General features: G+C 46.4%; 29 non-coding genes across 29 annotated transcripts; all 29 read right to left on the reverse strand.

Annotated features, from left to right (window-relative positions):
• Window positions 1-5,986: 5,986 nt before the first annotated feature.
• Window positions 5,987-6,057, reverse strand: LOC129061315 (small nucleolar RNA SNORD109A). The gene has a single exon (XR_008528146.1). It is a non-coding gene; the product is annotated as a small nucleolar RNA SNORD109A (small nucleolar RNA).
• Window positions 6,058-8,979: 2,922 nt separating this feature from the next.
• Window positions 8,980-9,058, reverse strand: LOC129061343 (small nucleolar RNA SNORD115). The gene has a single exon (XR_008528172.1). It is a non-coding gene; the product is annotated as a small nucleolar RNA SNORD115 (small nucleolar RNA).
• Window positions 9,059-9,564: 506 nt separating this feature from the next.
• On the reverse strand, window positions 9,565-9,632 carry LOC129061346 (small nucleolar RNA SNORD115). Its single transcript, XR_008528175.1, has one exon. It is a non-coding gene; the product is annotated as a small nucleolar RNA SNORD115 (small nucleolar RNA).
• A 1,706-nt stretch (window positions 9,633-11,338) lies between these two features.
• On the reverse strand, window positions 11,339-11,417 carry LOC129061345 (small nucleolar RNA SNORD115). Its single transcript, XR_008528174.1, has one exon. It is a non-coding gene; the product is annotated as a small nucleolar RNA SNORD115 (small nucleolar RNA).
• A 645-nt stretch (window positions 11,418-12,062) lies between these two features.
• On the reverse strand, window positions 12,063-12,143 carry LOC129061342 (small nucleolar RNA SNORD115). Its single transcript, XR_008528171.1, has one exon. It is a non-coding gene; the product is annotated as a small nucleolar RNA SNORD115 (small nucleolar RNA).
• Window positions 12,144-13,874: 1,731 nt separating this feature from the next.
• LOC129061341 (small nucleolar RNA SNORD115) lies at window positions 13,875-13,955 on the reverse strand. The gene has a single exon (XR_008528170.1). It is a non-coding gene; the product is annotated as a small nucleolar RNA SNORD115 (small nucleolar RNA).
• A 37,442-nt stretch (window positions 13,956-51,397) lies between these two features.
• Window positions 51,398-51,494, reverse strand: LOC129061358 (small nucleolar RNA SNORD116). The gene has a single exon (XR_008528187.1). It is a non-coding gene; the product is annotated as a small nucleolar RNA SNORD116 (small nucleolar RNA).
• A 2,488-nt stretch (window positions 51,495-53,982) lies between these two features.
• On the reverse strand, window positions 53,983-54,075 carry LOC129061303 (small nucleolar RNA SNORD116). The gene has a single exon (XR_008528135.1). It is a non-coding gene; the product is annotated as a small nucleolar RNA SNORD116 (small nucleolar RNA).
• A 2,369-nt stretch (window positions 54,076-56,444) lies between these two features.
• LOC129061297 (small nucleolar RNA SNORD116) lies at window positions 56,445-56,541 on the reverse strand. Its single transcript, XR_008528129.1, has one exon. It is a non-coding gene; the product is annotated as a small nucleolar RNA SNORD116 (small nucleolar RNA).
• A 555-nt stretch (window positions 56,542-57,096) lies between these two features.
• Window positions 57,097-57,193, reverse strand: LOC129061354 (small nucleolar RNA SNORD116). Its single transcript, XR_008528183.1, has one exon. It is a non-coding gene; the product is annotated as a small nucleolar RNA SNORD116 (small nucleolar RNA).
• A 2,492-nt stretch (window positions 57,194-59,685) lies between these two features.
• On the reverse strand, window positions 59,686-59,779 carry LOC129061300 (small nucleolar RNA SNORD116). Its single transcript, XR_008528132.1, has one exon. It is a non-coding gene; the product is annotated as a small nucleolar RNA SNORD116 (small nucleolar RNA).
• Window positions 59,780-61,966: 2,187 nt separating this feature from the next.
• LOC129061304 (small nucleolar RNA SNORD116) lies at window positions 61,967-62,061 on the reverse strand. The gene has a single exon (XR_008528136.1). It is a non-coding gene; the product is annotated as a small nucleolar RNA SNORD116 (small nucleolar RNA).
• Window positions 62,062-64,535: 2,474 nt separating this feature from the next.
• On the reverse strand, window positions 64,536-64,631 carry LOC129061359 (small nucleolar RNA SNORD116). Its single transcript, XR_008528188.1, has one exon. It is a non-coding gene; the product is annotated as a small nucleolar RNA SNORD116 (small nucleolar RNA).
• Window positions 64,632-66,898: 2,267 nt separating this feature from the next.
• On the reverse strand, window positions 66,899-66,992 carry LOC129061298 (small nucleolar RNA SNORD116). The gene has a single exon (XR_008528130.1). It is a non-coding gene; the product is annotated as a small nucleolar RNA SNORD116 (small nucleolar RNA).
• A 561-nt stretch (window positions 66,993-67,553) lies between these two features.
• LOC129061306 (small nucleolar RNA SNORD116) lies at window positions 67,554-67,650 on the reverse strand. Its single transcript, XR_008528137.1, has one exon. It is a non-coding gene; the product is annotated as a small nucleolar RNA SNORD116 (small nucleolar RNA).
• Window positions 67,651-70,122: 2,472 nt separating this feature from the next.
• On the reverse strand, window positions 70,123-70,216 carry LOC129061349 (small nucleolar RNA SNORD116). The gene has a single exon (XR_008528178.1). It is a non-coding gene; the product is annotated as a small nucleolar RNA SNORD116 (small nucleolar RNA).
• Window positions 70,217-72,551: 2,335 nt separating this feature from the next.
• Window positions 72,552-72,647, reverse strand: LOC129061352 (small nucleolar RNA SNORD116). Its single transcript, XR_008528181.1, has one exon. It is a non-coding gene; the product is annotated as a small nucleolar RNA SNORD116 (small nucleolar RNA).
• Window positions 72,648-73,184: 537 nt separating this feature from the next.
• LOC129061296 (small nucleolar RNA SNORD116) lies at window positions 73,185-73,281 on the reverse strand. The gene has a single exon (XR_008528128.1). It is a non-coding gene; the product is annotated as a small nucleolar RNA SNORD116 (small nucleolar RNA).
• Window positions 73,282-75,736: 2,455 nt separating this feature from the next.
• LOC129061360 (small nucleolar RNA SNORD116) lies at window positions 75,737-75,833 on the reverse strand. Its single transcript, XR_008528189.1, has one exon. It is a non-coding gene; the product is annotated as a small nucleolar RNA SNORD116 (small nucleolar RNA).
• Window positions 75,834-78,302: 2,469 nt separating this feature from the next.
• LOC129061299 (small nucleolar RNA SNORD116) lies at window positions 78,303-78,396 on the reverse strand. The gene has a single exon (XR_008528131.1). It is a non-coding gene; the product is annotated as a small nucleolar RNA SNORD116 (small nucleolar RNA).
• Window positions 78,397-80,659: 2,263 nt separating this feature from the next.
• On the reverse strand, window positions 80,660-80,756 carry LOC129061353 (small nucleolar RNA SNORD116). The gene has a single exon (XR_008528182.1). It is a non-coding gene; the product is annotated as a small nucleolar RNA SNORD116 (small nucleolar RNA).
• Window positions 80,757-82,998: 2,242 nt separating this feature from the next.
• LOC129061348 (small nucleolar RNA SNORD116) lies at window positions 82,999-83,091 on the reverse strand. The gene has a single exon (XR_008528177.1). It is a non-coding gene; the product is annotated as a small nucleolar RNA SNORD116 (small nucleolar RNA).
• Window positions 83,092-85,568: 2,477 nt separating this feature from the next.
• Window positions 85,569-85,665, reverse strand: LOC129061302 (small nucleolar RNA SNORD116). The gene has a single exon (XR_008528134.1). It is a non-coding gene; the product is annotated as a small nucleolar RNA SNORD116 (small nucleolar RNA).
• Window positions 85,666-86,221: 556 nt separating this feature from the next.
• Window positions 86,222-86,318, reverse strand: LOC129061356 (small nucleolar RNA SNORD116). The gene has a single exon (XR_008528185.1). It is a non-coding gene; the product is annotated as a small nucleolar RNA SNORD116 (small nucleolar RNA).
• A 2,158-nt stretch (window positions 86,319-88,476) lies between these two features.
• LOC129061347 (small nucleolar RNA SNORD116) lies at window positions 88,477-88,572 on the reverse strand. The gene has a single exon (XR_008528176.1). It is a non-coding gene; the product is annotated as a small nucleolar RNA SNORD116 (small nucleolar RNA).
• A 2,654-nt stretch (window positions 88,573-91,226) lies between these two features.
• Window positions 91,227-91,322, reverse strand: LOC129061350 (small nucleolar RNA SNORD116). The gene has a single exon (XR_008528179.1). It is a non-coding gene; the product is annotated as a small nucleolar RNA SNORD116 (small nucleolar RNA).
• Window positions 91,323-93,763: 2,441 nt separating this feature from the next.
• Window positions 93,764-93,860, reverse strand: LOC129061351 (small nucleolar RNA SNORD116). Its single transcript, XR_008528180.1, has one exon. It is a non-coding gene; the product is annotated as a small nucleolar RNA SNORD116 (small nucleolar RNA).
• Window positions 93,861-94,419: 559 nt separating this feature from the next.
• LOC129061357 (small nucleolar RNA SNORD116) lies at window positions 94,420-94,516 on the reverse strand. The gene has a single exon (XR_008528186.1). It is a non-coding gene; the product is annotated as a small nucleolar RNA SNORD116 (small nucleolar RNA).
• Window positions 94,517-101,083: 6,567 nt separating this feature from the next.
• Window positions 101,084-101,154, reverse strand: LOC129061314 (small nucleolar RNA SNORD109A). The gene has a single exon (XR_008528145.1). It is a non-coding gene; the product is annotated as a small nucleolar RNA SNORD109A (small nucleolar RNA).
• Between the last annotated feature and the right edge of the window lie 17,146 nt (window positions 101,155-118,300).

The following is a 118,300-nucleotide window of genomic DNA, read 5'->3' on the forward strand; positions in this document are numbered from 1 at the left end:
TAGCAATTCTAATGAAACAGCACAGTCTGGTTCAGCTGCCCCTGTGGAACATCCAAGCGTTCTGGGTTTCTTTGTAATTTCCCAGTATTGCTAACGAAGAGTCCTGACCAGCCACTTCGCAGTCACGTGACCCTTTCTGTCCCTGCGTGGCCTGCCCCCCGGACGGTGAGGGGCGTTCAGGGCACGGCCCCCGCCTTCAGCTCACTGGGGCCGGCGGCCGGACGAGCTCTGCGTTTCCGCAGGCCCGCAGCAGGGCGCAGAGGCGGCGCCGTGCAGGGCGCGGCAGGGCTGGCGCGCGCACGTCAGGACAGGAGCGATGCCGCCACAGGTTTTCAAGATTCGCCACTTACATTACTGGAGCACACCGCAATCAACACCAAAAACGAAAAACCAAAACTACCCCACCCAGTAGACACCCTCCCCCAGAGGCTCCGCCTGTCTTACGCAGGCACGGGCTGTACCGCCAAGTGCCCACCCACCGACTGCGCCCCTCGTCTGTCTTCATGTGGCTCCATCTGCTCTTACGCTTCGCTTCTTTAGTTTTCTGTCTCCATTAATACTAAAAAACATTTGTTTTTTCTATGTACGGACAACGACCTGTTTCTATTTCACAAAAAATAGCTAAACTCTCAGTAAAGGGGTCCTATCCATGCTTTCCTGCCATGTGTTTTTTTCCTTCAGTTTTCTTAGATCTGCTGAGACAAACCAAGAGCACCATTAATTTGCACTTCGATCTCTACTTCCTTTGCTCACCTTGACTCCCTCTGATGATCCATTTTGTACATAAGTGATGAGCTCACCACAGACTCAGGCCAGGGGAAACGGCCTTGGGTTTCCCTGCTCACAGAGAATATATTCAGAACATCCCGACACGAGATGATGACACCACCGTGAGCACAAAGACTCGTCTGCTGGGAATGCCTGACCTGTCGGCTCACGCCAGAGCTGGGTCAGGCACGCTGGACGTGCCCATCCGAGTCAGCATGACCGCAACCAGACCTACATGAAGCACACCGGTGACCAGACGCTCTGGGTTCTCTGAGTTGTCTGTCTGTCTGTCTGTCTGTCTCTCTCTCTCTCTCTCTCACACACACACACACACACACACACACACACACACAGTCTCTCTCATCTGAATAAGCTGTAAGATGTTTATAGGGTGGTTGACACAAAACAGGGGTGTGCATATCCGGAGCTCTCAGTCCCTGTAAGAGGACAATACGCTATAATCCATCGTGCACCACCTTCTTGTAGCCATTGGGCTACATTAAAATGTCTTGCACCCTGTGTTTGTAACTAACTACAACCTGGGACCATCATGTATAGCTTTGTATCTATTGCTTGCTGTCAAGCACGGACTGCCAACACCAAGGACCAAGAAATAAAAAGAAAACCCACACGCCAAATAGAAATCTGCTCACATCGCCCGGAAAGATGCCTGCGCAGCACCAGGATTTTAAAGGCTCCTACTATGGAAGATGGTCTGGTTAATATTTTATGTCAACACTCTTTTTATCAGTCTAATCAATCCCCCTCCCATTGCCACCACTGTATTAGCGATCAGAATATAAATTAATATTATAAATACAACGTGAAACCTGCATGATTTATCCAGACAATGGCTTTCTCACAACCTCAGAGACCTCTCCGCACACACATTTCGCTTTGCAATGGACAGAATTTCAGGGCCTGGAAAGAAGGCATTTCCCTGTGGGGAGCGGGGGGGGCGGCCAGCGCACCGCCGTGACCTCTGATGACAAAAATGTCTGTATTTAAGAGCGCGCTGCTGAGCTACCTACAGATGGCAGCCATTAGGCCCCCAAAGCTACGCATTAGCCACTATTCCTAGAAAAGCGCTAGCTAATATTTGCACTGGTTTCAAGGGGTATTTTAAACTTTCTATTACAATGTAACACATGCAGAAAATTGCATGCGCTGCAATTCAGGGCCCAGGACACGTGCACCAGCCAAACACAGCGACCGATTAACACACAGATCAAGGCGCAAATATTCCAAGCTTCTCAAGACCACCCACGTGCCTTATTTCCATGAGCATCGCTCACGTGACTTTCCATGACGTGCATTTTCAGGCCACAGATTAGGGATTTGAGAACGGTTACACAGATTAGGGATTTGAGAACGGTTACGGACGAGGCAACGTCAGACTGGAACTGGCATGTACAGAACATTTTGTGCACCACGATATAATTCATCCTAATGTAATTATACGTGCAAATGAAAGACTTGCTAAATGTTACCAGACCCGGGGCCACTACAGAGACACAAAATTATTCCGAAGTGGTAAGATCACTGAAAATATGCTTTCTCGTAGTATGGAATTATTAGAAATCAGTAATAAAAACCAACAGAAAAAGCCCAACTGTTTGGAAATTGAGCAGTGCCTTTTTAAATCACCCATAATTCAAAAAAAAATCAACACAGAAAGTAGGAAATATATTTGTATGAGTAATAGAAACGACGTAAAAAGCCAATCTTGTGCTAATGAAACTGAGAAGTCCTTACAGGGAAATTTAGAGTAAAAAAACAATGTAACAGAATTGCAAAAGGCCCCACATCCATATATTGTATATATTTACAATAATCTAGATAATGAAAAGCAAGTCAAATTCCGCAAGAGTGCAAGAAAAAAAATTAACGAGCTTAAGGGCAGCATTTAGCAAAACAGATGCGCATACAAGCTTTAAAAAAACCAGTAAAAGTTAGTAATTTTAAATAATTCATATGACTGAACCCCCCACATCAGATTAATCAAGAATGAGGTAACATGAAATATCAACACGCAAACAAAATATGATAACAAGAGTGCATCACTAACCAACTTACCACAGTAAATTTGATGTTTCAAATGAAATTTTCATCTGAATAGTAAACTCTTGAGCAAATGGTGCAGTCATAAAGAACAAAATTATGCAATTCCATATTTATAAACTTTAAAAAATCAGGTAAAAAGGGAAATACCGTATTTTACCATGTATAATGTGCACCCACGTTTTTGGCCCAACTTTTCAGATAAAAATCTTCCATTTTAATTTTTTAGTTCAATTTCTAATTTATTTATATTTAGAAACGAAACTGACGATCATATTCCAGGGTGTTATTTTCCATGTGGATATCATTATTGCTTTCGAGAATTACATTTTTTAACACATGAGCATAACTAAAACATTTATGTAGATAATGAATAACACTACACATGTATAGTGTGCATCCTTATTTTCCCTTCAAAAATTTCAGCAAGAAAGTGCGCGTTACACATGGTAAAATACGGCACCTTTCAGACCGAGCAGCATTTGCAAAGAGGCTGAAGTGAACCAGAGAGAGGGGTTCCATTTGCTAGTCCTTCTGCTTCTAGGTTTGCGCCCTACACTTGGCAACAGTGTAGCCACTTACTGAACATATGTTATGCCTCCACATGCTGTTAAACTCTTTGGTCTGAGACAGTAACCCAACTGCATGAGTCTGTGAGTCTACGAATGATAAATACACAAACAGGGGTTTGCGAAAATATTCTTTTTAAGTAAAAAACATCCTGTTGTTCCCACATCAGCCTGCCCAAAGGTTTGTTAATGACTCAGGTTCCAGAGTTTATTTTCTCTTTGATCTGTGACTTCGTAGAAGTTGTTACTCAGTTCTTTAGAACTGTCTCCTATGGTTTTAGAGAATAAATGGAAATAAGTAAACACTGTAATACATTAATACAAAAATAAGTACTTAATATTTGATAGACTCTGTGACGACAGAACGTCGCCAAGAAAACGCTTACCCCCCCTCAGGGCACTGGTCGCTGGTGCGCGGCACCCGATCTCCATCGGCACCTGCCAGGCAATGCACGCCCCCTTTCCCTGAGGCGCCTGTTTCAAGTTTTAGTAAGAAATAATGACGTGGCATTTCCCTCTCTCTCCAGCTGATCCCTCCAACGTATCTGTTTTACAGCCCCAAATTGGAACTATTTTGCGTTTCAAAAGAAGTACTGCAACTTTTCCCCAAAGCAGTCGCCCCATTTTATATTCTTCCGTCATTCTACGTGAGTTCCGATGGCACCAAATCTCTGTCAACGCGCGAGCGTGTCAAGGCTTATTCTACTTTGTAAGTTTACTGCAGGGGACGCTGGTTAGTAACGCTGTGTCCGGTGTAGACGCCTGTGACACGTCCTCTCTGAATCACCGCACTGTGCGCCCAGCACCCAGCCAAGTCACCTTCTGTCGCCGTGCATCGGGCCCCCTTGGCCCTTTACGGGCCCCTCCCCCTGGCCACCGCCGTCCTGTTGTCTGTGGCTATGCGGGTTTCCCAGCAAAAGAAACTGCCAACAAAACAAAAAGGCCACCAGCCCCTGGGAGAAGATATTTGCAAACAAAAGCTCTGATAAGGGGTTAACATCCAAAATACACAAGGAACTCAATCAACTCAACACCAAGCGCCGCCCGCCCCCCAAAACCAAGCAATCCCATTAAAAATGGGCAGAGAACCCGAAAACACACTTCTCCCAAGGAGACATACAAACAGCCAACAGATGTATGAAAAGATACTCAATTCCAAACCACGCCACAATGAGACGCCAACTCCGACCCGCTGGGATGGCTGTATCCAATAGGACGAGTACTGACCGGTGCGAACGGGTGCTGGGGACACTGCGGAGGGTCTCTGCCGGTGGGAACGAAGGCTGGTACGGCCTCTATGGAAAACAGCCTGGCAGCTCCTCAAAAGCTGAAGAATGGCGTTACCAGGTGGCCCAGCAACCCCTCTCCTGGGGATCGACCTGAAACATTGGAACCCATTTATTTACGAAGACACATGCATCCCTATGTTCATGACGGTATCATTCACGGCGGCCAAGACATGGACACCGCCCTAGTGTCCTTCGATCGACGACCAGACATAAAGAAGACGGGATGCACATTTACAATGGAACGCTGCTCAGCTGCAAAAGAAGATGAAATACCGCCGTTCGCCACAACACGGATGGACCTTGAGAATATCACGCTAAGCTAAGTCAGTCAGACAGAAAAAGTTAAGAACTGTATTTCACTCATGTGAGTATAAACTGAAAGTAACAAACAAACAGATAAAGAAAACATACACCCTTTATCATACAAAAATTCCATTGTCTTACAGAGACCAAAAAAATTTCACACACGACTTACCACGCTGCAAAAGCGAGAAGCAATTAATCCACATCCATCTTCAACGATTAGAGGCAACACAGAGAGATAAGGCAGCCGTGGAATCTCTGCTCAGAGATCTCAATAATTCAACAGAGGCAGAATAATCTGATAATATTTCAGCACACTTGGTTTTCACCTGAATAATTTCTCATCAGAATAACAACACGAAGTTGCTAAAAATGATCTCAATTAATACATTTTTCCATCAAAGCAAAAAAAGGTAAAATGGAAGAAATGCTAAGGATTCGACAACGCAGGTAAGCGTGGGGAGGGTCTTCCTAAGGGACAGGGCGCATCACATAAATAGTTTCAAACAAGGCTCTAAAAAGATGCGGACCAGGCCTCAGGACCTGCCGCAGAACACGTGGCATCAATTTCAAAAGATCTCGGTTGGGTACTCACCCTTGCTCTCCGAAGTGGAAGATCTGATTTCAGCAAAACATGACTAAAAAAGCAAAGACAGAGTCTTAGAACATGGGCAATGTCCTAAAAAGGAGGGAACTAAAACTGGCTCCACTGTCATTACGTGGAATAGGCAGGCGGTGCTGCCTTGCCTTCCAGTCCATCACGGTCGCCCGTCCCCTTCCTCATTCCGGGTTTTTCATCACGACTCCAGGACGTACTTCCTGTATGCGAGGATCTCTCTACAACTCCCTGTGCAAAGGGAGCCACACGGGGCCAGTCCTGGATCACCACCGAGCGGCTCACGCTGCCTCACTAGCTGGGACGCCATGGATGACGCTGTCACCGAGGCGTCTCCAGGCTCTGGGAGTCTTCCTGGTCCTGTTTGAGGACCGCTCTCTGGCCCTCAGACTGACATCTGGAACGGGGCCCTCAGCGCCCTCAGCCAACTGTGCTCGCTCATCAGTGATCCAGCAGGACCCCGCCCACAAACACGCACGTCCGCAGCAGCCCGGCCCCCGTGGAGCAGGCTGGCTGCCTGCTGCTGCCTCCCGGAGAAACGGCAGTAAACATGCAATGGACACCGGTATACACTATGTGGCATTAAAACAGGGACCTTGAATTATTCAAACAAAATAAGGTAAAAATCTATTGGGAATATATAATCCTTTAATCAACTAAACTCTTTGAAAAATTTTTAAAGATTTCATTTATTCTTAGAGAGATGGGAAGGGAACGAGAAAGAGAGGGAGAGAAATACTGATCAGCTGCCTGTCATATGCTCCTCACCTGGGCACTGAACCTGCAACCCCAGCATGTGTCCTGACTGGGAACCGAACCTGTGACCCTTTGCTTTGCAGGACAACGCCCAACCCAGAGTGGCACCAGTCAGGGCTCAACTAAAATCTTAAAGAGTAAATAGGTAACAAAATAGTATTCAGCATGATTACAGTACAAATATAAGCTGAAGCATTTATGCTCTGAATGGTACAAAAAAAAAAAAGTCAGTATTTTGCACACTGGGATTTCATGGCAAGATTATTTTCACACAATACAAAATGGTGAAAAACATGGGGATGATCTGCCCAAATTATTCAAGTTACTCATGAAGGATTTTAAGAAGGGAAGAAACAGCCCTCAGCTGGCAGGAGCATCGTCCTGTATACCAAAAGGCTGTGGGTTCGATTCCCGGTCAGGGCACACTCCTAGGTTGTGGGTTTGATCCTAGGTCTCCGGTTGGGGTGCATACAGGAGGCAACTGATTGATGTTTCTCTCCCTTCTGCTCTATGAAAACCATGTACTTAAGTGAGGATAACAATAAAAAAAAAAGGAAGAAACAACAGTGAGGCTTCCCTGAACCACATGGGGACAATTCACAATGAGAAATATCTATATAAAAGTATTTTTTCTTCAGCCTCTGAAAAAGTGAACTCACAGGCTTTGAAGAAGTGGCATCACTGGTTTTAAAACAAACAAAAATTCAAAAGACAGATACCATATCATCTCACCTATAAGTGGAACCTAATCAACAAAACAAACAAGTGAACAAAATATAACCAGAGACAGTAAAATAAAGAACAAACTGACAGTAACTAGAGGGGAGGGGGAAGAGGGATAAAGGGGGAAAGTAGGGCGAGGGCCGTTAAGGAACATGTACGAAGGACCCACGGACAAAGCAAAAGGGAGTAGGATCGAGGGTGGGGGGCGGGGATGGGGATGGGGAAAATGGAGACAACTGTACCCGAACAACAATAAAAAAAAAATTCAAAAGCACCAGGTTCGCTGCTCACCTCTGTTCCCTGGAAAGTGTTCACTGGCAGAACAGTTACTCGTCTAAGCCCTGGACCTGCAGCAACGCACCACAAAGACAGCAGATCAGATCAGGAAGCGCACTGAATTAGTTCCATAAAGCCCAGCACTGGCTCCGTTTTAATTCATCAGACAGGTGTCCCTGGCCACACACATCTGCTTGATTGTCACTAGTTTTCTCTCTGAATTCTTTCCTTTCCAAAGAGCCAACAATCCTCTCTACCGAGCTATACACGGCATCCCACAGTAGTTGGCTCTTGGATGGAAATTCCAGAGCTGTCTTCCACCCAATAAAGACGATGAAAACACGTTGTGTTGTGAAAAATACCCTGCAATGTTTAAAAAAAAAAAAAAAAAGCGCAAGGTGCACAGTAGTAATATGGTGGGGCTACTGAGGGATCATCAACGGAGCTGGTTCTCAAAGTGCTGTTTTCTGACCAGACGGCCACCCAGCTGGCCCGCAGCAGCAGCAGCCGCCGCCACGGAGGCTTCCCCTCACTCCACACAGGGCGCTGGCAGGCACGCTAATGCCCCTAACGCCTCACTGCGCGCACCAGGCTTACGTGGCAGCTGCACGCTGGACATCTTCCTCCCTCCCATCCTCCCTCCCTCCCGCCCTTTACAGGGAGAGGACAAGGAAGGGAGGGGGGGAGAAAGAGAGGGAGAGAAACACTGACGTGAGAGAGAAACATCCATCAGTTGCCTCTTGCATGCGTCCTGACTGGGTGTCGAACCTCAAAGTTCCCTTTCCTATCTGACCACATCCCCTAAGGAGCAGTGCAAGTGTCTGCTCACCAAATACGCAACTGGACACATCACTGTGGTGCACACTGAAGTAAAAGTGAAGATACAATAGTGATTTTCATATATGACCAACGTTGTGCCTCTCATCGTTTGCACGAAGGGGAACCTGTACTCTGCATCATTGATGGGACCCGAACGGGAGAGGAAACAGCATCCCTGGCGCACCACTGGCCCGTGCCAGCTGAAGCACAAGAGTCAAAGAACCAATCGGACACAACCATAATTTAGTAAAGGCCACGAATCTGTCCACGGACATGGTGAGTCTTACGATTTCATTAACGCTCCCATGAAATTAGCTCGAACCTCAACAGTACTGGGCAACAAAGTCCCACAGGAAAGATCAACGATGCACTTCAATCTCTGGGTGCCGCCGGCATGGTCATTTTTCACAAAGGTTTTGTGAAATTCCAACAATGACCATGACATTTATCATCTATTAAGGACATGAGAATCATGGGTAATGAGCTATGTACCAACAGATGTGACATTTGCTCAGGATCCCATGAAAAAAAATTAGCCATTTTATTCCCTAATTTATTAACGATAGAAAGGAAATCTTTGGGTTTTAGAGGACTCGTTCCCTAACACTGACAATCAAAGGCAGAAACAAAGAGCTGGAAAGACTGGCTTCCAACATGGCCCTTTGTGACCAACAAGCGGGCGCCATCACGGCCTGTGGCCATCAGCACGGGTCTGTGTTGACATGGGAGTGACAGCGTGGAGGCAAAAAAAATACCCTCTTCCCCGTGATCCTGGTGCCACCATACTGTCACCTACACTGGGCTTCAGCGTGAACATAATTAACATGATTTTTAAGTCATCCTCTCTTCAAAACAGTATGAGTTCTCGCCATTGACCCAACACAGGCAAGTTGCAGGCATCTGCAAGCCTGCACCTGCGCACGTTCACCAGAGATGTGTCCCGGAAGTGAGGATGCCCAGATGTCCCATTCCTAAAACTGACAGGCATACAAAATGTAGCTTGCTTCAATACTGAGGTTAAAGCAGCACACACAAGTCTTTTTTTTTTTTTTTTACCTCAAAACAAGCTTCACGGGACTATCAAGTTATTTGTAGTCTCCAGCCAAGACAAAGACTCCACTCACCTACAACATAAAGGCCTCAGCCACCGACTTTACCATGGTCTCCCTACAAGACACAGAGAAACAACGAGTTGGAAATACTGGCCTTGTGCACGGCCTTCTGTGAGAAACAGGGGGCACCGTCAAAGCCTGTGACCCCGGCAGGCCGTGTACACATGGCTGTGAGGGGGCGGTGAGGCATGGGGACTCTTCTCAGAATATTGTCCGCCTCTGGAGGGAGGTAACACTCCCTGTCACAGTGCCACAGGACTGTCATCCACACTGGGCCTCAGCATGAACATATTAAGTCATCATCTCTCTTCAAGGCAACATGAGTCCTCATCAGTGACCCAACAGAGGCACTCTGCAGGCATCTGCACACCTGCACATGGGCACGCTCACCAGAGATGGTTCCTGCACTGAGAATGCCAGCGTGGGCTTGGGATCGGCATTTTCCAGTTCGGGAAGAACTCTGCCAGGCCAAATGAAAATCATTTTTTGGGAACATGACCTGGAGAAAGAGGAGAAAGACAGCCATCTGAACTATTTACTGCAACAATATTGGGGCTGAATCTAATACATGTTGCTGCTTTCTGTGGTACTGCTCATTCCAAAACTGAATAAATGAATGAGTGAGTTAATGAACAAATAAATAATAGCATAAACAAATGACCCAATGACAGGCTCAGCAATGTTGACTGACGAACACACACACAAGTCTTTTGTATTTCACTATAAAAACATAACGTTGGTTTTGTAAGGTGAAGACAATGCATACTGCCAGTTCCTGGCCATAAAACAATAATAGGTCATACTCAAAACACTGGGGGAGCCTATTGTTCAGGGTAAACACACAGTGACACCATGAAGTCACACACAATTTTCTCCATGGAACACAGGTGTCTGGACACCTCCCAATGTGTTCACCCTTTCACCATGTTGTATTCAAGCTAAGCCCTTCCCACCATGGAAACTTTCAAGCTGGAGCCTAAGCACCAGCTATGAACTTGCACTTCAAAGTTCCCTTTCATATCTGAGCACATCCCCCAAGAAGGCACGCAAGTGTTTCTTCACCGGATACTGACTGGATGCCTAACTTGGTCAATGTTACAGTAAAGTGAAAATACAACACTGATTTTCAACTATTCTCACATCAGGCCTCGCACCCTTTGCACAAATACAGACTGCCATCCGGAAGCATTTAGGGCAACCCTACGGGAGAGGAAACACTACCCCGGCACCCCAGCGACCTCCCTGCAGCGAAGCACAGGAGGTCGAAGGACCAATCATGCACTACCATGTTTATAAAAGCTCATGAATCCATCAATGGACATCGTGAAGCCTTATCACTTTGCCAAAGACACATTATCGAGCCCAAAATTCAAAATTGCTGTGCAGAGAAGACCCACGGGCAAATACCATTGCGGCACTTCCATCTCTAGACCCCGTGGCATGGCTATTGTTACACAAAATTCTGCTGGAATTCCAAATTAATGAGGATTTGATCATCCATTAAGGATATGAGAATTACGGGTATCAAACTGGGATACAACTGATATGACACTTGTTCAGGATCCCAGGTAAAGGAAATGGGCCCCTTTAGAGTCCCATTACAAAGAGGAAGGACACCTTGGGAGATTTAAGGGTCCAATTCCTAAAACTGAAAGTTGCAAAAAATTTAGCCTGCTTCAATACTGAGAGAGCAGCAGCGCACAAACGTCTTTCTTGCCTGACAACAAGCTTCCCATTCCTTTCAAGGTATCTGTGGTCTCCATGCAAGACAAAGACATCCACTCACCTTCAACATAAAGGCTGCAGCCACTACCTTTACCATGGTCTCCCTGCAAGACACAATGAGAGAAGCAAAGAGTTGGAAAGACTGGCCCTGTCGTACGACCTTCCAGGACAAACAAGGGGACACTACGAAAGCCTACGAGCACAAGCAGGCCATTGTCACATGGACATCATGAGGTAGAGGCACGAGGGATTCCCTCCTGAGATTGCTGCCCCCAGAAATAACACTCCCCATCACGGTGCCGGAAGTCCGTCATGTACACTGGGCCTCAGCACGAACATAATAAGCATCATTTTTAAGTCATCATCTCTCTTCAAGACCGTAAGTTCTCATCACTGACACAATGGAGCAACTTTGCAGACACGTGGACAACTGCGCATGTGCAGACTCACCAGCGATGCGTCCTGGAACTGCGGATGCCAAGGAGGGCTGGGATCTGCACGTTTCCAATGGTGGAAGGAGGCCGACAGAGCTTGGGCAAGTCTAGGCCAAACGAAAGTCTTTACTTAAAAAGTGACCTGGAGAAACAGGAGAAAGACAGCCATCTAGACTCTTTACTCTGTCACTTTGAGATTGACCAAAGCATGTTTCTCCTTAAGTCATAAGAAATTTAGCCTGCTTCAATGCTGAGGGTAAAGCAGTACCAAAAATATCTTTATTGTCTGAAAACAAGTTTCCTGTTACCTTCAAGTTGCCTCTGGTCTCCATCCAAGACAAAGATGACACTCGCCTTCAACCTAACGGTCACAGCCATCACTTTGCCCATGGTCTCCCTGCAAGACACAATGAGAGAAACAAAGAGCTGGAAAGACTGGCCTCATGTACGGCCTTTTGTGACGAACCAGCGGGCACCATCAAAGCCTATGACCACAGCAGGCCGTGTTCACCTGGAATTGACTGGGTGGGAGAAAGAGAGATTCCCTCTTGAAATTGCTTCCTTCAGAATAATGCTCCCCATGATGGTGCTGTAAGACTGTCACGTACACCGGGCCTCAGCGTGAACATAATGAGCCTGATTTTTAGGTTATCATCTCTCTTGAGGACAGTATGAGTTCTCATCACTGACCCAACGGAGGCACTTTGCAGGCATCCGTATCCTTGCACATGCGCACGCTCACCAGAGATGGTTCCTGAACTGAGGGTGCCAGCGTGGGCCTGGGATCTGCACGTTTCCAGTTCTGGAAGAACTCCTAATACGCAGAGCCAGAGAAGCTCTAGGCCAACTGAAAATCTTTTTTGGAAAAATGACCGGGAGAAAGAGGAGAAAAAGACAGCCATCTGAACGATTTATTGCAACATTATTGGGACCAAATCTAATACATGTTGCCGCTTTGTGTGGTAGTGATCATTCCAAAAATGAATAAAGGAATGGGTGAATGAATGAAAAAAATAAATGATAGCATAAACAAATGGCCCAATGAAAGGCTCAGCAATGTTGATTCAACAACACATACAACACCAACACCAGTCTTTTGTCTTTCACTACAAAGACACATGGCCTTGGTCATGAGAGGTGAAGACAATGCATACTGCTTACTGATGGCCTTAAGAACGGGTCCCAGACAGAACACCAGGGGAGTCCTATTAATCAAGGTAAAACAAAGAACGACATCATGAAGTCACACACCATGTTCTCCATGGAACACGGATATCTGGACACTTCCCATTTTGTTCACTCTTTATATTCAGGACTAAACCCACCCACCATGGAAATTTTCAAGCCAGAGACTAAGCACCTTGCACTTCAAAGTTCCCTTTTGTGTGTGACCAAATGCCCACAAAAGCAATACAAGTGTTTCCTCACCCGTATCGACAGGACACCTATTTGGTCAAACTTAGGCCAAAGTGAAGACACAACAGCGATTTTCAAATATTCTCCACACTGTGCCTCTCACCCTTTGTACAAATGCAGAGCACTATCTGCCATCATTCAGGACAAGCCTAACCGGAGAGGAAACACTGTCACTGGCGCACCAGCGACTGGATCTTGGTGAAGCGTAAGAGGGCAAAGACCGAACACAACCACGTTTGCAGAAGCTGACTATTCCGGTAATAGACTAGGTGTAGCCTTATCATTTCGTCAAAGCTCACATTCAGTTACCCCAACGCTCAGCAGCGCTGGGCAACGAGGGCCCGTGGGAAACTCAGTGCTGCACTTCCACCTCTGGGTGCCACCGGCATGATCAGTGTTTACACAAGGTTTTGTGAGATTTCATCACGGACCATGATATGTATCATCCATTAGGCACATGAGAATTATGGGTGACAAGCTGTGCACACACTCACACGGCATTTGCTCAGGTTCTAACAGAAAAAGAGCTCCTTGTAGTGCAATTCGTTAAAGAGAGGACAGAAATCTGTCAAGTTGTAAGGTCCCGTCGCTAAAGGCTGACGGTCATAAAATTTAGCCTGCGTCAGCGCTGGGGTTGCAGACACAGCGAGTGTCTACGTCGGAACGGCCGCCCCCTGCTTACTTTCACGCCGTCTCTGGTCTCTAGCCAACACAAAGACATCCCCTCACCTTAAACATTAGGACCATGGCCGCCAGTCTGCACCATGGTCTCACTGCAAGACACAACGAGAGGAAAAAAAGGCTTGGTAAGACTGGCTTCACTTCATGTACGGCCTTTCGTAAGGAACAAAGGGGCACCATCCAAGTCCATGAACCCGAGAAGGCCACGGTGACACGGAAGAGATGCAGACACGTATGTGGGACTCCCTCATATAATTGCTTGCTGCAAGAAGCCAAACCCCACTGCCCTGGAGGGAAATAACGCTCCCATGACCGGCACCTGCACTGGGCCTCAGCGTAACCCTACTGAGCACGGTTTTTACGTCATCATCTCTCTTCAGGACAGTAGGAGTTCCCATCATTGACCCACCGACGCATGGTGCAGGCATCGGCACACCTGCACATGCGCACGCTCACCAGAGACGGCTCCCGGACTGAGGGTGCCGGGGGGGCTTGGGGTCGGCATGATTCCATCCCGGAAGGAGCCCGACGGAGAGCGCCAGGTTGGGCTCCAGGCCAAACGAGTATCTTTTTTGGAAAACCGACCTGGAGAAAGAGGAGTAGTCATCTAAGCCACTTACTCCTTCGTTCTTGGGACTGAAAATAATATAGTTTTTCCTATATGTGGTAATGATCATTCCAAAAGAAAACATAATAAATAGTAAAATAAACACACCAATGAAAGCCTCCATAGCATCATTTCAAGTCACAAAAATACCAGTTCTACGGTTTTCAGTAGAAAGACACACAGCACTTGTCATGAAAGGTGAAGACAATGCACACTGCCCATCCCTGGCATTCATACCATGGGTGAAAGTCAAATTACAGGGTGAGGTCTATTGTTCCGGGTAAAAACAGAATCACGCCATGCTGTTTAGCAGGAGACCCACTTAGCAGGAGACCTAGAATTTACAGGCTTCATTGCCTTTTTTTCTTTTTAAATCCTCACCTGAGGACATATTTTTTTTATTGATTATAGAGAGAGAGAGGGGAAAGGAGAGAGGGAGAGAAACATCTCTGTGAGAGAGAAATTATCTCAAATTAACAATCTATCTTTTCACCCAAAGGAACTAGAAAAAAACAACAAAGCCCAAAGTGAGTACAAGAAAGAAAATAATTAGGAGCTGAGGAGAAATGAGTAACATAGAATCTAAAAAAGCAATACAAAAGATCAATTAAAGTGAGAGCTGGGTCCTTGAAAACAAACGAAACTGATAAATCTTTAACCAGACTCATTGAGAAAGAGAAAGGACCAAGGACTGAAATAAAAAAAAATCAGAAATGAAAGAGAAACAGTAACAACTGACACTACAGAAGTACAAAAGATTGTAAGAAAATACTACAGGTAATTATATGCCAGCAAACTGGATGATCTACAGGAAATGGATAAACTCCTAGATATATACAATGTCCCAAGACTGAATCAAGAGGAATCAGGAAATCTAAACAGACCAATTACACCCAATGAAATCAAAGCAGTAATCAAAAATTCCCAAAAAACACAAAAGTCTTGGACCAGGTAACTTCATAGGTAAATTCTACCATATATTCAAAGAAGATCTAACACCTATTCTTCTCAGTCCAAAAAATAAAAGAGGAGAGAACACTCTCAAATTCATTTTATGAGGCCAGCATCATCCTGAGTACGAAACCAGATAAAGACACTACAAAGAAAGACAGGCCAATATCCTGATGAACATGGATGCAAAAGTCTTCAATAAAATGTTAGCAAAATGAATTCGACAGTATATTAAAAAACATCATACACCATTACCAAGTGGGATTTATTCCGAGGATGCAAAGATAGTTCACTTAATGTGATATACCACATAAACAAAATGAAGATGAAAATCATATACTCTTTTCTATAGATTCAGAAAAATCATTTGACAAAATGCAGTGCTCTATATAACTAAAATCTCTTAGCAAAGTGGGAATAGAGAAAACATACCTCAATGTAATGTTTCATAATTTTCTGTGACATAATTAGGAATGTCCTAACCATTCTTCATCTAAAAGATACCCATAAATGGAATATTTTATCTGTGATTTTGAAGAACATGTCTAATGTAATCATCATTATTAAACAACCTCAATATACCGTGCTCATGGATAGAGAGAAATTAACATCATTAAAATGTCCATACAACCCAGAGCTATCTAAATATTAAATGCAATTCCTATTGAAATACTCACGGCGTTTTTCACATAACTAGAACAAATACTCCAAAAATTTCTATGAAAATGTGAAAGACCCCAAACAGCAAAAGCAATCTTGAGAAAAAAGAACAAATTGTGAGGTATCACACTACCTGATAACAGACTCTACTTCAAGGCTATAGTAATTTAAACAGCATGATATTGGCATAAAAACAGACACATAGATCATGAAATTAAATAGCCCAGAAATAAATCCACACCTATAGGGTCAATTAATATTTGACAAAGGAGGCAAAAACGTACAATGGGGTTAAAAACAGTCTATTCTATAAATGACTGGGAAAACTGGACAGATACACGCAAAAGAATGAAACTAGTCCACCACTTTACACCATAGGCAAGAATAAACTCACAGCAAGGAAAACCATCAACAACAACAACAAAAAGAAAATCTGTTGAATGAGGAAAGATACTCACCAATGATAAGGTGATAATATCCAAAATTTATAAAGAACACAGACAACACCAGACAAACAAGCAACCCAATTAAAAAAAGGGTAGAAGCTCTGCAGACACTTCTCCAAGGAGAGCATACAAATGGTCAATAGACATGAAAAGTTGCTCAACATCACTAATTAAAATGGAACTGCCTTATGATCCAGCAATTCCCCATCTTGTTTGATATACAAAGAAGCCCAAATGACTTATTCAAAAGAACATAACCACACCCACCTCCACTGAAACATTGTCTACAATAACCAAGACACAGAAGCAACCCAAGTGTTTTTTTATCAACAAATGAGTGGATAAAAATACGTGCCGTACTTATATACAACGGAATATTATTTGGCCATAAAAAAGGATAAAATTTTACCTACTGAGACAGTATGGAGGGACACAGAAGGTGTTATGCTAACAGAAATAAGTTAAATAAACAGAGACAAACACCATGTGATTTCACTATTTATGGGCTCCAAAGAGCGAAATAAACAAACAAAATAGAAACAGACTTACAGGTGCAGAGAACTGAGGGATGGTTACCAGAGGGGAGGGCCATTCAGGGACTGGCTGGAAGAGTTGAAGGGATTAAGAAGTACAAACTAGTAGTTACAGAATAGTCACAGGGGTGTAAATTACAGGACAGGAAAGGTAGTCAATAATATCATATTACCTGTGTATGGTGCCAGGTGGGCACTTGAAATATGGGGTGGAGGGACCACTTTGTAAAGTCCGTGACTGTCTGACTACTATGCTGTAAACCTGAAGCTAAGGCAGGATAATACTGAGCATAAGCTGTAATTGAACAAAAATAAAAATGTAAAGAAAGAAAGGATGGCTGAAAATCTTTTTATATGTGAGATGGGGGAGAGAAATAAATTCATGAAGCCCAAAAGTCTCTAAACAGATTGAAGCAAAAGGGGTCTATACCAAGATGCATTACAATTAAACTATAAAAGTCAAAGAGACAGCGGACTTCAAAAGGAGGAAGAAATAAGCCACTTATCATATATAAGGAAACTACTACAAGACAACAAATCAATTTCTCAGCAGAAATCTTGCAGGCTAGAAAAAAATAGTAAAACAAAAAACCTTGCCAACCAAGAATATTAAACCTGGACAAACTGTCCTTTAAAAATGAAGGAGACACAAAGTCTTTCTGACAGTATGTCACCAGTAAATCTCTTTACAAAAAGTGTTTAGGAGGGTTCTTCAAGCTGAAATAAACACTAAAGAAACACAAAGCATATGAAAGTACGTATTTCACTGGGGAAGGTAATACAGTTGACCCTTGAACAACACAGATTTTAAAAATCCACAGATAAGTGTATCTAGTGTAAAAGATAAAAAGTGTTAAGAATAACCACAAAACCTTTTTAATGCAGTCACAATTTTTTTTAAAATAAAGAAACGGACACCAATAATACAAAGTGTGGGAAGGGGCAAAGAAAAGTGTAGAGCTTTTGTATGCAACTGAGGGTAAGTTTTTACAAGCTAAAATTAGACTGTTCCAACAATAAGTGGCTCAATGTAAGCGTCCTGGTAACCTCAAAAAAACAAACAAACAGAAAAACCCCACAGCAGATGCACAAAAGCTGAAGAGAAAAACCAACCAGTGGGGGGCGGGGCGGGGCAGGGGAGAGAAAAGGCGGGGTAGGAAATTGGTACAACTGCAATAGAACAATAAAAAAAAAATCATCAAACCACAAAGACAGAAAGAGAAAAACAAGAGAAGTACATGTAATGAGATAAAGAAATGGTCTTTTTGGCCACCTCAGTACAACAATAAAGGGATAACCTGGAAGAAATGGAAATTTACTGGAAATATACAATGTACCAAGAATTACTCATTAAAAAATTTAAAAATCTGAACAGCCAACAATAAATAAGATTGACGCTGCGTGCTCATATGACAGCTGTCGCAATAAATCTAACAAAACTGTCTTGAATGAAGTTAAAGACAATGAAGCATTACAAGAGCCATCGTATGGGAAAAAAAAAATGTAGTGGACCTCTCAGGCCAACCCAATACTGGAAAACGAAATTCAACAGCAAATTGAAAGTACCATACACCATGATCAAATAATATTTATCTGTGGGATGCCAGAATATTTCAATATAAGCAAATCGAATGGGATACATCACATTAACAGAAGAAAGGGTAAAAGTTATATGATCATTTCAGATGCGGAAAAAGAATTTGACAATATTCCACATCCTTTCATGACAAATGCACTCAACATAATAAAGGCCGTATTTGACAAAAACCATCATACTCCGAGGTGACACACTTAAGGTTTTTTTTTTTTTTCCTAACATCAGGAACAAGGCAGGGATCTCAGCTCACACCACTTCTATTCAACACAGTACTGGAAAGCCTGTTCACAGTGATTGGCTAAGAAGAAATAAAAGGGTTCCAAATTACAAAGGAAGAATTTAAAAAGCCTCTGTTTGCAGATAACATGATCTACATGTAAAAATAAATAAAGAAAAGAAAAAAAGGAAAAAATCCTAAGTGGTCCATCAGAAAAATAGCTGTTAAGAACTAGTAAAGGAATTCAGTAACGCTGAAGAATATAACTTCAACATGCAAAAATCAGCTCTTTCCCTACACAATGAGCTCCCTATAAAAGAAATTAATAAAACAATTGCATTTACAACAGCACCCAAAATAATAAAATACACAGGGATAAACCAAACCAAGGAAGTAAAATGTCTGTACACTGAAAACTGTAAAGTGTTGACAACAGAAATTGAAGACAACACAATTACATGAAAATGTGTCTTCGCCCTGGCTGGTGTGACTCAGTGGATTGAGTCAGATTCGATTCCCAGTCAGGGCATGTGCCTGGGTTGCCGGCCAGGTCCCCAGTGAGGGGTACATGAGAGGCAACCACACATTGGTATTTTTCTTGCTCTCTCTTTCCCTCCCTTCCCTTCTCTCTAAAAAATAAATAAATAAAATCTTAAAAAAAAAAGAAAATGTGTTTTATGTTAATGAACTGAATCAATATTTCTAAAAATGTCCATATGACCCAAACAGATCTTCAGATTCAATGCAATCTCTATCAAAATTCCAATGACATTTTTCATAGAATCAGGAAAAAAAATCCTAAAAATCACAGGGAACTCCCAAACACCCCAAAAGTCCAAGAAATGTTGGGGAAGAATAGTAAAGCTGGAGGCCTCAAACTATATCACAAAGTTACAGTGATCAAAACACCGGTATGAAAGCAAACGTACAGACCAATGAAATAGCCTGAAAACAAACTCACAAATACACGGTCAACTAATCTCCGACAAGGGCACCATGAGTACAAAACGGGAAAAGTCTCTTCCAGAACTAGTGCTGAGAAACTGGATATCCATACGTGTGCAAAAAAAAAAAAAAAAAATTGGATGCATATGTTACAACATACACAAAAATATCAACTCAAAATAAAAACTTAACGATAAGACCTGAAACTGTAAATGTAGGAGAAAAGCACTTCGACGCTGGTCTGGGCGATGAATTTTTTTTTTTTTTATATTACAGCAAAAGCAAAGGCAGGAAAAGCAAAAATAAACAAGTGGGGCCACATCAAACTAAAAAGCTCCTACACAGCAAAAGAGGCAACGAATAAGAAGGCAACCTGGGGAATGGTAAAAAACATGTATGTCGGTGGTGGGGGGAGGGGCGTCAAGATGGTGGCGCACGTGGACTCTGAGCTCGCCCCCTCACAATACGTCTACCGTACACCTGGATTTAAGAGCACATCCTCCCGAGAGACACCGTGAGCCCACCGAACAGCCTCTGCCCAACAGGCAACTGACAGAGAGACCGCCTCGAGGAGGCTGGGAACCCACGACGGGGCGCACAGGCGAGCGCCCTTCTTTGCATTTCCCCTGAACCTGGCCGGCAGGCAGGAGCTCCAGCCAGGTTCCCCGACCTACCTGCACGGTGCTCGGCCTCGTCCCCTGCCACCCCGACGGGAGCTGCCCCCCGCAGAAACCGCAGAGCCAGCGCGGCCGCGCGCACACTAGAAGCCCGTTCACCTGGCGACCGCGCCCACAGGTGCAGCAGGTAGCTACTCAGCGCTCCCACCTGGCTGTGCGCACGAGGGCCTCGCGGCCTGAAAAAGCGCCGAGCCAACAGAACACGGCTGCACCCACCTACCGCGGGGCTGCCCTGTCCAGCGAAGGTGCGGGGATGGAGGGACTTGGCCGTGTCACACGCCTGGCGGCCCCAGGTGGAAAAACTGGGGAGCTTCTGCGCCCCAACTCTGCAAAAACGCCTCCTTGGACTTCGAGCGAACGGAGAAATAACCAGGTGCTGCTGGGCGCGCGCAGGCGCACAAGGCCGCCCGCACCGGAAAGGGCGGAGCTAGTAGCACCCAGAGACTAGGTGCGCTCTAGGCCTTGTCTCCCGGCCACTGAAACTTCTGCGCAGGTTTTAACCCAGGGCTGCCAGGGCGCAGAGGCGTGGCCAAGCCTGATCGGAACTGCCCCTAAGGGAGCGGAACTAGCCAAGCGCCCAGGAAACCCAAACGCCAAAAGCAGAAGCTCTATGCGCCCCTCTGTTCGTTGCAGCGTCATTTACAGGGGCCAGGACGTGGGAGGAGGCAAGTGCCCATCTAAACAATGAAACATTACTCAGCCTTAAAAAAGAAGGAAAGCTCACCGTTCGCAACGGCACGGATGGACCTAGAGCGTATAATGCTAAGTGACATCAGCCAGCCAGAGAAAGAGAAACACCGTATGATTTCACTTACATGTGGAATCTAAAGAACAACACGAACGAACCAACGAAACAGAGACAGACTCATGGATACAGAGACCAGACTGATGGATGTCAGAGGGAATGGGGTTGGGGGGCGGGGTGAAAAAGGTGAAGGCATTAAGAAGTACACATCGGTAGTCTCGAAAGAGTCGCGGGCATGGAATATAGTCAACAGTATTGTAATTACTATGTATGGTGCAGGGGGTACTAAACTTATATAAATGTCTACCCACCATATTGGACACCTGAACCTACTACACGAAAACACCAAATTTAAAAAATAAAAATAAAAGTGGTTTAAAAAATACCGCACGGCACCTAAAGAAATCTTTGTGGGTCACTCCAGAGCACTTGAAAATAACTCTTAGGCTACCTCGCGCCTTCTCTGGGGAAAAGGGTATACGGACTCATTTGCTGTCCTCACAGAAGGCCTGGGTGCATTCTAACAGGTCTTTGAGTCCAGGAATTACAAAACAATAGGACTGACATTGTTCAAAATGCAATGAAAAGTAAGTTGGTTTCTGTGACATTGTAGTTTCAGTTCCTTTAGTAGCATGACCGGTTTTTATCCCTTTCCCAAGTTCCAAGGGCAACTACTGTCCCGTCTGTTGTTTTTACGCAATCTCCTATCCAAATCTGCGATGGTGACTTTTTCTTCGCTCTCATTCATACCTGCTTCCATAGCTATTTTGCATAACCAGTGACACTCCTACATCCCCTCCCAAGGGCAGCACACAGGCTGGGTGTCCGGATAACTTTTATGTGACTAGATTTCCGCAGGACCCAAGTCACGCCAGTCCCTGAACACATCTACGTTATCCGGAAACGTCTAACTAGGGTTGCCCTCCTGACACCCTTGTTCCCAGTGGCCTGGGGTTTGGGGAGATCCAGTGAAGTTAGGGTGGCGGGCATGTGGCCCTGCGGGGGGGGCCATGCGCCCCCCTCCTCAGGAGGCTTTACAGAAGAGAACAGGAATAGGCGGTAGTCAAGACAGGAGAATTGCACCTCATGGGTGCCCTTCCTAAAAATTAGTAAGATAGCAGGAAGCTCCTAATTTTATTGAGTTTTCCATCCACAGGCAAAGAAATATCTGATCTCAATCCTTGGGTGGCAATTCCCAGGATCCTTGCATATTCCTAATCCAAAATGATTCACACATACAACTCACTGAAAACCTGAAATCATGTAACAGGGTCAAAGGCACCTGCTTGGGCATTTAGACCCCATCGAATATGACACCATATAAATGACACCATTGACCCTTGGCTGATGTGGCTCGGTGGATTGAGTACCATCCTGTGAACCGAAGGGTCGCCAGTTCGACTCCCCCCCAGTCAGGGCACATGTCTGGGTTGTGGGCCGGGTCCCCAATAGGGGGCACACAACAGGCAACCACACATGGATGTTTCTCTCCCTGTTTCTACCTCCCTCTCTCTCTCTTTAAAAATAAATAAATAAGATCTTTTGAAAAACGACACCATTGAATCACAAAACTTGGCCAACTTTCAACTAAGCAAGCTTACGTGAAAAGTAAAATCCTTCTACCAAGAATCGCTTCATGTACATCACTCATAGAAAAGAGCCCATTGTGACAGTCACGTCTGAAAGAATGAACCTCCACCCCCTAGAAGCAAGTTTGACCAGTTCAAAGGTCTATTTGGGATTTCTCAGTTAGGAAAGGCAGCCTTAATCTAGGTAACGCTGCATATCCTGGACGCTGTAATTCTGCAACATACAAGGTAGAAAAAAAAAAAAAAGAAGTGATGTATAATTTCTAAAAGTTAAGACAAGGAAGCATCCAAATGGGGTTCATACAAAGGCGTCGTTCCCTTAGAAGGAGACCGATGTAGATGAAACGAGTTTCCCACAGGACATTATCTGAAGCCCAGGCATAGAATTTCTACTCTAATGAAGCTCCGAAACCCCCATCTGCCTCCACCACCTGAGATCGTCATGCATGCCGGGCCCCCGTGGACTCCTCCTGAGCATGACTTTTGCGTCATTCCATCTCGTCAAGACAGTCTCGTCATTCACTCCAACCACAGCAGTGCCATACCTGTAACTTCCTTGTCCTGGAATCTCTAACAACGGAAGGCATCCCGCATTCTGGGCCCAAGTGCAGATCTGAGGGTCTGCGGGGTTTTACTGCAGACCAATTACAGACTCCGTCAGTGCCCCATGGGCAGTGGGATACAGGGTCGCCTTTCCCATTGGCTTTTGTCACTGAGGACAGGATTAGGACAGTAATCAACGATGAATACTACATGCCCTGACCAGTGTAGCTCAGGGGATTGGGCGTCGTCCTGCAAAGCAAAAGGTCGCTGGTTCAATCCCTAGTCAGGGCACATTGCCTGGGTTATGGGTTCGGTCCCCAGTCAGGGTGCATATGAGAAACAACTGATCAATGTTTCTCTCGTATGTTGATGTTCAGCTTCCTCTCTTTCTCCCTCCCTTCCCCTCGCTCTAAAAATAAATCTTTTTTTTTTTTAAAAAGAGGAATACTATATCTCTTGTGACTTCCTTGCTCAAGCGTTCCTCTGTGTCCCACATAGGGATGTTGGTTGTCCTTACTCACAAAAGGCCTCATTCCTCGTATATTATAGACCAGTGATTCACCGAAGAGGCAAGTCAAAGTAACAAAGATACCTTGGCCTCAAATACATATCAGGAGCTTTTATAGAGAAACAAACCCTTACTATTAACTAGCCCTTGGCTGCATGTTCCAGAAAGCCAGAGCACAAAAAAAAAAAATAGCATCACATAGAGCAGAGATTTTCCCCTTTAACTAATAAAAGATATCAGGCTGCATGTAATTTTAATTCAGTCTTACATATGGGCAAAGCATATACCTGAATCTCAAACTGTAGCTCTACTTGCCAAGGCCCGTCCATTATAAATAGTTCAGTTACGATATCCAACGACCACACCACCTTAGCAAACTCAAAATAATGTACAAGAAGTGAACGTGACTGTGTATGAATTTAGATCTAACCAACCATGCACCATAGAAATAATACCAACGAATCACAAGATTTCTCAATTGAAGCCAAACTCGGGTAAAAAAAATTCTATTCAACTGAGGCTCCTATCTTGAGTCACTGACGAGAAAAATTAGCCATTATAATAGTCACAGTTCCTTAAAGAATAAGCCTAAATATCTTAGAGGCTAGTTTTTATTAGCCCAAAGGTCAATTTGGAATGACAGTTGACCCCTGAACAACGTGACCTGAACTGCGGGTCCAATACTACGTGGATTTTTTTCCAATTGGCCCATGCAGTTCATAACTAAGTTTTTCAAGGGCCAACTTCAAGGTCGGGAATCCGCTTATGCAAATATTTCACCGCAAGGGCAGCTGAAGCCCTAACCTCTGCTTTGCTTAAGAGTCAGGTATGTATTTTTCTGTAATGAAGGGGGGAGGAATCCAGATTAATTTTTAGTCATTCTCATTGTACCTGTGTTTACTGAAGGTTCCTTTTTTAACTCAACTCTGAGAACTGATGGTTCATTTCCTGCGCTAAAAAGTTTTTTAGCTTCGCTCTTTCTAGCGCCACACTATTTAGGTCATTATCCAGCCCTGAACCCTGACCCCCGCCCCCAGAATCCCATAGAGCAGCACTGTGCTTTGTGGTCCAGCTCCGACAAACGCGGTCGTTCTGCATGTGGTTGTTCGTCTTTTTCAAAGAAGTGCCCTGCAAGGGTGAAGTTTTGAAGCTCACCCCTGTGCCATACTAAGATCATTCAACGCTCCCAGGGAAAGGTAAGGTGCCGCAGAGGCTGTCCCCACGTGCTGTCCCCACGCCCCGCCGCCGGGGGGGCCCCTCCCACCCTCCGGCTGCCTCTCCGTTTTCATTTCTCCGGAATCCGTTATTTCAGTGTGAGCTTATGCCAAGGCGGATCTATCCCTTCAACTTTTGTTGTAGGCTTTGTTTTCAGGTTTTCTGCTATTAGAAATGGTGCCACTCTAAGCTTTGGGGTATATACATTTTGGAGTAAATGTGTGAATTTTGGCGAACTGTGTGCCTGAGAGCATGTTAGTGGGCTCTAAGAGTATTCTCCACACGCAGATAGTGAGGCTTGAAAATCTTTATATATTCTAACAAGTGTTTATGGCTTTTCCGCCTCATGGTTAATAACCATTTCACTGGCTTATTATCCAATGTGATGTATCGGGTTGGCCAAAAAATCCATTCAGTTTTTTCTGTAGACTCAAATACACATTTTTCATCTTCACCAGTAACTTGATTGGCTTGGATATTTTGAGTATGTTGGCCATCTCCAACGTGGTACAACATTATAACTAATGGAGTTATAACTCCATTAATGTCTCAATTAGGTCGCTATCAACGTCAACTGGTCTAGCCAACCATGGAGCATCGTCCAGCGAGAAATCTCCAGTGCAAAATTTTGCAAACCACTTTTGACACGTTCAATCAGTCACATGCACCTTCTCCATATACTGCACAAATTTTTTTATGTTTCAGTTGCATTTTTATCTCTCTTGCAATAATAAAACATAATATGCCAAAAACGTTGCGTATTTTCCTTCCATCTTCAATATTAAAATGGCTACACAAAAATCCACCAATTTTGATAAGCTCCTTTTAAATACACACTGCTATGACAGCTATCACTATACAATCTAGCGAAATTGTTTTGAATCAAGTGAAAAACAACTAAGTGCTACTAGAGTCATCTTATGGGAAAAAAACCAAATGAACTTTTTGGCCAACTCAATGTGTGTTTAAATGTCTTCTGAGTCTTTGAAATGTAAACGTTTACTATGTTTTTTGAACAACAGTGTTTCACTGACTATACCTTTTGACAAACAAAAGCTTTAATTCTGATCCAATAATTCATCAACGTTTTCCTTCAGGGTGTTATTGGTATTTAATTTGAATGTTTTCCTTTCCCCCAAACCATGAAAACATTCTCCTCTGTTTGCTCAAGAAAAATGCTGTTTTGCCCATTTCATATATGTCTACATCACGCCTAGAAATGATTGCTCTGTGTTTCTTAAAGACTCACTTTGTTCATGGTGATGCCTGACATTTCTAGCACCAATGATTAAACAGATGTCACTTCCTCACCATGAACTAGCGGCTCCTTTATGATACATTCACTCGCCACGTGTCTGTTGATCTGTTTTGGGGGGTCTCTGTTTTACCCGTGGGGCTAGTCTTCCATCCTTTGTCAGTACAGGCTTAACTGCATTAACCTCATCAACAGCTCTGAAATGTCGCAGTGAATTCATGAAACTTTGTTTTCATCAACATGCTCCTGGCTCCCCTCTGCATGCTTTATGTTTCCTGAAATCAGACTAACGATTTCCAAAAAAACCCCAATGGGATCAACCCCACGTGTGGAATGCTATCGCATTAAATCTTCATAGTGGATTTGGGGCAGAATTAATACCTATTCCCTCGTTGGTAAGGTATTACTTCCTTTCAACCGTGTTTATAGTATTGTGTGATCTTTTCTTGTGGAATTGCTATTTCTGATGGTCCTGAAAATGCCCTAATGCTAAATTCTCATCTGTTCTTTTGCATACAAGTACCTTCCATTATAGTTATTTGCTCATTAACATGGTTGCTTAATTAACTTCCTTATTTTAACTGTTTATGTTCAGATTATTTTGGGGTATACAGGTAGATAGCAAAAGGTAAAAAATATACTAACACATATATAGAGATACTATTTTGTTGTTTGTAAATAATAAAATGTATACTTTTTAATTTCTAATTCTTATGCACTGTTTATTCATTTTCTATGAATTATTGTACAGTATTAGGACATCCAGTATAATGCTGATTAGAAATATTGACAGAAAATTTGTTTCATTCCCAGTCTTAGAAGGGAATCTTTCAGTATCTCTAACATCAGTGACTTTGCAATTGATTTCTTTTGTAAACACCATTTATATATATATTTTTAAAAAGTGTTCAATTACTAGTTCCCATGAGATTTAGGAGAAATGGATTTTGTATTTTATTGACGCTTTTCTTTTTGAGATCCCCTGATGTTTCCTCTCTTTTATGTTATTGTAATGAATTACACTGAATGATTTTAAATTCCTTTGAAAAGTACTTATTTTAGAATAGTTTTAGAGTTATAAAAAAATGTGAACATGGCCTAGAAGCTTCCCAAATACCGCACACCATTATTTCACCTATTATCAACATCTTGGATCAGAGTGATATACTTGTCACACAATTAACCAACACTGATACATTAGTATTAATTAAAGCCTACACTTTTTTTTTTTTAAGATTTCCACTGTTTTGACTTAACCTCCTACTTCCATTTGGGCGTCTCACAGAGTCTGCCCATTACATTCAACTGTCATGTCTACTTAGAATATTCTAGACTGACATGTTCTCTGCTTTTTCTTGTTTTGATGCTCTCCCCAGTTTTGAGAATTGGTCCTGTATTTTGCAGCTTGTCTACCCAGTGGGATGCGTCTAATGATTTTCTTACTATTATAACTCGGGTTATGGATTTGGGGAAGAAAAACTGTGGAGGCCAAGTACCACCCTCTTCATATGATCTCCAGGGCACATACTGTCGACTTCGATAACCTGTCTCAAGTAGCACTTGCCAAGTTCCTTCACCTGCCATTGTGAAATGACCCCTGGTCTGTTTCACTTAAGAATGGAACTGGAAGCCCAGATCTAACTTCCAGCTGTGCCCGATCATTTATTGGTGACAAAATGCTGTCACAAAAGGTAGGAGTCCCTTCTTTCTTTCTGCTGTGTTTCTCAGCTGCAGAGTAAGGATATACCAATGTGTCCAATAACTGTGTATATACACACATACCTGTAAATGTTTATGTGTAAATATACACGTATGTCAAGCATGAGTTCATGCTGCTGTTTTCAGCTCTAATCTGCGATCACACAAATCATTCTAACCTATTATAATTCTCCTTAATCTATAACCTTCCACTCCAAGAATGAGACACCTTACACCATCTGTCAACCGTCCACTTAGTTGTGCGACCCCAGCACACACACAGCGCTATGCACACACACTCGTAAGAAACTCTGTCAAGCAGAGGTAACACCATGTCTGAGTCCACGAACCCCCGTGGTTACTTAAGTCGGCACCGTCTGGGAGGTTGTTTCATACATTGGTAACACAGTGGATCCTTCTGTCACGTTCCTTTTTCCTCCACCATAATCTCCCTACCCTCTCCTGTCCGCTCGCTCTCATTCTGTTCCATGTTTCCACACCAGCGGTTCTAGTTTGTTCATTAGTTTATTTTGTGCACTAGATTCCTCTTTTAGGTAAGCTTATACAGTATTTCTCTTTCTCTGACTGACTGACTTCACGTAGCGCTAACAGTCTCCGGTTCCATCCATGCGGTCACAAAAGGAACGAGCTCCTTTCTTTCTGCTGCGTAGTATTCCATGGTGTAAACGTACCACAGTTTTTTACTCCACTCATTTAACTGATGGGCACTGGGGCTGTTTCCAGCACTTGGCTACTGTAAATAGTGCTTGTCCACCCACGGGTCCCCCAACCTCCCAAATGAGTTTTTAAAAATCTGTACATACGAAAGCTCACTTTGTGTGCCAAGTGCAATGGATTCTGACAAACTCTGTCACACCAAATAGTCACTGTGCCTTATCCATTCAATCCTCACTCTCTCACTGCCAACCGCGGGTATGTTTACTGCGTCTTTGGCCCGGCATTTTCCGTACCATCATATAAACGGGAACGCACTGTATGAATGCCTTCCAGGTCGGCGTCTTTCACTGAGCAAAAAGATTGGAGATTCACCTGTGTCTTTCCGTCGACGTGGATGCACCAGTGAGTTTTTTATTGAATTCACTTATACAAGGATATCTGAGTGCCTGCCCGTTTTTGGCGATTACGAATGAGGCTGTTGTAAAGGCTCACGTGCTAGATGTTGTGTGGACGTAGGTTTTTAACTCAGTGGGGTGAATGCCAAAGACGACAGTGGCTGGGTGACGGGTAGCACTTGTGAACTTGTCAGAGGCTGTCACATGGTCGCCTCGTGAGGTGTGACCATGTTGCCTTCTCACCATGGATGACAGTTTCTGTGGCCTGAATCTTCACCGGCTGGGGGCGTTGTCTGGTCTTTGGCTTTCAGCCATTCTCCTGGGAGTGAAGTGGCATCTTTCTGTTTAATTTACATAGCTCTAGTGACAGGGAATATAGAGCATCTTTATATATGGTTGTTTGTCACCTGTATGTTTCTGTGGGGAGATGGATGTTCAGATCTTTTGCCCATTTTAAATGTGCTGTTTTCCTATTGCTGAGTTTTAAGATTTCTTTCCATATTTGGATAGAACGTCACCAGATACGTCTCAAACATCTTTTCTTCAAGTCTGTGCATTTTCTTTTCGTCCGCTCAACAGAGTCTTTTACCAAAACAGAGCTTTTCATTGTAATAAAGTCTAACATCGTTTTTGTTTTTCTTGCCTTTGGGGTTATAATCTAAAATCTCATCGCAAAACCTAAGGTCACAGATTTTTCTCCTATGTTTTATTCTGGAAGTTTTATAGTTTTCTATTTCACATTAAATTCTACAATCTAATTTTTATAATTAATGCCCAATGGTAATTTTATAATTAACTGCCAGTCCACCGTGAACACATTTAAGGCCTGCATCTAGGTCCCCCTTCTTGAGTATGGACGTCCTATTCTTCCAGCATTATTTACTGAAAAAGCTTTTTGTGCACTTAATTTACTCCATACTCCTGTCAAAAATCAGTTAATTCTATTTGTGTGTATCTACTTGTCAGTTCTCTGTTCCCAACAACTGATCTGTCTATTCATTTATCAATACCATGCCATCTTGATTACTGTAGACTTATTTACAGTAAAAGTTTCCATCTAAGGTAGTGATTCCTCCAAACTTGTTCTTCAGTATTGTGTTGGTTCTTTTGTCTTTCACATAAACTTTGAGAATCAGTTTGTTGATTTCTATAAAATAACTTGCTGGGATTTTTAATAAGATTGCATTGAATCTATTAAGTTGGGAAGAGCTGATTTCTTAACAATATTGAGTCTTCCAATCCATCATGAACACAGAATTACTTAACTCTGCCCCTTATGTAATTAAATCTTCTTTGATTTCTTTCATCTGTTTTGTATTTTCTGCATTTAGATCACACATGTATATATATGGTGTGTATGTATATATATATGTATGTGTAGCTTTTTTGGTGTACGTAGTTTTTAAACATTTATTTCAAATTCAAATTATCCACAACTGGTACATAGAAAAACAACTAGCACTTTTTCTATTAACCTTGCACCCTATCACCTTGTCATACACATTTAGCTCCAGGAGGTGTTTGTTTTGTTTTGCTTTGTAAATTTTTTGGGATTTTCTACATAGACAACAATGTCACCTCTGGATCAAGACAACTTTATTTTCCCATCTTCAATCTGTATGCCTCGAAATTCTTTTTATTGTCTTATTGCACTGGCTACGATTCCCAGGTTCACGTTGCTTAGGAGGGGTTGATGCGACAGGGGCTCCTTGCCTTTTTCATGAAATCAGCACCGTCTCTCTCATCAGTACATATATTAGCCATCAGATTTGTTGTAGGTGTTCCTTATCAAATTCAGACATTTCCCCTGTATTCCTAGTTTACTGAGAGTTTTTATCACAAATGGGCATTGAATTTGTCAAATACACTTATGGCATTTACTGACATGACCATATGATATTTCTTCTGTAGCATTCTGATGTGATGGATTGATTTTTGAATGTCGGAAAAGGCTTGCACACCTGGAATCAATTCCACCTGGTGGTGATGTGTACTTGTTTTCTATACATTATTGGATTCAATTTGCTAATATTTTCTTGTTGATCGTTTTTATGTCAATGCACATGAATGATATTGGTCTCTAGCTTTCTTGTAATGTCTTGTAATCTGGTTATGGTGTTAGCAGAATCATGTTTTAATGGAAGGACTTAACAAATGTCCCCTCTCTATTTTCTGGAAGTAATGGTGGAGAATTGGTATTATTTCTTCTTTAAATGTTTCATAAAATTCACCAGTAAAACTACCTGAGCTTGGTGCTTTCGTTTTGGAAGGTTATTATTAATTAAATTTCTTTAACAGATTTAGGACTGTTCAGGATACCTATTCTTCTTGGGTGAGTTTTGGCAGTTTGTCTTTTGAGGAATTGGTCCACTTCATTTAAGTTACCCAATTTGGGGGCATAGAGTTGTTCTTAGCATCTGTTATCTTTTTAATATCCATGGAGTCATAGCCAATGACTCATTTAATTTCTGATATTGCATTTGTCTCCCCTTTTTCCCTAGTCTGACTAGCATTTTGACCATTTTATTGATCTTTTAAAAGAAACAGCTTTTTAAAATTCTCTCCTGTATTTTTGTTTTTAACTTCACTGACTTCTAATTATTTTTATTTTCTACTATTTGCTTTAGATTTAAAGTGTTATTTTTCGAAGGTAGAAGTTTGCTTATGGATTTAGATACTTCTTTTCTGATATTAGAATTGAATATTAAATAAAAAATTTGTGAGCAATGCTTTAGCTACATCCCACAAATTATGATAATTATCATTTTTATTTGGACTTAGTTCAAAGTAAGTTTTAATCTAATGACTTTTTAATATATGTTACCTAGAAATGTATTGTTTAATTCAAATATTTGGGGTTTTCACAGATGTATCTTTCATTATTGATTTCCAGTTTTATTCCATTGTTGTCTACAAACTTACTTTGTATGCTTTCTTTTAAATTTGTTAAGGTCTGTTTTACGGCATATGAGAAGGTCTATGCGGGTGAAAGTCTCATGTGAGCTTTAGAAGAACGTCTATTCTCTTGTTGATGCCTATAGAAGTCGGTTCCAGACAAACTACTGGTCAGTGCAGTTCAGCCTACCTACACCTTACTGTTTTACTGCCTGCTTAATCAATTCCTGCCCAAGGGGTGTTGAAGACTCCGACTATCATAGTGGATTGATTTCTCTCATCTTTTACTTCTTTAAACTTTTATCTCACCTATCTTGACACTCTGTTGTTAGGGGCATATACACTGCTTATTGTTACATCTTCCTGAAGAATTGGCCCTTATGACTCTTCATGCCTGATTCTCTTCCTTGATCTAAAGTCTGCTTCATCTGAAATTAACAGAGCTTCTCCAACTACCTTCCAGATAATGTTTGCATGCGATGTCTTTATGAATTATTTCACATTTATCCTATCAAAATCTTTCATTTTCAAGTTGGTATCCTGAAGGCAGCATTTAGCTCGGTCTTGCTTCCTTGATCCATTCCGATGGCCTTTGTCATTTAATACAAATCATTCACATTTAAAATGATTACTTTGTTGGATAACTATCGTCTGTATTTGTACTCTTTTAATCATCACTTCTGTTCTCGGGTGATCCCTTCTTTCCCCCTAAGGGTCCTCAACGTATTCTCAGACACTTTAAATTCCCTATTTGACAATTCCAACACCTGTGTCCTGAGTCTGGTTCCACTAACTGCACTGCAATTCTTTTTTCAGTTATATCTGATAGTAGAAATTGAGATTTATGCTGAGGTGACTAAGAGTTGTGCCCTGTTCAACGTTTGCTGTTGCTCGAGGTCTCAGAAGCGTCCCATCCCATTCCCTTGTTTTTGCCTCCCTTCTCGACTCTGGGCTCCCGTGAGCACGCTTACTCTGAGAAACCCCGGGTTTTGCTCTTTCCAGCTCAAGCCACTGTTACTACAACAAAGCCTGCCAGGTGGATATTCCGAGAGCCACAGCGTTTTGAGTAAGTCTATGTTCATCTGCCTGTGACCTTCATGAGTCTCTCTCCAGGAGTATCCCTGGCTTTTTCCTTGCCCTCTCTCCTTCTCCCTGGCTCTGCTGTTCCGGGTCTGCATCCTTAGCACATGGATCTCTATTGGGGCAAGGGTGGGGGCGTGTGTGTGTGTGTGTGTGTGTGTGTGTGAGAGAGAGAGAGAGAGAGAGAGAGAGAGAGAGAGAGAGAGAGATTTCCGATTAGCAACATACAGAGGCAGGAGGAAGCTTTGCCCAAGCCTCTCCCCTAGAGATCAGGCCTTCTTTCTGGAAATTCTCTGGGTGCACATCCCCACGATGTGTCCTCACCTCTCACTTCTAGAGCCAGGAAAGGGCTCTCTCTCAAATCTTTTCACCATGAGAAACTTGTGAGGTTCTTACAGGGAGAGCCCACAAAACTGGGAGCTCCCACAAGCTTCTTCCTCTCCCTCTAGCCCGCATTAAGTCCAGTTATTCAATTAAACTGGCATGTCAGTGTTTCTACCACCGTGGGGCTTCTGTTTCAGGCAAGAAAATCTCACCTGCACTTCAATGGATGAGCCTGTGTCCCCTGGTCTGGGGGTGGTGGCTTTCACTGCAGCCAACAAGAAAGTCATCCACTGTCCACTTTGCCCAACTTCATCTTGTAAGGACAGAAACGCTGACTTCTAAACTCTTTACATGTCAGCACTGAATCCAGAAGTCTTGAATGGCTTTTTAAATGTAAAAGATAACCTTTCATTGTTGCCGTAAACCCTAAATGGGTCTAATGTATTTTAAAATATTTTATGTAACTAGATTTACTATTATTGTATTGAGGATGTTTGTGTTTGTATTCCTCACAACCATATTCTGTGAATTCGTATTTTTATACTGTCATATCAGGTTTAGTTACCAGAATGAAGCTGTTCGGAGAAAATGAGGATTGATGACCTATTTTTCCTTAAGTATTTGTGAAAGTCCATGAGTGAGAATATTTATGCCTCAAATATTCTTGTTTGGAAAGATTTCATCATGGATTCAATGCCTTCAATGAACGTAAGAAAATTTATGGGTTTTTTTTTTGTGATTATTTTCACTACTTGTGTTTTTGAGGAATTTTCCCATTTCATGAACAGTTTTAAATGACTGGCAGAAACATTAATCTTCAAATGTTTATACAGTAGTAACTCAGTGCTCGTTAACTCATTCTGTAACTTGTGATGAGCGCCAAACCAACGAGTACCGAGCGACGCAGCATTTTCTCTTGCAGGGCGCCAGCGTGACTCCTAAGTTCTAGCAAGTGCGCCAAGTCCTGAGACATTTTCTTCTCGTCAAAAGGCAACCAGTACAGGGTTTGACGAACTCTGAGGCTGACTAGTACCGAGGTATGACTGTATTTTTAAATTCTTAATTTAGGTAAACTGCAAATGCAAATAGTATAGATGGCTGTGAACACGTCTCTGTTCCCTGTGCCCTTCCAGGTTTTGACGGAGAGATGAAAAATGCCACCTTTGCGTGAGAGACATCACCCATGTGTGCTGTCCCCTAAAAGGCAGGGTTACCCAGCGCCCGGGAAGCCGCAAATGTGGTCAACATTGAGTTTGGCGCTAAATCCCCACAATCAGCAAATGCTACTTGAACTAATACAACCAACCACCTCCATTACACTTTGATCAAATCAACACCATTCAATTTGCTCCATGTTTGCTCTAATCTAACCAAATTACTGCTTATTATCAATTTAACCTAAATTCTACCCTTCCTCAAAATTCGGTATTATTTTGCTCCTTTCTCCAGGAAGCAAGTACTGGGTTGGCCAAAAAATCTGTATGGTTTTTTTTCTCTGTAAAATAAAAGACACATTTTTCATTTTCACCAGTAACTTTATTGATTAGAATATTTTGGGTATGTCGGTTATCTCCTGCTATTGGCTCCTAGTGGGCAGAGGCCAGGGCTGCTGCTAAGCATCTTCCAATGCATAAGACAGCCCCACAGCAAAGAATTATTTGGCCAAAACGTCAATAGTACCAAGAAACTTCGCAAACCACTTTTGTTACGTTTGATCAGTCATGGCACTTTTTCCATACACTGCGCAAATCTTTTTTTTTGTGTTTCAGCTGCATTTTCACCTTTCTTGAAATAATTTTAGAAAAAGTGTATCTTCTTCCATCTTCAATATTACAATGGCTACACAAAAATTCACCAATTTTGATATGTTGTTTTTTAAATGCACGCTGATACAACACCTGTCACAACACAATGTAACAAAATTGTTTTGAATGACGCTAAAGAAAACTAAGCACCACTAGAGCCATTGTATGGGAAAAAAAAGATTTTTTTGCCAACCCAATAGTTGCAGTTCCTCTTGTAGTTGCTCCTTTACCAGAACGAGAATTTGGGCAATTTTAGCACTTGGTTTTTCAAGCTTCGGTTAATTTTTCTTTCTTTCACAGTCAAGTAATTGGTACTAATGTAGACACAGGCCAAAATCTCTCTGTTCAGCATGTTTACATTCTAATGCAAGGAGATACGCATTAAAAACATTAAATGCTAAACCTCATATTAAATGGTCAGTGCAAAATATCATGGAAAGGGATATAAATAAACTTAAGCCAGAAATGGAGACAATACGCAAGAAAAAACTAGAATTGGAAGTAGCTGCTTCATCAGAATTCCAGCACCTCACTAAACATTTTTAGAGTTTTATAATCAAAGCAAAATGCAACTAGAGACAGAAATTTTACCTTCCCACTTCAGACACCTTTAAACATTGAGTACACCAGGAAAACAACCATCCTGCATGAGCTGAGAATCAAGGGAAAAATAAAATCAGTCATCACTCAAGTTCCTCAGGCGGGTATCAAGCCCCCATTTTACCCTTAAACTAAAAGAAAAGCTTTCTTTAAATATCAAAGAATAAACGTGCACTTGCAAAATTGGACACAGGGACTACAATATCAATTTGAAACCCTGCCGCTATTACAGAACGTCCTCCTCAGAAATGACGAAGTGTCCAGGGCTTGGGTTCCCCCTCTGACCCTCTGGGCTGCCCCATGCCCCAGCCTGTCTGTCACAAGTCACTCTCCACCTTGAGCTACATCGGCCTTTCTGCCCCCGTAGCCCCGTATCCGCTCACCGCACAGGTAGGGCTTTGCTGTACAAACGGAACTGCCAATTAAACACTCTCTGGATGTCCCGGAACGCAAGTCTCGCCTTTTCAAAAAAAGTCCACAGATAATTTGGGAATCGATTTGCTACACCCTCTGCGTCTACATCAGGCCCGAACTGAAGATCTCAAGGAAGTGCTAGGCATTTTTTGTGCACAAAGTTTTCTACTAATATAGAGAGGATCACTCGGGAGAAACGTACTGAGGTTTATATTTATTTATCTGAACTGCCACCCAGAACTGGACAGTGTCTTCTAAAACCAGAAAGTGAAAGGGACTGAAAACAAAAGCCAAAACCACGTATCAATCCTTATAGTAATTTCACCCTCCAATTCCAAAAATCCCAGGTGGCCGAAACAGGGATTTGGTTGGGAACTTGGAGTTAGAAAAAGAGTATAATCATCCCCTGCACCCCAAATAGCTTTTTATTTTCAATGATGCCTTGAGGTATTTTTTATTGGCAGTTTTGTGTTTTATATTTTTGTTAATGTCCGTTTGGATCAAAATCATCTACACAATGTACTTGGTCTATGTCCCAGAGAAAAATCAACCCAGATGGCAGAACTCATTGCCATTCACAGTTAAGAGAGAGAAGGAAGAACGATTATATGCCGACATGAAGTATATAGTGAGTGTAGTCTATGGTTTTGCAATGTTTTGTGAGTAAACAGTTTTTTTTAATTGATTCTAGAAAGAGGGGAAGGGGTAAGAGAGAGAAACATCGATTGCTTGCCGGTTGCACGCACCCTGACTGGGGATTGGACCTGCAGCCCAGGCCTGTGCCCTAACCGGGAATCAAACCTGAAACCTTTCGGTGTGCAGGATGATGCCCAGCCAACTGAGCCACACCAGTCAGGGCAATAAACAGGGTTCTTGATCTCAGCAGGAGCCTCAATTAGGAAAGGTCTGCAAATTAAATAACTTTTGACTGCTCTGAAGTTTCCTTTAAAAGTGGCTATTATATCCCCCTGGCTGGGTAGCTCAGTTCGTTAGGGCATCATCCCAATATGCCAAGGTTGTGAGTTCGATCCCCAGTCAGGGCACATACAAGAAGCAACCAATGACTCTACATAAAATGGAACAACAAATCAATGGTTCTCTCTCTCAAAATCAATAAATAAAAAGATGGCTATTATAAAAGGCAACTCTCAGGCAGAAGGGGAGTCCGTGGCAGGTAAGGGAAATGCCCCAGCAGGCAGCCCTTGCTCAGATCTGTCCCTCTGAATGGAATCTTTTTCAAGTTTCTCACAGGCTGTTCTAGAACACAGACCCCAGAGGCAGCACAGGGTAATGGGGAGAAATCTGCATGCGAACATGAGAGTAGCCCCAATGCCCTTGGGATGGGTACTTTGTAGGGCCAAAGGACCTCGACTGGAAAATTGCAGGCATTTCATATGAGCCCAGCCTCGTGGGTTAGTTGGAGTGTTGTCTCGGGCACCAAAATGTCACCTGTCTTGCTCACAGCTGCTTCGCCACTGCCTGGACCACTTCCTGTCTTGTGCTCCATGCCCCACAAATATTTCTAGAATGCATGGATGAGTTTAAAACATACTCCCTGCTGGTACACAGAGTGGGGTCCGAGAACGTAACCTTTGAATCCGGGAGTTCAAAATCAGATCAGTATATATGCGTCTTAGTAATCACTGACCTTGGTTTCCTCATCTTTGTAATGGAGGAAATGTCTAGATTTGCTTTCAAGATTATATGGTAGAATTATGCGAAGCAGCCAAATAGACTGGGCACTAAAACTGTGTGTACAGTGACAATGATTGTTCTTACATTGTTTTGCCCTCAGCATTTTCCTTTTCTGCATAGAGTTTCACTGATTTTTGAAATGAACTAATTTCCTTATTTTCTTACACTTCGGCTTGTCCCTGATTATTTAGTAATATAAAAGAAGGTGTTCTATACTTTAGTTTTGTGTTTTGAAATTTTGGAGGTTTCTGTCCGTCTGGAGAGCATACTCAGAAGTGGATCTTAACCGTTGAAAGGCTAACACATTCCATTCAGAAGTAGGGATTAAAAGCAGGGAGGAGCCCTGGCTGGTGTGGCTCAGTGGGTTGGAGCATCGTCCTGTAACCCAAAAGTTGAGGGTTTGATTCCCGGCTGGGGCCCATGCCTGGGTTGCGGGTTCAGTTCCCAGATGGGGAGCATATGGGAGGCAACCAATCAATGTTTCTCTCCCTCTCTCTCTTCCTCCCTTCCCCTCTCTTTAAAGTCAGTAAGTATGTCCTTGGGTGAGGACATTTTTTTAAAAGGCAGGAGGAAACATAGGTAGAGTGCCTAAAGGAGGAAGCCTGTAATAATTTTGTAATGGGGACTCTGCTCAAACGCCGGAGAGGTAGGCTGCTCGGTGACTAGGCCAGTGTGTGACCCAAGGGGCCTTTCCTGGGTCTCCGACCATTGCAGTTTTTCCCCAGTTAAGCAGGTCTAAACCCCAGGTTGATGGATATAAGAAAGATGACATATTGGTAGCTATGCAGAAAAGCCTACGGCTTATATGGCAAGACCTCAACAAACAGGGACAACAGCATCATTACATTCACTTCTGCATCTATGGGCTCACTCAATACAAAATACAAATCAAACAATCCCTCCAAAGGAACTGTGGCAGTTTGAGCACATACTGTATTTTGTTTGTAACCTTCACGGATGATTGGTTAAAAAATGATCCTTCAGGACCCCCAAAAGTAAATCTTGGCCTGCTTTAGCTGTGAGCTCACTCCCGATACAGCATCCCATTCTTGGCGGTGGTAACTACGGGAACCTTCCCAGAGCAGGTACAAACAAATCGTCCCGCCCATTCACTCAATCATGCACAGTTTGGGGGATCCACCATTCGCTCAGTTATTCACAGTTTTGGAAAGATGCCAATCACCAGGAGAATGGATGAAAAGTTCTAACAGTCCCATTCAATAGAATCTTCCTTGAAAACCAAAGGGAAAAAATGTAAAACCTACTGATACAGGGAATAATAGGGATGTGTCTAACAATCACCATGCTGAGTGGAAGAAGCCAAACACATACTGTGTGATTCTATTTGTATTCATTTGCAGAGCAGGCAAAACTAATCTCTGCTCATAGGGATTGGAAGATTGTTTCCTGTGAGAGTTAGTCTTGGCTGAAAGGAGCCAGTAGGGCAGGTTATCAATAAAAAGATTCTACCTCCTGAATAAGGTAGTAGTTACACAGGTATATACTTTTAAGGAAACTCAGTGAATTCTAAGGAGTAAAAATTCTACAGTGCATAAACAAAGGGTAAAAAAGCTACAGAACATTACAAAAGTGTGTGTGCATATGTGTGTCTGGAAAGAAAAATAAGAAACTGTAACTCTAGTTGACCTCAGAAAGGGGAAATTAGGTGATTAAAGGTCAGAATTGAGAAGGTGAATTACCATTCCCTGAATACCCTTTTGTAATTTTGAATTTTGTAACACATATTATGAAATTTTAAATATCCTCACCAGAGGGCATGCTTATTAATTTTAGAGAGAGGAGGAGGGAGGGAGAGATCGATGTGAGAGAGAAACATCAATCTGCTGTCTCTCACACATGCCTCAACCAGGAATTGCTCCTGCAACCTGGGCATGTGCCCTGCCTGGGAATCGAACCCACAATCCTTCGGTCTACAGGACAATGCTCCAAACAACTGAGCCACATTGGCCAGGGAATATATTACGAATTTTAAAAAATAAAAATTTTAAATGCTTCTGGAAGAAAGAAGCACTTTCTTTCTATGATTTCACTAACTTACTTGAAATATTTTAATAACAACATTAAGTGAACATGGGAAAACGCCAGTAATGGTAGAGACTGGGTAGCTCAAGGTCACTGGTCTTTGTGTGCTATCCTCTGTTTACAATGCATTTATGATGAAAAGTTTCATAAAACTCAAAACAGAGAAGATCTTTCATCACGAAGAATAGAAGACAATAAATGGATTACACACATTTAAGAATATATTAGATAAAAACACAAAGGAATACAGAAAAAAATATATATAAATAAATTAGAACGGGAGGAAAAACACACTAATAAATTATACCACAGAGCTGACTGGGGGAGTGAGGACGAGTGATACTAAAAAAACCCACAAGTCTAACTTATTTTGTTAAAAGAAAGGCACAGAAGAAATAACCAAAACTGGAAAAGGATATGAACATTAACTGAAAAAGAGAAAAATTAATAGAGTGATAAAAACCACTTTGTGTAAGTTCATGCTACCATGTTTGAAAAATCTGCTTGGACTATGATTTCTGAGGTGAAAAGAAGTTAAATGTAAGTTATAAAACAAAAAAAGATAATAACCATAGGAAAAAAGTGAGAGAATCTTCTAGACAGTCTCGGTTCTAAGCCAGACCACCCCAAACAAAGGAGATTGAGGATGACATGATATGTTTGTTTACTGGTGATGTTAATACCAGAACTTTTCAGTCCAATCTAGAACACAGAGTGAGAAGAAAATCCTCAAAATTATTTTAACATAATCAAAGAGTCTGACATCAAATCATGACAAAAATAGAAGAAAATTAGAGATCAATTTCATTTACTAGTATACGTTCAAAAATTCTAAATAAAATTGATACTCCTGAATCAGTAGTAAATTTACAGAGTAGAACTTTTTTAAAAGCAAATTCAGGAAATAAAAGGAAATCAATAATAGAAAAAAATGACTGTACGATGATAAAAGTTTCAAGAATATAGATGTTTGTGCAAAAAGTATTTGATTGGATGTACCATCTGATTTCAATTAAAATGCTATAGAAACATATAAAAAATTTTAGAAGTATATCTAACACAATACACAAAAGTCTCAAATTCAAGGCTAGCATCTTACATCTATGATTTCGACTGCCTACAAATAACTTACCTACAGACTCTGAGGCCTGATATCACCCAGCCAAATCCTATAAACAAGACAGAACTGGGAGCCACTAAATTCACCCTCTGCTCACCTAAGAAAATGCCCCTGAGAACATCTTGCTCCCATAAGCAAACAGCTCATTTGTCGCAGGGGATTTTGAAGACCTTGCCTCCTACCGGAGTCCTCAGCGTACTCTGGGTTCACCGACCTTGAACTATAGCATGACGGATTGTGACTGTCTGTAACCAGCTCCCCGCTTAGAAAGCCTGCCTTAAATCACATCAGCCAGACCCCAAAGCTGTCATTTCCTGCTTTTGAATCACCGCTAACACATGTCCAAGCGGCACCTTCCCCTTAAGGCAGCTTTCATAAGCTGTGCTTGGCTTAGGGTTCTTTTGGGGAGTCTTTCTGAATAATAAACCGGCACCAATGTGCTGGTCAAAACCAAGAAGCGTTCCATGAGCATCTGATCAAATTAAGGGTGGATAACATGTCCAGATTTGAAGTTCAAGTGCTCTGAAAGTCCCGGTCAGTGAACTTTCCCAACGTAACTAAAATCCACGTCATTTGGAAGGCTCAACACTACCAGTATTTGCAAAGGGATTTAGTATGTGCTTGAAAAAATTGTGAAAAGTCACAAGAAAAAAGACTTACCCCTCAAAATAAAACTTTCAGATACAAAAAAATATATATACCATGTAAGGAAATAAACGGAAAGAAAATAAAAATACCCCAATCACCAAGTGAAAATATTAACCATAATTGAAATTATTGAATAAAGAGAAAGACATACCTTGTCCTTGGATAGGAAGACTTATATTATTAGAAACCAATTCTCCCATAAATTAATTTATTAAAGTCGATGAAATTGCAGTCTAAACTGTAATTTCTCCCAACGAGAAGACACATGAGACAGGAGGCAGAAGAAGACACACAGACCCACAGGAAAATGGAGCCAGTCGCAGATGAGAATACAGCACAGTGCAAGATGGCATTACAGATAAATGGGCAATTATTGGCAAATAATCGCAAGTAATGGCAAATAACTTGGCAACGTCAAGATTTCAAATCAAAAGAATCTCTCATGATTTAAGAATCTGAATTTTTAAAAAAACACAAAATAATTCGAAGTTAACATAGGTGAAGGGTGTCATGGAATCAGTATAAATATCTTTCCAGAATGACATGAAACTCAGAAGCTGTAGAAGCGAACATGGTTGTACTTGGACATATAACAATCATACACATTCTTATAACAAAAATGAGGTTTAAAAGTGTGTAAAAAAAATATCTGTAATGCTTCACAATCCAAAGCTTATTTTCGCAGTAATAAATGAGCTCTTTGAAGTAAGGAACAGACCAGACCGAAGACGCCCCCCACCAACCAAATTAGACATAAAGAGGAAATTAAAAAAATACAGATGGCTAATAAACATGAAAAAATGGTCAAACTCAAAAACGAAAGAAATACAATTGAAGACAATAGTTTGGGCTATCACATTGGCAAAGAGTTTCAGTATTTATGAAATCTGTTCTCTGTGAGCTTGCGAGAGAGCGGGCAACCTTAATTTGTTGTTAGTGGAAGATCAAGTTGTTACCACATTTTGCAGGAAATCTTGTGATAACTTCCAAAATTTAAAATGTGCGTATTCTTAATCCCGGCATTTCAACTGCTCACTAATTTACTATGACGTAATAGACAAATGAAAAAACATTGATATAGAGGGAGGTTCACTGCACAGAAATTTGATGCTAACGTAAGTATCTAAAATAAGAAAAACTTAATCTAACTACATTCCATCTACAAAAGGGTCATGTAGTCATTCAATAAATGACATAGATGTGTGTTATTGAAACAGAAAAAGAGCACTGAGCGCCGATGGCTGGGGCTCAGTGGATTGAGCATTGTCTTGCAACCCAAAAGGTTGCTGGTTCGATTCCCGGTCAGGGCACATGCCTGGGTTGCAGGCTGGGTCCCCAGTTAGGGACGTGTGAGAGGCAACGATCAATGTTCTTTCTCACATGGATGTTCCTGTCCCTCTTTCTCCCTCCCTTCTGCTCTCTCTCTCAAGATACATAAAATATTTTAGAAACAGAAAGCGGGCATTGAAAAAACTGCTAAATGAAGGGCAGTGTTGTGGGAGAATGTGTATAATACGGCCCCACTTCCAGAACCCTCCCAAAATAGCGTGTGTGGGGGGGCACATCTATCCGCTTCAAGAATGCTCACAGCTACCTTAATAGGGACAGAATCAGGAGAGAGAAGGGCACTTAATTTATACATTAGATATTGAAGTATATTTTGAATGGGAGAAAACACATGTAGAGTTTCTTTGCACTAGATCCTATTTTTAAAATTTACTGCCCGGCAAATGGAAGTGACGGACTTAGATCGATGGGAGCCGGAGGCCTTCCATCATTTTGCGTCTCTTGGGCAATAATGTGTCCTCTACTGGGGCTCCTGGGACTGACCGAGTCAAGTGGCAGAAGGGAAACAGTCACGCGCCCAAAGTAAAGTCTCAGCGATGACATCCCAACATGACCATTTCTCAGTTAAGCATTTCTTATCTGCGGGAGGCGTCCGCTGCGACACAGGACAGAGGGGTCTCCGAGCGGAAGGAGGGTGGTCTCGTCGTGTGGGCGAGGCTGATGGCAGAAGCCACGGCACCCGGAGTGACAATTCCACCTGCGAGGGCACAGCGGGGGGAAATGGGCGAAGGTGAGGCACGCATTTCCCAGCGTCAGGGGTCTGGGAAAGCCTCACACACGCTGCCTCTACGCGGGCTGGAGCAAACCCACCCACAGCACACAGACAGAGCCCCAGTTTTGGGAGCTGGGTCCCTGCTTGCACCCAGAAAAATGAGTCTCAAACCTCCTAAAATCAAAGAGGTCAAAAATGGGAGCTATGTTTTCTCCTCTGCTGAGCTACAAAAGGATAGGCATCTCCAACTATGTCAGGTTGGTGGCTGTCTCTTCTCCTCTGTATATGGCTTCTTAAAGTTCCAGGTCATGCTATGCTAGTGGCTCATTTCATTGGAACATCGTCCCGAACGCCGAAAGATTTCGGGATCGATCCCCAGTCAGGGCGCATATGGGAGGCATCTGATCAGTATTTCTCTCTCTCTCAAATCAATAAACATACCCTCAGGTGAGGATTTAAAAAATAAGTTAATACTTTAAAAAAAACAGTTCTACCTGGGCGTACTTTAAAGAACTGTTCTAGGCCACTCATTCATAAGATCAACTGTTTCAGCCCTCTGACAGGTACAGAGAATCTGCTGGGTCTCGTATGTACAGCAATTCTCTGCTGACACAATGGATCCAGCCGAGGAGGAGCTCCAGTTGCTGGTTAAAAAAAGCCCTTCCCGGTGGCAGGAAATGGATTAACTGAGATGCAGCCGGTCTACAAAGGTATCCAAGAAAAGCTGCATCTCTCATTTCATTATGTGATTGGCCCTTGGAGTCGGTTAGAACGCAGCCTTCAGGAAGTGAGCAACTACTTTCCTAAGCAGACACAGCTGCTTCTAGAAAGAGCAAGGCTCACCTGCAGAGGACGGCCCTTAGACAGCGAGCCAGTGAGCGCTCTTGGTCTGCAGACACCTGTCTCGGCGATTTAGTGGGTCTGTCACTCCCGAAAGACTTCCCGAGCCGGCATCCTCTGGGAATAAAATGAGAAACCCCACTTCCAGTTAAAAAGGCACTTCAGCTTCGTACTCTTTCATGTTGATTTCCCCTGGAAGCCGCTTCTTGCTGTCACTTGGCTCTGAAGCCACAGCCACCTCCTCTGTCACTCCCTGTGTGCCAACATCAGCACCTGGCACAAAGCCCTTGTCTGTCTTCATTTCCAAGACCCACTGAAAATCACATCTCTTTTCACGATGTATCGATTTCTGCTTAGTTGGCCAGGTTATTTATAAATGCACTCAAAATAACGTACTCATACACCTATCCTCAAAGTCTATGGAGGATGTGGTCCCTGCCTGGTATTTGCATCACAAACATGAACTGAAATACGTCAGGCCATGAGAAATTCAGAGTCCACGTGATGAGTCAACCACACACACAAAGAGCTGAGAAAGAACTCCATGTATGGTCTTATGGAGGTCGATTCTGTTTCAGGAGGGGATTGTGGAGAAAGACCCCCATTTAGGATGACCCGATCCACAACTGTTACCCCCAATTACTGTGTCCCCTCTCATTGGGCTAAATCTGAGCTGCGTTTTTCATGGTACTAAGCTAGAACCAAGTGCCATCAAGCTTTGGAAGAACAAGGGCCTCGCTATGCCTGTTTCCGATCAACATGCCCTTCCCTGCCCACGTGTGGTCATACCTGCAAGGGTGTCCACGAGACCATGAGTGGGAACGGAGGGCCGCCGACAGAGAAGGCGTCTGCAACTGACTCTGGAGAGTTTAGGCAAAGGTACACGCTGTTTCCCTTCCTTTAGAGCCTCTATCATCACCTGAAAGGGGAAAAAAGGAAAAACAACAATTTAACAAAGTATATATGTGGATATAAATGTACCTTTATGGACATATGGACTCTACACAAATGCACATGCATGCAGTCTAACTTAACACAAAACACTCTTGATGCTTTGTGGTGTGCATGGGCTGGGAAGATCTGCGTGTATGTCTCAGGTGCACAAACTCAAACATGACCGGTTGTCTCCCCAAGAGCCAACCGACACTCAGAGGCTGGCTAATAATTATGTTCATAAGATAAAGTAATTCCATACTATTAAGAGTAAGCATTATAAAATTCTTTTTTCTATTATACACAGATCAATGAAAAAATGGTTTCTCCATTACTACCTGGCCGAATTCCAAGGGAGGCACCTAACAATTTCATTGGCACAAAAAAAAAAAAAAAAAAAGCTTCTAGTTTATCGCCTTAGCTGGTGTGGCTCAGTGGCTTGAGTGCAGGCCTGCAAACCAAAGATCACTGGTTCGATTCCCAGGCAGGACAGATGCTTGGGTTGTGGGCCAGGTCCCTAATAGGGGGCGCGCAAGAGGCAACCACACACTGATGTTTCTCTACCTCTCTTTCTCTCTCCCCCTCTCTAAAAATAAATAAAATCTTTTTAAAAAAGTTTCTGGCTTATAAGTTTTTATAAGATCACTTTTCAAGAAAAATATGCATCTCAATAATATCTGGGTATCTAGAAAGATTGATTGAAACTTATTGTTTTTTTGAACAGCAGTCTAAAATTTGCCCCAAGGCCATTACCTAGCGACAAGGGGCCTTTCTGTGACGTAACCGTTAGCCCCCAACCGTTCTTCATCTACAGGAAATCAGAAACGCAGTATTTTTATCACTAGTCTTGAAGAAAGCGTGTAACATAAACCATCTGATTAAACAGCCTCAATATAACTAGGAAGTCTGATGGGACCAAACAGAGGATCCACGTGATTATTACATTCAAAGTATTCCCCCGAACGCCCAGCACCATGGCTTCTGTATAATTCCTGACGTCAGCACTGTTGATCAGCCAGTGAACAAGGGTTGTGTGCATCTCTAAGTAGCATCCTAATACTGTCTTTCTGACGTCATCTGCAGAATACCGCATTGTAAATAGCATCAAATTTACAGGTTTTCTTCTATTATCATGTCAATGATTAAAGTACTTGAAATACTACAGGCAAAGTTTTTCCTTTTTATTTTATTATGTATATTGTTATTATTTGCTTTTAAAGAAAAGTTAGTAAGCAAAAAACATATCATTGGTAAAACAGGCATTTGTCTTCTGAATATAAATTGCTGATACGAGACCATTGTCTTCTGTATTTCATTGTCTTGCTTCCTGTAAAGTTAATAAACAAATCTAGAAATGTTTAACATGATGTGGAAGCTCACAATTCCATTTTCAAACTTTCCCCCAAATAACTTTACCTATGATTTCAACAATAGGTGTTTTAAAGATGTGATGTTTATAATCGTTACAACTTTTCTTGTAGTGTGTAATAGCTCTAGAGAATTTGTGTCCAATAGAACTTTGGCTCCTGCTAAAGAAAGATCTGGAAGTCTTAGGCCTAGAGCAATGGGGCATTGCTGTGCATACACAATTCTCTTAAGAGACAGTAAACGTGCTTCTCAAAACTCCTGCTGGCAAATACAGGGAGGCAGATCTTGACTGGCTCAGTTTTTGGAAAACCCCAGTAGAAAGTGAGCATCTTTTTCCTTAAAGGGAGATAAAGACACCTTTCTTTGGAGGCTCTTTAAATCTAAGTTAAGACCATGAATTTGAAGCCCTGGCTGGGTGGCTCGGCTGATTGGAGCACCATCCCTTGCACCAAAAGGTGGCGGGTTCGGTCGCCAGTCAGGGCACTTAACAGGGAAACAGGTACCTGATGTATCTCTTCTTTTCTGATAGAGCCATTTAAAAGCTACGAATTTCCTTCTAAGCAGGGAGCCTAAAAGGAACCTGTGGCTGGCTCGGGGTAGGCGTAACCCTTGACCCCTGGTTTTGTATCTACGTGCCCGTCCTCTGAGCTCTGGCGGCTCTGAGCGTACGGATGCTGCGGCCAGAAACCGGGGCGCCACGTCATCCCTCCGCTGCGCAACTCACACCTTCCGTGAATGCCGTCACGAGCCATGACTACGGTCCCTGCGGTGCCACCAGCTGACAAAACTAACGCCCCTCACAGTTTTGCCTAGTGTGCTCCCTTGCGCTCAACACCTCAGCTCACAGAAGGGACTCGGTCCCTCATTTTGTTCGGATCCCAACGAGCTCCATTTGTGAAGTCACTGTTGATCCAGGAGCATCTGGAAAAGGGACCTTGACCTGGAGACAGGTGGCAGGCACTCAGGCATCTGTCACCTTGGGACACACAGCGCCACCCCGTTTGATTATGAAGACCCGTCAACGGAAGCCGTGACCCAGGGCCATGGCTCAAACCTTACTGTCGCAGGAGAGTGACGTATGCTAAGTGGGGCGTCAGGACCTTGAGGGCAAAATGCTCACGGGTGGTAGAATTCCTACTGACGCCTCTGTGTGCGCGCAATGCCATACGCCTGAAGCTTCTGTCCTTGTCACATCCCAGGAGGAACCAACGACTTTTTTATGTCTTGATGTACATCGACCTGCGAAAATAAACATATAGAAATATAAGAAGTATACTCATCCATTTCTCACCTTGGAAAAACCTGGATAGTTAATTCATGAACCTCCCCATAAAATACACTCATTTATTACTCTATGGCTATTCCAATATTATTCAAAAAAGAGGAAGTGCAAAATTCCTTGACATAAATGAGACAAAAGCCTCAGAAGACTCAACAGATTATCAACAGCTCACTTTGCTTGGATTAGAGAGGTTTTTTTTTCCAATTGCATTCTTGATTAATTAAAAAAGTTAAAATGATCCACAAAAAAATAAGTGTATTGATCATTATAGGGAGTCAGTGTTCTGATCATTTCCAGAGAAGGAAATTTGTACGAGCAATACGATCAACACTTCCAACGTGTGGTGGAACGGATTTCACACAATTCCAATGTCACTTCCGACCCTCAAAGCATGGGGACAGTTGGGGAAATTGAAGAAGAAAACCTTCCTATTGAATGCGTACTATTAACAGATCACAAGGACTTAACTATACATATGCACGAGACAACCTATGGACAAGGGAATTATACTCAGCACAGAAAGTCATTTTTATAAGACTCTAGCGTCAAAATTTCCCCAATGGTCTCTTCTGGGATGACACACTACAACTGTAGTCTCCCTTTAAATATACGGGCCACTGGCTAAAGAAATAGACGCCAATGAAAGCAACCCTGATCACTAAGAATTGTACATCTCATTCTTTCACGATTGAAAATGAGAGAAAGGATTCCTAACTCCTTTGGTTCAGATTTTCAAGAAATGCACATACAGGAGCCACCCTCAATTCCAAAAGCACATATTCAGACACGGGCTGTGCAAAGCTGCAGGCTCCGCCCTGACACAGGCAATGAGCCCGGAACTGCCAGTCACCTAGCGCGTCCAGGGCCAGCCCACTGGGCAGGAGGAAGAGCCCACGCCCTCCGCTAACTGTGCAGGAGAAAGGGAGGGAAACTTGGGCCTCCCGCGTAGAACAAGGCCCTACAAGATATCTGGCTGCCTTTGGCGAAAAAGTGCTGCTTACCTTCCCCAGGGATCCACCAACATCCCAAAGACCCTGCACCCCTGGACTCCGAGGGCCCCTCCCAGCAGCGAGCGTCCCGGAGTTGGCAGAACAGTCCTCTCTGGCGTATGTTCACCCGCAGCTTCACCTGGGAAGCAGAGAGAAATCACATGCAGAGTTAAGAACTGTGCCCAGGTTCTAAGGTAATGAGATGCAGCCCAAACATTCCCCAGGGAAGCCTTGCATCTGCCTGTCGTGCTTCTCTGTCCCTCAGGGGTGACTGCAGGCGTGTGTGGCTCCGGGAGGGCAGGTAGGCATGGAGGTACGTGCGCAGGCATGCTTGTGTCCAGAGGCCTCAGCAAATGAACACGCATGCCGTCTGCACAAATCTCTACTTCAATCACGGCCACCCAATGGGGGCAGACCTTCAAAAGACAATATATGAACTTTGAGCCCTAGGTGCTGCTGAAACAGTCCATGAACTCCATCTCTTACACTCACTCCTGAACCTGGCCCACCACTAACTCTTGGTGCACCTTCTTCTTGGCCATAAATGTGATGTCAGCTTGTACACCGGGGCCCTGCGAGCTTTCGGAGGTCAACTGCACTTGATGGAAAACTTGCAACCAACCCAACAAGGTAACCACCAACAGAAAGGTTGGCAACATGGGGACACACACCGGCGACAGGGCAGTGGCAGCCCATCTTAAATGCCAAGTTGCCATGAGTCCAGGCCAGGCGACTGCTCCTGCTAACTAATCCTGAAGGGGCTGGGTGGGCCAGCAAGACGCCAGAGGAGAAATGGCGCATTCATCGATCGCGACAAAGAGTCATACCAGCCGCAGTTGGGGCACATTCCCATCCAAGCAGCGTGCGTCTAAACCAATGCAATTCAAGGCGCTGAGCTCTGATAAAAAGTTTAAACACTGGGCTGCCATGTCCGAAGTGGCATCCTCACGTTCCGCACGGACTGTCGGCCAACAGGCAGCCTCCCAAGCTACATCCACGTGCGCTGTGGTGACCGACTGGGAGGCTGGCCACCAACGGTTTCCATGTGGCATGAACAGAACTCAAGCACTTTACCCGTAAAGACCAAAGGAAGAATGGAAACAGGATACGCCTCCCACACGAGGAAATGGGGGTGTTTTCCAAGGCGGACCTCTACCCGCGGCACTGAACCAGGGGTCACACCGCTCCCAGTCCCCCCCTCATCCAGGCCCTTCCCATAATCCGTCTCAACATCTCTGAACAAAACGGGAGCCGCCAGGACCAGGAGAACCGAACACTCCTGAGTTACCACCTTGATCTTAAAAATTCTGAGCTCAGAGGCCATGAATCAAAGACAGTGGGGGTGGTCTCGGGACTGTAAACCTCTTCAAGACAATAGGAAAGGCACTGGGGGGCGACACTGCCCAGGAGGGGCAACTCTGAGCAGCCACGGGCAGCTGGCACCGAGCCGTTCACACAGCCGGGAAGCCTTCTGGGACAGGCACAGATCGGCAACAGAAGCCAGGAGCAAAGGCTTCGCTGTAGGCCAATGAGCTCTGTGGAAACAACGCGAGACAGCGCATCCGAGGGGAGCTCACGGGACCAGCCTGCCGCCTGCCCCACTTCCTGTCTTGTCCCGGGGCTCGGCCAGCGGAGCACTTTCACTTCAGCGTGAAGGCCAGAGCAGAGTCAATGGTGGCCACCATGCATGTGGACTGACTGAGGAACGGAGCCCCGTGACCTGCCAGCTACTCCCCATGTCCCCACCGCCAGCTCAACTGCAGTCAATCTGCCTCGGCAAGATAAGAGGTGACAACAGGTTCTCAACGTGCTGGGCCTGAGGCTCTAGTCAGAAACCAAGAGGAATTCTGATTTTCGACTCTGAGAAAAAGGACCTCCAATGCCTACTTTGAAACCACGAAATGTGGTTGAGATGTATCCACACCATGTGTCCACTGGGCGCCCACCATCCTGAACGCTTAGATTATAAATTTAGAAAATATGCTCGTCAAAATGAAAAAGCCATGCATTCAACCAACGCAATGGAAGTAATGAAATTAAGACAGGAGGTTCCCTAACGCTGAGGCCCTGCGTGGAGCAAATTCTGGAATGCCACAGGGATGTATGGACAAGCCACCACTCTAGAGGGGCTATTAAATAGTAAATAGAAGAACAAAACTTGGGGCAGAGGAAATCTCACCTTCCTGAGGGATCCACCTGCACGGTGCTCACCCATGGACACACTCCCTCCAGGACTCCCGAGCGCCTCTGGTCATCAGAGCAAAGGCAGGTCGTCTCTTCATGGCTGACGGCAAGCTTCCACGGCCACCCCACCTGGGAAGTGTAGAGAAGTCACAACATGCACATCTGAGCAACACACTCAGAAACTAACACAATGAAAATACAACAGAGTGACTGCAGGTTCTGAAACGCTCATGTCCTGCGTGGAGCGTGCATGCGTGTGACCACGGGGCCGCTGTCCCTCGCCCCTGTCTGCCCTGGGCCCCCCACGTGCTGGACCTCAGATCCGATGAGAACGACGACGGTTGGAGTTCTCACTCATTTTGTTCAGCTTTTCCAAGGAATGCACTGTGAGGGGGTCATCATCGATCCGAGCACGCTCTGGGGCGCTGTGGAACTGACCAGGGCAGGCTGGGCCATCACTGGGTGAGCCCAAGATCTGAGGCCCCCACCGCAGTGGAGAATGAAGGTCCAGGCCCCTGAGCAAGAGGGACAGCCCATCCACTCCTGGAGGGAAACCACGGGGCACACATGCACAGGATATCTCTAGCAGGGCTATTACATCTAAAGTGATGGCCACAAACTACAACAGAGGGAACCTTACCTTCCTGAGGGATCCACACGCCTGGTGCACCCAGGGTCCCACTCCCTCCAGGATGCCTAAGCACCTCCCGTCACCAAAGGGCAGGTTGTCTCTTCAGAGCTGACAGCGAGCCTGGCACAGCCCCTCCACCTGGGAAGTGTAGAGAGATACATGCACATTTGAGATCCTCACCCAGATTCTCAGGTAACAGGATCCCTGCCAATGTTTCCCCCAGGTATGCCTTGCCCCTCTGTCACGCACCTCTGTCCCTGAGGAGTGGCTGCAGGCCTGTGTGACACCATGTGGTAGGCAGGTAAGCAGGGGTGTGTGCGTGTGGTCCTGACAGAGGACTTGGCTTCTGAACAAGCAGCGCCTGGGCCCGGGTCCCTAACTTCACGCCCTGCACCCTAAAAAGGTGGACATGGCCTCAAAATAAAAGCTGCAAATTCTGACCTTGTGCACCTTCTAAAACATTGAGAGACGCCTTCTCTCACAGCCTCTCCTGCTGAAAACAACTGCACCAGCTCCACATACACCTCTTCCTCACTGTGGCTGTGATGTCACCTTCCACTCTGTGTCCCAACAAGCTGTCATAGGTAAGCTGCACTTGACAAGACACCAGCAACCACTGAAGTCACAAAAGGCCCCAAAAGGTAGCACCAGTGGCACCCTGGCTATAGGCAGAAGTGTCCCACTTTAATCTGAGGCAGAACTAAACGACTCCAGCCTCACGAGTCTTTGAGCTGAGTAAGATTAACCGTCCTCACGGGCCACTGGGGAGACTCACGAACGGTTCCTACTCACACACCATGACCCGGGGTAACAGTGAACTGAAACCAGGGCCTCGTGCCCCTCCCAGCGACTGGGAGCATCCCCATCCATGGAGAGTCAAGGTCCTGACCTCCAGGGAAATATCCCAAAACTCAGCTGCCTTGACTGAGGAAGCATCCTCATGCCTAAAAGAAATTCCCCCAGAAAAGTAACTGCAGTCACTACCCCTACTAGGGTGCGCCGCGCCCCGGGGAGCCCAGCCATAGAAGATTTCTATTTTGCCTGAGTCGACAACCCGGGATTCAACGAATGACCGCACCCTGGGCAGGAAATACCACAGAGAACCTCACAGAGCTCCAAGACTCTGTTCACCAAGACAAGGACACCAGTTTAAAGAGGAGGCGCCCTCCACCAGGCGTCCTCAGTCCTGGGCAGGGCACTGGCCACGCCAACCCTCACGGTTCCAACCATGTCCACTGGCTTCCGGGAAACCATGACCCATGGGACAAAGGTACGAGACACCTGCGCCAGGAAAGCCGGACCAGCTGGGAGAACAATTTTGACCTTAGAACTATGGAGTGAAGGGTCAAAGACAGTGTCCACCTAAGCAATCTGACCCCGGGTGGGCCGGACAGATGGCATGGGACACAGGACGCCCCGAAGGCACTAAGAGGCAAACAGGTGACACCCCCACTGTCTGAAATGGAGATGCCAAGTGGACAACGAGCAAACACCAGAGGACCACACACTAGAGCCCTGGAACTACCCACAGGTACCCATCGGCTGCCCCACCTGGTCCTGGAGAAGTGGAGAGGAAGCACAGGACTGCCACTGGGAAACCCAGACACGGTGCGTCCCACAGGGGCCTACGGGGTCACTCTGAGACTCACCCTCCCCGCAGCCTTCCCTTCCCGCCCAGGCCATCGGCCCCCACGAGGTCTGCACCTCAGCCTGGAACACGGCGCCGTCCGAGGCTGCTCACCACACATGTGGGCTGGGGGACAGTGTTCCCGGTCGGATCTTCCGATGGACGCACCAGGGCCCACTAACAGCAATTTGCCCCCAACACCGTGGGGAACTCAAAATCCTTCAACAGGGCAAAAGGCAAGAACAGGTATCGCTCCCTGGCGGGCCTGGGGCTCTAATTAGAAGCCATGAGGGCTTTGGTCTCCACTGGGCCACCAAATCACAGGCTACTATGGGCTACGTGTGAAGAGGGAACATGGTCAACACAGATCCATGTCATGAGCTCTCCTGGCCTAGAACACCACCACACCTCCAACCCATAGGGACTGGTTTGCGGGAGGACCAACAGCCAACAAAAACTGGGCGTTCGAATCAGAACTTCCAATTCCTGGACACCCAACGACAGAGGGGAAGCCACTGACCCTCAGACAGAGCACACTGAATCGCTGAGGCCCTGAGGGGATCGTGCATGAGTATGACCGAAGGGAAGCTGTCCCTCTGTCTGGCCTGCTTGCTCAAGAAACCCTAAGCAAATGTGCTGAACCTCAGATCCGATGAGAATGACGATTGGAGTTCTCACTCATTTTGTTCAGCTTCCAAGGATTGCATTTTTGAGGGGGTCATCTTCAATCCGAGCTTGCTCTTGGACTCAAGACGTTTGGGTACAGCAGCCTGGGTGGGTCACCCAGTGAGCTAATGACCACACTGTCTTCCAGCAGCCTGGAGCATCCAGATCCCAGCCACTGAGCAAGAGGAACAGTCCATGCACTCTTGCTGAAAAACCCGAATTTCACTGAGGCCACGTGCAGACGCATTACGTTCCTCAGCGATCCACGGGCACAGAGCACACCCAGGGCCACACTCCCTCGAGGACACCCGCACAGCTCCGGCCATCAAAGGAAAGGCAGGTCATCTCTCCATGGCTGACAGTAACCCTCCACCTGAGAAGTGTAGAGAGATACATGCGCATTTGAGACACTCACCCAGGTTCTCAGGTAACAAGATCCCTGCCAACCTTCCCCCCAGGTACGCCTTAGCTCTGTCTGTCATGCAGCTCTGTCCCTTAGGAGTGGCTGCGGGCGTGTGTGACACCATGAGGTGGGCACGTATGCAGGGGTGTGTGCGTGCGTCCTGACAGAGGACACAGCTCCTGAACAAGCACGGCCTGGGCCCAGATACTGAAAACCACGCCCTGCTTCCCAAAATGGAAGATGGGGTCTTCAAAAAACAAGAGAAAACTCTTGACCTCTAGAGGTTTCTAAACTAGCCCGCAGACTCCACCTTTCCCATGGGCCTCTTCTGTACATGTCACACTCTCTGGTGCGCACCCTCTATCGCTCTGGATGCGACGTCACTATGGACACCTTTTCCAGGAAGCTGCCCTGAAAGAAACAAGCGGCCTCGGAAACTACAAAACCACCCACATGCTGGTCATAGCAATGCTATCCTGGTGCACAAAGACTGTTAATTCTACGTGGCCAAAGGAGTTCAGGTTAGGACAAGCTTTGAGCTTATTAAGTCTCACTATCCACACGAAGCAGTAGGGTATCAGACAAAAATGGTTCCTTCTCACCATGACCCAGGGTAACACCCAACCAAAACTAGGACACGGGCCCCTCCAGGGACCAGGCATTTCCTCATCCAGGGAGTTCAAGGCCCCGGCCTCCACGGAAACACCAAAACACTCATCTTCCTTGACCACAAACGCCGCCTCACGTCTGCAGTACAAGGGCCAGGGAATGGAGCCCCGGGCACTACCCTCACTAGGGAACCATGAGTGGGGGGAAGGCAGCCAAGAAGACTTGGAGTTTTCGCGAGTCGACAGCCTGGATTCCACAGGCGACCCACCCCTGGCAGCTTATTCCAGAAAACCTCAAGAAACTCCAATGTTCCGTTCTCTCTCACACACATACACAAAATAACTGAAATAAAACACAGTCAGCATTAAAAGACACAGACCGTTCACACAGGACTGCTCAGTCCCTGGGGATGCAGCCTATATAACAAGACTCAACACGCCCACTTTCCCTGAGAATTGTCAGGATGGCAGCTGCGAGCCACCTGGGCTGGCCACACTGGGCCACCTGGGGACTGCTCTGACCTAAGCGCCGCTGGGCCTCATTGTGGAAAAAGGTCCACAGGAATGTTCCCTAAGCAAGAGGAAGCACACTGGCCAGCGGCTGGCATGGGCCACCAGGTCTCCCTCAAGGCTCCAAAACCAGAACCGCTGGCCGTCACTCCTAGAAATGGAGACACAAAGTGACCAACATGTACCTTCCACAGAGACACATACAAGGGCCCTCAATCCTTCCCTGGACATGCCAACTGGCAGCCCAGTCAGGGCCCCAGACGTCCCTGGGAAGCAGGTGATCGCTCTTGAAACAAACAGAGACAGTAAGTCCAATGGAAGCCCATGGAATCACGCTCTGTCCTCCCCCGGCGACGCTCCACAAGGAGTCCGCCCCTCCGCGCCTGGACCGCAGCACCAGCCACAGATGTGACCATGCATGTGGACTAAATGACAGCGCTACAGAGACGGTTCTACACCTGCAGCACCAGGGCCTAGTATCTGCAAAGTGCCCCAACAACCAGCGGATCTCAAAATTGCTCACCAACTCAGAAGGTACCAACAGGTATTGCTATGTGATGGGCCTACAGCTCTAATCAGAAGCCATGGGAGCTTCTGCTCTTGGTCACTGAACAACAGGCCTTCAGTGGCTGCCTCTGAACACCTGGTCAACACAGATTCACGCCATGCGCTCACAGGGCCTAGACCAAAACCACACTCGCTGACTCCTAGGACTAAATGGCTAGAGGTCCACCATGCCAACAAAGACTGGGTGTTCAAACCAGAACTTTAACTCGTGCACACCCAGCGATGGAGGTGAAGCTACTGACTCTCAGACAGAACATGCTGAAATGCTGCCATGCTGGGGGGAGCGTGCGTGAGTGTGACCGAGGGGCCGCTGTCCCTCACCCCTGCCCTGGGCCCTCCACGTGCTGGACCTCAGATCCGATGAGAACGTCGACGGTTGGAGTTCTCACTCATTTTGTTCAGCTTTTCCAAGGAATGCACTGTGAGGGGGTCATCATCGATCCAAGCACATTCGGGGACACAGGAAAATTCGGGAAGGCAGAATGGACAGGCCACTGGGTAAACCAATGACCTCCGCAATCCAGGAGCATGAAGCATGAAATCCGAGTCACTGACCAAGAGGGACAGTCACTCCATTTTCGGAATAAATCCTGACATGCCATTGGGACACGTGGACGAGCCACCATTCTAGGAAGTCTATTAAATAGTAAGTAGACAGGCAAACACGGGGCAGAGGAAATCTCACCTTCCTCAGGGATCCACGTGTGTGGTGCTCACCCAGGGATACACTCCCTCCAGGACTCCCAAGCGCCTCTGGGCATCAGAGCAAAGGCAGGTCGTCTCTTCATGGCTGACGGCGAGCTTCCACGGCCACCCCACCTGGGAGGTGCAGAGAAATCACATGCACATCTGAGCAACATACTCAGAACCTAACACAATGAAAATACAACAGAGAGACTGCAGGTTCTGAAACGCTCATGTCCTGTGTGGAGCGTGCATGCGTGTGACCACGGGGCCGCTGTCCCTCGCCCCTGTCTGCCCTGGGCCCCCCACGTGCTGGACCTCAGATCCGATGAGAACGACGACGGTTGGAGTTCTCACTCATTTTGTTCAGCTTTTCCAAGGAATGCAGTGTGAGGGGGTCATCATCGATCCGAGCACGCTCGGGGACACAGGGCGTGTTAGCAAGGCTCGCTGCATGGCTCACCTAGTCTTGTAGTGAGTCTTGGAGTGACTTGAAGCATCTGGATCCAAGCCACTGAGCAAAGGGGACAGGCCCTCATCAATCCCCTCTTGGACAACATCCCCACATGCCACTGGATACGCAGGGACAGGCTGCCAACAGCAGGTTGATGAAATGTTAATGCCAATGGCTTAACTTGGGGCAAAGAAATGCTTACCTTCTGAGTGACTCGCAGGCATAATGTAGAGCAAGGCCAATGCTGCTTCTGGGACTCCTGCGTGCACCCACCCATCCATTACAAAGGCAGGTGGTCTCTTCTAGGCAGACAGCAAGCCTTTCATGACACCTCCACCTGGGAAGTGTAGAAGAATCACATGCACATTTGAGTAGTGTACCCAAGTTCTCAGGTAACAAGGTCCATGCCAACCATTCCCCCAGGTAAGACTTGCACCTGCCAGTCATGTGCTTCTGTGCCTCAGGCGTGACAGCAGGCACACGTGACACCCTGCAGTAGGTGGGTATGCAGGGCTGTGTGCATGTGGTCCTGACAGAGGACCCAGCTCCTGAACAAGCACGGCCTGGGCCCCGACCCTGAGAAAAATGCCCTGCTTCCCAACAATGGAAGTCGGGGTCTTCAAAGAACGGGTGCAAACAGGGATGCCACAAGCCTTCTAACATATTCAAGAGATTCGTCTTTCCCATCTGCTCTTCCCGAACAAACCACACTGATCCTACATACACCGTCTCCTGACCTTGGATGTGATGTCAGCCTACACACTCTGTCCCCACAGGCGGTCACACATCAGTGCACTAGAACTAAACCAACGACGTCCAAAACACAGAACCACCTACATCTAGGTGGCCGCAATGGCACCAGAGCCAAAGGAGCCTGTCTTAGCCTTAAGTGGCCAAGTGAGATGAGACCAGGTGAAGCTTCCAGCTCACTAAGCCTAACTTCCCATGCAGGCCAGCAGGTAACCAGACAGGAACGGCCTCTCTTCCCCCATGGCCGGGGGTAACACATGACTGAAACACGGGCACTTGCCCCCCGGAGACCAGGCATTTCCTCCTCCAGGGACATTCAAGGCACCAACCTCATAAAAAGGAACTCACATTAGGCTGCCTTTGCCCAAAGGAGCATCCCCATGACTACAAGGGAAGGCTCTGGAAAAGTAGCTCCATCCTACAGCCAGCAACGGTGTGGTGAGGGTCAGGGAGCAACAGGCATAGAACACATTGATTTTGCATGAGTCGACACCCTGGGATTCAACAAGAAACCTCAACTTTGGGCCCAACAACCTCCGAAAGTTCAGAAACTCTATTCACAAAGCCTAGAACAAGAATAAACATAAACACATATTCCAGGCGAAAACAGACAGGCCTTTTCCACCAAGTGGTGCCCGACATGCCAGAAAACAAGGTTTCTCCCACGTCCACAAGCTTTCCAGGAAAAAAAAAAACCAACCCACTTAAAGAAGGTGAGAAACACAAAGTGCCAGGAGAACCCAATCGCCCTGAAGATCTATCTTGACTTCAGCACCTCCAGGCTTGGACAGAGCTAAGTGTCAAAAATCACGTTCACCCAGCACAAAGAGAGGCGGTGCGGGCAGGAGAGCTGGCTGGCACGGGCGACTCGACCTCTTCAAGGTGCTGACACCAGAATCCCTGGGTGCCACCCCTCTGATAGGGAGACGCTAGGTGAACCGCCTGCACCCGCCACTGCGCCCTGTGCAGGGGACCCGATGCCTCGCTGGCCGGCACCACTGGGCAGCCCTTCAGGGCCAAGAGAAGCTCCTGGGTAGCCGAGGGTGGCTCTTGGGACAGAGGGAGCCAGCAGTTTCCCTGGAAACCCAGGGAATCGCAATCCAACGTGTCCTGTAGGGGACCCTCCTCCCTGTCCAGGCCTTCAGCTCCCACAGCGACTTCACCTCCCAACATGCAACAGCGTGCAGCTCTTGGCTGCATTCCATGCATGTGGATTTGCTACAAATAAAAGTTTCCAACGGTAGCACTGATCTGCCATTGGCCACCAACACCTCGGGGAACTCAAAATTCCTCACCAAGTCAAAAGGCAAGGACAGCTATCGCTACCTGCAGGGTGACGGACGCTGAAGGGAAGCCAGGGAAGCTTGGCTCAGTGGCACCAAAGCCAGACCATCATGGGCGTAATTCTGAAGCAAAAACCTGGCCAACACAAATCCACGTCATGAGCTCACGGCGACCGGGCCACCCCCACACTCTGGCTCCCAGGACTGAAATCCTACACGGCCAGCATACCAACAACGACCGGGCACTCAAACTTCAACTTTTTGTTCACTGACACCCAATGACACAGACGAAGCCACTGATACGATCTCTCAGAGGGAAGGTGCTCAAATGCTGACGTCCTGGGCGGTGTGTGCGGGAATGTGACCAAGGGCCAGCTGTCCCTCACTCTAACTGTCCTTGGGGCCCTGCACGCGCTGGACCTCAGATCTGATGAGAACGACGGTATGGAGTTCTCGCTCATTTTGTTCAGCTTCCAAAGAATGCATTTTTGAAGGGGTCATCACTGATCCGAGCACATTTCAGCACCTGGGTTATTGAGCAGGTTCGCTGGGTGGCTCACTGGGTGGGGCAGTAACGTCAGAGACTACCAGTGGCCTGGAGCACCCAGATCCCAGCCACTGAGCAAAGGGACAGTCCATCCACTCTTAGAGGAACACCCCACGTGCCATTCAGGACAACCGAACTAACCACCCCTAGTAGCTCCAAAACTGTGAAAGCCAATGTCTGAACTTGGAGCAGAGGAACGCTTACCTTCCTGAGAGATGCCCAGGGGTGGCGGTCACTCAGGGCCACGCCTCCTCTGGGACTCCTGGGGACCTCAGTCATCCAGGGAGAGGGGTCTTTGTTTCTGGGCTGAGAACAGCCTTGCACTGCAGCTCCGCCTGAGAAGTAGACAGAAATCATATGCATGTTTGAGACACGTACACAGAACCTCAGGGAATTAATTCATGTCACTCTCTTCCCCCACTCAGGCCTTGCATCTGTCACCTATTTCTGTCCCTGAGATCTAGCATACGGCAATGATTCCATGCGTGTAGATCGGTCTGCAAATATGCTGCATGTGTCCATGGGCAGAGGCCTCCTCGGCTGACCACGCGAGCCCCGTGCACTGATTCTTGACCAGACGCACGTATCCCAATGAATAATAAAGACGTATTTCATAAATATAAAATGAAATAAAAAATAGGAAACTTTCACTGCCTGCCGGTGCTACAACAGACCCAGATGTTCCATTCCCTTAGCCACTCTTTTGGCCAAAAAAAAAAAAAAAACAAAACAAAAAAACCCCAAAAAAACCCCACATTGACTCTATGTCGCTGCTCCTCCCGACTGTGCATATGCAGTCACGTTAGTCATTTGGGACCTACTGTCGCAAGTGCACTGCTCGGATGGAAACAGGTGATCCTGAAACAATGAAGCCACCGCCACAAACCCTGACGCCATTAATCAGCATGCGGCCTAGAGGGCAAAAGGAGCCTGTCCTAATTCTGGGTGGCCAAGCAAGTTCGGGCCAGTCACCTCTCTGTGCTCAGACAAATGCCCTCAGTGAGACAAAGGAAACCACGATGGCGTTGTGATGGTCACCAGCATGACCCGCTACAAAACCCAATGACACTAGGCCACATGTGATCCACAGACATTGTGAATCTTGACTCTGTGGGACTCACTGAGACCCTACCCCTCTCTCAGCACAAAAATGCCACCAAAACCCTTGGAGAGTCCTTGAGCATCAAACACAAAGACAGAATTAACAATGAAGCTTCCTCCAAACAAGGGTATGTGAACATCTCCCCCGGCAGGGATCTGTTCATGGATGGGGGTCTGCTATGACCACCGGCGTCCACGGCAAATGTCAACCCTACTGAACAAACTGGGATACGTCAGTGCCAAGAAGGTAGCACTCCAAAGTGGCACTTTGACCTGGGAAGTCCTCTGCTGAGGGGGCAAAGGGACAAAGGGAATATTGGCCAGGCAAGTCCAATCAGAAAGGACTGGATGGCTCTTGTGGGCCAGTCGACTTCTTAGAAAGCACTAGTAATAAAACCACTGACCACTCCTCTGGAATGGAAACTGTAACTGAACGAAGGTGAGAAACCACGGCATCATGCGCAAGAACACGGGACACTATGGGGTAGTCACTCTGAGAACTTGCCCTCAAGACCCCGACAGGTCCACAAGCCACAGGACAAGGACTTTGGTTGCAACAAATGAGGCAGTAAATCCCCCCCAAACCCACAGAACCACACCACGCCGTGCCCCCTGCATGGCCCTCGGCTCTTGTCTACAACATCAGGCACCACCAGCGTCCTGATTTCAGACCTAAGTCCACGAAATCAGGACTTAGACGGTTGGCCACCTTGCGTGTAAAATGGGGCTACTTAAAACAGAGAAGGGCCAACTGCAGCAGCAGGACCTAATCATCCCGCAGCTCTGCTCCGGCCCCGGGGTGGCTTAAGTGTCCTCATGCAGTCGAAAAGCAAGAAGGAGCTCACAACTTGGAAGACCAGCGGCTCCAATTAGAAGCCATGGGAGCTACGGCTGCTCAGGTCCATGTGCAGACCCCAAACGGCTACATGTGAAGCAGCTACCTGGTCAGAAGGAGGCTCTCTGATGCTGACACTGTGGGTGGCGTGTGTATGAGCGTGACCGAGGGGCCGCTGTCCCTCACTCCTGCCTGCCCTGGGCCTCCACGTGCTGGACCTCAGATCCAATGAGAACGACAATGGTTGGAGTTCTCTCATTTTGTTCAGCTTTTCCAAGGAATGCAGTGTGAGGGGGTCGTCATCGATCCGAACATGCTCTGGGGTGCAGGTCACTTGGGTGACGCAGCCTGGACAGCTCATCCAGAGAGCCAGTGACCCCAGCATCTTTTATTGGCCTGGAGCACCCAATCCCAGCCACTGAGCAGGAGGAACTTTTAATCACTCTTTCGGAAAAAGCCCATGTGCCAGGATACTCTAGCAAGTCTAAAATTCCTAAAGCATTTGGTAAAACTTGGGGCAGAGGAAAGCTTACCTCCGTCGGCGATCCACGGGCACGGGGCACACGCAGGGACACGCTCCTTCCAGGACTTCTGCACAGCTCTGGTCATCGAAGAGAATGCAGGCCATCTCTCCATGGCTGACTGCAAGCCTTGCACGGCCCCTCCACCTGGGACATGTAAATCACACGCACATTTGAGACACTCCCCCAGATTTTCAGATAACATGACCCTTCCTGGCCTTTCTCCCAGGTATGCCTTGCCCCTGTCTGTGGGGCACCTCTGTCCCTTACGAGTGACTGCAGCTGCGTGTGACGCCATGGGACCGACAGGTATGCAGGGGTGTGTGTGCGTGGTCCTGACAGAGGACTCACCTCCTGAACAAGCACAGCCTGGGCCCGGCTGCCTAGATTCACACTCTGCTCCCAAGAGAAAAAGATGGGGTTTTCAAACAAAGGGCTGCAAATTCTGACCTCCAGGCCTGTCTGATAGAGTCCACAGACTCCCTCTCTCACAGCCACTCCTGAACACATCACAGCGATTCTTGGTACACATTCCCCTGACCTTGGATGTGACGTCAACATGGACCCTGTGTTTCTGCAAACTGCCCCAGGTAAACCACAGGGGACAGAACCCAGTGACCTCTGGAAACACAAACCACCCCCCTGCCTACAGGCGGCACCAATGGCACCTGGCAGACGTGGCCTGTCTTAGTCTTCACTGGACAAATGAGTTCAGGCCACTAAGCCAGATAATTATCCTCATGGGGAAGGTGGTAACGAGACAGAAGTGGCCCCTCTTCACCACCATGACCCAGGGAACACCCGACTGAAAGCAGAGAGAGGCCCTTCCAGGGCCTGGGCATATCCTCATCCAGGAAGTTCAAGGCCCTGACTTCCATTGAAACGTTCCAGTACTTGGCCGTCTTGACCGAAGGCGCGTCCACATGCCTACAAGGCACGGCCCGCAGAAAAGAGGCCTAATCACTGCACCCCACATGGTGCAGTGAGTGTCAGGGAGCACAGCCAGAGAAGATTTGGATTTTATGTAAGTCGACAACCTGGATGTAACCAGTGCCCGCACCCTTGGCAGGTGATCCCACAGTGGACTTCACAAAGCTCAAATGCTCCCTTCACAACGACAAGAACAAAAACTGAGAGAGAACACATCTTTCACGTAAAAAGAATGGGCCTTTTCTGAGGGAGCTGTCAGTCCCTGCGAGTGCACCTGACACCCCAGGACTCCCAGGCTCTGCCATCCGCACAGGTCTCCAGTAAAAAATCCAGCCCATCAGAGGAAGGAGTAAGATACCTCTTCCTGGAAAGCCAGGCCAGGCTGGAGAAGTTCTTCGACCTCAGCATCTCCGAACTTCAACAGGGCACAGGGGACAAAGAGAATGCTCCCCTAAGCTACGTGACCCAGGGATGGCTGAGCGGCCTGTGCGCTGCACCGCTGGACCCCCTACCAGCGCCAAAAACAGAACCACTGAGCTCCGCTCCCTGAAAATGCAGTCGCCATGGGAATAACGTGGACCTTCCACGGTGGCACATACAAGGGCCTTGACTCCACCCTGGCAGGTACCAACGGAAGCCCGTCAGGGCCAAGAGAAGGCCCTGGGAAGCTGATGAATGTTGCCACAACAAACAGAGAGAGCACGGCTCGTGGAAGGCTGTGGAATCACACCCTGACACGACCCCTCCAGTACTCCTGTTCAGGCCATCAGCCACACCAACAGCTTCACCGCCGCCCTCAGAGCACAGCACAGTCCGTGGCTGGCCGTCACAGGCGTGGACTGAAGTATATTACAAATAGCAGCTTCCAGCGGTGGTGGCACCACGGCCTAACATAGGCAATTGGCCCTCAACACCTTCGGAATCTCAATGTTCCTCAAAAGGCCAAAGAGCAGGAAATAGATCGTTATGTGATGGGCCTGATGCTTGAATCAGAAGGTCAGTGCGATTCTGCTCCCGGTCAACAAAACACAGACCTCCGGGCTATGTCTGAGGCAGAAACCAAGTCAATGCAAATCCACGCCATGTGCTCACTGGGCCTAGACCAAGGCCATGTTCTGTTGACTCCTAAGGAGTGAAATGCTTGATGGCCACCATGCCAGCAGAGACTGGACATTCAAACCAGAACACTAGATTCCTGGACACTCGATGCGAAAGACGACGACCCAGATCCTCAGAACACACTAAAATGCTGACGGTCTGGGTGGTGCACGCATGAGTATCACTGAGGGGTCACTCTCCCTGTCTCCTGCCTGTCCGGGGCCCCCCCGTGCTGGACCTCAGATCCGATGAGAACGACGACGGTTGGAGTTCTCACTCATTTTGTTCAGATTTCCAAGGAATGCATTGTGAGGGGGTCACCATCGATCCGAGCACGTTCTGATACGCTGGATAATTTATCAAGGCAGGCTGGGCGGTTCACTGGATGATCCAGTGACGTCAAGAGTCCTCCAGCGGCCGGCAGGAGTTAGATCCCAGCCACTGAGGAAGAGGACATGCAGTCACTCTTGGAGGGGAACCCCATGAGCCATTCAGGACACCCCAACGAGCCACCTCGAGCACCTCTAAGAAACGTGAGGACAGTTGGCTGAACTTAGAGCAGGGAAACACGTACCTTCCCGCGTGTCTGTAGGGATGATGCTCACTCAGGGCCACATCTCCTCTGAGACTCCCATGAACCTCTGTCACCCAGGGAGAGAGAGATCTTCCGTTTTTTTGGCCGAGAAAGACCCTTGCAATCAGCTCCACCTGAGAAGCAGACAGAAACCAGAGGTGCGTTTGAGTAATGTACCCAGGTCCTCAGGGGATTAACCCACGTCATCCTTTTCCCCTCAGTGGACCCTGCGTCCGAATGGCACCTACTTCTGTCCCTGAGGAATGACTGTGGCAGGTGTGATGCCATGCATGTGTGTCAGTCTGCAGATGTGTTGCGTGTGTCCTTATTTGAACAATCAAGCCCCGTGCCGAGATCTCTGGCCACACATCCAAAGAGAAAAAGAAAACTCATGTTGCTGCTAACATAGGCCAGGACTCCCTCTCTTTGTCAAAGCCAGCCCTTCTGAACACAAACAGCCTTGTGATTCTATGTACAAACTCTTACTGGCCATGGATGTGAGGTCCGCTTAGACATCCGAGCCCCAAAACTGTCACAGCTGAACCGCCCTGGAGGGAATCACAGGGGCCACCGCAATGAACAAGCCACCGACAAAAAGCCTCTTCCCATCGGCAATCCACCTCCAGGGAAGTAGCAGCCTGTCCTCATCTCCAGGGGCCCAGGGACATCTGGCCAGGCAGCTGGCTGTGCTACCTCAGCCAAATGGCCTCCGTGAGACAACAGGACACTGGAGGAGGATTCGTTGTCTTCACCTACCACGATTCCAAACAAACGCCCAACTGCAACTAGGCCGCATGCTGACCCAGAGACATTGAAAAGCTCGACACTATGGGACTCACTGTGACCCCTCTGTCCCTCAGCACAAAGACACCACCCATGGCCTCGCAGAGTCCCTGGGTGTCAAACCCGAAGCCACGAGGCAGGATTAAATATGATACCTCCCCTGAACAAGGACAAGTAGACATTTTCCAAGGCAGAAATCTGTCAACAGCTGTGTGCCAGGTCCCGTGTTGCTCTGGGTCTTGGCCACGCCCACAGACTGCCACACCTCTGATCAGAATGGGACGGACCGGGGCCAGGAAAACGGCAACGTCCTGAAATAACACTGTGGCCCGGATGCTCCCAGCCAAGGCACAGAGGGAAAAGGGGGATGTTGGCCAAACGGCTACAATTAGAGATGGCCAGAGGCAATCAACGGTACGTGTCCCTCTTCAATGGGGCGACTCCGCACTGGAAACGCTAAGTGAACAGAGGTCAGAAGCCACAGCCTCATGTTCTAAACCGTGACGCCTTCGCTACAGGAACCCTACGTATGACCCTTACAGACCCTGACATCCCTGAAATCTAAGGACGATAATGTCAGTTGAAAAACAGGGGATGGAACACGCTAGAGACACTCACAGAACCAGACTGAGCCCTGTCATCCTGGTGTCCTGCTGTCCCTGTCCAGGCCAGCAGCCACCACCGCTTCCTGGCTTCAGAGCTGCAGCCACAGTGCAGTCCGTGGTTGGCCAGCTGGCACGGGGACTGGGCAAAGCACTGACCAGAGGAGCTGCCCACTGCAGCACATGGCCTGAGTGTCCCTCTGTCACCACCCCCAGTCCCGTGGGGGTTCCATGATCCTCGCAGAGCCTAAGACAAGTGTAAGTTTCCAGACTGCCACACCCAGGGATCGAAAGAGAAACCAGGGAAGCTTCTGCCCTTTGGTTCTACCACAGAGACCACCCATCACAGGCGACTTCTGAAGCAAGAGCCTGGCCAGGACACACCCAGGCCATGGTCTCCAAGGGCCCGCGCCGCAGCCACACTGCACCCCTGTCAGGAGCAGAAAATGTGCTAGTTCACGAGACCCAATGACGGGGCATCGCCAAAATCCACTGATCACAACCACCCAGCTGGAGACATGAAAGCCCTAACAGTCCCGAGGAGGCTCTCCGAAGCTGATGTGCTCGGTGGGGCGTGCACGCGTGTGACCATGGGGCCGCTGTCCCTGTCTCCTGCCTGCCCTGGGCCTCCACGTGCTGGACCTCAGATCCGATGAGAACGACGGTGGGAGTTCTCACTCATTTTGTTCAGCTTTTCCAAGGAATGCACTGTGAGGGGGCCATCATCGATCTGAGCACGTTCTGGGACGCAGGAAAATTCAGGAAGGCAGGGTGGCCAGGCCAATGAGTAAACCAATGACCTCAGAGCCCTCCAGGAGCAGGAAGTCTACAAATCCAAGTCGCTAAGCAAGAGGGACCGTCGCTCCATTCTCGGAGCAAATCCGATGTGCCACTGGGGACACGTGGACAAGCCACCACTCTAGGGAGTCTATTAAATGGTAAATATAAAAGCAAACCACGGGGCAGAGGAAATCTCACCTTCCTGAGGGATCCACATGCACAGTGCTCACCCAGGGTCACACTCCCTCCAGGCCTCCCGAGCACCTCTGGGCGTCAGAGGAAAGGCAGGTCATCTCTTCACGGCTGACGGCGAGCTTCCACGGCCACCCCACCTGGGAGGTGCAGAGAAGTCATATGCACATCTGAGCAACGTACTCAGACACTGACACAATGAAAACACAAACAGTAATTCAAGAGGCTCTGTAGGCTGAGGTCTGCGTGGAGCGTGCATTGATTGTGACCGAGGGGCCGCTGTCCCTCTCTCCTGTCTGCGCCCTAGGCCCCCCACGTGCTGAACCTCAGATCCAATGAGAACGATGACGGTTGGAGTTCTAACTCATTTTGTTTAGCTTTTCCAAGGAATGCATTGTGAGGGGGTCATCATTGATCCAAACATGTTCTGGGACGCAGGACACTTAGGCAAGGCAACCTAGGTGACCCGCCTAATGAGCCAGTGACCTCAGCGTTCTACAGTGGCCTAGAGGACCCAGATCCCAGCCACTGAGCAGGCAGGACAGTCCATCTACTCGTACAGTAGAGCCCCCGATACCGCTGAGGACCCGTGCACAGGCTCCCTGTGTCAGATCTACAAATTCCTCCAACAAACAAAAGGACATGGGAAAAAAATATGCTTACCTTCCTGAGTGACCCACAGGCATGGTGCTCCCCCAGGGACACTCTCTTCCCAGAATGCCGAGCACCTCCCATCATCAATAAACAAATGGGGGTCTCTTCATGGTGGCCGTGAGTCTTGCATGACGATTCCACCTGGAAGCGTGGAGAAATCACATAGAAATTTTAGAAAAATATCCAGATTCGAAGGGACGAGGCAAGCGCCATTGCCAACCGTCCCCTGGGAGTTAACACTGCACCTGCCTGTCATGCATCTCTACCCCTTAGAAGTGACTGCAGGTGAGTGTGACACCAGGAGGACAGGCAGGGATGCAGGGGTGTGTGCGTGTGGCCCTGCGCAGAGGACTCTGCTCCCCAACAAGCACACCTTACACCCAGATCCCCAGCACAATCACGTCCTGCTGCCCAACAACAGAAGACAGGGGGCTTCGAAAGAAAGACCATAAACTCTGACCTCCAGACTCTTCCAAATTAGCCAAGCGCTTCCTGCTTTCACAGATGCTCCCTCTGAGCACATCGCACTGATGGGATGTACACCCTCCTCCTGCCTGTGGATGTGATGTCAACTTGGGCATTACGTGCCCACAAGCGGTCACAGGTAAAGCACACTTGATACAACAGCAACAATGGCACAGGGCAGAAGTGGCCTGTCTTAGTCATAAGTGGCCATATGAGTCCAGGCCAGGTGAAGCTTCGAGCCAACTAAGCCTGACTCCCCACGCGGGCCAGCAGGTAACCAGACAGGAAAGGCTCTTCTTCACCTACCAAGACCGGGGATAACATCTGTTCAAAACGAGGGCACATGCCCCCCGGGAACTGGGGATTTCCGCATCCAGGGAGATCGAAGGCCCTGACCTTCACGGAGACATCGAACTCTCGGCCGCCTTGACCGCAGGAGCCTCCCATGATGGCGAGGTGCATCCCCAGAAGAGCAGCCTCAGTCACTACCCCCAAGGATGGCGCAGTAAGTGTCAGGGAGCAGAGCCACAAATGACGTTAAAGCTACAGGAGCTGGCATTTTGGGATGCAACCCATGAGTGACTCTTCAGGGAACAACGCCACAGAAGACCTCACGAAGTTCAAACACTCCATTCTCGAAGACAAGAACGAGAACGGAAATAAAACCCATCGCCCACGTGAAAAGACGCAGGCCTTCTCCAAGGGGTGGGTCACTAGCAGCGAACCTGACATCCCAGCACATCTCCGCCATGCGCACAGGCTTCCCCATACAGTCTAAACCACCCGAAGAAGATGGACGATGCCTGCGTCAGGAAAATCAGACCACCCTGGAGAAGTGCTTTGACCTTAAAGTCTCAGGGATGAAAAAGAGCAGAGTGAAAAACAATGTCTAAACAATCGGATGCACAGCGGGAGGGACAGCAGCTGGCATCGGCACTGAACCTCCCCTCAGGGCGCTCCCAGGAGACCCACTGAGTGACTATGACTCTGGATTGGAGATGAGGACAGAGCCACCTCGCTCCGTCACGGCGCCATCAGCAGTGGCCCTGAACCTTCCCTGGGACACAGCCATTGGCAGCCCCATGAGGACCGAGGGAAAGTCTGGGGACCCCAATGCAAACCCTGTAGCGATTAAGGACAGGATGTTCCGGCAAGGCCCTTGCAACCATGCTCACACCTGTCCTTTTGCCGGTCCTGCCTTCCTGCCCAGTGCAATGGTCACCCGAGTGCACAGAACAGAGCGTAGCCCATCCCAGCTGCGATTCAATGGCCTCCACAAATCTACAACAAGTAAGAGCTTCCAGCAGAAACAATAAAGCCTAATAATTGATAATTCACCCCAGCACCTTGGGAAACTCAAAATTCCTCATCAAGCTAAAGGCAAGAACAGGTATCGCTACCTGCCAAGCCCAGGGATCTAATCAGGAGCCGCGGGAGCTCGGGCTCTTTGGCACTAAAATACAGGCCATCAGGGTCTACGCCCAAAGCAGGAGCCTGGCCAACACACTCCTACGTCATGAGCTCATGCGGCGTAGGCCAACGCCACACTCTCCAACTCCTAGAGCTGAATGGGTAGAGGGCCATCACACCAAAAAACACTGGATATTCAAACCAAGAACCCTTGATTCATGGACACCCAACTCTAGTGGTGAAGTGAAGGACCCCTAGATGGAAGGCGGTTAAAAGCTGACGTGCTGGGTGGTGCGTGCCGGAGTGTGAGCAAGGAGCAGCTGTCCCTCACGGCTACTGTCCCTGGGGCCCTCCACGTGCTGGACCTCAGTTCCGATGAGAACGACGGTACGGAGTTCTCGCTCATTTTGTTCATATTTCCAAGGAATGCATTCTGAGGGGGTCATCATCGATCCGAGCACACTCTGGGACGCTGGAAACTCCAGCAAGGCAGGCTGGGTGGTTCACTGGGTGATCCAGTGACCTCAGAGTCCTCCAGCGGCCTGCAGGGTGCAGATCCCAGCCGCTGAGGAGAGGGACGCTCAGTCCTCTCTTTGAGGGGAGCCTCGTGAGCCAGTCAGGACACCCGAACGAGCCACCTCAAGCAGCTCTAAGAGCCCAGAAGCTAATGTCTGAATGTGGTGCAGAGGAACGCTTACCTTCCTGAGGGATCCCCGGGCCTGGTGCTCGCTCAGGGACACACTTCCTCCAGGACTCCCGGGGACCTGAGTCATCCAGGGAGAGAGAGGTCTTCATTTCTGGGCCAACAAAAAACCTTGTATCACAGCTGCACCTGAGAAGGGAACAGAAATCATATGTGCATTTAAGAAACATACAACTAACAAGATCCATTTCATCCTCTTCCCCTTACTGGGTCTTGCTACTGAATGTCACCTACTTCTGTCCCTGACACATAACTGAATACAAGTGTCATACCATGCGTGTAGGGCACTCTACAAATATGCTGCATGTGTTCATGGGCAGAGGCCTCCTCAACTGAACAAGCGAGCGCTGTGCTCAGATCCGTGGACACACATGCTGCCTCCCATCGAAGGAAGACCCATTGCTTTAAAAAATATAAAAGCTTGACCGCATGGGGCTGCTAAGTGGTTCCAGGGACACCTTCTCTCACAGCCCCTCCTTCTGAACACACAAAGCACACCCAGTCTCTGTGTGTGTCTTAGTAACTGCAGATGCGAGGGCAGTGCAGACGTGTGGGCCCTGAAAACATTCCCACGGGAAGCTCACGTGCTGGAAACACAGTGCCCATGAAACACCGAGGCCACCGAACAGCCTGGCCCCACGGGCGTGGCAGTAGCAGCAGGGCCAAAGTAGCCTGTCGCAGTGGTAAGGTGCCAGGCAGCTCCAGACCAGGCAGCTGCTCATGCTACCAACCCTACGCCCTCGGCAGGCAGACGAAGGGACACTGCAGGGGATTCGTGGTGTTCACCCACTATGATCAGAACCAAACCCATTTGAAACTGGGACACAGTCTCATCTGGAGACACAGCACAGGTCAGCGCCATGGGACCCAAAGTGTGACCTCTCATCAGCATGGGACCACCACCAGGGACACTGTAGAGCTCCAGTGCTTTATCCACTAGAAGAGGAGGAAGAGCCAAAACAAGTACATCTCCTCCTAACCAAGAGCACTTGGACCTTTTCCAGAATAGAAACACAACCAAGGCAGGGAGCCTGGGATCTTAGGGCACACAGTTGCTGCCACGCCCACAGCCTCTGCCACGCCCACAGACTTCCACTGTAAAATCTCAATCCCTCTGAACAAAATGACAGACAACAGTGCCAAGAAGGCAGCGCCCTCCTAGGTAGCACTTTGACTTAGGCAGCTCCCAGCCAAGAGGAGAAAGGACAAAGGGAATGTTGGCCAAGCCATTCCATTCAGGGATGATGATGAGCAGGGATCGGTCACTGGACACCTTCAAATATACTAGGAAAACATCCTGACACCACTACTGTGCTCTGGGAACAGAAGTCACCAATGGTCAGACACCACGATGTCAGACTCGAGAACGCTGCACCTTCCTTGGCAGGCACCCAAGGTACGCCTGGAGAGGACCCTGAAATCCCATGATGATGACAGTTAAAATAAAGTGAGACAGGAGATTCCATGGAAGACTCTGTAACCACATACTATGATCTGTCCTCTTCAAGACCTCTGTTTCTGAGAAGGCCATCAGCCACCAGACAGACTTCATTTCAGAGCCAGGCCCACAGCACACTGTGCAAGGCGGGCCACCTGGCACGAGGATTGGAAGAGTAGTTAAACTAGAGAAGCTCACTATGGCCGAATCATCCCTCTGTCCCCATCCCCAAACCTATGATGAGCTCCAATTATCTGACCCGTCACAAGGCAACAACAGGGTCACAATTTGCCAGGCCGGGGGCTCTAATCAGAAACCAAAGAAGCCTGTGAACTTCCATTCCCCACACAGACATTCCAGGACTAAACCTGACCTCCAATCTTGGCCAGGACACATCCGGGCCATGGTCTCAGTGGTCCTGCGCCACCGATGCATTGCAACATTGTGAGGACTAGAATACGTGCGAGCCGACAGGACAAAAAGCCTGGCTATTCGCCTGAACACCACCGACCATAAACACCCAACGGAAGACATGAAAATACGGTCAGTCAGGAGGCTTCTTGATACTGGGGCCCTGGGTGGCGTGTGCATGTGTGTGACCAAGGGCCAGATGTCTCTCACTCCTGCCTGCCCTGGGCCTCCACGTGCTGGACCTCAGATCCGATGAGAACGACGACGGTTGGAGTTCTCACTCATTTTGTTCAGATTTCCAAGGAATGCACTGTGAGGGGGTCATCATCGATCCAAGCACGTTCTGGACGCAGGGAAATGTAGGAAGGGAGGATGAACAGGCCAGTGGGTAAACCAATGACCTCAGAGCCCTGCAGGAGCGTGAGGTATGCAGATCTGAGTCCCTGAGCACGAGGAACAGTCACCCCATTCTGAGAGGAAATCCCTGTATGTGACGGGGGACATGTAGAAAAGCCACCACTCTACGGAGTCTGTTAAATAGTAAGTAGACAGGCAGAACACGGGGCAGAGGAAATCTTACCTTCCTGAGGGATCCACAGGCACGGTGCTCACCCACGGACACACTCCCTCCAGGACTCCCGAGCACCTCTGGGCGTCAGAGCAAAGGCAGGTCGTCTCTTCATGGCTGATGGCGAGCCTTGCATAGCCACCCACCCTGGGAGGTGCAGAGAAATCACATGCACATTTGAGCAACGTACTCGGAAACTAAGGCAAAGAAAATACAAAAGTGAGACTGGAGATTCTGAATTGCTTATGTACGACCGAGGGGCCGCTGTTCCTCGCCCCTGTCAGCCCTGGGCCTCCACGTGCTGGACCTCAGATCCGATGAGAACGACGACGGTTGGAGTTCTCACTCATTTTGTTCAGCTTTTCCAAGGAATGCACTGTGAGGGGGTCATCATTGATCCGAGCACGCTCTGGGGCGCTGGACACTCAGGCAAGGCAGCCTGGGAGGCTCACCCAATAAGCCAGTCACCTGATCATCGTACACCGGCCTGAAGCACCCAGATCCCAGCCACTGAGCAAGAGGGACAGTCCATCCACTCATTGAGCAAAGTCCAGCTTACCCCTGGGGACATGTGGACAGGCTTCCCATAGCAAACAGATGAAATTCTAAAGTGAATGGCAGAACAAAGGTAGAGAAATGCTTACCTTTCTGAGTGATCCAAGGGCACGGTGCTCAGGCAGGGACACGCTCCCTCCAGGCCTCCAGAGCACCTCCAACCGTCAATGGAAAGGCAGGTTGTCTCTTCATGGCTGATGGCGAGACTTGGACAGCGACTCCACCTGGGAAGTGTAGAGAAATCACATGCACGTGTAAGAAACATACTGTGATTCTCAGGGAACAAGACCCATGCCATCTTGTCTCCCAGGTAAGCCTTGCACCTGCCTGTCATGCACCTCTGTCCCTTAGGAGTGACTGCAGGCGTGTGTGACACCATGAGGTAGGCTTTATGCAGGGGTGTGTGCCCCATGGCCCTGTGCAGAGGGCTCAGCTCCTCAACAAGGACTCTGGGCCCACATCCCTAGCACTATGGCCAACAAAGGCTGAGAGCCTTCAGAAGAAAGGATGGAGATCTGGCTTCAAGAGGTTCTACCATAGCCTGTAGACACACTCCTTCCATAGCCTATCCCTCTAAACAAATCACACCAACTCTGTGTATACCCTTCTCCTAGCCATGAAACTGACGTCAACTTGGACACTGTGTGCCTACAAGATGTCAAGAGGTAACCCGCATTTGACAGAACCCAGTGACCCCAAGAACAAACCCCCACATACAGGTGGCACCAATGGCACCTAACAGACAACGCCTGACTTAGTCTCCATTGGCCTACGGAGCTCAGGCCAAGCGAGTCCTCGAGGCCGTTAAGACTAACTGTCCTCACGGGCCAGCAGGAAACCAGATAGAAATGGCTCCTAATCACCCTCCATGACCCAGGGTAGAAACTGACCGAAACCAGGGCACATGCCCCTCCCGGGACCAGGCACCTGCTCATCCAGGGAGATTCAAGGACCTGGACTTAGTGCGCATGTTCCAACACTCGGCAGCCTTGACCACAGCAGCCTCTTGGGCCCCATAGTGCAAGGGCCTGGAGTGCACCCTCAGTCACTACACCCCTTCTGGGACAGTGAGCAAAGGGAAGGACAGACGTCAAAGACTTCATTTTCCCTGAGTCCACGGCCTGGGATTCATTAAGTGACCGCACCCTTGCAGGTAGTAACGCAAGCGGCCGCACAGAACCGAAGTGCTTCATTCACAGAAAAAGAGGACAAAGATCAAAATAAAGCACATCTGTTGCACACAAAGATGTGGACATTGTCCAAGGGTGTCGTCAGTCCTGGGTAGTTCATGTTGAGCCCCAACACTCACAGGCTCTGCCACGTTCAAGGGTGGCCCGTGACGACTCTATGCCATCTGAAGAAGGTGCAAGATGCTGGTCCCAGGAACGCTTAACCACCCTGAAGAAGCACCTTTTCCTTAGGATTTCACTTTCTCATTAGGGCAAAGGGCCAAAGAGAATTTTTGCCTAAGTCATCTGAGACAGGGCTGGCCAGCTGTCTGGCCGGGATGGGGGCCATGGGACATCCTCAATGTGCTACAGTAGAACCACTGATAGACCAAGAAGACGCCAGGTGGTGAGGCTTGATCTCCCAGAGCACCATAGCCAAGGGCCCTGGACACATCCCTTAATCGCAACGACTGGCAGCCCATCAGGGACAAGAGAAATCCCACCGAACCTGAAGACTGTGTCTGGAAAAAATGGGAAGAGTATGACCCATGGAAGAACCAGCAATTGCACTAGAACCTGCGGTCACTGGACCTCCAAATAATGGCTTGAGTTTAGAGCTGTGTCCATGGTGGGCATCCTGGCAATGAGGACCACATGAGTGGTTAATTACAGGAGCTGCCAATGCAGCAACAGGGCTTAATCATCCATCTGTCCCTGACCCCAATCCCGTGGTGGCTCCATTGTCTTCACAGAGCCAAAAGGCAAGAACAGGTTCACAGCAGGCCAGGTTGGAGGCTCTAGTCTGAAATGATGGCAGCTTTTGCTCCTTGGCCCCACACAGAACCCCAAGGGCTATTTCTGAAGCAAGGGCCTGGCCAAGGCACATCCTGGCCATGGTCTCCATGGGCCCGTGCCCCAGCCACACCGCACCGCTGTCAGGACCAGAATATGTGCTGGCTGACAACATAGAAGCCTGGACAGACACTCTTGATCATAAATACCCGACTAAAGACATACAACTCCTCACAGTCAGGAGGCTCTCTGATGCCGACACCCCGCATGATGCGTGCATGAGTGTGACTGAGGGGCAGCTGTCCCTCACTCTAACTGTCCCTGGGCCCCCCACGTGCTGGACCTCAGATCCGATGAGAACGACGACGGTTGGAGTTCTCACTCATTTTGTTCAGCTTTTCCAAGGAATGCAGTGTGAAGGGGTCATCATCGATCCGAGCACGTTCTTCAAGGACTGAAAATTCTGGCGAGGCCAGCTGGGCTGCTCGCTCAGTTGGATCGTGACCTCACATTGGACACCGGCCTGGAGCATCCAGGTTCCAGCCACTGAGGAAGAGGGACAGTCAGTCCACTCTTGAGCAAAAACCACATGCCACTCAGTGCCATGTGGACAGGCTGCCTCTATCAGGTCTATGAAATCCTGAAACAAATGGGAGAACTGGGGGCAGAGAAGTGCTTACCTTCTTGAGGGATCTGTGAACACGGTGCACACCCAGGGTCACGCTCCCTCCAGGGCTCCCGCACATCTCCAATTATTCAAAGAAAAGGAGGTTGGGTCTTCATGGCTGCTGGTGAGTCTTGCACGGCCACTCCACCTGGGAAGTGTAGAGAAATCACATGCACATTTAAGAAAAGTACTCAGATGCTCATTTAACAAGATGCTTACCAAACATTTTCCTCTGGGGAAGCCTTGTATCTCCCTGTCATGCACCCCTGTCCCTTAGGAGTGACTGCAGGTGTGTGACACCGTGAGGCAGGCAGGTACACAGGTATGTGCACGTGTGGCCTTGAGCAGAGGACTCAGCTCCTCAACAAGTACATCTTGGGCCCAGATCCCTAGATTCACAGCCTGCTTCCCAACATAGCAAGATAGGGCCTTCAAAATAAAGGGTGCACACTGCGGCCTCAAGAGGCTTCTCCAACAGTCACCAGACTCCTTCTCTTACAGCTTCTCCTTCTGAACACATCACAGCAATTCCACGTGCACCCGCTTCCTGACCTTGGATGTGATGTCAACATGGATGCACTTGATCTGCAAGCTGTCACAGGTAAACCACACTTGACAGAAACCAGTGACAGCCTAGGCAACAAAATCCCCCCATACAGTGGCACCAATGGCATATGGCAGAAGTGGCCTTCTTGGTCTTAAGTGGCCAAACAAGTTCAGGATGGGCAAAGCTTTGTAATAACTAAGCTTAATAATTGTCATCGTGGGCCAATGGGTAACCAGACAGGAATGTGTCCTATTTACCCACCATGCCCCAGGGTAGGAAGTGACAGCAACTAGGGCACATTCCCCTCCAGGGATCAGGTATCTGCTCATCCAAGGAGACTGAAGGCCCTACCTTTGCAGAAATAATACAACACCTGCTGCCTTAACCAAAGCAGCATCCTTATGCCTCCCAGGGAAGGCACAGGAAAAGCAACCTCTACCACTACACCTAATATGGTGGAATGAGTATTAGGGAGCATATACATAGAAGGTCTGGATTTTGCATGAGTCAACTATGTGGCTACAACACGTGGCCCCACCCCTGGCATATGATATCAAAATAAACCTCACAAAGCTCAAATAGTCTTTTCATAAATACAAGAACAAGCAATGCAATAGTACATTTGTTCTACCTAAAAAACCATGGATGTTTTCCCAGGACCATTGAGCCCCTGGCAGTCACAGCGCACATGGCCTCCGCGACGCCTGCTGGTATCCGCTGGGAAAAAATCTAACCTGCCAGAAAAAACTGTGACCTACCTGTGCTAAGGAAGTCACATCCCACTGAAGATGTACACTGACCTTAAAACGGACAGACCTTAACAGGGGGAAGGGTCAAAGGGCATGCACCCCTAAGGGACGTGCCCCGTGATGGCCGCCGGACCAACTCAATGGGCTGCGGACAGGCAACTGAGCTCCACTGTCTGAAATGGAGACACCAAGTGACCACACTGCATCCACCACAGGGCCATCTTCACAAGGGCCCTCAACAGCCCCTAGCAGGCCCCCCGTCGACCCCTCAGGGCCAAGAGAAATGCTGCAGAGCCGATGACCACCTTTGGGTCAAATGGAAACAGCACATCCCACGGAAGCAGGTGACATTACACTCCCACCTGTCCTCTCAGTTGTCTGCCCTTCCTGTCCTGCCCATCGCCCCCCACAGATCTGCGCTTCAGGCGTGGAGAACAGCACAGTGCACGGATGGCCGCCACGAGCGTGCACTGGGCAAGTACGTCACAGACAAGAGCTTCCAACTGCAGCACCGAAGACAGTCATCTAGAAGGTGCTGCCAACATCTTAAGGAACCCAATTCCCCACCAAGTCAAGTGGCAAGAACAGGTGTTGCTACCTGCAGGCCTGGGGCTCTAATCAGGAGCAGGGCAGCATTGCTCTTTGGCCAAAGAGAGACCCATCGGTAGCTACATCTGAACTGAGAACATGGCCAAAAGAGATCCACAACATGAGGGTCAGCTAACACCACTTCCTGGGACCAAAATGCTACATGGATACCCCAACAAGACTGACCCGTTCAAACCAGAACCTTTGACCGAGGGAGAGCCAGCCACAGCGGTGAAGCCACTGGCCCTGAGACAGAAGGCACTCAAAGGCTGATGTGCTGGGCGGTGTGTGCAGGAGTATGACCAAGGGGCAGCTGTCCCTCACTCTAACTGTCCCCAGGGCCCTGCACGTGCTGGACCTCAGATCCGATGAGAACGACGGTATCCAGTTCTCACTCATTTTGTTCATCTTTCCAAGGAATGCACTGTGAGGGGGTCGTCACCGATCTGAGCGTGTTCTGGACGCCAGAAAACTGAGCGGTGCCAGCTATCGACTCACGGTGCGAGTCTAAGATTTCAGGGTCCTCCAGTTGCCAAAAGAATCAAGATCAAAGGCACTTAAGCAAGAGGGTCACTCACCCTACATGCCACTGGGGACAAAAACATGAGCCACCTCTAGCACCTCTTGGGTATCAGAGAGCAGATGGCTGGACATGGACCAGGGGAAAGCTTACCCTCCTGAGCGATCCCCAGGCCCGGTGCGCACGCAGGGCCACACAGAAGCTGGCACTCCCGGGGCCGTCCAGTCATCCAGGAGCAGGACGAGCGTGTTCTGTTGGCTGACAATGAACTCTGCACCGTGACTCCACCTGAGAAGTACAAAAAACGTACACGTTTGAGAAATATATACAGGTTTTCAAGTCATTAATGCACATCATCCTCTCCCTCCTTCACGGGAGTTGCATGTGACTGTCATACTTCTGTCCCTGAGGAATGGCGGAGGCAGGTGTGATGTCATGCGTGTAGGTCGGTCTTCAAATGCATTGCATGTATGTGCGAGCAGAGGCCTCCTCAGTTGAATGAGCAAGACCCGAGCTGAGATCCCCAGCTACAGGCCTGTCTCCCAACAAAGGGAACCAAGTTTCTTCAAAACTAATAAAAGTGAAATCTGACCACCTGGCGCTGCTCACACAGGCCAAGGGTGACATTGGTCAGAACCACTCTTTACAGTACACAAAGCATAGTGATTCCGCAGGCACACTTCTGGATGGGAAGTCTACATTGACATTTCATCCCTGAAAACTGTCGTAAGTGACCCAGACCTGATGGACACACAGCGACCCCCGAAACCAACCAACCGACGACACAGAGCCTGGCACCATTAGCACAGGAGCTATGACTCCAAAGTACCCTGTCGTCATCTAAAGTGGCCAGGTGACTTCAGGCCTGGCCCCCCTCCTTGCTAACTAAGCCAAAGGCCCTCCATGGATGCAGAGAAACCTGAGCAATATTCGTGGTCTTCGCCACACGCCACTCAGAATAAAAACCTAATTGAAACCAGGGTGAAAACCCCTCCAAGGACACTACACATGCTGACCCCACGGGACTCAAATGTGACTGATCTCTCAGCATAGGTACAGGACAAATGACCTGTCTGAGCTCCACTCCTTCATCCACAGGGCAGCAGGGAGACCTAAAGAAAATACATCTTATGACCAAGGGCCTGTGAACATTTCCAAGGTAGAAATACATCCATAGCTGTGTGCCTGGTCCCTTAGCATCCACAGTCCCTGCTACATCCACAGGTTGCCACTGGGGAATCTGAAGCCTCTGAGCAGAGTGGGAGGCAAAGTGCCAAGAAAGTGGCACCTTCCAGGTAGCACAGTAACATGGGAAGCTCCCTGTCAAGAGGAGAGAGGACAAAGGGAATGTTGGCCAACCCATTCAAACCAAGCCATGGGCCAGTGGACCTCTTACAATATGCTAGGAGAAAAATGCCACTATGGTGGAATGAAACATCACTGAACAAACGTTGGAAACCACAGTGTCACATTCAGGAACGCTGAGCCCTCGGTGGGATGAATGTGCCTTACGTCGCTTCAAGAGCCTGAGAGGTCCCCGAAATCCAATGACTTTGGTGGAAACACAAGGAGACAGGAAGTTCCAAGGAAACCCATGGAGCGACACTATAACGCGTCCTCTGATTGACCTTCTGCTTCTGCCTAGACTGTGAGCCATCACAGCGTTTTGATTTCCGAGCTGTGTCCACAGCATACTCCCTGGTTGGCCACTGTGGGTGAGTAGTTGAATCAGAGGAGCAGCCAACTGCAGCACCAGGATCTAACTGTCCCTCTGTTCCCACCCCAACCCCATGGGGCCTCCATCATCCTCAGGGTCAAAAGCAAGAAGTGCTCAAATTGCCAAGCCTAGGGATCTAATGAGTAATCATGGAAGCTTCTCTCTTGGGCTCCACCAGAGCGCCCCCAAGGGCTGCATCTGAAGCAAGATTATGGCCAGGACACATCCAGGCCATGGTCTCGAAGGGCCTGTGCCCACACCACACTACCACTGTTGCGTCAGAAACTGTGCTAATTGCCAACACTAAATGAGCGGTCATTCACCCATTGACCATAGACACCCAACTAGAGACATGAGAATACAATCAGTCAGTCAGGAGGCTCTCTGGTGCTAAGGCCCTGGGTGGTGCTTCCATGCGTGTGACCAAGGGGCAGCTGTCCCTCACTGCTACCTGCCCGGGGCTCCCCACGTGCTGGACCTCAGATCCGATGAGAACGACGACGGTTGGAGTTCTCACTCATTTTGTTCAGCTTTTCCAAGGAATGCATTGTGAGGGAGTCATCATAGATCCGAGCACGCTCTTGGAAGGAGAGGCAGGCTGGAGGGCTCATATATGGAGCAATGACCTCAGTAGCCTCCGAGTGGCCTGGAGCATCCCAGTCCCGGCCACTGAGCAAGAGGGACAGTCAGTCCACTCTTGAGCAAAAACCACATGCCACTCAGTGACATGTGGACAGGCTGCCTCTTTCAGGCCTATGAAATCCTGAAGCAAACAGTAGAACTTGGGGCAGAAGGAATCTTACCTTCCTGAAGGATCCACAGGCACGGTGCGCAAGCAGGCTCACACACCCTCCAGGACTCCTGCGCAGCTCCGCCCATCAAAGGAAAGGGAGGTTGTGTCTTCATGGCTGACGGTGAGTCTTGCACGGCCCCTCGACCCTGAAAGTGTAGAGAAATCACATGCACATTTGAGAAATGTACTCAGATGGTCATTTAATAACATGCTCACCAACATTTCCCCCCGGGGTAAGCCTTGCATCTCCCTGCCATGCTCCTCTGTGCCTCAGGAGTGACTGCGGCCGTGTGTGACACCATGACGTAGGCAGGTATGCAGATGTGTGTGCATGTGGTCCTGTGCAGAGGGCTCGGCTCCTGAAAAATTACGCCTTGGGCCCAGAACTCTAACATTACATGCAAACCCCAACTGGGCAGATTTTACACTAGTGCATGGACTCCTTTCACAGAGGTCCCTTCTGAACAAGTCACACCCATCGTTCTTACACTGACTTCCTCATTGTGGATGTGGTGTCAACGTCTACATTCTGCCACCAGACAGAACCCAGTGATAGCCAGAATACCACCACCAAACCCATCTGGTGGCATCAACTGTACCCCGCAGAAGCAGCCTCCGAGGGACCAAAGCCATAAAGATTTTCCTCTTTCATGAGGGAACAACCTGGGATTCATCAAACGACCCAACTCTTGGCAGGTAATAGCAAAATGTACCTCACGAAGCTCAAATGTGCCATTCGCCAAGGCAAGAGCAAGAATTAAAACACACCGTATCTTCCAAAAAAACCAAAAGTGGCCTTTTCTGAAGGATTTGTCACTATGTGGGACAGCACCTGACAGCACAGCATCCCCAGTATGTGCCAAGCCCACAGAATTCCAGGGAAAAGTCTAGACCATCTAGAGAAAATCTGAGACTTCAATGCCAGTGAAGGCACCAGTAGAAACCCTTTGACCTGAAGATCACCAGGCCTACCTAGGGTCACACACAATCAGCCAAGGGTCCAAGGGGAACGTTTCACTATGCCATGTGAAGTAGGAGCCAACTAGCTGGGTGTAAAAAGCCACAGGACCTCAACAAGGTACTGGAAGTAGAGCCACTGGGCACCACTCTGAAATGGAGACATCAACTGAGCTACCTGCATCCACCGTAGCAGCAAATACAAGTGTCCTGAAGCCGACCCACATAGACAGCACTTGGCAGCCTCACTGGGGCCAAGAACTATCCCTGGGAAAATAGTGATTCTCATTTGAGCAAACGCAGACAGTACATCTCATTGAATCGCACACCAACCTGTCCCTTCCTGGACAAGGAATCAGAAACTACAGAGACACCCTGGCCAGGTAGCTCAGTTGGTTACAGCATTGTCTCTTGATACACCACACTTAAATGTTCAATCTCCAGTCAGGACGCATCTAAGAATCAACCTATGAAGGCTTCAACGAGTGGAACAACAAATCAGTGTCTCTCTCTCTCTCCCCCCTCCTTCCTGCTCCTCCTCCCTCTCTACATTTAATAATTTAAAAAATTTAAGAAGGAAGAAGAAACTAAAGTCTTCACTGCTTGGAACACAGCACAGCCCATGGCTGGTCAGCATGCATGGGGGCGTAGTGGGTGTGTTACAAACAGGGAGATCCAGCTGCAGCATCGTGCCCTAATTATCTGCAACAGGCCGCAAACTGCTTGGAGGAGTCAAAAATGCCTGGACTCCAATGAGAAGTCAGGCCATCGGGAGATAATTCTGAAGAAGAAACCTGGCCAACACAGACCCAGGTAACTGGGCCAAGGCCAATGCCACACTCTCTAAGGCCTATGACTAAAATGCTACGAGGGCCACCATGTCAACAAAGGCTGGATGTTCCCACAAGAACCTGCCGATCATGGACACCCCACAATAGGGGAGAACACACTGACTCTCACAAGGATGAGCTCAAAAGCTGACGTCCTGGGTGGTGTTTGCAACAGTGTGTGATGAAAAGTAAGCTGTCCCTCACTCTCACTGTCCCTGGGCACTGAACGTGCTGGACCTCAGCTCCGATGAGAATGACGGTTGGAGTTCTCACTCATTTTGTTCAGATTTCCAAGGAATGCAGTGTGAGGGGGTCATCATCGATCCGAGCACGTTCTGGGATGTTGGAAATTTAGCAAGGCCGGTAGGGTGGCTCATTGAGCCATGAGCTCAGCATCCTCTGGTGCCCTATAGGATCCAGATCCCAGCCACTGAGCAAGAGGGACACGCAGTCACTCTTGGAGGGGAGCCCCATGTGCCTTTCAGGACACCCGAACAAACCACCTCAGGCAGCTCTAAAAAATTGAAAAGCTAATAACTAGACATGGAGCACAGGAACTCTTACCTTCGTAATTAAGCCCCAGGCAGGGGGCTCACTCAGGGTCACACCTCCTCAGGGACTCCGGGGGACCTAGGTCATCTAGGAACAAAGAGGTCTCCATTTCTAGGCCAACAAAGAACCTTGCGTTGCAGCTCCACCTGAGAAGGGGACAGAAATCATATGCATGTTTGAGACACGTACGCATGACCTCAGGTAATGAATCCATGTCATCCTCTCCGCCTTGGCAGCGCTTGCATCTGATCATCGCGTCCTTCTGCCCCCGAGGTATAATGTACGCTGGGTGTGATACCACACGCGTGGGTCAGTCTGCAAATAGGTTGCACGTGTTCATGTGTGGCGGCCTCCTCATCTGAACAAGTGAGCCCTGGCACGGAATGCTAGCCACACTGGCTGCTGCCATCGAAGGAAGACCCATTTCTTTGAAAAACATGAAAGACGGAAACTTAGACCCCATAAGGATCCTAAAATGGGCCAAGGACTCCAATCCAATAGCCACGCCTTCCGAACAAACAATTGCATGCTGACTCTTTGTACCTACTATAAATGACTTTCACGCGGAGTGAAGTTGGACTTTGCCCCCAAGCTTATTGTCACAGGGGACCTGAACTTGACAGAAACATAGAGACCACCCCTCCCACACACACAAAATGAGACCACTGACAGCACACCTAGTACTGTGAGCACACCAGCTACGCAAGCCCAAGTTCATAGAGAGGGGCCAAGTGACCTCAGGTAGGGACCTCTTTGTACACAATGAGCCCTCAAAGGAAAAAGTGAAACCACAGGTGTGTTTACGGTCTTTACCCACTGGGACTCAAACAGTGAACACATTTGACACGAGTCCACCCTCTTATGCAGAGACCACAGACATTTCCCATCCAGTGGAATTCGCGGCTCTGACATTCAAGGAAATGTTCAAATACTAAGGGAGCCTTGTCAAATAGCATCTTCTTCTGGCTGGGCAATCTCCCTCAACGTAACCTTAAATGTGAGGCCACCCTGGGCAGCAGGGACAAGCAGGGGACAAAGTCATAAACATTTCCACACTGTCTGTGGCAACCCCATACGACTCAAGGCTCTGCTAACTCCTTCTACATGTGAATTTGCCCTTGACCTCAGAGCTCCGATGCACCATTCACGGGACAGGAGGAAGAATTACAAAGCATAATACGTGTCCAAGGCAGAAATCTGTTCATGGCTGTGTCTGGGGATCTCGGCGCTCACAGGCTCTGACGTGGTCACATGCTGGCACCAAATGGTAAATCTCAAGGCCTCTGAGAAAAATGGGAGACACTTGTGCCTTGACACAGCACCCTCCTGGGGAGGCTTTGACCTGGGAAGCTTCCAACCAGAGGGGAAAAATGACAAAGAAAATACTGACCAAGCCATTCAGACCAGAGATGGCTGGATGACAGCCACGGAACTCTTCAAAAATACTAGGAAAAATAATACTAACGCTACAAATTACAATGGAACCACTAAGTGAGCAAAGGTCAGAACCCAGAGACCACAATCAGCACGCTGACATCGTCCCTGTGAGGCACCCACAGTGTCCACCATCAAGGACAAGAGGGGTCCCTGAAATCTGATGACAGAGACGTCACAGGAGCACAGTGAGACAGTACATCCAATGGAACCACCCTACACACTATCCCCGTCCTCTCCTAGACCTTCCATTCCAATCAGGGCCATCGGCCATGACAGGGCCTTGATTCCAGGGCTAGAGGCTGAGCACAGTCCCTGGCTGACCACCTGGCATGGAAATGGGGTGACTAGTTGAATTAGAGATGCGGCCAGCTGCAGCACCCCTCGACCTTCCTCCCAGTCTTGTGGTGGCTCAGGGTCCTCATCTAGACAACAGGCAAGACAGATTCACAATGACCAGCACAGGAGCAAGAATCACAACCCATGAGAGCTGCATGTTTTGGGCTCAACACATAGAACACGAAGTGCTACATGGGAAGCGAGGCCCTGGAACAGACACATCAAGGCCACAGGGCCCATGGGCCACGGCCACAGCTACACTGCAGCACGGTCAGGACTAGAATATGTGCTCGTGGACGAGAAAAAAGCCTGGGCATTCGGGGAAGTACCACTGGTCATAAACACCCAACGTAGGACTTGAAAATACAAAAGGTCAGTGGGAGGCTCTCTGATGTTGAGGCCCTGGGTGGCATGTGCATGAGGATGACCGAGGGGCCGCTGTCCCTCGCCCCTGCCTGCCCTGGGCCCTCCACGTGCTGGGCCTCAGATCCGATGAGAACGACGACGGTTGGAGTTCTCACTCATTTTGTTCAGCTTTTCCAAGGAATGCAGTGTGAGGGGGTCATCACTGATCCGAGCACGCTCTGGGATGCATGACACTTGGGTGTGTCAGCCGGGGTGGCTTTCCTAATGAGTCAGTGACCTCAGTGTCATCTGGTGTCCTGGAGCACCCAGATCCCAGCCAAGGAGCAGGAGGGACAGTCCATCCACTCTCAGATAAGACTCAGCATAACCCTGGGGACGTGCGGGCAGGCTGCCCACATGAGGTCAATGAATTCCCGAAGCAAATGGCAGAATGTGGGTAAATCAAATCTCACCTTCCTGAGGGATCCACATGTACAGTGCAGACCCAGGGTCACACTCCATCCAGGACTCCCGAGCACCTCTGGACATCAAAGGAAAGGCAGGTGATCTCTTCATGGGCTGACGGCGAGCTTCCACGGCCACCCCACCTGGGAGGTGCAGAGAAATCACATGCACATCTGAGCAACACACTCAGAAACTAACACAATGAAAATACAACAGAGAGACTGCAGGTTCTGAAACGCTCATGTCCTGCGTGGAGCGTGCATGCGTGTGACCACGGGGCCGCTGTCCCTCGCCCCTGTCTGCCCTGGGCCTCCACGTGCTGGACCTCAGATCCGATGAGAACGACGACGGTTGGAGTTCTCACTCATTTTGTTCAGCTTTTCCAAGGAATGCAGTGTGAGGGGGTCATCATCGATCCGAGCACGCTCTGGGGCGCTGTGGAACTGACCAGGGCAGGCTGGGCCATCACTGGGTGAGCCCAAGATCTGAGGCCCCCACCACAGTGGAGAATGAAGGTCCAGGCCCCTGAGCAAGAGGGACAGCCCATCCACTCCTGGAGGAAAATCATGGGGCACACATGCACAGGATATCTCTATAGCAGGTCTATTACATCTAAAGTGATGGCCACAAACTACAACAGAGGGAACCTTACCTTCCTGAGGGATCCACACGCCTGGTGCACCCAGGGTCCCACTCCCTCCAGGACTCCTGAACACCTTCCACCCCCAAAGGAAGGGCAGGTTGTGTCTCTTCAGAGCTGACGGCGAGCCTGGCACAGCCCCTCCACCTGGGAAGTGTAGAGAGATACATGCACAGTTGAGACACTCACCCAGATTCTCAGGTAACAAGGTCCCTGCTAATGCTTCCCCCAGGTACACCTTGCCCCTGTCTGTCATGCACCTCTGTCCCTTAGGAGTGGCTGCGGGCGTGTGAGACACACCTATCGGACAGGCAGGTATGCCGGGGTGTGTGTGTGTGGTCGTGACAGAGGACTCAGCTCCTAAACAAGCACCACCTGGGACCAGATACATTAAATCCTGCCCAGCTTCTCCAAAAAGAAGATGAGGTCTTGAGAGAAAGCATGCGCACTTAATCAGGGACATTCCCTAAAAGTCTACAGACTCCTCTTCTGCAGCTTCTCCTTCTGAACAAGCACACCAACTGTACTCACACCCTCGCCATGACTGTAGATGTGGATGTTAACTTACGACATTTTGTCCACTTGAAAGACCACCCACATATGGGTGGCACCAATGGAATCTGGAAGAAGTAGCCTGTCTTAGTCTTCAGTGGCCAAATGAGTTCACATCAAGCAACTGAGCCTGATTTTCCTTTCACTCACCAGATAATCGGACAAAAACTGCTCTTCTTCATGCACCATGACCCTGGGTAGAAACCGACCAAAACCAGAGCACATGGCGTCCAGGAACCAGGCACCTGCTCACCCAGGGAGATTCAAGGTCCCGACCTCTATGGAAATGTTCCGATACTCGGTGGCCTTGACCAAAGGAGCCTCCTCACATTTGCAAGAGCAGGTCCTAGAAACGTAGCTCCGGTCACTACACACACTTGCGGTGTCAGGGAGCTCAGCATTGGAAGATTTCCATTTTGCATGACTAACTACCTGGATGCAAGAAGCGACCCGGCACTAGGCAGGTGATAACACAACGGATTTCACGAAGCTCAAGCACTCCTTTCACGAATGCCAGAAACAGCTGGAAAGAGAGGTTATATTCCAGGGGGAAAAAAGCAGCCCTTTCCGACGAACTCATCAGTCCCCGGTCTTGCACCTGGCAGCCAAGCACCCACATTCTGAGCCACCACACAGACTCCCAGGAAAAAGCTGGGCCATCAGAACAATCCTCAACTCCCGTAGCACCATATACACAGATCCTACAGCCATCTCTGTGGACAGCAACTGGCAGCCTCATCAGGGCCGAGAGACATCCCTGGGAAGCTAATGATCACATCGGAGTAAACAGAGATGGCACATCCCATGGAATCACACACCAACCTGTCTCTTGGTGACCTTCCTTCCTGACCAAGGCCATCTGCCACTACAGGGTCTCCACTGCGGGTGCCCACCATGCTGGACAAGTACGTTACAAATAGGAATTTCCAACTGCAGAACCACAGCCTGAGCATCTTCGATCGGCCACCAACACCTTGGGGAACTCAAAATTCCTCACCAAGTCCAAAGCCAAGAATAGGTATCGCGGCCTGGCCGGTGCGGGGCTCTGATCAGAAGCCACAGAATCTTTGTTCTTAGAGCCAAAGCCGCAGCATCAGGGGATTATGCTGAAGCAGAAACCAGCCTGCACAGATCCATGGAGTGAGTTAACTGGGCCAAGGCCAATGCCATGCTCTCCTAGGACTAAAGAGCTAGAGGGCCACCACACCAAAAAGACTAGACATTCAAGTAAGACTCGTACATTCATGGACCAAATGATAGCAATAGAGCCCCTGACCCTCACAAGTATTCGCTCAAAAGCTGATGTGCTGGGTGGTGCGTGCAGGAATGTGACCAAGGGGCTGCTGTCCCTCACTGCTACCTGCCCAGGGACCCCCCACGTGCTGGACCTCAGATCCGATGAGAACGACGACGGTTGGAGTTCTCACTCATTTTGTTCAGATTTCCAAGGAATGCATTTTGATGGAGTCATCATCGATCCGAGCACGCTCTGGGACCTAGGATGTGTTTGCAAGGCCGGCTGGGTGGCTCATTTAGTGAGCTCGTGACCTCAGATTCCTCCCCTGGCCTGGAGCATCCAGATCAAGGTCACTGAGCAAGAGGGACAGTCCATCTACTCTCAGAGTGAGACCTGGCATAACCCTGGGGACATGTCGAGAGGCTGCCACAGGTAGGTCTGTGAATTCCTCATGCAATGGGAGAAATCAGGTCAGAGGAATGTTTACCTTCCGGAGCCATCCACAGGCACGGGGCACACCAAGGGACACACCAAGGGACACACTCCGTCCAGAACTCCCGCACGGCTCCAGCCATCAAAGGAAAGGCAGGTCGTCTCTTCCTGGCTGACCACAAGCCTTGCACGGCCCTCCACCTGGGAAGTGTAGAGAAATCACATGCACATTTGAGAAACTCACCCGGGATCTCAGGTAACAAGTTCGAGGCCAACCCTCTCCCCCTGGGTAAGCCTTGCCCTGTCTGTCATGCGCCTCTGTCCCTTAGGAGTGACTGCAGGTGTGTGTGACACCATAAGGTAGGCAGGTAAGCAGGGGTGTGTGCATGGTCCTGTGCAGAGCACGCAGCTCCTGAACAAGCACAACTTACACCCGGATCCCTGCGTCTCAAAAAAGATGACGAGGCCTTGAGAGAAAGGATGCAAACTCATCAGGGAGACTCCATGACAGTCTACAGACTCCTCCTTTCACGGCTGTTCCTTCTCAACAAATCGCACCAAGTCTACGTGCACCCTCTTCCTGACTGTGACTGCGATGTCACCTTGGACACTGTGCCTTTGCAAGCTGTCACAGGTAAACCACACTTGATAAAAATCAGCGAATTCCAGAACAAAACCGCCACATACAGGTGACACCCATGGCACCTGGCAGAAGTGGCCTGTCTTAGTCTTCAGTGGCCAAATGAGTTCAGGCCAAGCGAATCTTCGATCCAACTAAGCCTGGTTTCCCTTCCATTAGTGAAGAAACTGGAGAGAAATGGCTCCTTTTCACCCACCATGACCCAGGGTGGAAATCGACTGAAACTAGGGCACAGTCCCTTCCTGAGACCGGGCATTTCCTCCTCCAGGGAGATTCAAGGCCCTCAAACATTAGAACTCCTGGCAGCCTTGACCAAAGAAGCATCTTCCTGCCTACAAGGCACAGCCCCCAGAAAAGTGGCCTCAATCTGTACACCCAATGTGCAGTGACCCCGTAAGAAATGTTGATTGGCCCCAAGGGGTGTGGCTCAGTGGACTGACTGCAGCCTGCAAACCAAACGGTCGCCGGTTCGATTCCCAGTCAGGGCACATGCTGGGTTGCGGGCCAGGTCCCTACTGGGGAGCACTGAAGAGGCAACCACACGTCAATGTTTCTCTCTTCTTCTGTCTCTCTCTCTTCCCCTCTCTCTAAAAACAACAAATGCTGATTGGACGTAAGTAAGTAACCTGAGATTCTACAGATGACCCTCACCTTCACAGGTGCATAGGACTGCAGAAACCTCGAATTCCCCATTTGCGAAGACAAGAGCAGAAATGGAAATTAAAACACATCGCTCACACACACACACACACACAAAAAGTGACGCCGTTCCAATGGTCTCGTCAGTCCTGACAGCCCAGTACGCACACTCTGGGCCATCCCTACAAGCTCCCAGGGAAAAAGCTGAGCCATCAGAAGATGTGAGACACCAGTGGCAGCAAAATCCAACCCGCCAGTACAAATACTTTGACCACAACATCCCCAGGCCTTGACAGTGCAAAAGTCAAGCGGAATGTCCTACTAAGTAGTGAGAAGTGGGCGTGGCCAGCTGGCCTGCGGTAATCAGCCACTGAACCTCTCAGGGAGCTAAAACCAGGATCACTGGGCGCCACTGCTGAGAAATGAAGACTCAGAACAATCTTCAAACCCCACAGCATCACACACACGGATCCCACAGCCTCCCCCTGCAGGCAGCAGTCGGCAGCCCCATCAGGGCCAGGAAACATCCCTGTGAAGCTGATGACTCTGTTGGAGCCAACAAAGGCAGCACATCCTGTGGAATCACACACGGACCTGTCCCACAGGAGACCTTCCTTCCTGGACCAGACCATCAGCCACTACAGGGTCTTCATGGCGCGGCTCACAACACAGCCCAGTTGATGGTGCCCACCGTGCTGGGTGAGTACGTTACAAATAGGAATCTCCCACTGCAGCACCATCTGCAACTGGACACCTACGCATTGGGGATCTCAGACGTCCTCACTGAGTCCAAAGGCAATAGCAGCTACAGCTACTGCTACTGCCAGGCCAAGGTTCTGATCGGAAGCCATGGAGTCTTGTTCTTTGGCGCCACAGCCAGACCATCAGGGAGGGAAATTCTGAACCAGAAACCTGGCTAGTGTAGGTCCAAGCCATGAGCTCAACTGGGTCTAGACCAATGCCACAGTCTTCTAGTCCCCAGTCAAAAATACTAAAGGGCCACCACACCACCAAAGACCGGCCATTCAAACGGACCTTTGGATTCATGGACACCCAATGATAGTACCAAAGCCACTGGCCATCGCAAGAATGCACTTGAAAGTTGACACTGTGGGTGGTGTGTGCATGAGTGTGACCAAGGGGCAGCTGTCCCTGTCTCCTGCCTGTCCTGGGGCCCCCACGTGCTGGACCTCAGATCCGATGAGAACGACGACGGTTGGAGTTCTCACTCATTTTGTTCAGATTTCCAAGGAATGCATTGTGAGGGGGTCATCATCGATCCGAGCACGCTCTGATACGCTGGATAATTTAGCAAAGCAGGCTGGGCAGTTCACTGGGTGAGTCAATGTCCTCCAGTGGCCTGCAGGAGCAGGATCCAGATCCTGGCCACTAAGCAAGAGGGACACACAGTCCGCTCTTGGAGGGAAACCCCATGTGCCTTTCGGGACACCCGAAAAAGACATCTTTAAAAAAATTTGATAAGTGATGGCTGAATTGGGAGTAGAGGAACGCTTACCTTCCTGAGGAACCCCCAAGCGAGGGGCTCGGTTAGGGCGACACCTCCTCTGGGACCCCTGGGGACTGCAGTCATCCAGGGAGACAGGGGTCTTCATTTCTGGGCTGACGAAGACCCCTGCACTGCAGCTCCATCTGAGAAGGCAACGCAAACCATATGTGCATTAGAGTAATGTACTCAGGTCCTCTGGTTGTTAATCCATGACATCCTCTCCCCTTTTAGCAGGGCTTCCATCTGATTGTCACCTACGTCTGTCCCTCCTGAAGGCTTGTGTGACGCCATGCATGTAGGTCTGTAAATATGTTGTGCATGTTCATGGGCAGAGGAATCCTCATCTGAACACGCAATCCCTGGGCACTGATAGCTACTGATAATGTCTGCCCGCCATCGAAGGAAGACCCATCTCTTCAAAAAATGTCAAATAGGCAACTTTTTTACCTGAAGGGGCCTCCGCAATGTGCCAAGGACCCCCTCTGCAATACCCACTCCTGCACCAAAGTACACACCGATCCTTCACACACGCTGCTGCAGACTGTGCAGGTGAAGCCAACCTGAACACTGTGGCCAACACACACTCACAGGGACGTGCGCTTGAAGGAAACACATCGACCGAAGAGAAAATGAACACTGACAATACACCTGGTGTGGAGAGCACACCAGCCACACAGGCCTGAGTTCACAGAATGGGGACACATGACGTCAGCTGGGTCACGTGTTCATGCGCAGTGAGCCAAAGGCCCTCAGGGGGACAAAGTGAAACCAGAGCTCCTCGGGGTCTTCACCCACTGTGACTCAGAAAGCGAACACAATGGAAACCAGGCCACGTTGACATGCAGAGACCGACATTTCCCACACAGATAAATTCAAGGCTCTGGCATTCAAGAAACATTCAAATACTAAGGGTTCGTTGTCGTAAGCAGCATGGTGAGTCCCTCCAAAGCAGGCCACCCTGGGCAGCCGTGACCAGCAGGGAGCAGGGTCATATAGATTTCCACTCTGCATGTGGCGACCCCATGAGAGTCAAGGTTATGACACCTCCTTCCACACGGGAGCTCTGCCCTTGACCTCACAGAGCTCCAAAGACCATCCACAGAACAGGAGGAAGACTTACAATAAAATACAAGATACATTTTCCAAGGCAGAAACCTGTTCAGGGCTGTGTGCCGGGATCTTAGGGCTCACAGGCTCCAACGTGCCCACCGACTGGCAGCAAATGTTAAATCTGAATCCCTGGAGGAGGATTCTTCACCCTGGCAGGAGATTTACCAGATCGAAGTGCTAGTCGGGAGGGTACTGGTTACCTGGCTCAGGTGGAAACCTCCTACCAGGGTGAGAAAGGGCCAAGGGAGAACTGGCCCTCAACTCAAACGGGAAATTGGCGTAGGGGGCCGCTGGGCCGCGCCGAAGACACTAGGAACGAAACCACAGATGTCGCTGTTCTGGAATTGATTCAGTAAGTGAAGAAGGGTCAGACAAGGCAACATCACAGGCAGGAACACTGACGCTTTCACTGCTGGCCGCCCCCACGCACAGTCTGCCCCATCGCAGCCCTGAGAGGTCCCTGAGAGCCGATGATGATGACGTCAGCAGAGACAACGGGACGGCAGAACCCACGGAAGCCCTGGAACCACACGATGACCTGTCATTTCATTCCTCTCCAGACCATTGGTCACCACTGTGGCTTTATTGCAGATCTGGGATCACAGCACAGCCCCTGCTTGGCCACGCCGGGCGAGCCGCTGGATCAGCGGAGCTGCCCTCTGCAGCACCAGAGCCCTCCGCCGCTCTGTCCCCGCCCCATTCACAGCGTAGTTGCCATTTCTGCTCCCACACAAAAGTCAAAGACAGGTTCCAAAATGCCAGCCCTAGAGCTCTAATCAGCTATCGTGGAAGCTCCTGCTCTTACGCTCCACACAAAAAACCCCAAGAGCTACGTCTGAAGCAAGAATCTGGCCATGGTCTCAATGGGCCAGCGCCACAGCCACGCTGTTGCAGTGTTAGGACTAGAGTACGTGCTAGTTGACAAGATAAAATGACTAGCCATTGACCTGAACACCACCGATCATAAACACCTACCTAAAGATGTGAAAATACGGACAGTCAGTCAGGAAGCTCTTAAGTTGAGGCCTTGGGTAGAGCGTGCATGCGTGTGACCGAGGGGCCGCTGTCCCTCACTCCTGCCTGCGCCCTAGGCCCCCCCACGTGCTGGACCTCAGATCCGATGAGAACGACGACGGTTGGAGTTCTCACTCATTTTGTTCAGCTTTTCCAAGGAATGCATTTTGAGGAACTCATCATCGATCCGAGCACATTGTGGGATGCAGGAAATTCAGGAAGGCAGAATGGACAGGCCAATGGGTAAACCAATGACCTCAGAGCCCTCCAGGAGCGTGAGACACCCAGATCCGAGTTACTGAGGAAGAGGGACACTCCATTCTCGGAGCAAATCCCCATGTGCCACCAGGGATGTGTGGACAAGACACCACTCTAGCAAGGCTATTAAATAATAAACAGAAGGACAAAACTTGGGGCAGAGGAAATCTTACCTTCCTGAGGGATCCATGGGCACAGTGAACACCCAGGGACACAATCCCTCCAGGACCCCCGAGCACCTCCGGCCACCAAAGCAAAGGCAGGTCGTCTCTTCATGGCTGATGGCGAGCTTCCACGGCCACTCCACCTGGGAAGTGTAGAGAAGTCACATGCACATCTCAGCACTGTACTCAAGACACTGACACAATGAAAATGTAACAGCGAGGCTGCAGATTCTGAAATGCTGAGGCCCTGGGTAGAGCGAGTATGAGTGTGACCGAAGGTCAGCTGCCCTGCCCTCTCTCCTGCCTGCCCTGGGCCTCCACGTGCTGGACCTCAGATCCGATGAGAACGACGACGGTTGGAGTTCTCACTCATTTTGTTCAGCTTTTCCAAGGAATGCAGTGTGAGGGGGTCATCATCGATCCGAGCACGTTCTGAGACTTAGGATGTGTTAGCAAGGCTGGCTGGGCAGCTCGCTTAGTGCGACAGTGGCCTCAGCGTCCTACTCTGGCCTGGGGAATCCAGATCCCAGCCACTGAGCGGGAGCAACACTCCATTCACTCGTAGAGTGAGACTCAGCATAACCCTGAGGACATGAGGACAGGCCGCCACAGGTAGTTCTATGAAATCCCAATGCAAGTAGCAGAACCTAAGCTGGAGAAATGCGTACCTTCCTGAGGGATCCACGGGCACAGTGCACACTCAGGGACACGCTCCCTCCAGGCCTCCCAAGTACCTCTGGTGATGAAAGGAAAGGTGTTTCATCTTTTCATGGTTGACAGCGAGCCTTGCACAGCCACTCTACCTGGGAAGTGTAGAGAAATCACATGTACTTTTGAGCAACGTACCCAGGTCCTCAGGGAACAAGATCCACGTCAGACTTCCCTCAGGCAAGCCTCACACCTGTCTGTCACGCACCTCTGTCCCTTAGAAGTGAGTGCAGGCATGTGTGGCCCAATGAGATAGGCAGGTGCAAAGGTATGTGTGCACATGTGGTCCTGATAGAGGACTCAGTACCTGAACAAACACACCTGATGCCCAGGTGCCTAGCATCACGCCCTGCTTCTGACCAACAAAATATGGGGCTCTAAAGACAGGCTCTAACTCTGACCTCACGAAACTTCTAAAGTAATCTATGGGCTCCTCCGCAGTTGCTCCTTCTGAGCAAATAACACCCATTCTATGCACGGCTCCTCCTGACTGTGAATGGGATGGCCCCTTGCATGTTGTCTCTCTGCAGCCTCCACACGTGAACTGCACTTGATGGAAACCCACCAACCACCAAAACAACAGAGCTCCAACGTAAAGGCTGGCAACTTACAGTGGCACAGGGACAACACTGCCCTCGATCTGAGGTGGCCAAGTGACTTCTGGCCATACACCCATTCCTGCTAACTAAGCCAAACTCCCCCAGGAGGACACCTAGGATTATCCGTGGCCTTCACTCACCATGACCCTCAAACACAGGAGGCAGTTATCACGGATCTGGACACATTCCACGATGCAGGAACACTCAGGACGGCCAGCTCAGTGGGTCTCCTTGGGCTCAGTGACATCCCAGTTCCTCAGAAGCCTCAGAATCCCGATCCAAGGCAGTGAGCAAGTGGAACTGTTCACCTGCTGTTGGAGTGAGGTCCCCACATACCACTGGAGACACACCTATAGTTCTTTCTAGCAGGTCTATGAAGTCTTCAAGCAAATGGCAGAACTTGGGGCCGTGGGAGGCTTACTTTGTGAGCAATCCCAGAGCATGGTTCACACCCAGGACTATAGTTTTTCCAAGACATCCAAACATCTCCAGTCATTGAAGAACGGAAAGGTCATCTTTTGTTGGCCAATGGAGAGCCTTGCTTGTCATGGCCACCGGCCCAGTTCAGAGAAATCATGCATGCTTGAGAAAGTTACTTCAGGACAGGTCCCATGAAGATCAGTCATAAACAATACCTCAATGGTGCCAACTTGTTATGTTACGTCCTTCACGTCCCTTGGCAAGCCCTGATGGGAGCAGGGCACATTCCCATTCAGCAATCTTGGTGTTCCTCCACCCGAGGGCTTCGTTACAGTGACTTCTAAGGAAGTTCAAGCACAATTTGTTAAAGTAAAGTCTTCTTGACTGGTACGCAAAACCATTATGAAATAGACTCAAATATCAGATGTACATGCATCTGAGGTATCTTTATGGAGCATAGCCTTAAACATTTGAATTTTTATCAATTGCAACATGGGATACAACATATTCCCATTCCTCATTATGTTTATATTACAAAGGATAAATGATCATATGTTAACATAAATGAATGTGAACATAAATGTAATGTTTTCATGTTTTCAAAGGAAATTTCTGTGCAATTATTAGGTGCCCAACGATGTCATTTGACAGTCTTCAAGAGCCACACGCCTCTGACAAACAACTTCTACCACAAAAAACCCAGGAGGAGGCTGATGGTCTAATTTCCAGGGTTGCCACAGTACAGCACAGTAACATAAGCAATCAACTTGAGAAACGTTCACCAGCACATCTGAGCTAACAACATAAACTTAAAACTGTCAATTGAAATTATCCAGGTAAAGGAAAAGGAAGAAAATTACCCTAAAAGTCCTGTGAGGGGACCATCAAATACACTGACATAAGTATAGTAAGTGTCACAGGAGATGAGAGAATGGAGCAGAAAGCATAGTTTAAAGAGCAATGGTCCAAACTTCCCAAAATTGATGGAAAATGATAATCTACTATACAGGCAGTCTAGTGAACTCCATGTAGGATAAACTCAAAAAGATCTACACCAAGACACACTAATGGAATTGTTAAAAGCAAAGAAAACCTTCAAAGCAACAACAGAGAAGTGGCCCCTCACAGTCAAGCATTCCTCAATAAGATCCACAAATAATTTCTTAGCAAAAAAAAAAAAAAGAAAGAAAATGGAGGCCAGGAGGCAGAAGGATGACACATTCAAAGTCCTGAAACAAAAAGGCATTTGACTAGGAATTCTTCATTTGACAAAAATTCCCTGCAAAAATGGAGGATAAATTAGGACATTCTCAGATTAATGAAAACAGAATGATCTTTGATAGCAGATTTGCCCTACAACAAATGCCAGAGAGAAGCCTTGAAGCTAAAATAAACAACAAACAGTAACTTGAATCTGTCAAGAAATAAATAGTGACAATAAAGGTAGCTACTCAGGAAAAATATAAAAGCCAATATTTATGTGTTTTTGTAACTTCTCTTTTTTCCTACAATATTTTAAAATAACTGCATAAAAATAATAATAAGTCTATGGTCATGAGTATATATGTATAAGAGTATAACCTATGCCAATGACAACAAAAATGGAAAATAGGGCAATATGAAACAAAGATTTTATATATTACTGATATTAAATTGCTACTGATTGAAATAGGTTGTTATAAATTAAGATGTTAATTGTTATCTCTAGGGCAACTACTAAGAACATAACTCAGAAAAGTATATTTAAAAAACAAGAAAATAAAGCAATTAAGATAGTACACTAAATTATATCTCTTTTAACACACACACATAATAAAAGGAAGAATTAAAGACAAAACAACACATAAGACACAGAGAGAAAATGGCAAAATGGCAAAATCCTTCTTTATCAATGATTACAATAAATGTAAATGGTTTAAATTTATAAGTAAAAGGCAGAGATTGGTGAAGTAGATTTAAAAAGATTAAAAAGTGGGCAGAGCAGGGGAAAGTGGTGGCACAAAAATGAAAACCAATATATTTAATAAAAAAGATTATAAAAAACAATTACAGTATATGTGATCTACAAGAGACACACTTCGCACTCAAAGACACAAATTGGTTGAAAGTAAAAGCATTGAAAAATAAATTTCATATACATAGTAACCAAAAGAGATCGGGGAATAGCTATACTAACATCAAACAAAACAGTCTCTAAACAAAAATTGCTCTAAGAGTCAATTATAAATTAATAAAAGGCCAAACCATTAAGAAGATATAACCAGTATAAATACATACACACCTACAATAAAGTCACAAAGAATTTAAAGCAAAATTGTACAGAGCTGAAGATATAGACAATTCCACAATAATACTTGGATAGTTCAATATCCCACTTTCATTAATGAATCGAACAATTAGAAGTTCATCATAAGGTAATAGAGGATTTGAACAACACTATAAATCAATTATACCTAAGAGACATATGCAAAACATTTCACCTAACAGCAGTAGAACCCACATTTTTCTCAAATGCACACAAGGCTCTTTCCAGAACTGGCCAGATAAAAAACTCAAAATAAGTCTAAATAAATTTAAAACAATGAATTCATACAAAGTATATTCATTGACTATAATAGAATTAAATTAGAAAGCAGTAAAAGAGGGAAATTTTTTTAAAAATCACACATCTGGAAATTAAGAACCACTCCTAATAAAAAAATCAAATAAGAAATCTCAAAGCAACTTATTAAATGTTGGCGATGAATGGAAATAAAAACACAACGTTCATTCCTTAATCTTACTCCATAAGAAACTAGAAAAATACAGCAACCCAAACATAAAGCAAGAAAAAATATAAGAATAGTGAAAATGCAAAAAAGATTAAAGATTGAAATAACCAACTAAATAAGTAATAAAATGAATGAAAACAAAAACTGATTCTTTGAAAAATTCAACAACATTCACAAAGCTAGACTGATCAGAGGTAAAAATGAGAAGGGTCAATTCTCTAAAATCACAAATGAACACAGAGACATTGCAACGGACTTCAAAGAAATAAAAAGGTTTATAAACAATACTATGAACAAGCGTATGCCAACAAATTAAATGACCCAGACGAAAGGAACCAATTCCAAAAACAACACATGAACAATAACTCAAGAAGTAATACAAAGCCGGAATAGACCCTGTTACGCTTCAAATGTTTTGTGTCCCCACAAAATGCATACGTTCAAATTCTAACTCCTGAACAAGCAGGTACTGGGGTGGTCTAAAAGTTCGTTTTGTTTTCTCCATACAATGGCTCTGCTCATGCTTAGTTGTTTTTCACTTCATTTGAAACAATTTTGTTAGATTGTGTTGTGATAGCTGTCACATCAGCCTGCATTTTAAAAAAACTAATGGAAGAATGTATGCAACAGTTTTGGCAAAACATGCTTTATTATTTCAAGAAAGGTAAAAACCCAGGTGAAATGCAAAAAAAAAAATTTGGTGCACGTAGAAGGTGCTGTGACTGATCGAACACGTCAAAAGTGGTGTGCAAAGTTTATTGGTACTACTGACGTGTTGACCAAATACTCCGTTGCCGTGGGGCTGTCTTGGGCATTGGAATATGTTTAGCGGCAGCCGTGGCCTCTACCCACTGGAAGTCAATAGGGGGAGATAACCGACATACTCAAAATACCCAGATCAATAAAGTTACCGGTGACAATGAAAAATGTGGCTTTTTATTTATGGAAAAAACAAACAAAATTTTTGGCCAACCCAGTATTTGTTGGTAGGGCATAAAACACTATTGGAATAAAGTTTTTGACAAAAACTTTGTGAAAGAAAAACTGAATTCATAACTTCTTAAAATATTAAACACCACACCCTGGCTGGTGTGGCTCAGTAGACTGAGTGCAGGCTGGAGAACTAAAGGGTCGTTGGCTCAATTCCCAGTCAGGGCACAGGCCTGGGTTGCAAGCCAGGTCCCCAATAGGGGGCACATGAGAGGCAAAACCACCTATTGACGTCTCTCTCCCTCTTTCTCCTTCCCTTCTCCTCTCTCTCTAAAAATAAATAAATAAAATATTTAAAAATATATTAAACACTAAGCATCAGGTGACACAACCTTTCACATTTTCACAACAAAGAATATATAGACCCTTGTTCTTATTGATGGATGTTTCCATTTTAACAAGAAATAATGTCTAATGATCTAATAAATGAAATTAATTCTCTTTCCACTTGACTGCCCCAAACTAATAACCTTTGTGGGGCCAATGCAGTGCGGAATATTGAACTTTTTTGTTGTTCAGAAGAAAATTAAATGCTTTGTGGTTCTTATTCAGTTCCAATCTTCATGATCTCAGAAAGAGCTCATAATATTTAACATACAGTTTTCCACATCAAAAAAGCTAATTAAAGTCAAATCTTAATGATAAGTACCAATGATCGATAATGATGTTATAGATCTGATCAAGATGATGGAATATGATGCCCTTAAATATAGGTCAACATTCTGACACCATCATAATTCCTTAAGGAAACTCCCAAATGTAGCTTATTCTCAGAAAAGCATATTTCACTGAAATGTGGAATTATTTTAAAAAATCAACAATTTTTCAAAATCCTACATAGGCCAGTCTACCCCAAACTCATATAAAGTAAAATTTAAAATTCAGAAATAAGGGTGTAGATACTCACCACAAAAATTACCCATTATGAAGACACCTCTCCTCCAGGAAATCACTGAGGAGAGGAACACAGAGACCTCAGGAGGTCGCGTGGAGCACAAGGCAGACATCGATGTCAAAGGCTCCTGGGGTAGCTCCTCACCTCTGCTCCCTCAAGTGGGGGACCTTATCCAGCTCTGCTGCCTCGGAAAAACATGGCGGAACAAAAGCAAGGATATAATCTCAGAACATACTCCACAGCAGAAATGACAAAGCACTAAAATCGATTCCACTGTCAATACATGACATAGGCATGCGGGATCCCTTCTTTTCCCCCAATACTAATGAGACTTTCAGCATCCACCAAAATTGCTGTCCCCTTCCTCATTCAGTATTTTTCACTTTCTCATTCATGACTCCAGAACTTATTTCCTGTATACAAGGATCTCTCTACAACTCTGTGTTCCAAGTGAGCAACATGGAGCCAGGCCTGGATCCCTGGTCACACGCAGCGGCTCACGCTGCCTCACTAGCTGGGACGCTACAGACGATGCTGTCACCGAGGGGTCACCAAACACAGCCAGGCTCTGAGAGTCTTCCTGGTCCAGTTTGAGGACCACTCATCTGGCCCTCAGACTGACATCTGGAACGGGTCCCTCAGCACCCTCAGCCAACTGTGCTTGCTCATCAGTGATCCAGCAGCACCCTGCCCATGAACACGCATGTCCTCAACAGCCCGGCCCCCGTGGAGCAGGCTGGCTTCCTGCTGCCTTCTGCAGAAACCGCAGTAAATGTGCAGTGGACATTCTAAACATAGACTTCAAAAAGCGATTTTTCTTTAATAAAGGAAAGAATCGGCCCTGGCTGGTGTGACTCAATGAACTGAGCACAGGCCTGCGGACTGAAGGGTTGTAGGTTCCATTCCCAGTCAGGGTACATGTCTGGGTTGTGGGCCAGTTTCCCCAGTAGAGAGCACACAATAGGCAACCACATAGTGATGTTTTTCTCCCTCCCTCCCCCTCGCTCTAAAAATAAATAAAATCTTAAAAAAAGAAAGAATGAAAAGTGAAGATTCCTTTAATAAAGCAGGCAACACCTCTGGGGGCTAAAAATCTATGATAAAAATACTCTCCACTGAGCCTTGGAAGACTGGGCCTGGAGAATTTCAAGACCTGACATCGTTGGCTACAACACACACAAGCAACTTCAAAAGCACCCGAGAGCTGCTCACCTCTCTTCCCTGAAGTATGGGAACGGGTCCACCCTTCAACCTGCAGCAAAACATCAAAGAACGAAAATCAGATCAGAAAACGCAGGACATGCATTAAAGAGTTAAGCACAAGAGTTGGTTCTCTTGTCGTTATTTATCATACAGGCATCCCCACACTTCCAGTGTCGCCACACAAATCAGAGCTGCTTGTTTCTTTAGCACCTTTGGCATTTCATTGCGACACTTACTGATCCTCTGAATTCTTCACTCTGCAATAGTCAGTAATCCCTTCTACCACGTTATGCAAATTAGGGACACAGCGATTTTATCTTTGAGAAATTCTAAAGCTGTAATCCATCAAGTGAAGACTTTATGAGAATGTTCGGGGAGGGGGAAAAGGAAGGACATATGGTAGGGGTGCTGTGAGACACATATTCTAGAAGAATTTTGAAAATGTGTAACAGTATATACAAGCTGGCCGAACAATGGTAAGAATACAAAAACAAACAAAAAAAACCCAAAACACATGTGAATTTCATTAGTTAAATGGAAGTTATACAAAGAACCAACTGGAAAAGGACCATTAGATGGGTCAGACCTAAGAGGAGATGAAGTGAGCATGATCCTTCTTAAAATTTTACTAATTTCTCATTTAATGACTTTTACCTAAACCCTGAATGAATTCAGTTTTCATGTCTTAGTACTTTGGAACATTGCCTCAGTGATATTAACATGTTTGAAGACTAGCCCTGGCCAGTGTGGCTCAGTTGGCTGGAGCATCATCCCGAAGACCAAAGATTCACGGGATTGATTCCTGGTCAGGGCACATACAGTTTCCATCCCCAATCAACGCACACACAAGAAGGCAACAGATCCATGTTTCTTTCTCTCTTCCTTCCTCTCCCTCTCAAAAGCAATGAAAATGTGCTCAGGTGAGAATTAAAAAATGTACGTGTATGTTTGAAGACTAAAGGCTACCTTTTGTTTTGGAGTATGTCGCTCAACTTGAGTCAGATGTTTCCTCATAGATTAACGTTCATGCACTTGGGCCTGAGGTGTTACGGGCATGAGTGTTATCCTCACTGTCTCCAATGAGTGACAGCAGATTTCACACCCCTGTAGGAGATCCCACCTCCTAATTCTGGTAGTGTCTGCCAGGTTTTCCATATGGAGTTATTTTCTCTTTGTAACTGAGAAGTATTTTATGAAAGAAGTAAGTGCAAGGTATAAAAAGCATCCTGTTTCACCTCAAATTTTCTTCCAGAAGTTGTAGCTTCCTTTGATGCTTCCTGGTTTCAGCAGCTATTTTGATTATTGCTGAATGTTCATTTTTAGTATCCTATCATTACCTTCATCTTCTGTTGTAGAAAACTTTACTTTTTACCCTCCTTACCCATTCGGTCATTCATTCATTTATTCATGTTCGTTTAATCACATTATAAATATCTTACCATCATTAATTGTTACATCATCTTTGAAGAGATTTATCACATCTGAACAGCCGCAAATCGTGTCAGAGTCAAAGCTGGAGGTGGCCCACAGCTGGGTGTCCCCCTGGCCTCTGTCACAGACACAGCCTTACCCATCTGTCACTGCTCTCCCCTGCTCTTACCTTCCTCCAGTATCCACCACACTCCAGAGCCCAGCTGCGAGTATCGTATATAGTCCGTTTCCCTCCGAACACCAGGAGATAAAAAGGAGAAGTTAGAAAAGCACAGCACATTCCTTACTTTATAAACCACGCACATTTATAAATACATTTTAGCCACTGCTGTGACATACTCAGGTACCTGTATCTTAAATCCCCTGCTTATGATTTTGGCCAACATTTGAGTAGGGAGAACTGGGGGAAAATGAACTGGTTGTAGCAAACATTCAAAGGGGGTAGATAGTTTAGAATCGAGACCACACGGCTACAACTTACAATTAGAAACAATATTCCAACGGATTGTGACATCCGCATTTATACCGTTTGGGGGCTGCCTGTTCACTCGGAGATCCTCATTGGCTTCCCCGCTGTGGTCTGCAGCACGTATCTGGGCACAGCCGGTCCCTTCCATTTAATGACGCTCCTCTTGATGGACATTTCTTTTGGACTTTGGTCTGTGTCCCCACAGCATTCTAGGGCTCTGTGACACGGTTCCTGCTAAGAACACAGCAGCCCATCTCCTAAGCAAGGGCTCTGCCCCATATTTCTAGAGGTTATTCTTTGCAGGTTTACGCCACAAAACTTTCCGCAAAGCAATGTGCTGTTCATGCCTCTCCCCTGTTCTTGCGGGATCTCAATGCTTACGGGTTTTCGCCAGAGGAATTATACTGAGAATTCCGTGACTCCGACTCTAAAGTCAAAGGGAGAATGATTGTGACCTCGGAAACATGTTATTTTTCCCCCCAAACACATGGTTTTGCTCCATCAATTTAGCAAAATAGAAGTATTTCTAATTATTACCTTTCAAAGGTTATGACGCTATGTGGGTTTTTAAAATAAGCTGTGAAGAATAGTATGAATTATATAATCAAACTCAACCTCAAACTCGGCCTCCATTTATTGTCTAAAAAAGGAATAAATATCTTAGCATAGTTAGTGTAAATACTAAATGAGATAATCCATGTAATAGTGTTCATCTCAGCATGTGGTACATATCCTAAAAACTCATTAAGTCCTACATAAAATTGAACTACATATATTTGAAACTACATACAACACCCACACAAATGAAACAGTAAAATAATGACCAGAACTCACTATCACCATTTTTTAATATTCGTCCCATAAAATTAGTTTATTGACCATATCCAAAGAAGCACAAACATGTATCACTTCACGTGAATAAAATACATTAATGCCTAAAACACAGTTAGTAATCTAATAACTAGTGGAAAAATGAACTTTCAAAAACCTGGATTTTTGTATCAATTAATATGAACATACATTACTACATATAATTAAATGCAGTCCAATCGGATAAATGGATCACTAATACCAAGCATTAGGACTTGATAAACAGGTTATTTCTAATTTTACAAGTTAACTAAAGCTGCAATGAAGACTCAGGTTTACATACATCTTTGAACACTACCTATTACATCCTATAGGTAAATTTCTACAAATAAAATTGTTAGTCCAAATGTGCTGATTTCCATCTAATACATACATATCTTCCACTGTCTTCTGGAAAGATTTTTAACAGGAGTCCAAAATTCTCCACACATTGTACCTCTTAATCTGATAGGTGAAAAAAGACAACCAAATGTTAATTTGCTTCACTGTGTGTGTGAGCACACACATGCATTTAATTATTTAATTATATAGTTACAATTATTCCATATGCTCTTGGCCATGGGCAATACTGTTCTTTTAGGAATTGATCATGAATGGGGTTTTCCTGCTTTTAGACTGGAACGCTTGTATTTTCCTAATTAATTTGAGTTAGCCTATCATAGATGATTAATGCTAAATTGGTCATATAAGTTTCAAGTAACCATACATACATATTTTTACATGACTATAAAATAAGTAGCCCCAATTTAATTTTAAGTTGGCAGGTTGTAGATTCTCTTTCTCTCCTCTAAACCCTCCAATACAGCTAATGCACAAACAAGAGCCAATGTGGAAATCACAGTTTAACTGGATTAAAGCCTGTATCCATCAGCTCTGTTCCTCTGTAAGAGTGAGCAAAAGAAGGTTTACAGTTGTTCATGTGGAAAACACAATAATTAATAAATAACAATGCAATAAACTCAGCGTTTCATGTACTCACAACTATAGACCTACTTCTCCCCACACGTGTATTGTTTACTCTTAAGTTTTTATAAACTGGGTTAAATAGCAGCCTTGGAATATACTAACCCTAGTCAGAGATGATGAACCAATTACAACTGCCCAGATGAGGTGAAAATAGACCGAAGTCAGTGCCCAACGAGACTGGATGCCGACAAGGAAGAGGAGGGAGAACTTTTCGATCTGAACTGTGCCGAGGATTTTGGTGACTAATTCCCTGGGCACCTTAAAGGTGGGATGTGAGGGAAATGGTCTCACCTACTGGTTACAACTGGAGAGGGTTCAGATCACTCCAACCCCTTACACAGTGTGGTTTTACACAATTTAGGTTACATGGGCCACCTGTACTCATTTATATCATTCTCTTATGAAACAGATTAAGGAAAGGAGCTATAAAGCAATCTTCATAAAAATAAAATGGAGAAATCAGACTCAGATATTTTTACGACGTGGCTAAGTTAGTCTGATATTTTTCAGGTTCGGATTCAGCCGGTGCTGCAGAGTTCAGGGACTGGCAGACTCAAGCCCACAGCCTGTGCTGTAAATAAAGTTTTATTGAGACACAGGCAGACTCATCCCATTACACGCTGGGTTTGGCTGCTTTCACGCAGCAACAGCAGAGCACATGAGCTGCAATCCAGGCCACAAAGTCCGAGAGACTGAACCAGCCTGCCATCTGGGCCTGCGCAGAAAGGTTTGCCAATCCGTGGTCCGGTTTAACACAGACTCTGGGGGTAATTACATGCCATTTAAAACAAGTTTTAAATGTTGAATCTCGCAGGGCTGAAAATGCATCATCCTTGCACTTAGTCTAAATTTTCTCATGGGAGGCTGATGTAAAATGGAGGAAGCTCTATTTTCATCATTTGAATTCAAGCACAGTAATAAAGCCAAAGTTCATACTGGGGTGGCGGGTGCGGGGGGGGCGGTCTACGGGTCCTCAGTCTCCGTGTTCTCTCCTTCTCCCTCCCTCTACCTCAGAGGGAGACCTCAGAGACCACGGACACCCCTGCGGCCGGCACTCCCTTGGTTTGCCGCTGCTCCCCTCATTTGACTCGTGTATCTAATGGCAGAAGCGATGAATAGATGGACAGGTAATAAAATGAATGAGTGATGGATAAGTAGACAGACAGTTGATAGGCGGAGATACACAGATAGATTCTGAAAGACAAACTGACAGATAAAAGAGAAAAATAAAAGTGTTTCTCAGAACTGAGTACTTCTGTCTCTACTGACACAAATATCTGACATGTGCCCTGGAAAACTTTCTAAACTTCTCCTAAGATCACAGGACAGCGGGTATCTCGGTGATGGTGTACGTAACAGAGGCTGCCACACGCGGAAGTGACGCCACAGTGAAAAAACATGCCTTTCAAATCGAACAGATACAATTATAGGAGACCAACTTCCCCTCCCCAAAATTCAGAGGTCTTCTGTAAAACCATTTAATCTTAAAAAAAATAAAAACATGGTATTTCAAGAGCTGGATCGATTCTGCGTTCACGCACGTGAATGGTTCACAACACAGCACATTCACAAAAGATTCTCTATTCCTATGCTTTGACAATAATGGTAGTGTTATTAATTAAATGAAATGAAATTTCTATCATTAATTCACACATTATTTTTCCATTGCCTTTTCTCTTTACTATTTCCCCTCTAACTTATTTGTTCACTGTAAGTACCATAAAAGCAAAACTAGCCACCTGAGGAAACATGATGGTTATTTCTGCATGGCTCTCTGGGTGAAACAAGAGTATGAACAATCCCCTGTCAAAGGAGCTCACTTTGCCAAAGCCGTGAAAGAGACAGAGAGAGCAAGACATAAAACAAACCTTTTCTTTAAGTTCCTCACAACTACTCGTGATTAAAGCCTCTGTCCTATCCTGTTTAGCTAACCAAAACTTTTGTTTCAACTATTTTCTATACCCACCAATCAAATAAATAGATGGCTATAGGCAATGAAGACCAGAAAACTGGGGGATAGTTCCTTTAAAGTAACAGTGGGGAAAAAAAAGCAAACCACAGTTCTATGTTCAGTAACAACATCCCTCACTAAAGTGGGCTGAAAAAAGACACTATTAGATAAAAGAAAACTAAGAAAAAGTATCACTAGTAATCCTGGTGCTAAAGAAAGTCCTTGGGGAAGATAATGATTCTTCAGAACAGGATGTGTATCAATGAAACTCATTAATGTTTAAGTAAATATGAAATATTTTTCCATCTTAAGTTCTTTAAAATAAATATAGGTACTTGAAACAATTATACCACCGGTTGCAATAAATCCTACATGTAGTATATGTAGATACAATACAAAGGGTGGGGCAGAAGGTGGTTTATGGTTGTTCATATGGAAAAACACTTAATACAGTTATGATTATAACAATAGCTTTAACAACCCTGCATTTCTTGCACTCACAACTGTAAACCTACCTCTGCCGGACCCCATACAAGGTAACTCTACAATAAAACGGGGCAGCGACTAGGAAAATGGGTATATATAGTTATAAGATTCTTAAGTTTAGGGATATAATATTTAGCCTTAAAACATGAACTAAATATGAATATTGTAATCAACAGAACATCCACTAAAATGCAAAGAGTTAGAGTTAAAAAGGTAAAGATAAATAAAATTCTAAAAAAAAAAATCAAACAGTCAAATGGAAGGCAGAAAGGAGGACAAAAGAACCAAACCAAAACAAAAGCAAACAAAACAAAAAACAGAACAGACACTGGATGGGAAGACACGTAAAAAGAAAAGAACATCAAGAATGGTATACTTAAATTCAACTTTTTAATAATTATATTAAACATAACTTGGATAAACATTCTGGCTCTTAAAAGTTAAAACATATCCAAAATACATGCTGCCTAAAATGACTTCACATAAAAAAGAGATAGGTTGAAAGAAAAAAAGTATGAACTAACTATATGCCATACATATATAGGGAAGCTAGAGTGACTATATTAATTTCAGATCAACTTCAAGACACTGGAATACCAGACAGAGACATTTCATAATGTAACGGGGTCAAGTTACAAGAAAGACAAAATAATCATGAATATTTAGGTGACTAACAACAGAGTTTCAAAGGACATAAACTGAATCTGAAAGAAATAAAGGGAGTAGTAAATAAAGCTACAATCATAGGTGGGTGATTTTGAACTTTACTCTTTCAGTAATTTATAGAACAAGACGCTTTAGAAGTTATAAACCATACTATGAACCATCTCAACCTAAAGGGCATTTAGAAAACACTGTAGCCACCAACTGCAGAATAAATCTACCTAAATTTTAAGTGCCTTCAATGATATAGTTAGCGAGACAAACTGTATACTAGGTCAAAAACTAAATCTTCCAAGATTTAAAATCACTCAACTGATAAAAAATATGAAAAAATAACTACCAGAAATTCATGCAATAAAATAAAGAAAAATAAATCAGTGGACTTACACATTTGTGTAGTTAACAAAATTTGTGTAATGAAATTTGTATAGCTTATTAATATTTCTCTTATTTGCCACAATTCCATGTTCTTAACTCAGTTCCATTTCAAAGGTAAGCAATCCTTACTCGAACCCAGTTACAATCAACACTGGACTGGAATGCAACCTTAAGCTAATGATTCCACGCCCCAGAAAGAGATTTAATAGAAAGGACCAATCTTACTGGCATTGAAGCAGGATGGCTTAACCAAGACCATGAAAACTCAGGAGATTAAAGTATTGTTAAAGACATTATTGAAGAAAAGAGTTCAAATTTGGAAAAATGTATATTAGAGCGAAGGTAAAAATTTGGACAGACAAGGAACATTAAAAATTCTAGAAAGTGGGAGTCAACCAAGATAGTGACACAGGAAACTCCCCAGATCCCCTCGTCCCACGGACACTCCAAACTTACACTTCCACGCAGAGCCGTGTCCTCGGGAAGAGACATGAACTCAGCTGAGTGACTCCCACACATCGGACACATGAGAAACTATCTATATATTTAAGAAAATGTTCATCAAGCCCTGACCGGTGTGGCTCAGTGGGTTGGACATCGTCCTGCAAAACCAAAGGTCACCGGCTCAATTCCCAGTCCAGGCACGTTCCCTGGTTGTGGGTTCAGTCCCCTGCTGTGGCAAAAGGCAGCTGATCAATTGATACTTTGCTCCCTCTCTTTCTCCCTCTCTCCCCCTACCTCTAAAAATTATTGAAAATAAAAAATAAAAAATATTGAAATCAATGTAAAAAGTATTTATCAAAAGAGGTTAAAAAAATGGCTGAAACGCATGCTTACTATAAATCCCAACCCTACCTCAGAATCCCAGGTTCAGGAGGAAACCAAACTTCCAGCTTCTGCCGGAGGAGTGAACGGCTTGGACCCCCACCAAGCACCCAACTTCTAGGACGACCACCACAGAGCTGGGTTCGCAAAACTGCAGGCTTTAAAAGCCAATGGAGCTTGTGTCCACGAGGCTCCCAACAGTACAGAAAACAAAGGAGCCAATACAAACAGGCGCACAAGTACGTACTCGCCAAGGCTGTCATCCTGGGGGTCGGCGCAGAGGAACTAGCGAAACTGCCCAACTGAAAAGACTTGCCCTGAAAGAGCTTCCTCTGCATTCTTTAAAAGCTGCAGCCTTGCCCTGGCCAGTGTGGCTCCGTGGGCTGGGCATTGTCCCGCAAACCCAAAAGGTCGCCGACTCCCAGTTGGGGCACACGTCTGGGTTGCAGGCCAGGGTGATGCCACCGACCGGTATTTCTCTCTCACATTGATATTTCGCTCCCTCTCTTTCTCCCTCTCTAACAATAAATCATTCATCCAGCACCCCAGCCTTTGTGGCAGCCCCCTGAAAGGCCTTCGATCACCTGGCTCTAACCACCAAATGGGCTGCATTCTCAAGTCACACAGGGCTGTAGCGAACAAGGAAACAGATGTTATCAGGCACAAGATCCCCCGCACCCACCACCATGGCTCCACACCCAGGCCCACCCAGAGGAGGCAGGCAGCAGCACCCATCTCCCAGTTTCTCCTTGGGGAGGGATCAACTACATACTTTCCCAGCCGCTGCCCAAAGGACAGCTTCTATTTGGCCTTATTACAGGTGATGACTGTGACTCTCCCCTTTGAGACACTGGTAGGTCTTGGCATTCCCACAAACACTGGGAGCCAACGAGGAAAAAAGCCTTGGACAGTCACAAAGGTTTGCGAGCCAACCAGGAGCCTGGGCAGGGCAGATGGGCAGGGTTCATCGCCTCCGTCAGACCATTCTGTGAAGACTGGCAAGGCTGGGCGTGTTACCTAATACATAGAAACAACAGAGATTCGAGGAAAATTACGAAGCAAAGGAGTATGTTCTAAACAAATGAACAACATCCAGAAACAGATCTTAACAGAACGGAGATCAGTGACATATCTGATAAGAGTTCAAAACAACGTTCCCGGAGATGATCACAGACGTCTGAACAAGCAATGCAGAAAGAAAACGAGAATTTCAACACAGAGATTCAATTTTTTAAGTACCAAACAGAAATCACAGAGCTGCAGACCTCAGTAGCTGAACTGAAATACTCAATAGAGGGAGCAGCAAAGACAAAGTGGAAGAAAGGAATGGCAAAAACAGGGCAGTGAAATTTGTCAGATCAGCCAAAAGAAAAGTAGAATGCAAAGTGAAGATAGCTTAAGAGATTCATGGGGCACCATCGAACGGACCGATGTACACATTATACAGGTCCAAGAAGGAGAAGCTAGAGAAAGGAGCACAAGGCTTAGTTATATACATAATGGCTACAAACTTCCCTAATATAAGGCATTCACACTCAGGAATGCCAAAGGATACCGAAGAAGAGAAATCTGAAGAGACCCACACAAAGACATATTATTGATATAATTGAACAGTCAGAAGTTAACAGCTAGGAGAGAATCTTAAAAGCAGCGAGAAAAAGCAACTTGTGAAGACCAGCAGGAATTTTTTCAGCGAAAGCATTGCAGGATAGAAGGCAGTGGGGATGATACATTCCAAGTGCTGAAAGGAAAATTGCTAACCAAGATCACTCTATCCTGCAAAGTGAATTTTCAGAATTAGAAGAGAGATAAGAAGTTTTCCAGGGCAACAAAAGCTGAAAGACCACTTTTACAACAGTAATGTGTTGTGCTACAACCTTAGGATGGCTACTAGGTCAAAAGGCAATAGGAACTTTTCAGCTCTACTATAATCTTAGGGAACCACCTTGCGTATGTGGTCCCTTGTTGACTGAAAGATCACTATGAGGTTCAGACTGTACTAGGAACAATTATACACTAACAAATTTGACAACCTAGAATAAACAGATAAATTCCTACATACAACCTACCAAGAGTGAATCATGAAAATATACAAAATCTAAATAGATCGATTACTCTAAAAGGGAGACCAAAGCAGCAATTAAAAACTGCCCCACAAAGAAAAGTCTGGGGATGAATTTTCACTGGTAAATTCTTCATGACAATTAAAGAAGAATTAATACCAATTCGTCTCAAACTCTTCCAAAAGTAGAAGAGAATGGAGCACTTCCAAACTCATTTTGTAAGGCCAGCGTTACCTGATACAAAAATCAGGCAAGGATAACGCAAGAAAACCAGATTACAGGCCAGTATCCCTAATGAACATCGATGCAAAAACCTCACGAAATAATAGTAAACCAAATTCAACAATACATTAAAAGAATCATACATGATCAAGTGAAAATTCTTTGAGGGATGGTTCACAAATAATTTGACATCTATAACTCAATCAGTGTGACACACCACATTAAAATGAAAATTAAAATAATATAATCACCTGAATACATGCAGAACAAGCACTTGACAAAATACAATATCTACTTATAACAATTCTCAGCAAAGTGGGTATAGAGGGCTGTATCTCAATGTAACATCACATTTGTGGTGAAAAGCTGAAAACCTAAATGGCGTGGCCTACTTCTGTAATAGTATTGCTATATGTGATGTTACTGCAGTGCAGTAGGTTTATTTACATCAGCATCACCACAAACCCATGAGTAATGTATTACACAATGACATCATGACAGCTATGACATCACTAGGCGACAGGAACTTTTCAGCTCCATCACAATCTTATGGGATCACCATCATATATGTCGTCCATCACTGACTGAATTGTTATGTGGTATATAACCGTATACAGAAAACTTCAAAGACTCCACCTAAAATTTTTTAGAATAATGTTAAGTTCCAGATTATAAAATCGGTATACATAAATTAGTTCTGTTTCTGTACACCAACAACCAAGAGAAACAGAAATTAAGCAAACAATCTTATTTAAAAAAGCATGAGAAGAATAGAATGCTTAGAAATACATTGAACCAAGGAGGGGAAAAATCTTTACACTGACAACAAGAAGACATTGATGAAAGAAATGAAAAAGAACCCAAATAAATGGAAAGTTATTCTGTGTTTGTGGACTGGAAGAATTGTTGTTAAACTATCCACACTCCCCAAAATGACCTGTATTTTCAATGCGATCTCTACCAAAAATCCCATAGCATTTTTCAAGTACATTTTTGAAAATCCTGACATTTGTATGAGACCTCAGAAGACCCTGGATAGTAAAGCCATCATGAGAAAATGAACTACATCAGAGGTATCACATTTCCTGATTTCAAACTATGGTGCAAAGCTGTAATAATCAAAGCAGTATGGCACTGGCATGAACACGAGACACCTAGATCAATGGAACAGCATGGAGCGACCAGAAATAAACTCATGCATATACGGTCAGTCAATTTTCAACACAGGAGCCAAAAACACCTAACGGGGAAATAACAGTCTCTTTAGTCAACGGTGTCAGGAACACTGGACAGCCACATTTAAAAAAATGAAAGTGGACTCCTACCTTACACCATAGACAAAAACCAACTCAAAATGGATTAACAACTTGAAGGTAGGCCCTGAAACCATAAACTTGTAGAAGAAAACACACGGGGTAAGTTCTTGACATTAATCTTGGCAATGGCCTTTTAGATTTGGCATCAAAAGCAATACTAAACAAGGAAAGACAACATCAAACTAAAAAGCTTATGCTCAGAAGAAGAAACGATGAAAAAATGAAAAAGGCAACCCATACAATGGAAGAAAATATCTGTGAATGACATGTCTGATAAAAGGTCACCATCCAAATTATACAAGGAACTCAGCTAAATAGGGAAAATAAAAACAAATAATCTAATTTAAAAATGGACAAGAACCAAGGCCCTAAGCAGACATTTTTCAAAGACACACATATGGCCAGCAGGTACTTCCAAAGTTGCTCAACATCAGAAATCATGAGGGACATTCAAATCAAGAGCACAAGGAGATATCATGTGACACCTGTTAGAATGTCTATTATCAAAAGACAAGAGACACCTTGAGTGGAGTGGCTCAAGTTCATTGCACACTGACCTGCGTCTGAAAGGTTGCTGGTTCGATTCCTGATCAGAACACATGCCTGGTGCCTGGGTTGCAGACCAGGTCCCTGGTTGGAGGCATGTGAGAACCAACCGATTGATGTTTCTGTCTCACATCAATGTTCTTCTTTCTCCCTCCCTTCCCCTCTCTCTAAAAATAAATAAAACCTTTAAATAAATAAATAGATACCCCCCCTCAAAAGGACAAGAAACAACAAACGCTGGCAAGAATGTAGAGGAAAAGAAACCCCTCTATGCTATTGGTAGAAATCTAAATTGGTACAACCACTATGGGAAACAACAAAAAATTCCTCCAAAAGAACAAAATAATCTGAAAGAAGTATCTGTGCTGCCCACGTTCACAGCAGTGTTATTCACAATAGCCGAGGTGAAGGACAAAATCTTAAGTAACATCATCAGATAAATGCATAAGGAAAATATAGACGCGCGCGCACACACACAACTGTTAAAAGGAAGGAAATCTTATCATTTTTGATAAGATGAAACTGGAAGACATTCTGCGAGGTGAAATAAGCCAGACAGAGAATAAATGAAACACAGATTGGTATCACGTATATAGAAAACATTTTTGAAAAAGTCAAACTCATAGAAAAAGAGCAGAGAAGTGTCTGTCAGGGCCTTGCAGTGGCGGAAATAGAGACAGGTTGCTATTTAGTCATGAGATGAAGGTCTGGGGACCTAACGTGTAGAACGGTGACTGGAGTTAGCAATGTTGTATTGCAGAACTGCCATCTGTTCGCACCAAAGAAAAAGCACACGTGTAAGGTGATGGATGTTTTCATGAACGTGATGGGGGAATTCCTGTCCCATTATTTACATACATGAAGTCAATTTTGAGTATTGCTTTGTGTATCTTACAATTTTATCCTTAAAGATTACACAATTTTGACAATAATGCCTCAATAAAGCTGGGAGAAAAAGTCAGGGAGTACAGAGATTTCTTAATCAGTATTAAATGAAAGGAGCAGCAACTGGAACAATGAAACCCCGTATTTCTATGGGCGATGGTGTTTCTTAGCCCAAGAAACATGCAGACCCAAATTGTTACCCCCTTTCCCTGCTCAAATCCAAAATAGTCAGCAAAGTGGGGCCAGGCCAAGAGAGAATTACACAACGTCCTACGTGAGAGCGCAGGAAAGGAGGCCCCCGGGGTGGCCCTCTCTAATTTCCCAAATTCAGACATTTTTTATGGTTTTTACCTATTACTTATTAAGTAAACCACTTTATGATAAAAGAGTATCTACAAGTTACCTTTCAGGGAAAAAAAGAAATCACTGAAGTTTATGTTGTTCTTTCAACACTGTCAAATATGAGAGACTCTGGAATTACTCAGATATCCTCACACGTCTATCTGAGTAACTCTATCACTCTTTTATTGCTCTATGTTCTCTCATGATTTTTGACCTCTCACTCACTCCGTCACAAGCCTGTTTCACAAACTCTAATGAAATTCTTACTTTCTGACGGTATAGCATAAAATGAGACACTAGAACACAATGTCCCTGTCAAATAGGAGCTCGTTATATCTAGTTTGGGAAAAGGAGACAGAGCACACAACATCCAATGGATGAAAAACTGCCAAGTGTGTTACTGACAAGGATGTAAGCGCAACACTGAAGAATTTGATGTGGGAAGACGAAGCCACAAGCACTTATCACATCAGCTGTTCCTGAGACTTCAGACATCGGTGCCAATCGGCTATGTTTCGTCCCCAATGTCCCATTGTGTCCTGCATCTGTTCGGAGATTCACTGCAGTGGCACTTTTTCTAAGTGAATGGGGCGTGGTGGACACATGGCAGAGTATTATGAATGAAAATAACCACAAGTCTTTTTTTTTCTTTACATGGCTCTGGTGGAATCCATCACTATGAACGGTATTTCTCTAAACCACAAGAAACCCTAAGTTCAATCTAACTCGAAACTAATTAAAACCCAGAAGGAAAGCCAGAAGGAGAAACATCTCCCATTCACCTGATATTTCAATGTCCTAGAAATCAACACTCTGTGGCACCATGGAAAGCCCTCTGCGGATAAGGTATTTTTTTTTAACCTCTTCACAATCTCCATGAAATTGAGAATTCTTACTTATTCTAGACTTTCCAAACCTAAGAACAATGGGGAAGTACCACATGCATTCCCCTCATCTTTTCCCATAGTCTCTCGTGGGTCTCCTGTGAAACACGGGAACCCTCATATGTACCAGTCATGTGTAGGGTAATCTTGAGCTCTCCCTGGGTATCAACACTAAGCAAGTGACCTGGGACACAGGGTTGATATAACTGTCATCCTTTTGGGAGAATACTTAATACGGCATGAAAGCATACAGATACACAAAGGAAGAATTTTGAAAAGCTAGAAAGATTAAAGATAGCGGCATAAATACAGTGTTTATGGGGTCATGGAATGGTCTCACTGGAGTCAGCCCTATGGACTCTCGTTTATTCTTCCTCCTTGTGATTGGAAGCCATTAGTAAGTGACTATATGGTGCAACTTAACGTCTTATCGATCAACCTACAGTCTCTCCTTAAGAACAACTCATCTCTTACAGGGTCATGAAAATAGTGGCTTGCGTGACACAGAGAAAATATGCATTCTCTAGAAAGAGTATGCACATAAAAAGACCAATACTATAAAATACATGGATTCTATCCAGAGAACAATGTCCGCCCTCACGAAGCTTCCTCTCTGGACCGAAGAAAGGGACTCTGCTGGTGCACGCCACGCCAACAGGAAAGGCAACAAGGCTTGAACTGGACCACTCCACAACGACCAATGGGCATTCGTAACTCCGTGACGTCTAATCCAGCGGACCGTCCCTACCGCATCTGCACACCCCAGGCAGCAGAGTCGACAGAATTGCCACTTCATTGGTCCCGGCCGCGACCTTCCCAGAGCGGCCTCCGGCTGGATCTCCGTGAACATTTCCTGACCTTCATCGGCTAATTCATCAAAACCTCACTCATTCATACACTAAACACGCCGTTTAGTAAATGAAGTTATAAAACGATATATCGACAACGTATATAGACTATGGGGCGTCGTGGAAAGTTAAATATCCCTGTCAAAGGAGCTCATTCCTTGTGGTCTATTCAACAGAAATGAAAATAAAACAAAATTCACCAACTGAAATGTCAGAGGCATAAGGCACCTTATAAACAAGGTGGCGGTGGGCGCGCTACGCAACCTACAGGTGACAGACCATAGAACTGTGCACCTGAAACCGATACAACCTTATTCACCAACGTCACCCAATGAGTTTACCTGAAGAAAATAAATCAATTAAATGGTGATTTTGACAGGTTGGGCAAAAAATGTCCAGACTCATCTCTCAATCATTAGTTGGGGAATAGCAATGTATTATAAGTAAATTTCTGGAGACATTCCAGACACAAATGGGAAAGATCAGCTGCCCTGTTGTCTCTTTCACCTAGAACTAGTCCCTGAAGTGGAGCTTCAGCCTGGCGTTCCCTCCTTCCAAATTCCACCCTCTGTTCATCCCATCTCGCTCACCGCTTGACTCCCAGCACCGGCCTTCCCTCGCTCCGCTCCCGCTCGTTTATCACTAGGTTGATACTTTTCCTTTCACATGGCCCCTCACCCATCCCGTTCTTCAACAGTCTTTGCTCAATATCCCCGCAAAGCGCACATCTCTGGAGCTACGGAGCGACCTTGGCTTTGCGAGGTGTCCTACCACAGCCAATGAGCGCAGCCGCGGACAGACCCCAAAGCAAGCGGGAAGGCAAAGGTTATTATGAGAATGAGGAGCTTTAAGGAAGACAAGCAGCCCTGTCCTGTGTGACTACAATGACCAGTTCCAAACAGGATCTCAAACCACACAACTGAGGTGTGTCTTCGTTTATTATTCATGCAAACAACTCACAAAGTAGCAGCACGTGTCTGTGCCAGGCTGAGAAGGGTGATATCATGACAGGGCAAACCACAGACTCCAGAGGGACCGTCTGATTTGTTCTTGTCCATATTAAACATAGCAAATACCTCCCCCACTACACAGCATTTTACTCAGCATCAAGGATACTCTTCTTTCTTATTTCCAAACTTAATCGTGCCTTTCAACGAATGCCATGCCAAAGCCAGCTAATCCGTTGGTTTTCCCTCAATGATTCTGGACACTTGACAATCCCATTTCAGAGACCTTTCTCAACATCTACTTGCTTGAGCATCCAAGGCACAGCCTGCAGGTGAATGTGTTCCTCCTCCCACATATTCCCCATCTTTAGATGCCATCCTTTCCCATGGCCACAGGTTACAGCCGCCCCCTGCGTAATCCAAAGTAGTATCTCCATCCTCAATCTCCACCCCTAAACCCACAATCCTACTTCTACCTCCCAACTCAAGATCTTAACCCGTGGATTTACGATGGACATCCAACTGGCCA

Source organism: Pteronotus mesoamericanus, unplaced genomic scaffold (assembly GCF_021234165.1).
Source record: "Pteronotus mesoamericanus isolate MK-2021 breed Mesoamerican mustached bat unplaced genomic scaffold, CSHL_Meso_final scaffold_582, whole genome shotgun sequence".
Taxonomy (NCBI): Eukaryota; Metazoa; Chordata; class Mammalia; order Chiroptera; family Mormoopidae; genus Pteronotus; species Pteronotus mesoamericanus.